This window comes from Lynx canadensis, chromosome F1 (assembly GCF_007474595.2).
Source record: "Lynx canadensis isolate LIC74 chromosome F1, mLynCan4.pri.v2, whole genome shotgun sequence".
Classification (NCBI taxonomy): Eukaryota; Metazoa; Chordata; class Mammalia; order Carnivora; family Felidae; genus Lynx; species Lynx canadensis.
Genome location: NC_044319.2, coordinates 66824463 through 66960958, shown reverse-complemented (window position 1 = coordinate 66960958; position 136496 = coordinate 66824463). Strand labels below are relative to the sequence as shown.

The window sequence follows — 136496 nt, the reverse complement described above, 5'->3', positions numbered from 1 at the left end:
GTTCCTGACCTAGCCTTGGGTGCTCTTACGGGTGTTCCCGTGTCCCGAGATCCTTCGGGGGACTTCCTGCGGGACAACCCTCTCCTCCTGGGGCTGCCTCTGCTTTTGACCCCGCACCTGGAGGAACCTGTCACCGGAGAGCACCCCCTCCTGCTGAGGGGACACCCCCCACAGTCACCCTCTCCTCTGCCGGCCGCACCAAAGAAACCAGAACCCAAGCCCGAGTATCAGAAACGTGTATTCTTTTTCTTTTAATAGTAAACCTCTTTACAACAAATATAGTGAAAGAGTTTTCAAACAAAACTCATAAGAATCCCGAGGACTTTGTCTTCTTATTGTGTAGAATACTAAGAAAGCATCACCATACAGCACGAAAAGAAATATTGAAAACAAATCAACAGTCACACACTTGGACGCGCCCTGCCCGGGACCCAGGAGCGGCCCCAGGAGTGTGGGTGATTGTCGGGTTCCGGGGGCGGGGGGTGCCTCCATGCCTCCCCTCCCTCTCCCCCCTTCCCTCTGGGACCTGAATGGGGAAGACAAAGAGAATCCAGAATCTCCACAGAACATTCCAGCCCCCCGCCCCCACACAAACCCCACGCCTTCCACCACCGCTCAGGGGGTGGAGAGAGGCAGCGGAGGAGAGAACCGGAGTTCCCAGGCTGCAGGCCTCTCTCTTCCACGAAAGCCTAAACTCACCCCCACCCCTCCCCGGGAGATTCCAAAGAAGTCAGTTAAAAATATATAGATATAGATATTTCTAGATACACTTTTACATCATTTCTGTCTCTCCAAACAAATAAATAATCATCAAGAGAAGGTGCTTTACTTCCTTCCTGTCCAAGGTGGGGAGGGCTGGGTCAGGGTCAGGGGTCGGTCTCGCCGTGCCGAGTGCATTGCTGGGCGGGAGGGAAAATGGTGTGCTCCGACGGCATGGGAGGCTCCTCTTGCCCACTGTCCCCGCGAGCTTGGGAAAGCTGGGGAGGGAGGGGCAGTGGGGGACTCCAGTGATTACATTGGCAAATGCCCAGTTCTTAGGAGGAAGGAGTAGGTGGAGGCAAATTTGGCTTGTGAGAGGAAGAAATGAAGTCCTCACTTGAGGTCCGGGTTCCCAGGGACCCATTCGTCTGGCCAGCCAGGAGCCCCTACCCCCAAGAGAAAGCCCGGGGTACCGCATCACAGAAATGTCACATAGTCATTCACGGACCAGCCCCCGCCCCCAGGGGGAGAGAAGAAAGACAGACACACATCCACACGGGGGAATCGGAAGCCAGGTTTGCCATCACAAGGCAGACGGCAAAACTGGTGAATATTGCACCGCGAGCCTCAGGGGCTCCCGTCCCCGCCCCGTGTCTGGTGGTGGCCAAGCCCGGCTTCCAAAGGTGGGCAGACTGGCGGCAGGAACAGCCTGAGGAGGGACGGCCAGGCGCCCGAGGTTTACTGAGCGCCGATCATTCACCCATTCGGTATCTATTGAGCACTACCTATGGCAGACACGTGGCAGGGCTCTGGGAATGCATGCACAAGGCTACACCCTGAACTGTCTTTCCAGGCGCTGATCAAGTCTCGTCGACTCTTGAAAGTCCCTCTAGGAACCTGCAGGAAGACCGGACGCGCTGTGTGCCCAGCCAGCAGGTGGGGGTTAAACTCTGAGTAAGGAAGAAATCACTGCCCGGGCGAGGAAAATGCTTCCAGAAGGAAGGGGAACATGAGTGTCACCCTGAAGGCAGGGCCGGGGTGGGGGAAGAGTGTACAGCCGGAAAGAGAGCTGTGTGTATGCAAAGGGCCGGGGGCCGGGGGGCCGCCTGTGCATGGAGCCCAGGAGAGGTAGGGCCGCAAGGACAAGCAAATGGGGCGACTGCCGGATCCCCCCCACCAACTGCAGTGCAAGCCTGTCAGAACTCAGGGTAGAACAGGGCCGGGAATGGGGATTGGGGTGGAGGGGCACGTGTGGCACACAGCCATCTGTCTCCCCCCTCTCCCCTCCCCTCCCAGGCACGTGCACCCACAGAGATGCCCTCATAGCTCAATCCACACAAATATCCGTGTATATGCCCAGACAGGCTCAGAGACACACAAAGGTACGCCCATGCACACACAAATACCAGATGCCCTGGTGAACACGCTCAGGTGCTCGTGTGGTCACACACACCCCTTGATCTGGTTCCTTCCCTGCGTCAGGTGTCAGAATACTGCAAGCGGCTGGGTCACAGAGGCAGGCACAGTTTCCTGCCACCGACTGGGCCTTGTCTAGTCTACTTTCCCGCTGGGCTGGGATGAAACCCCCAGGGAGCGCTGCACCCCCAGGGCAGAGGAGCGAGGCTTCTGTGAGGGATGGGGGCGCCCCCCACCCCAGTCCGCCTGCACACACTACCTCAGGCCAGGCCCCTTAGATGGGGGGGGGAAGGTGGATCGCAGGCTGGGGGCCTGCCCCCTCCGCTTTGATCTGTGATTCAGCCTGAGGTCTCAGGACCCCGTGCTGAGGCTGCCCCCACTGGGGCGGCAGCAGGGAGGGGTGGGCTGGGGGGGAGGGGGGCAAGAACAACAGCAGAAGAATCCCATCTGTACAGTACGGGCCGTTTGAGTCATTATTATTACAATATACTTTGACAAAAATAGAATCTCATTTCATATCAATACAACAACAACAGAAAAAAACAGTTTCCTGGACTGTTACACTGCTAACGTTTTCCAAAGGTTGCTATTTACAATTACAGTAGCCAAGAGGGAAGGCGGGATGCGGCCTGGGGGTGGGGGGACAGGAGGTAGCAGACCAGGAGGACGCCCGGAGCGGGGGGGGGGGGGGGGGGGGGGTGGCAGGGGCCTGGAGGGGGCCGGGGAGGGAGGGCCCAGGCGGGAAGGAGGGAGGCGGGCCTTCTTCGGACCTCCTCCCGCATCTCCCTTCTCCCACCCTCTCGCCACCCCGGCGTCCCTCCTACGGGGGTGTGGGGACATGTCCGTGCAAGGAAGAGCGAGCCCCACTCACACCTGCCGCTGGACGCGAGGGTTCGACCCTGCTGAGCAGCCTCACTGCAGCTTCCCTCCCCTCCCTGCGCTCTGGGGCCGCTTCCTGGGGCTGGTGTCAGCTGAGGGATGGGGCTATTGCACTGTGTGTCTTAGAGAAACCGCTAGGGAAGGAAGGGGGCCCCGATCCGCCCCTCACCCCAGCTCTCTGCCCCCAGCCTCAGATTCCCAGGCGGCCTTCCCAGCCCACAAGCTCGGCCGGCGCTCCCACACCTGGGGGTGCAGCTCGCTCGAGAATCAGTGAGAGTGTGTCCTGTGGAGGGGGGGGGCATGAGGGGGCTGGGCTTGGATACTCCGCCCCACGTGCCTATGGCCGCAGGAACAGCCCAGAAGCAGAGACCCCTTCCAGAACCTCTGCCTCACCTCCCCGCCGAAACACAAACCCACCCGTCCAGCCGACTTTGGGGTTCAGTCTATTGTAAGGGGGTTTGCTGTTTGGTAGTTTTTTTGGTTATCTCCCTCTCTCTGGGGGACGGGGCGGGAGGGCTCGGCACCTGTCCTGTCCCAAAGGCCTATCGGGCTCCCCACCCCCTCCTGCAGCATATGTGAACAACGTGCAAAGTGTCCCCCCCTTCCCGCAAAAACAGCACCCCTCGCCAGTAAAATGGTGGGGGTGCAAAAAGAGGGGACGGGAGCATCCCCTCTCCAAAGCGAGAATCCAAATTAAAAAAAATATAATAATAATAATAATAATATAATAATTATACACAAATGTAACCGTCAACAGGACACGGGGCACAAAAGGAAGTGGGGTCGAGCGGGAGGAGCCCGGGGCGGGGAGGGGTGGGCGGTGAGATTGTCAACTCTTCATCAGGGAGGCTGAGAGGAGGGGGGTGGGAATCGTCACTTTAATGTCTGCGAAGAGAGGAGATGGAGAAGGGGTGTGAGGGCCCAGGCTGTGGGGGTCTGCGCCCCCCACTCCCCTCTCCCTGCAGGGCCAGGACACTGGAGGCAGCCGGCGGACACGGGTGCGGGCCTGGTGCTGGAGGGACAGACGGACGGGCCCGTGGGGGTGGGCAGAGGTGGCGGTGCTGCCCCACGAGGGCGACGCAGGGGCGGGGGGGGCGGGGAGGGGGCCCCGGGGTGCAGCGGACACTGGCGGGCAGGAGGGTGACGCTACAGTACCCAGGTGTCGAGCCGCATCCTCTTTACGGCGGAGCCGTCGGCCTCGGGCTCGGGGGCTGGGCGCAGCAGGCCCAGCGTGGGCCCGAAGTCCCCCCGGCCGTCGTCCCGGTCCCCGGTCTCGTAGGAGCCACCGGCGGGGCTGCTGAGGCCGTCGCCAGGCTCAGGGCGGGTGGCCGGGAACACAGCTGGAGGGGGCGGCGCAGGGCTGCGCTCACGGCTGGGGGACACCGGCTCTGACTTGATGCTGATGTGCGGGTGGGTGGTGACCGTGAGGGCGGCCCCCACGTGGGGCAGGGGGCTGCCCGGGCTGGGCACCGGGGGGGGGGGGCAGAAGCAGAGGAGGTGCGCAACACAGGGTGATGGGGGGGCAAGGGAGGGAGAAGGAGGAGGTGGGGGTGTGGAGGGATGAGCAGACAGAGAGGAGACAAGAGAAGAGGGGCCACGGGAGGGAAAGAAGGAAGAAGCCACATTAGTTCTTTCTGGCCGGTGTCAGCCACGGCCCCTTGGTACTCTGGGCTGGCAGGGGAGGGGCTCCGGCTGGGTCTCCGGGGCCGCTCGGCGTTCGGTGTTCTATGCTGGCCGCCGGTGACAGGGCCCTTCGAAGGGGCCCCAGCTCCCCCAGAGGACCCCGTCTTCCCGCCCTCGGCTCTGTCCCCAACCCTCCCACGGAGCCCCGGGACTCACATCAGGCTGCTGAGAGACACGGGGACCAGGTGGGGCTGCGCCTGGGGTGGCTGCTGGGGCTGCTGGGGCTGCTGGGGCGGCTGGGGCGGCTGTGGCTGCTGCGGCGGCTGGGGTGGCTGCGGCTGGGGCGGCTGGGGCTGCTGCGGCTGCGGCCAGGCGGTGACGCTGCTGAGCGACAGCCCCCCTGGCGAGCTGAAGGCTGGGAGGGAGGAGAGCTCTGCGCTGGTCAGCTGGTAATCTGCAGGGGCGGGGGAGAAGGGGACAGGTCAGCGGGCACACCCCCCGTGCGGCGTCCGTCACCGTGCCGGGCACCGGCACCCACAGCTGAAGCGAATCGTAACCACCACCAGGGGCTGGGTTTTTAAAACGGCCTCGAAGTCGTTTCTTTGTAACCACCCGTAAGTATCGCTTTCAGAATGTCGACTGGAAAAGAGGAGGAAGAAGTCAGGAAGGCCCAAAATACGTCTAAGTGTCACCTCTTCCACTGCCAGGACTTCCGGGGCCTTTCCCAGACAGAGGGGTGTCGCGGGGACACCCGGGGAATGGCGTTCTGGGGCAGACCACTGTCGCCGTCCTTCCACCGGCGGCCTCAAGACCGCCCACACCAGTCAGGGAGAGGAGGGCGGCGAGGCTCCACTGCCTCGCCTGCCCTGATGGGCCCCCGCGGAACAGGGGGACGGGGAGGGGAGCCTGCCCTCAGCATAGCCGGCCAAGCCTCCCCCCACTTCTTTCTAAATTCCTGTCTTCTGAAGAAGCTGTGGAATCTCCATCAGAGACTAAACCAACGCGAGGGGGTTCACGATTTACACGCACTGATGTATTTCACGCTGCAGCCTGTTTGGGGTGGTTTAGTAGCGTCCCCCTCGGAGCCCAAGGTGACAACGGCAGTGGCAGTGGGCACGGGCGCACCCCGCGTGCTGTCGCCACCACACCACCATGCTCTTCCTCGAGGAGTCGCGTGCTGTGGCCCCAGCTCCGTGCAGGGAAGACACCGCCGGGCACAGAGCAAGGGGAAGGGCCAGAGCGACGTGGTCAGACGTCCCGGTGGCCTCCACGGAGGTCCGCGAGCGGGGACAAGCGCCTTGCTCCCTGTTTATGGACCGGACACACGAGAGCCAAACGCACCGCACAGCGGTTGTGAGGACCGAGCTCTCACACGTGGGGCGCACACAACAGACTCTGGCACTCAGGAAATATTCCAGAATCCACAAACGAGGCAACTGCAGCCTCTCATTTGGGGAGCCTCTATGAGAAGCGTGGGCTTCTCACAGAGAAAGCCAATGGCTGAGCTGAGGCAAGACCCCAGGGCTTCCGATTACCCGTAAATGCCCCCTAGGGACGTCCGCTCCACACTTGCCTCTGATCTTCTAACATCAGCCAGCAGCTTCGAGACGGCTGCTTAAAAACCAGAGCCAGGGCAGGAGGAGCCCCTAGGACCAACTCCTTGCCACACTCATCTTACAAACAGGAAGCCCAGCCTAGAAAGGCGCACTGCGTCCTCGCCCGCCACCCTGGGCAGGAGGAACACGGCCCACAGGCCCACTCGATCTGCTCCCGGAGCAAACAGAGCCAGACCTCCGCAGCCAGGGTCAACAAGGGGCCAGGCCTGTCCCTTACCCAGGACTTTACCGGAGCCAGATCAACCTCAGCCGGAACTTGAACGGGGGCCAAGGACTATGAACGGGGAATAACTAAACAGCGGTGTGTTTGCCGGGGTTTTGTTTAGATACCTAGGGTCACCTGAAAACACGTGTTTAAACCGAGGCCTGCTCACCTATTCCTGCAGCAAGAGAACCGGGGCCCCTGGTCTCTGGGACAACGTGAGGAAGCCCACACTTCCCGGTGGGGCCGCAGGGCCAGGCTCAGGGTCACAATCTGCCCTCACACCAGACTGACAAACGGAGTCTAAAGTCTGGCCCTGCTGGGTGGGCGCCTGTCCCTGGTTCATGGACACCCACTAAGCTCCCCTCCTGCTTGAGGAGACCTGCAAGGGTCACAGAAGGTGGCAGGAAGGCACCACCACGTGTTTCAGGAGCCCCCCAGACAACAGCTCCTGGAGAGTGGCCTGCACTGCCCTCCACCAAACGCCCTGCCAGCCCCCAGGGAGCCTGAGAGACCCCTTGCGGGCCCACGACTCTTCCAGATGAGGAGACTGGGGCCCAGGAGGACGGCCGCCTGAGGCTGCCCCACGACAGCGTAACCGGGCAGTGGGTCCACGTACAGGAACACACACAGGGACAGGGGACTCATTAGACACCTGGGTGATAAGATCTGGACACAGACACACATCAGGGTCTGGCCCCTCAACATGAGGTGCTTCCCCCAGGTCTCTTACCTGCCCCAAGGGGCATCCCTATGGACGCTGCTGGGTTCTAGATTTTTGCCCAGGGGGAAGAGATAGGCTCTTGTATTTGGTTTTGTTTTTTTTAATTTTTGAGCAATCTCTACAACCAACGTGGGGCTCGAACTCACAACCCTGAGATGGAGAGTTGTACGTTGTGCCAACGGAGCCAGCCGGACACCTCGATTCTGTATTTGTACAGGCGTCATGGTGTGATTCTGGAACCAGGGTGTGGGGTGGCTGGAGAAGCGTAGGGGTCTTTTGGTCTAGTTTGATCTGATCACAAAACAGCCCTAACGCAAGCTGTTCCCGAGAGAGCGAGGGAGCCGGCAGTGGGGGGTGGGGGCTGCAGAGGTCTCTTCCCGGGAAACAAATGCTCTGAAAGGAGGTGACAAGGCACGTCCCCACTGAGAAGTCCTTCCTGATGCAACAACAGAGTGCACGCCAGGATGGCTGAAAGTGTCACAGGCTGTTGTTGGGAGGGGACAGTGGGTGACACAGGCCAGGACAGCCCCAGGGACCCAGCACAGCCTGGGCACTGGGTGTCCTGATTTCTTCTACCCAGAGGCCTCTCCTGCGCCCCCCGAGAGGCTCTCCACCTTCACACCCCTCTCTGACCTTCCCTTTGTCAGGGCCCTCCTCTCCCCTCCCCATCACCCCCCACAGCAGAGCCACCTCCTGGGTGAGAGGCCGTCTCCTCCCTCCTCCCCCTGCCCGAAGCCCCCAGCTGGCCTTCCCGAGAGGCTGGGCAAACCCTCCTGACAGGCCTCCCTCTCTCTGGCCTCCTCCACCTGTCCCTTCTCCAGGAAGCCTGCCCTGCCCCCCCAAGGGCAGCCTGAGTCATGTGCTCAGCCCCCCTCCCCCCCCACCCCTGCCGCTGGCCTGGCCCCTCCTCAGACAAGGAGGTTCCTCAAGGACAGGAACTCCTCTTCCATTAGGTCCTGTATTAAAACGAGGGATCCCCAGTTAGCAAATTTGAATTTCAGACAAAACAATGAATAGTTTTTTTAACACGAGTACGTCTTTGGGACATGCTTTAGCAAAAAAAAGTCTTTGACACGTATTTATACTGTAAGATTACTCGCGGTTTTATCTGAAATTCAAATTTCAGGGGGCATCCCCTCTCTTTCTATTTGCTGAGTCCTGCACCCGCAGCCAGGTGGGGGCTCCCGCTCGGGCTGGAGCACCCCCCTCCCCCCTCCCCACCCCCCTCCGGGGAACAGTGCCCCAGGGCCAAGGGCACGCAGCCACTCACCTGTGTTGTAGGCAGTGGGCATGGAGGAGAAAGGGAGGCCCTGGCTGAGTAAACTCGGTGTTGCCACGGAAACCACCGGGGTGGTGAGCGAGTGGGTCGACTGGGAGGCCCCAAGGCGCTGGGCGTTGTTCTGCGGGAGAGAAGCGGGTGTCAACGGGTGGCGGGGGGGTGGCGGGGGGCGGGCCTGCCTGGCGGGGACGCCTCGCCGCGGACACGCACGCCGCCGACGCCGTCACGGGGACGCCGGGGCCCAGCGAGGGGCGCATGCACGCGTGCAGGGAGGAAGGCGCGCCCGCATCTGCCAGGCGTGGCGTGTGCCTGCGTGTGAGCACACACGCGTGTGGGGCTGTCAGCTCCATCTGCCGCTGAGTCACTTGTTTATTCCAGCTCCACGGTGGGGCCGAAACTGCCGCCGTGTTGGCCGCCAAAGCCCGCCTGCCTTTTCCAGCCTCTCTGGCCTCCCGTCAGGGAGCTGGGGAGGGAGGAGCCCCCGCCCCGCTCCTGGCTCGGGGCCGGGATGGAAGCGTGAGCGCGCGTGCGCGGCTGCGAGCGCCTGGGAGCGCAGGTGAGGCGGGCTGCGAGCGGGACTGAGCTCGAGGAGGCCGAGAGGAGGCAGGGAGTTACCAAGGACACCCCTGGCCTGGCCCTGGGCCGCAGCTGCCTCTGGGAAAGTGCTGCCACGGTCTGGCTGGCACCCCTCCCAAGGAGGTCCCTGTCCTGGGTTCCAAGAGTGCTCAGTGGGACTGAGTCAGAGGGCAAGTATGGTCCAGCCCCGCCAATGCAGGCGTCCTGGGGCACATCCAGACGGGCCCTCCAAGGCCAGGGGCCGGCCCACCCCCTTGCGCGTGCGCGCGCGCACACACACACACACACACACACACACACAGGGTTAAGGGGTGTCTGTGTGAACGCATCCCATAAAGACGTCCACGTCCACACAGGTACAAACACATGCATGTCTAACCCTGCCCCCTGCCCCATTCACCTCTATACCCCGCTTGGCACTGAGCACAGCTCCTGGCAAACAACCGAGTAAACAAACAACACACACGACACACGCAGGCGGGAGGCAGGGGGCACACGCACACTCCATGCTGGGGCACGAGCCACGGGTGGACCCGGAGTTCAAAGCCACAGCACACACCTCACAGCCTCAACTTACCAGATCTAAATGGTCCTCAGTCTGGCAGCGGAAATAAAACCAAGGGGCTGGTTCAGTCTCTGACCTCTGCACCCCACCCCCAGACCCCTGTCCCCACGGCCACCCCATCTACCTCTTCACACAGGAGCGGGACGGCTCTCCAGCCTCGGACTCCAGAAAATGCTATATCCCAGCGACCACCAGGTACGAAACCTTCACAATCCAGTCCTCATGCTTCCACAGGGATGTCAAATCCCTCCCTTCTTTCTCTCCCACCTCCTGTCCCTTCTTACTGCCCTTGTGGGTGGCACTTCCACATTCCAACCTCTTGCAGGGCCCTCGCAGAGAAAGCTCAGAAGTCCCGCCTCTACAGTCTCTCTCCGGAGGTCCCACCTGCTGGCTAGCCTCAGGCTCTTCCCCCTTCCCCAGCCCCTACCCCTCGGTGCAGACACCCACTCACCAGGTGATGCATCAAGCCCTTTCCTCCCTGGGAAGTGATGACCCTCAGGTCGGGCTTGCGGCTGGGGGCTCCAAGCTGGGCGCTGTGGGCGGGCGGGGGCGGAGACTTGGCAGGGATGCCCTTGTTTAGACTGTTGCCATTGGCCACAGGGAGGAGGCCGGGGGAAGCCCGGGCACTGACGTAGCCATTCCCTGAGAGAAAGAGATGGGGGTAAAAGGAGAGATGCGGACCCAGCCCTCAGCCCCGCTAACTCCCCCCGCACCAGGACTCCACGCTCAGGCTGCCGGTGGGTGCCGAGCTCTCGGTTTTCCCCTAAAACCGCCCTGACTCTGGCATCGCCGGGCTCATTCCTCTGCCTCTAAGTGATGTGCGATGGAGCTCGCGGTCGGGAGCCCTAAGGCCGGTAGGAAGGAGCGGCCACGCCCTGCGGCCAGCCCTTCCCACCTTTCCTCCTCTTGGTCTCAGACGGGAAGTCCTGCCAATCCCCCCACCTGCCCCGACTGGCTCACGGTGGCCCCAGCTGGAGAAGAGGTGGGCAGCCCGGAGCTGCCCTCAGTCATGATCCCGGCCCCCGAGGCCAATCGACGCCAAGACGGCGCCTCTGGCCAGGAGACGGGTGCCGCGACTTGGGTGAGTGCATGACAACACGCCCGCGGCTCTGGGGCACACGAGCCATCGCTGGCGGCGGTGGCGTCACTGGTAATGGGGAACGGACGACACAGCCACCACCACAATTACGGTGGCAACAACCGGCATAATAACTACCTCTTCCGTCTGCCCCACGCTCGACACCGCACGGGACTTTCACGTGCACACGATCTCATTTAATCCTCACGCCCGCCGTGCGAGGCAGACCGGACGTGGCCCATCAGCCCTATTCACGAAAGACCAGACTCGAGGCCTGGTTGCCAGAGGTGTGAGGACTGGCCCGGGGCAGCACGGCCGGGCGGAGGCCAAGCCAGGGCTCACACCCGCACCCCACACGCTGGGCCTGGGCTCCTGCAAGGACCACCGGGAGTGCCCAGGAGTCTGCAGGTGCTTCTCTGGCCCTCTCCTCGAGAGGAAAAGGAAGTCGCCATCCCCGCCTCTGACCCCAACACACAATCACTGCCACCAAGGTGTTTATGTGGTGCCTGGGGCTCAGCTGGGGGATTCTAAGGCCCAGAGAAGTGGCGATGACCACAGTCAGACATGTCACCTTGCTCTGTCCCCTGAGAGCACACTGTTCCCCTGGAAGTGTGGGGCTGCCTTCATCCCAATTCCCGGATCACTCTGGGAATGGCAAGAATGTCAGGGTGACGTCAATGGTGACATTCGAAGTCACAATCACCAGTCGGACAACAGCACAGGGCGGGAGAGGCTGTCGGCTGCCGGGGGTCTAGGTGGGAGTCCGTCGGCAACACCATACGCTCCAGATCCCACCCAGGTGCCCCCACTCAACTGAAAGGACTTGGATCTTCTCATCCAACTAGAAATGTTGGTTCATTCCCCCACTTTGCCCAGAACGCCCTGGGCCTACGTCTCTGATGATCGTCCACACCAGTCACTGCTACGGACAAAAGAGACCCATCCAACTCAGGCCCTGGCATCTTCCTCTCATCTAACGGGGGTCCCTCTTGGTCCCCGGGCCCGCGAGGCCGCGAGCAGGCAGGCAGCTGCACTCACCGACAGGGCTGGGGCAGGCTCCGTTAGCACTGGTGAGGTCTCCCCCCAGCATGGCCCCTGGGGGACAAGCAGAACCGTGATGAGTCGGCAGGACGCCCCCTTCCACGGTATGTCCCGAGGGACCCCGCAGCGGGAGGAGCCACACAAACGGCAGAATGCTGCACTGCGTGCAGGGAAATACCCAGTGCTGAAGACGGAATCCCAAGGTCCCCGGCACGGCTCGGTCCCTCCTCACCTGCACTGGCCGGCCGCTGGGGCAGGCCCGGAGACACGCTGTTCCTCTGCAGCGCTGGCTGCTGGGGGGACAGGAGCCGGGGGTCCGTGAGGGATGACGTCACCAGGGAGGGGGTGACCAAAGAGCCGCTGGGATTGCTGAACTGCAGTGAGCTCTGGTTGGACACGGGCACCGTGACGGGCATAGCAAAGTTGGGGGCCGGCACGGCTGACTAGACACAAAACGGAGAGGCAGGGTCAGGCCAGGTGACCCCTCGCCCCGGACCCACTCTGCCTGAGGGGGCAGGCAAGGCTTCCTCTTGTCTCTGGGCTGTGTGTCCGAGGGCCAGCAGCTCGACCTCTCTGCCCTGGGCCCTCTCGGAGGAAGTACGCGGGCGGGGTGCCGTGGGGTGGAGCTGCGCTCACCACAGACAGGCCCAGGGACGCCCCGAGGCCCCCAGAGGAGGTGGTTAGTCCTCAGCCAGGCGGGACACACAGGGAGCAGGTTAGAGGCCCTGAGTACAGCCCCGAACGCACCCGCACAGCTGGGAAGGGCCCGCTACCACCGGCCAGGCCACCACGTCCCTTGTCGTCTCCCGGCACCCCACTCGCCGCCCTCCCTACTTGGAGGGGGTGTCGGCGCAGGCCCGACAGGGTCCCTGCCCTCCAGCGCCGTGGACAAGGAGCGCGGTCCCTACTTCCTGTCGGCTGAAGCCCTCACGTCATCTACACACGCCTCGCCGGGGAGAGGGACGCTCCGGGCCTCTCCCGCTTGTGCTGCGTCCGACACGACACGCGTCTCGGCAAGGGTCACGGGGTTTTCACAAGCAAGGTCAGCGGCTGCTCGGGGGCGACCGACGCCCCCCACGGCGCAGGGCGGGCGTCCGTCGGGGGCAGCCGAGGGCCGGCGCGAAGCCACACCATGCAGCACGGGCAGGCGTTCCTCCACGCGACTACTCACGGCCAGTCTATAACTCTGCATCATTTTATCAAACTCCTCGTCTATCTTTTTATACTTCTCCTCCGTCTGGGGGGTCAGGGCAAACACCTCGTCCACCTCAGGGCTCTCACATTCCCTGTGTTTCTTGTGCAGCGCCTGGGGGGGGGCCGGAGGGGCCGACAGGGAGACAGTGAGTGGGGCTCACCCCGTAGCGCCGGAAGAGCCCGTCCAGCTCCTCGCTGGCGCGTCGGTACTTGTCCTCCAGCAGGGGGCTCTGCTCCAGCGAGTCCTCCCCGTCGGGCTCCGGGCTGTCACAGCCGTTGAAGCCCTTCTTCCTCAGGGTCTGCAAGCGCACCACTGTGTCAGCTGGTGGGGGGAGGGGGGGGCCAACCCCACCCCGGGGTGGGGGGTGTGAACACGTGCTGGGGGGGGGCCCCACCCCAGAATGCGGCATGAACTTGGCACAGACCCCTCCCTCCAGGGTGGCAGGTGGGGAGGGGCCCTAAGGAAGCGCCGCGGGGGGACGGCAGCCAGGGCTGGTGGTGCCCCGCGTGGCCCCTGGGCTCTGGGAGAGAGGCAGAGAGGGAGACGGAGGGAGAGGAAGGAGGGGGAGAAAGGCCAAGAGGAAAGCAGCGTCTCTTGAGCCCCTACGATGCGACGCCCGAGTGCCGTCCTTGCCCAGAGGCCGGGGGCTCCTCGCACATGCCCACACGAGGTCGGGGCACGCCCGGTAGGCCTGGAGTAGACCCCAGGGCTGCCGCCTTCCTGTCAGAACATCTTCACAGATGTGGTTTGTCTTTAAAGTCAATAGCGAGTGTAAATGTTCCATCCTAGACCAAACCTGTTTTCTCGAACAGAAAACTAAGGCAATTTCCTCCCCATCTCGGAATTAAAGTCCCTCTCGGGGAAGGCAAGCCCGTGGCTTCCGGGCACCTCTTCACTGGCAGTTCTGTGCCCTGGGAGGGCACCTGAGCGTGGCAGGCTCCGAGGCCCTGGGAGGCTGACCCACCCAAGGCCGTGTGGCCGGTCAGGGCCACAGCTGGATCCCAAAGCCCGTGTCCTTGGACGGCTCGCAACACTGGCTCTTTGTGAAACGGAAAATTGCGCCACAGGGACCCACAGAGGGGCCGCGGCGGAGCAGGGGAGACAGAAACAAGGAGGGAGACAGAGGCAGAAGAGTGGGAAGCAGGAGCAGCCCAAGAGACGGAGCAGGAGAGAGCGAGCGAGCGAGCCCGAGAAGCCAGAGCAGAGCCCAACGAGTTGGGCGTGAACTCGGAGAGGCCGGGCGGGCGGCCCCCACCGGACCTCGACATCCCGGTCCCGCCCGCCTCCCCCGGCCTGGGCTCGAGCGAGCGCGAGAGAGGATGTGGGTCCAGACGGCGTGCCCGCGGGCGAGGGGCCGCCAGGGGGCGGGGCAGGCGCGCGCGCGGGCCCACCTCGATGATGTCGGCGTTGGTGCGGCTCTCGTGCGGCTCGTTGTACTCCGTGTACTTGAGCAGCACCTTGTCCATGTCGGTGCTGGCATACTGGAACAGCTTGTTGGAGTGGTTGAAGATGATGAGCGCGATCTCGCAGTCACAGAGCACGCTCAGCTCGTACGCCTTCTTCATCAGCCCGAACTTGCGCTTGGTGAACGTCACCTGCAGGTGGCGGGGAGGGGGGTGGCCAGGTCTGGCTCAGTCAAAGCCCGCCCAGGAGCCCCTGGCCCCGGGGAAGAAACAGGCCAGCGCCTCTCTGCCAACACAGGGCCGAGACGGAGAGCCTAGAGCCGACTCGCTGAAGGGAGAGGGTGTGGACGCACAGAACGCCACACCTCTGTGCTGGGGGCTATAAGGTGGTCAGGGAAGGAGAACAGAAGGGCTTCCCAGCTCCTCCCCTGGAGTAGGAGGAGGGGAACAATTCCTCTTGGGGAAAAGGGGGTGTGCCCAGGGATGGCCTGAGGCTTGTTTATGGCTCCTGGGTGGGCAGTGGGGGGCACAGGTCCACGTGCTTGCAGCAACAGAGGAGCCTCAGAGTTCTGAGACACAGGGTTCCAAGAGCTGCGGGAGGTGGGGGCTCCTCTCCTCCCAACTCAGTCCTTCCCCTTCCATGATAGCCTCCAGAGGCCCCCTCCTCCAGGAAGCCCTCTTGGACTGGCGGGAAGGAGTGGAGGCAGAGGCCAGCTCCCTGCCCTCCTCGCCCCACTCTACGTGGCTCCAAGACCTCCTCACCTGTCGGTTCCGCTCATCAGTGATTCGCTGGATCTGAATCTTTTTCCTCCCCATCTTCTCCGGGGATCCTCAGTGCTAGGGAGGGGAGGGGATCGCTGGGTGGCGGGTCTCGGCACGCCTTACACTGTGCTCATGAACGGCCTGGGACCAGGGCTCAGTTCATGGTCTGCAGGACACCTTCTGCACAGCCTCCTGGGAGAGGAGGGCCAGGAGACGGCTGTCAGCCCGGCGAGTGCCAGCACACAGGCGCGCAGGCCAGGCTCACAGCACCCCCAGGGGAGGCTGGGCAGCGCCCAGCCCCATCCTCAGAATGAGGAAATGGTGATGTCCTGAGGGGACGACGGCATGCCGCAGCCAGGCACCAGCTGGAACTCGCACCCAGGGCCCAGGCTCCGGTCCAGGCTCTGTCCACACCAGCCCTGCCGCGCTCCGGTTCGAGATCACACAGAGCCGGTGTCCAGGGCTCTGGGTCTTGGAGGACGCCCTGCACCCCTTCCTCTCCCCGGACCCTGCCCAGAATAGAGACATCGGGGTTCGCCGGCTGCCCCTCTGGCCCAGAATGGCACTTGCAGTCCTGGAGCCCGGTGGGCAGAGGACACCTGCTGAGGCCGTGAGCGGCTACCACGGTGCACCTGCCAAGACGGCAGGGCTCTGGGGCCCCCGGTCTCCGGAACACAGCAGAGCTGGGCTAGAGCGCTGGTCCTCGCACCAGCCTCACGGAACCCCAGAGCCTGGGGTCCCCGACGGGGCTGGGGCGGCTGGGAGGGCTGTCTCCCCTCCGCCAGGGGTTGCTCCACACCCATCGGCACTACTCGGTGGGCCTCGGCCTACAAGTTTCGTTAGAAGAAAGGGTTCTGCTGCTTAAAATGAGTCAATACGTGACCACCGCCCCCCAATCTAGAGCAGAGGTCTGCAAACTTTTTCTGTAAAGGGACGGATAACAACTACTTTAGGCCTCACAGGCTACATGGCTCTGTTGTAACTACTTGACCGCCATTGTGGCGGGAAAGCAGCAGCGGACGACACATAAACAAATAAGCGTGGCTGAGCTCCAGCAAAACCAGATTTATAACAACAGGTCCGGGTCAGATAGGGCCCAGAGGTCACGGTGTGCCGAGTCCTGCTCTGGAGGAGCGGGCCACGTCTAGAACCCAGGTTCACAGCCGCGGGTGTGCGTGGAGGAGGCCGGGGCAGGCACCGGGAAGAGGGCGCCCCATCTCACACACCCATAAACCAGTCATGGCCCACGGGTGAGGAGCCCCAGTTCCACAGCCAGGACGGAGGACGGGACACGGAGCCCTTCCAGAACGGGAGGGGGCGCGGGGATGGAAACCCGGCCTGACCCAGAAAAGGTACGCGCTCTCAGGTGTGGGAGAGGCTGGTGCCCTAACAGGCTGGGTGAGCCCTTGGGGCCTGGAAGGGCCCTGGGTGGGGTGGAGGCCGCTGACGACCCCTGGACCCCTTCAGCTCTGTGATTCCAGGAGAACTGGGGGCGGAGCCTTCCAGGACACCGCGGAGCAAGCGGGCAGTGAGCGCGAGGCCACTCTGATTAGGTCTTAGGAATCCAGGCCTCCCCTCCAGAGATTCCCCCCCATAGAGCCCCAGGCAGAGACCCCACTGCAGAGCCCAGGGAGGTGGGTTCTCAATTCCCCCCGGCCTGGGCAGAGGTGATAGACATGCCTGTACTTAGGAACCCCCTCCCCAACCCCCATTTCCAATGGCTGCTGAGTTTTCCTGGAGCCTTTCCAGCCCCTCTCAACCGTGGCCGCCAAGGTGTCAGAGCAGAAACCAAAGTTCACCCTTGCCGGCATCTCGGCCGCGGAGGGCAGGGAAGGAGGGGGTCGGAGGACTTGGGAGGAGCCAGGGATGCCTCTTCCCATCCTTCTCCAGCCCAGCCTCAAAGAGAGTTTCTGCTCTGTCCTGAGACCTTCAGGAAACAGCTAGAGGGGTCCTGCACCCCTCTCTCGCCCCAGAGATGGATCCCAGAACCTCTTCCTCTCTTCCTTGCCCTCAAGGTGCTCCACGGGCCCTGGGCCTCCTACTGCCCCCCTTCTTGCCCCCCTTGGACAACACCCACACGGCCCAGGGGGCCCGACACCCCATTCTTTGCCTCTGATGCCCGTCTCAGCCAAAGCCCCACCTCAAAGGCCCCTGCCCAAGGGTTACAGCTAGGCTGCTTCCCCGTGCGACCCCAAGGCTGTGTCTTCCGGAGCCGGTGATCTGGGCTTGGCAGGAGGGTGGGGAGGGAACGCGGAGGACAAGGGGGCGAAGACGACGGCTTTTTCAACTAGATTCTGGGGCCTGGCCATGAAAACCCCAATCTAGACTGGTTAATGCTGTCACTGCTGCACTTCTGTGGCTCAGAGCACCCACCTTCCCTCCAGCACCCCTGTTCCCATCTCCCTCTCACCCCCTTTTGTGCGTAAGCAGGTTCTCGCAGAGACGCGGCCTCCATCAGCTTATGGCCAATTCTGCCTCCTCCTCCAAGTGGAGAGAGAACCCTGTGTTTGCTCTCACGACCCCCTGCAGCCTGACCTTGTTCCTGTGGTCCTGGGGGCGCCCTGTTCCTTCCCTTCTAGCGCTCGTCACGACCGTCCGTCAGTCCAAGTCTGCGCTTCCGTTTCATGCCTGGCTCCCAAGTTGCTGGGGCTTCGTGAGGGCAGGACCCACATCTGTCCTTTCCACTACTCCACCCCTGGAAGGAGCAGCTCAGGAAATGTCTGCTGAAAGGGCAGATTCTGTCACTGCTGTGACCCTGTGAGAAGTGCTCCTCGTGGTCTAACTTCGGTCAGTCCTATTGCGGGACCAGCTCCTTTCCCTCTGTCCTCCGTGGGGGCGGAACCCTTCTTCCCCCAACCGCCCCGAACTCGTACATTTGGATACCGTCTACCCTCCAACCACGCCGGCCTCTCCAGGCCTCAACTCTCCCGGCCCTCTGGCTGGTGCAGAGGGTGAGACTCTAAAGTCTTCTAAGAAGCAGCCCTGAGCACATGGATGGGGTTGCTTAGGCAACTGTCGCCTGGCAACCAGCTCCCTGGCTGATCTCCTACACCACCCCCCCACCCCCGCTTCATGCTGGGGGAGCTGGGATGTGAGAGGGATCAGGGCTGAGAAGACAGGGAAGCCAGAGACCCCCTGAGCGTCCTCCGGCAGAGGGGAGTCAGGGATGAACAGACCAGGCTCCATCCATCCCCGGTCTCTGCCAAGGTACCCCAAGCACCTCTATAACCAACCGCCCATGTCCCCAGGGCCCCGTGCCCACTGCCGCCCCTACCTCTGTGCCAACAACACCTGCCAGAGCACGAGATGCCCCTGAATCGGCAGTCCTTCCTCCTATCTAACCAGGAGCCCTCCTACAGAGCAGGCTGTCTGTAATAACGTCTTTCCCCTTCCATCCTTTCTATCCCTTCTATGCTGCCGCAGTCTGAAAGCCCTGGGGCGAGGAGAGGAACTGGGCACACACTTTGGAAGAAGGGCGCCGGGGCCTGGGTGGGGCACAAAGGACCCTATACAGACCCTTCCCGAGGTGCGGAGGCCCATCCTGTCCTGCTTCCCTCCGACTCAATTAGGAAGAGCCTAATGAACACCTGGGCCTCCGTAATGAGCCCTCTGCCTGATTACCTCACCAACTGCCAGGAGCCAGAGGCCTGGGCATCTGTTCTCCAGATGTGTACCTTTTCTCCCTGGCCCGGCCTGCCCCCATTCCTCTTCTCCTCTCTGGCCTTCTCCTCTACGAAGCCCTCCCAGACCTGGCTTTTGGCTGTTTCTCCCGGAGCCCAGAGCTTGAGGGGGCTCAGCAAGACGCCAAGGAGACAAGGGGTTGGCCAGGATGGCTTTCCGGCTCCAGGGGCCCCAGGGGCCCCAGGGCCCGCCTGACCTCAGGCCACAGCTGGGACTCCTCAGGCCGACAGCATCTGGGTCACCAAAAGCAGCCCTTGGAAGGCTCCGGCCGCTGCTGCTTCTGCTTCTCCCAGTCGAGGCAGTGCTGGCAGGACCGGGCTGGGCAGGGTGGGCCTCCTGGGGGTGGGGAGCGAGGACAGAAAGAGCAGAGGGGGAGGATGGCAGCTGGGCTGAGCCCTGGGGAGGCAGGCACAGACCCACCTTCTTTGGGGAAGGGTGGCTGCAGAGAAGCCTCAGCAAATGGAGAACAGAGAGGGACGCAGGGCAGGAGCTCATCTGACAACACCCCAGACGAGAAGGAGGGGCTAAGGGAACCAGAGATGGTAGGAAATCCAGAAGGACCCCACAGACAGACATGCGTCCAGGCCCAAGCCGGGATCCAGACCCAATGGGAAGCCAGAGGGTTGTATCTACATGCAAACGAGGTGCAAACAATATGCAAAACGCACCCCAAAGGGGGTCTCAGTCTGGAAGGGCAAGGGAGAAAAAACAGGCCCCTGCCTCCCCCAATTTAACACCTCTTGGTACCTGAGCAATGTTCAAACCATTCTCGGGTTTCAGAATGATGCTATCTCAGTTCCTGTGTGAGGGTGGCCTGGGGCCAGTGGGGAGAGTTGGGGGGAGCGGTCAGGGCAGCGGTGGCAGGGCTGGCCTTCCTGGGGAGCCCAGAAGTACCTTCCAGCGGCCAGCCTCCAGCCCCTCTCCTGCCTCCCGGCGTCCCCCATAGCCTCCCGCCCACATCTGCCTGCCTCCAGAGCTGCCGTACCGGTGCAGGTCAAAAGGGAGCAGAGGCCCAGAGAGGCTGAGCGAGCGGCCTCCCATCACAGAGCACTGGGCTTCGCCCGGCAGGGAAGGCAGCTCTCATTAGGCAGGCCCTCCAACCCTTCCTCCCAGGCTGATCCAAGCTGCAGGCTGTGGCCTGGAAGGGAAGGCAGGAGGCGCTGGAGACAGCTGTCATCCCTCCTCCCGCCCCTTCCCCGTGGCTGGGCTGCAGGGCATGAAATAAGCAGCAGGCGCTGGGGGAGGGGGTGACAATCCAATCCACCTGTCACCCCCACAGTCAGGCGGCCTCGAGCAGCCTGCTCACTAACGAGGGAGGAGGCGTGGGTGAGGCAGACACAGAGGGGGGTGGGAGAAGGGGACAGACACACAGATGCGAGAAAAGAGGCAGAGAGGCCAAGAGGAAGGCCAAGTGTGGGGCAGAGGCAGGAGGCAGCGACGGGCCAGAGGGCCAGAGGACAGAGGGCGAGGCTGGAGCCCAGACTCAGAGAAGCGGGCAGACAACAGAAGCAGGCCCAACAGCGCCCCGGAGCGGGGCTGGGTGCGTGGGCACAAGGGGATGGGCCGCCAGGCCTGCCCTCCGAATACTTGCAGTCCAGCCAAGAGACGGGCCAGGGAAGGGCAGGTCCCCACCCAGGGCAAGGGCAGGGCGAGGCAAGCAGGCCCTAGGGGCCTGGACTGGGCCCAGACCCCGCTGGGATGGGGCATCTGGGCTCCTGAGGGCGGGCAGGCCCCCACGGCGGGCAGAGGTGAACCCGAGGCCCAGGAGCCCTGTGGGTCCCCCTGGGGACCATCTCTGTTCCCACCCCAACCTGGAGCTTACAGCCCTCCTGGCCACCCTCTTGGCCCTGCAGCCCTCTTCCCCCCAGGCAGGGACATGTGGAAGTGCCCTCTGGAAGGTATGGTGGGCAGGTGAGCCCAGTGACGGCCCCAAACAGCGAGAGGGTGCAGGGGCTCGGGGCCCCTGGGGGACACACAGGGAGCCTTCCTCCGCCAACTCCGAAGTTGCCAGCAGCGGGGGGGGGGGGGGGGGGGGGGGGGGCAGTGCCCAGTTCTCACGCCCCCAGCCGGCTCCCCTCACCGCTCCCCTGCTCCTCTCTGGTGTCCCTCTTCGGTCCCGCCCCTCCCCCAGCCAGGGCAGCCTCTTCGTCCAACCCAGGGCTCCAGCGTCTGCTTTCAAAGGCACAGGCGATGCCCGTCCAGTCCCTAGCCTCCTCCCCTCAAAGTTCTGTTTGGCAGCCTCGATTCCCAAACCCCCGGTTCCCACCATCTTCCCCTCCCTCGGGATCTCCCCTCCCCCAGCCCGGCAGCCTCAGGGTTGGGCAGGGGCTATTTTTAGCCTGGGCACTGAGCTAATTTTAACTCACCGACAGGGACCTGGGGGCGGGCTGGCAGGCTGGGGGGAGGGGGAGCAGCGGTCCGGGGAAAGCTGGACCCCGGCACGGGTGGTCTCGGGTCCTAGGCGCCCCAGGAGGGCAAGTGGAGGCAGGCTCTGCAGCCCGGGCTGAAGGGACAGGAACGGACTCGCCAGAGGAGCACCGACCGGAGTGGCCGCTCCCCGGGCGCCCTCCCCGCGGCTTCCGCTGGACACCTCTCCCGCGCCCCACCCCAGGCTTTCCCGCTGGGCAAATCTCCCGGGATGGGGTCATCCTGTTCTCTGCCCAGGAGATGCCTCTCCAGTGAGGGTCCGTCTCCCGAGCCTCCTCCGCCGCTCCCCCCAGCCTGTCCTTCCTGTAGTCTAGCTCCCATCCTTCCTGCGGCAGCTGTCGGTGTCCAGCTCCCACACAGGCAGCGGCCAGCCCACCCCCCAGGCTCCAGCACCGCCCACCGCGGCTCTGGCCTTCCCCTGGAGGCCTCTGGGCTGGCTCCGAGGACCCAGTTCCTCACCAGTTTCTGGAGCCACCCAGTCTGATCTCAGGAAGAAGCTGGGGGTCACAGGAGACTGAATCTTAGCAGAACTGGGGTGGGTGCGGTTGGGCAATCAACAGCCCAGGGAGGCATGGGGTCTCTGGACACAGGGATTCTGGATGCCTGGGTTCTAGTCCCTGCTCTGACCCTAAATCGCAGCGTGACCTTGAAGAAGTCACTGCCCCCTCCAGGCTTCACACCGCTGGCCAGTACAATGGGTGGGTGGCAGGGACTAGGCACCTGAGTGCCCTTCCAGCCAGGACATTTGGTTCCCGTGCCCTTTGGAGAGGCCCAAAAGGGAGGTCGGAGTGGCTTATTCCATGGGGACGTAACAGAAGAGATGGCCCGGTTGGGTCCGCTGTCCTCCAGCTTGGAGGGAAGGACAGCGTGGAGGCCAGAAGAGAGTAGGGATGGGGCTGATAAAGGGCGAAGGTGTTTTCTGAACAGTCATCCTCACAACAGATGGCGAGGGTCGATGGAGGCCCAGGGTCAGCCAGGGTGGGTACGAGGAGGGCACGCCAGGAGGGGACACCAGGGCCCTGGCAGCCGAGAGTCAGCTACCGCACTGCCCAAGCACACCTGGAATGCCTATCGGACCCAGGGCTTGGGGTCCTACTGCTGATTACTAAGTAATGACTGGCCCAAGGTCACGGTCATGGTCATAAGTGGGGTCAGTTCTGGAACCCGAGCCTGAGCCTTGCTTCACACTCTACCGGGGCGGACTGATCAGGAATGACTCACTACCACTCATTTGCATGAGGATTTGCATAGTGTCTCTGACCTTATTCCATCTGGGCTCAACTTCCCATTCCAGGAACTGCCCCCCCCCTCCCCCCCAGCATCCCTAGGCACTTCGGATGGCGTTCCTGGTACCTCAGCCCTCCAGTGCCATCTTTCTCCTCCAGAAGGCACTCCCGGATTGATCAATAATCCTGGTGGTCCTAAGTTCTCAGGCAACAGGGTCCCCCACTTGTGCCCAGGTGCCTGTCCAGGTGAGGACAAGGGAGCAGGTGTAGTGAGGAGTGAGGGCTGCAGCAGGAGAGACTCGGGCAGTGAAGCGTGCCCGCCGCACGGCTGCCCGGGGCTCCCCAGGAGAAAAGCCCTGCCCCACGGCTGAGCACCAAGGCCCCAAGGCTGGGGCAGCAGAAGGATGCGGCGGGCTGTCCTTTACTTCCGCCCCTGTCCTTATTTCTAAAATCCATTTCCAACACTCCAAACGAGAGGGGGCGGCCCAGCGCAGCAGGCAAGACAGACGCAAAGCTACCGAGAGGACTTCCCAGGGCTGAAGTTTTGGCCTCAAAATAGTCTCTGGGGCTCAAGTTTGCTTTGTTAGAAGTCACCCAGGGGCACCTGGGTGGCTCAGTCGGTTAAATGTCTGGCTTTGGCTCGGGTCACGGTCTCACAGTTCATGGGTTTGAGCCCCACACCGTGCTCTGCACGGACAGCACTGAGCCTGCTTGGGACTCTCTCTCTCTCCCTCCCTCTCTCTGCCCTTCCCCACCTGTGTTCTCTCTCTCTCTCTCTCTCTCTCTCTCTCTCTCGCTCACTCGCTCAAAATAAATAAGCTTAAAAAGAAAAGTCACCCAGCCAAGCACGGGCAGTGGGTAAACGTACAGGAGAGCATGGGGACCTAGTACACCACTCCAACCGATGGGCGCCCCAGGGCCACCGGTCCCCTGCCTGCCCTGAGGAGGTCGGACAAGCTGACCTCTCTGCCTGTCCAGTTACAGTGCCGACGCTTCCAGCCCTGCCCTCTGAAACACGGGAAGCCCAGCAGTGGCCTCCTATCCTGGGGCAGTCCTTCCTGCTATCTAACCTCCTTCCCTCCCACAGTGGCCGATCCTTCCACTGGAACCTAAAGCCGCTTCAGTCGCCTAGAGGAGAGTGGTGGACAAGGGCCCCTGGCCAGATGAAGCGGTTGGGACGGTTAGTGTGTCACCTTCCACCTCCCCACCCAACTTCCCTCTGGGGTCTCAGGAGACAGAAGTGAAAGTGGCAGCTGGGGCCTTGGGGGCGGGTCAGCTTGGGAGCCGTTGGGTGAGCATAACGCCACCGGTGCCGTGTCTGGGCCGCCTGCCATAGCAGACGGTGGGCTGATGGTTAGACCAGGGGAGGGACTTCCCGTGGAAACGAGGGCGTGGGGTAACTATGGACTGGAGGCCCCCGACCAAAGGGAGAGCAGGCTAAAAAGGAAACAGTGGAGGAAAGCGAGCGGGGGACAGTCTCGGAAGGGCACTCTCTTCCAGGGCGGCGCCTGGTCCCTTGTTTAAAGCGGTTAGATGTTTCCTTCCCAACCACAGGGCAGGGGCCCGGCTGAGGCAGACGGAGGGGGTCTGGGCCCTGACTGCCAGAACCCCGGGGGCCAGAAGAGAGGAAGAGAAGGCCCGAGGCCTGGGCCCTCCCTCACACCGGGTGGGACCCATCCTGATGACGGGCAAGGTGGGGGTCGGAATGTGACTGACTGTCCACCTGCAGTCACAGTACGCACCGGGCCGAAAGAGGCCAATCCAATCAGAGAAGGCAAATCCTCCTAGAGACATCATGACCTCAGGGAGCCACGGGGGATTTAAAGGGGCCGCTCAGGGCGGCGGCTGGGTCTCCTCTGGACCGGAAGGACAGTCCTCTAAGCCCCTGGCAGGGGAGGGCGGGCAGTGCGGCTGCGTGGGCCTGCTGAGGCGGCCAGCCAGGCAGCTCTTACAGGATTAGCTTGCTGCTTTCAGGAGAGGTGCCAGGTGGGGCTAAGATGCCCAGCCAGATGGAGGGGGCCCGGCGGGCGGAGGGGGGTACCTCCACACAGCTATGCAAACACTTGACCCCACATTCAAGCCGCACCCCTCCCCGCTGCCCCGCATCTCGCCCTGGCGTGAAGGTTCTGTGCAAAGACCCTCTGCTCGCCGGCCAGGACCCCTGGCTGTCGACCAGCTTTCTCTGCCTGTGATCTGGTGCAATCCTTCCTCTGAGCGGGGGAAGTCCGGCCAGTTGTCCACTCTCAACCCTTCTGCCACACTTTACCACTGGGACCCACCCCCACCCAGGGGGCAGAGGGGTTCCTACCCTCCCCTGCCGGCCAGCCCCTCACCCCTTCCCCCCCTGGGCTGACAGGTGGGAGAAACAAGAGGGAACAGCTGGGCCAGGACACCTGTCTCCACCCAGTCAGTCCGGGCCCCACAGGCCTGCCATGGGGGGGGTGCACCGGGGAGTCAGCAAAGGCGGGGTGGGGGGGGGCAACTGTGCCGGCTGGAGGAAAGGGGCTCAAAGGTCAAGAAGAGATGTGAGGGGGGAGGCCAAAGTCCCCCCCACCCCGTTCAAAATCAGCCCTTCCTCCTGGTCCACCCCAACCGTGACCCTTCACCAAACGCAGAACACAGACGCGCTTTAAAGGAGAAAACTCGAGGTTTGAGGTCATCAGCTCCATTCTCTAGGCCTCCAGGTTACTTGATTGCCTGGAGCCTGGAGCAGGAAGGCTCCAGAGAGGAGACAGACCCCTCCTCTCCCCCCCCCCCGACCCCCACCGACTGTTTCCTCTTGAGGTTGGGGATGAGCTCTCTGACTCCGTATTCTCCCAAACCCGAACCCCAAGTATCTGCTGGGAGGGGGCGGGGCGGGGCGGGGGGCAATCATGGGGACCGAGGGAGCATGCCAGAGGGATCTGCTCGGACTCACGGCGAGGTGGAGGTGGAGGGGCCGGTTCTGAGGCAGGGAGGCAGCTGGCTGGGGAGGCAGGGCTCCGCTCAGTGTCCCCAGCCCGTCCCAGAGTCAGACTGAGCCCTAGGCCCGGAGGCCCCCGCAGGGCCCCCTCAGTACCTCCCACACAACCGAGCCCCTGCCAGGACACCGCCTGCCCCCACCCTGCCTTCAGGGCGGCCGCCCAGGGCCGGCAGGTCCAGGCCAGGCTGCAACTGGGGTCCAGAAGAAAAGAGGCACACCGTCTAAGCCCCCGCTCTCCGGACTGCCTCGCGTCTCCCCGCGGAAGCCAACTCGGAGCCGGGCAGGGACAGGCCCCCCGGTCAGCAGGTCAGCGGTGGAGCGGAGCGACAGAGGTGGGCCCACCGCACCTCCCTCCCCCTAGGGGTTCTAGCAACCCCTCCCAGGGCACAGGCCCCACCAGCCAGGCCTCCCGCCTTCCCACAAGCCAGAGCTCTGGCCCGGCCCGCCTTCCCGCACTGGTGTCTCGCTGTACCCAGCTCGAGGGGGCACAAGCAGGGGGTCACTGGGGCCTGCCCTCACACTCCTCGCCTGGGGCCCTCCTCCCGTGGCACTCCATCGGGGGACAACACCTCCTCAGGGAACCGAAGCAACATGTCCCTCAGTGTGCCACCAAACGCACCTCTGCCCTCTGCCAGGGAGTCCTTCCACTCGTCCTCTTCCTCCTCCCAGGCCTCCCGGGGCCCCCGGCTACATGGCCCCGGCCGCAGGGCGGGACCCTTCCCTTCGCCTCAGACAAGGCCCCTGACACTTGCCAACTGGGAAGAGGGACCTGTGAGGTCTCCCTACTCCAGCTGGATCGAGTGATGCGGAGGCAGGGGTGGAGCAGACGACCCCGAAGCAAGTGGCTTCAGCCTCCAACTCGGCTCCCCAACTGGGAAGAAGTCGTGCAGACAAACGCAAGTCTCCGTGTCACCATGCCCAGCACAGAGCTTGGCACACAGGGACACGACAAATGGAAGTTTCCTTCCCCCAGTGCCCAGGGATCTCAAAACTTTCAGTTTTAGGTCTCCAAAGTATACCGGAAAGTAGAGCAAAGGGGTACGGCCGACGGTGAAGTTCCCGTGACCAGAGGGCAAGAACGCCTCCTTTCCTATATGCTTCCCTGGTCTGCCCAACTCCTAGGGGAGTGGCCGGAGCACCCGGCCAGGGGCACCAAGCCAAGGTCAGTGACCAGGCCTAGAGCCCGGAGCCTCCCGGGAGGCTGAGTTTAAATGAGTAAATATGGTCCCGCCTGGGTGTGGCCAGCAACAGGCCAAGCTCTGGACAAGTCCCTCCCTTCGCAGCCTGCAGCAGAGGGAGACAGCCCAGACAGCGGGCACTCCCCATCCCCGCAAAGGCTGTCGGGGTCCCGCGCAAAGTCCGTGAACACGTCCTCGGGTCTCCACGCCAGCCAGGACCAGCCAGAAGCATAGCTAGGCTCCCAGGAATGGGGGGGTTGCGGCCACAGCCTCAGGAAAAGGAAAGATCAGACGCAAAGGGGCTTGGGGACCAGCCAGGCTGAGGATCTACCCCCACAATGCCTGAGGACTCAGACGCCACCCTGCTCATCAGAGTGAGTGGGGAGGGTGACAGGGACCACAGCCAGAGCAGGACTCCCGGGTGCTCTGATCACAAGGCTAGCGATGCTCCTGGATCCCTGGAGGGCTGACTTACCCCAGGGCACAGGTCAGCATGAGGGGCAGAGGCGGTGCGAGCCAGGGCCTCGGGGAGGGGCACGTGGGGATGCTGCAGGGGTGGTGACAGAGGTCAGCCAGGGGGGGCTGCCCAGCTGTGGTCTCACCTCCGTGCCTCCTGCTCCGGTCAGCCCTCCCTCTTACATGTTCTCGCCCCTCGTCCCCCACCCATCCCAGGCCTCCGAGCCTTTAATCATCTTTCCATTTGCTGCCCTCCCCCGCCCCCCTCGGACCGGCAGCTGCTCCGTGGGTGTCCACACGCGCGTGTGCGCGCGTGTGTACTTGCACACCTTCATGCGTGTGCACCACTGAACTCTGGGGACGTGCCAGGTGCGTCTGGGCACAGCAGTCTGTAGGAGACCCTTCTCCTCCCCCAGCACCCCTGCCGGGGGGAAGGGGCCCAAAGACTCCAGGCAAACTCTCCTCGGCTTCAGGCAAGGGAGCAGGAGAGAAAATGAATACCCCGTCCTCACAAGACCGCCGTGCGAGGCCTTTCAGCAGAGCCGCCTAGAACCGCCAGGGAAGCAAGTGCTTGGAGATCCCCGTCTTTCCCAGGCCAGGCTAGAGCCACCTCTGTGCCCTGAGCCAGCTCCGCCCACGGGTCCCTCCCCGCATGCTGCCGGGGTGGACAGGCCGGGCAGCATCAGCCACGGCACGGCCAGGTGTCCTGCGTCCCGCGCAGAGCGGCTAGCGCCTCACACCTCCCCCTCCCGCCATGAGTAAGTCACCAAACTGGGACAGAAGGACGGTCGGTTGGCCGGACTCCGGCCCCATGACTGGCTCATAAAAGCCACCAGCAATTACAGTGATGCTGAGGCTCGGCCGGCTCGCCACCTCCTCCTCCTCCTCCCTGCAAAAAGGGAGACAATTGCCTCAGACCGGGTGGCCTCAGAGAGCCCGGAGAGTCCCAGCCGTGGTCCCCAGGGATGGGGCGAACCCACCACCACCACCGTGCCACAAGACCCAGGATCTGGCCCTCGACGGCGGACTCCAGGCCCACGTCCGATCCTCACGTCCGCCACGGAAACTGAACGGACGCCAGCTACGACCCGTGCCCCGGAGGTCGGGCCTCCATGACCCACCCCCCATCAGCTCCCCTTCTCTGGTAAGGCCACGGCCGCCCGCACTAGAAGGGCAGAGAAACGGGGGCCTTGGCTCCAAAGGCAAGTAGGGAAATGCCGGCCCCACCCGTCTGTCCCTGCCTCCTCTTGCTCCCACACAGGCAGAGAAGGGGCTGCAAGGTGTCCCGCACGGGGCCCACCCACACCAGGCCAGCGTGAGCGCCGAGATTCTGGACGCAGTGCCAGCCTCGGGAAGGCTGATGAAGGGGGGCACAAGTGCCGGCCCAGGTGGCCAGGAGAAGGTCAGCGAGATGAGCGGAGGACCAGGCCTCTCTGGGGGCACGAGGGCTCAGGATGCTCAGAGACACCTTCCCAGGGCAGGCTCAGAGGAGGAACAGTGGGAAGGGTTAGGTCACAATCAGTGAGGGTCTAACCTCAGGCTTCCTCTCCCCGGGACCCCTAAGGGGCCAGTGGGCCTACCCCCCCACCGCCGCCGCCTCCTTGCTCTGATACTCTAGACCCCACCTAAGTGTATCCTCCATGCCCCCCCCCCACCAGCACACACCTCCCAGGAAAGACCAGGGAAGATTAAAAAAAAAAAAAAAAAAAAAACCTGCTGGAGAAAGATTATATAACAGCAGCCAGAAAGACTATCATATCTCCCAGCCTGTGAGAAGAGCCAGGAGCCAGGGCAGAGCTGGGAAGCCCAGGCCCCTCCGGCCCCGAAGCAGAAGGGACAGAGTGGGGTGGGCAATGGGCAGTAACAGCCACCCTTCTAAATCCCCCACCACTCTGCCCCAGCCAATGGGTCCAGGGCACAGAAGCCCCGGAGGAACCTCTCACGCCCATCCCCCAACACAAGGGTCATGATGCTCTCTGACCAGGTCCCACGTCTTCCCTTGGACCAGGGGTTCCAAGAGCAAGAATTGCGGCTTCCTTCTTATGGCCTCTCCCTACTCTGAAGCCATGCCTGAAACAGCACAGTGAGACTGAAGCTCTGACACAGACTTGCTGTGTGATCTCAGGCAAAAGGCTCAACCTCTCTGGTCTCTAGAGGAGTGTGAGTGAAAACTCTTCCTTTTCCAGGGAAACCAGAGACCCCTCCCTTACAAATCTACACACACGCACACACACACGCACACGCACAAGCACATACAGAGTAGGTGGGGGGTGGGGGAGAGACAACAAAGAGAATATGACCACTGACACTTAAAGGTCCAAACGCCTGTGCTAGGACAAAGTGGGAAAGAGCCACACGTCAGCTCTAGTATCCCCCCAGTCACCCCACATAAACGGGTCCTCAGCCACCCTCACGCTGATCCCACCCCGCCCCCACCTCCTGCCCAACACACTGGGAAACCACAGGAAGGAAATTCATTCCCAGGCAGGCCGTGGGAGCTGGGACAGCCAGGCTAAGTCCTGGGGCGGGTGTGACCCAGCGGCCACAGGCGGGCTGGACAGCTGTGAACACTGACATGTGCCTTTTCAATGCTCTCCTTGGCTACCAGGACCTCCCTGTCCAGGGTTTGAGGACAAGTGGGAGGCGGACAGCTCCCTAACTTCAATACACCCAATCTCCAGCTGGCCTGGGCTCCCCTCCTACTTTGAGGCCAGAGCAGCCCAAGGTCACCGCCCCAGACGGCAAACTTCCCATAGTCCAGGCTGGCCCCCGAATTGCCTAGGAGACCCGCGGAGGGGCTAAGGGAGGGGGGGAGGGCCACCCCCCAAACCAAAGAAACCAGGCCAACTGGGAACCCTCACAAAGGGGACTGGGCACAGGGAAGGGGGACACAGGATCCACCCACTGTACCCTCCCCCAACCCACCAACAATGCACCGTTTAGGAGGAGGGTACAGAGAGCCTCCCACTCGGAAGGACAAACCCGAGGTAACCCAGTCGCGGTGCAAAGTGTGCCCCCAACCAGGACCCTCCCCGCACAGGGACAGACCTCCGGAGGCTGCTGAGAGGTCGGATGGAATCACGAAGAAGGAGCCTTCCGCTCATCCCCCTAAGACCCCAACCTGACAGGAGGGGGCTGGCGTGGGCGCGAGACACAAGATGCATCCCAGTCTCCTTTGGCCCTCCCTCCCCGAAAGCCCCCCAAACTCTCCGTCGACCCCCACTCCCAGACCAGTCCAGCCTGCCATTGGTGGAGAGAGGGACTGGAGAACTCGTGCCCAGATGTTGAACAGCTGCAAACTTCTGGCCAGGGTTTCTCCGACTGGGGCTGCTGCCGAACCAGATCAGGGGTCTCGGAACGGGGGTAGGAGGTCCCCAGGAAGGGTCGAGCGTGCCCACGCCCGCGGCGGCCCCGCGTCCCAACTCCACAGGCACCCGGCAAACCCGGGCCCCGGACACACACACACACTCACACACCCCAACCCACCACCCCGGTGTCATCTGAACGACGTCCCCCCTCCCTCCCCCGCTTCCCAAACAGCTGCGGCTCCCCCCCGCCCCCACCCTCCCGCCGCCCTCCCAGGCCCCCTTCTGCACCATTTCGGGCCAAGGAGGAGTGAACAGGCGGCGCGAGGAGGGAGAGGGAGGGAGGGCCGCCTGTTAAAATGTCAGTCGCTCCCGGCTGTCACCGGAGACCCCCTCTGAGGATGGCGCCCCTTCGCAGACCACTCGGAGGCCGTCGTAACCCCGGACACCCGCAGCCGGGCGCGTCCCCAAGCGCGGGTCCCCACCCCGACCCCGACGCGCAAGGGAATGAGCCCCCTGCACTTGTCCCCCGGCCGCGTCCCCCACACAAACAAGCAGCCCCCCACGTAGTCTCCCACCGACGCCGCCCGGAAACAGCCAGCTCCGCGAGTTCCTCCCACCCGGGGGCCACCCCATCCCACCCCTCAGGGGGACGGTCCCGACCACCCTCCACCCCAAACCCAGGACGGGGTGGGGGAGGGGGCCTCTTAAAGCGGCAGGCGCATTATTTTCCCCTACTCACCGGCCCCGCTGGGGGAAGGGGGTGTCACGGCTGGGACGGGTGGCCCTCGCCCCCGGTCCGGGGGATCTTCAACACCGGGCAGCCGCAGCTCCGGGCGGGGGGAATAACAAATGAGGCCGGCGTCCGCGCGGGCCCTGGGCGGCGCCGGGGGGCCTGGGCCCCCGCCGGGGGCGCGGGGGCGGACAGGCGCGCGGCGGGCAGGGGGAACCGGGGCCGAGCGCCCGAGCCGCCTCGGCGTTGTTGATATTTTGCTTCCTTCCTCCTTTCGGGCTCCAAAGGTAACTCCTCCAGCCCCCGGGAGTCGAGGCCGACGTAGGCACAGCTCAGCCTAGCTTGAGGGGTGGGGCCCGGGGCTGACGGGCAGGCAGGGGGGCCAATGGGAGGAGCCCGAGGCGGCGGGGCGGGGCCGGAGGGGGCGGATCTGGCCGCGGCCCCGCCTCGCGCCTCCCGCGGCCGGCCGGGCGGGCCGGGCGCCCCACCCACCGCCCTCCAGGCTAGGCTGCGGCGCCGGGAGCGGCGGATCCCTCCGCCGGCCGCGAGGGGAGGGGAGGGGTGGCGAGGCGAGGCGAGGCGAGGCGAAGGGAGGGATGGGGAGGGGGCCGGGCTGGCGGCGCGGGGAGGCGAGGCTAGCCGATCGCGGAGGGCCGGCCGGCGCGGGGCGCCCCTCGGCGCTGCTGCCCCCGTGCGCTTGCCGCGGTCCTCCCCGCAGGCGCGGCAGCCGCCGCGCACCCGCGCACACGAGCGGCCCCCGTCGGCCCCCAAGCCCCGGGAGAGTTGGAGGTGGCGGTCTAAGTAGACAAATTCAGGGTGGACGCCGAATGGCGACAAGATTCCGGCTCCCCCACTTAGTGTGCGCCGAAGCCGCGCGCAGAGGAGCACGTTCTCTGCCGGGGGTTACCTGGGGGAGCTCGCCCGCCCCTCTACCTGTGACGGGCGCCTCCCTCCCCGGGCCCGGTTCGGCAGACGCCCAGCAATTTAAAGCGACAGCTCATAGTTCTTGGGTGACCTAATCCCCAGTGCCTGCGGTCCCAGAGCACTTACAGCCGAGGGGGGCAATTTAAAGGGGCGGGACCTTAATTTCCCCCAGCACAGGAAACGCCCGAGAGCATCTTATTAAAGAAGCAGTAGTAGCTCTTAAAAAAAAAAAAAAAAAATTAAAAATAAAAAAATCCCTAGTTGCCCCAGGGCGTGGTGAATCTTCACGTGCCCTACAACAGGAGTGTGGGTGCCATGCCTGCCTACCCCACTGACCCGGCAGACTTCTTCTCCAGCAAACCTATTACCTCCAGATCCTGCTGCTTTCTTCCTGCGGCCTTAGGAAATGATGGAATCCGGCTTCGATCTCTAAGAACCTTGCAGAACAGAGGGGCGCTCAGTTCTTCACACACCCTGATTTCTATCTGGCTGGGTCTGATTTACTGAACAAAGACGAGATTCTGCGTGAAGTGTTGGGTTAAGTTCTGGGTGAAGAGACTAATATATACGAGAGAGACAGCTAGTCGTGGTGATCGAAAGCATCAACAGTGGAGCAGTGGAGCTGCCTGGGTTCGAGTCCTCACCTTACCCTGCGTTACCTTCCCCCATGTATGTTACCTGTGAACATGGGTACATGGGTTAACCTCCCTGAGCCTCGTGATCCTCATGGCTAAAATGGAGATGGTGATAACAGTGCCTAACTCCCACGTTTGGTGTGGAGATTAAATGAGCGTATGCAAGTAGACTGCTTAGAACGGTGCCTCACGCTACATTATAATAACTTAAGGGTTGGACTCCCAAGACAACTTTAGGCCCATTGTCCCATACGGGCCTCAAAGGAGGCAAGATCAGTGGAGCTGCTTTGCCAATAGGTTGGAGGTTTATCTTGTATGTCCTAAAACAGGAAGCCAGCAGGCTCCTATTTCCTCGGCCTCAGTTTCCAACCCTTCCACCTGGCCCCTCCTTCGGGAAACCTGATTTAAACAGTGTCCTGCTTTGTCCCCAAATGTAGCTTCTCAGTTCTCCATCAGATCTGGGAGATGGGGCCCCAGCACCAGAAGATGTCAGTCTTCCCTGCGAGGCAGGGCTAGCTTGCCCCAAAGACCTCACTCAGGGGAGGCTAGGGGAGCCCATCTGTCCTGTCCCAGAGGACCGTGAGAGGAGCAGAGCCTTGTGCCAGGGCTGGGGCTGTGGCAGTAGCGAGATGGGAAAGTGCCTCCCCCCTCAAGTGGGGAACCTCCCCTCACTTGTGGCCTCTATTTTTAGTGCTTCCCCAGGCTCTCGCTGGAGAAACCGTTTAGTCATCAGGGTGTTTATTTTCCGGCTGTTTCCGACGTCGGGAAAGCAGAATGTTGAGACTGGAGAGATCCAGGGCTGCTGGAAAAGACTTCTTAGGAACAGGCCTGGGAACTCAGCCTTCAGACCTTTGGGTCCCAAGATCGTAGTTAAAAACCAAAGTGGGCACGGGGCAGCCAAGCCCCCAGGAGACCGAGAGATGGGTTCTCAGCCTGCCTCCAGTTTGGAGTCTCTCCAAGCCAGAGACCCCTATGGCCCCAACTCTACTTGAAGGATTTTCTCCAAGAACATAGGCAGCCCCCAGAACAAATTCTCCCTGACCGCTGATTCCCAGAACCCCCCTCCCCAACCTCTGATAGATCTGCGCGGTGAGCCTCCCGCCAACCACAGCTCCAGCCAATCTCAAGCCGGAGGCCGGCTTGCCGGGGCTGTGATTGGCTGGCTAGTCCTCCTGCCTTGGAATGTTGGGTCCTTAACAAAGGAATGAGGAAGGAAGGTGAGTCACCTGGGAGGGTGTTAAAGGGCCAGGAGCTGGAGAGAGAAAGGAGCGAGGGAACAGTTCAGTGACGGAGATGGAGTGTCCCGAACCCTGCGATGCTGAACGATAATTCGCTAGAGAACAGAGTAGGAGAGAGTCGCAGAGACTGACGTTACAAGCGGGACAGAATTTACATATATTTATTGGGAGAAAGTCATGGAAAAGAAAAGTAACAGATACAAGGTCTTCATTTCCGAGAAAGACTAAGAAAGGATCTAGGGAGAAATGTTGCTGGGAGTTAGATTATAACAAAGACTTCCTGAAACTGACTCACCGCATCTTTGTCTTCTAGCCCCTGCACTACCCATCCCAGGATCCTTTAGGGGGAAGAATACCCTGGCAGCCTCAGGGGCCTGGGTTTTCATTCTTCCTTCTCCCCCTCTGGCTCCCAACCCATCTTTTGTAGAGAAAAGTCATCTTACAGCCCAAAGTTGCTATAAAACCCCGGAGGAGGCAGACAAGTGCCCACCAAAGGCCTGTAAAGTGTGTGACTCCTCCGTAACAGCGTGGCCCTCGAGGGCCCCCGTAGTTTCTACAACAAAGGGACACCCTTTATTCACACCGCCACCGTAATTGGGAAAGGTCTTCCTCACCCCCAAGGGCTGCTTCCCTTCTTGCCTGTTGTTCCAGAACCCTAGGAAGCCACTGCTGCTGTTCCAGCCTTCTTCTGGCTGCTTGGTTTGACCCCTCTCTCCTTCCTCACTGCCATTTGGAGGATCCCCGCCCCCCACCTCCCTCCATTTCATCCCTTCTACTGGGCTGATCATTCTTCCTCCCCATTTTTCAATCTCTCCCCACACCTTCCACCTTGTTTGTGAGGGCAGGGGCCATCAGCGGGGGTCTGGGGGCCCTCCTGTGCGCACATTCTCCACCAGGGCCTGTGTATCATCTGCTTGTGTAGAGTGCTCTGTAAGCCACGTGGCTACCTCGCCAGTACACATCGGGCTGGACTGACATTTTTGGTTTCCAATTTACTCTTCTGCGCCGGGTCCTGATCTCCTTGAGGGCAGCAGTTAAATAAGCTTTGGTTTTGCAGGGCCTGGAGTGGAACGCGTTCAGCCAATGTCTGTTACATGAATCTGTGCATATCTGTGTACGTAGCTGTGTATCTCAGTTAAGATTACAAAAACTTTAATGGATATCTCCTCTATTTGTCCATTGATTACTCTGTGCTGGCCCAGGGATGGGGCTCTGATCTGGGGCCCAGACAAGTCCAGCTCTAGGCCAGAAAGGGGGGCGGGGGGGGGGAGGAGTTAAGCAGAGAGTTGTCCTAGGCTGTGCTGGCAAAGCTGTGCCCCAAGCTCAGTGCCAGGGTGCCCTGTCTGGGGCCAGGCCCGGGGCAAAGGGCAGAGGCCCCGCCCTGGATCTGAAGGGGGCAGGAAAGGGGTGCCAAAGCCGGGTCCTCGGTCCGTGCCCCCTCTACAAGAGTTCCCTGCCCCGGGCTGGGCAGGATGTGGTGGCAGCTGCAAGAGGGTGGGCAGGATGTGGGGGTGGGGGCAGCTGAAACGAAGCCTGACATTCGCCTCCCCAGCTCCTCCCTCCTTCCCTCCCCCCCCAACCCGCCCCCTCCAGGTCACGTGCTTCTAGCCCGGGCACCGACGGACTATTTCTCCCTTTCTGCGGAAGGACATAATTGACATGGCAAACTCAAGTCACCTTCGACTTCAGCGGTACCACGCCTTTTTCTTGCCTCGTAGCCCAGGACAGAAAGTTTGCCAGATACACATTTCTTTAAAGCCCTGCTCACCAATTCGGGAGTGGCCCCTTTAAATGCAAATGAACCGCCTTCTCGCTCTCGCCCCCCGCCCCCATCCCAACTTCGCTCCTCGTGCCCAGACTCCGCCAGCTGCCATTGACGTCACGCGTGCGTCAGCGTCGCCAGCCCAACCAGACGGCACGTGGGGGGAAGAAGGTGGCCTTAAAGGGCCAGCCGCCTTCGGCCGGCAGGGTCGCAGCTGTGAGTTTGGCCTTGGAAAGGAGGAATGAAATGAGAGGTGGGGAAATCTGTTGGAGCGAGAGGACATGCAGGATAGACGTTAGGAAGGACAGGTAGGAGTTGTGCTCCTTCCCAGAGTAGGAGGGCCAGGCGTTTCCTCTAGACTCCCCAGAAGGTTGGGGTTTGCGCCCGGGAGAGCAGCGCTGGAGAACAGCTCTGAGGGTAGAGGAGGCTGGCACTTAAGACTCGCCCAGTTATAATGTCAGCCCTTCCTTCGTCCCTGCCCCGCATGTCCGCAACGCAAGGAACTCGTTCTCCTCCGCATCTCCAGCACGGTGCATTTCCAACACGGAGAGCAAAGCTCCTGGTAGGCAGGTATTCGGTATTTGTAGAATCAATGGGATCCAGTGCAAAGTCGCCTCCTTCAGGAGGCTCTCCCTGAATGCCCCACCGGCGGGCTAGCGCGTCCCAGCTGCTAAGGACGGACCGCCCACAGCATTCAATGAACCTGCGTCTTCCTTCCGTGCATTAGCGACCACGAGGCAGTGCTGAAGCGCTCAGATCTTGGAGTGATGTAGACACGGGGTCGAATCCCCTTTATACTGTTTACTGGCTGAGGGACTTTGGAACAAGTGTGTTCATCTGCTAAGTGTCAAATGGGGCTAATGCTGCTTGGACCGCATACTTGTTAGCGGGATTGAAGGAGGCGGCCCCTCTCGCATGGTATCTGTTTCATTGTAAGCCCCTCAATGATGGTGGGGAGTGCGTTTTAGGATGCTTCCCTCCCCCACTAAACTGTGTGCTTATGGAGAGCGAGGACCGTGCCACACTAATTTATTCCCAGAACCCACACCATGCAGGGTTTAGGGTTGGTGATTTAAAAATGTTTGCTGAGTGAATAAACATGAGTGAATGAGTGATTTCAGTATTTCCTGAAATCTGACCTCCAAACCCACCCCTGAAGCTGTTACCCAAAGGGAGAAAACATTACAAATGCCCCCCCTCTGTGCCCCAGCTTTTCAGCTCTGTGGCAGAGGTTGGGGTGAGGCCCTAATCACTGTGGTTGAACCAAAAGTATTATGCAAACAAGCCAGAAATGATGGGTCTGCAGTGGAGAGTTGAGGGGGCCTCCCCACCCCAGCTCTGCTGCTTAGAATCCTGACCCGGGACCCCCAGGCCGGGCTGCCAGGGGCAGAGGACACTAAATGGAGCTGGACAAGGGGAGTTTCTTGCCCCTTCAGAGTCTCTTAGCCCAGACACGGGTCCATCTTCGGCCTCTCCTTCTCCGGAGCCCTGTCTGTCCTGTGCCCGGCTCTGCCTCCCATCCCCCACCCCAACCTTCATTCCTTCTACAGCTTCCTCACGGTTATAGTGGGGGGTGCGGGGGGCACAAGGCCTCCTACCACCTGATTCCAGCTCGCTGGCCAGAGGAGCAAGAGCCACCTCATCCTGGTTCGGCCTGGCTCGTAGCTGCTTATCGATCTGATTTTCGATATCTGTCACCATCTCTGAAGTAGAAGGGCGTTCAGACAACAGAAGGAACTTCCTGCCAGGGGAGGAGCTCTGAGAGCCCTCTCCTTCCCTGAAGACCAGGAGGAAGTGGGGTGACCCTCCTCTGGGGGAGAGCAACCCTGTCAGCTCAGGAACCGCGAGGGGCACGGATGGGTCCCCACAGGACTCTCCCCGCTGCCTGGGTGCCGGCTCCACCCCCTGCCGGGGTAGGGTGCTGTCCAGGAGCATTCTGTGTTCCAGAAAACCCCAAAATAACCCAACTTTGCTGTCCAGCTGCTATTTCTGTCCATCTTGTTTAATTATTCAAACCCAAGTTGGGGAGTGAACTATAAAAAGCTCTCCTACTTGGGGACCCAGGAGAGCTGGGAGGCTCGCCAGGCTGCATTACCAACAGGGCCACATGGTTTGGGTGAGGTCACTCGGTCCGGTCTCCTGCCTGAAAGTTCCATCTGCTGTTTGCCTGCTTCCTCGGCCAGAAGGCAGAGGCCAGGCCTCCCTCCCTGCATCTCCGGCTCTGTGGCAGCCCGTCCTGCCGGGGAGCCGGGCTCCAGCCCGCACTCTGGAAGCGTGCGCTCACCGCTTCCTAGCCCTGGTTCTTATCCCACAGATCCTATCATCAGACCCAAGCATCCAGGACTGAGGGGGTGGGGTGGCAGGAAGTGCAGGTAAAGAGGTCAAGTCCGGTGGACAGTGCGGTGGACACTGGGCCCTTGGAGGGCACTCTGGCAGTGGGGGGGCTGGGGGGTGCTTTTCTGGGTGGGGCAGGCTCCTGTCACAGGTGCTGAGCTTCTTCAGGGGCTTCTCTTGGGGACTCTGATATTGTAGCTGAAGGGACAGAGGGAAAGCAGCAGGGACTTTGTTTTTCTGGGCCTAATCCTCTTCTGGTCGCCCAGAAGTTCAATGTCAGTTTCCACTGAAACTGAAGCCCCGGTTGCAGGTGGCGGTGGGAGGTGCAGAAAGCAGGGTACCCCTGGGGGTCTGTTCTGGGATCCCCCCTCCCCTCTTAGGCCTTTCCTAGAGAGGTGATAACAAAGGGTGTGGCCACAGTTGCTATGGCAACTTGGGGAGCGTAGTGGGGGGGGGTGTTAGGACTGGGCCTCGCTCAGCCTGAGCCGGAGGGGCCGAAGGAGAGGCCGGGCCCGCCCTTGGGACAGATGCAGGTGGAGGCAGACTTAGAGGACTAGGGCTTTGAGCCCCAAGAGAGGAGGAGACCGCAGGGGCAGACCCGGAGACCCAGGACACAAGTGGGGGGGGGCGGCGGGAGGTCCAGTGTGGGAGGGGAAGCGGCAGCTTGCAGAAGCTGGGGGCGGCGGAGCCCGGCAGGACTTTGCAAGAGAGCGTGTGGGACCCAAGTGTTAAAGAGGGCCCTGGGCTTTACCCTCGGCCTGTCTGGGGGCTTGTTCCCACACATTCCCTGGCAGCGGTTCCTGTGAAGTCCAACCTGCCCCCACCCCTGCCTCGGCTCTACTGGAGCTGCAGGGGAAGGTGCTGAGGTAGGGGAAGAGGCTGGCCGTTGCTAAGCAACCAGAGGCTGTGTACCTGGAGGGCATGGGAGGGGGCCCTGGCAAGGATCGCAGGCGCCAGGGAGGTGGGGAGACCGCGGAGGGCCTGGGTGGATGGACAAAGCTCAAGGCTCCCTCTGCCATCGTCCTCCTGACAGCGGCAGAGGAGGGACGCACTTGTCACCCAGTAAGTGTGTTAATGAATGTGTAAGCGTGTGGCCCCTCTCCGGGGGGCTGCCACTGCACACGGCCCCCGTGGGACTCTCTCTGAGGGCAGGCGGGGCCCGGGCTGGGGGTAGGGGCCGAAAGACAGTGTAAGCATCTCTCACTGGTTATGGGAGGGGCGGAGGGCTTGCCTGTCCGTTGAAGGTAGCGCCCCTATGGAGATGCTGCGGCTGGAGGGGGGCAGCTTGGGTGAGACAGGCTACACAGGAGGGGCCGCCTGAAGTCCAAGTGCTCTCGAGGCTCGTGTTGTCCACCGTATTTCATCGTTTCTAATCTATTATTTTCAGCCTATTTGGGGGCGGGCTGGAGATTGACAGAGGTAACCATCAAAGGGAGCCCTGTGGCCCACACACCTGCATCCCTGCCAGGCTAAGGAAGCCGCTCAGGCCATCCGCAGTGTGGACACACGACCGCCCCCGCGCGTGGCTGGTGGCTCCCCACGGACTCAGCTCCCATCCAGAAAGCGCACCTTCATGGGGCGAGCATTTGCTGTGCACCTGTGCCGGGGTCCTGGGGAAGCGGCGAGAGGTGGGCCCGGTGGACTCTCCCCCCGCACCTGCGGTCTCTCCCGGGATGGTCCCCAAACCCTGCAGGGGACCGCCTGTGCTTCGCCCCCTCCTCTCCATAAGCGCTGGCAAGTTGCGAGACCCCCCCCCCCGCCATTGCACGTGCTCCGGACTGACCCCCGAGGGCTGTGTTGCTGGGAAGACGCAGGGGCCTCCTGGTTGCTGACCCATGAGAAAGAGAAAAACCTGGGAATAAAAGGGTACAGGCTCATTTTGTTTTCATGCCCGCCTCACGGGGGCACCCCGGAAGGCATGAGGCATATGTTCTCAGCATCGCACCACAAGCCCACGGATGTCTGAATCCTCAACCTCCGTGTACAGATGACCAAACAGAAGCTCAGAGAGGTTGAGGAGCCATGTTCATGGTCACACAGCAGGAAATGGCTCTGGGATTCCAAGCCAGGCCTGTCTGTTGCCCCGTAAACGGTCAAGGGAGAAAACACTTTCCCTGTTGCCCTGACTATGTGGTCACAGGGACACTGGAGGGGCCCAGGACCCCAGAGGGAGGGGAGACCTCAGAGCACGGTTAGGCAGTACCCCCATGAACTAATAAAGAAGCAGCGGGCACTCAGAAATCCTGCGTGGTCACACGGGGACCTCGGAATCGCTCAGGTTTAGAGAAAGCCAGTGCAGAAGGCTGGGTCGGGCAGACCGGAGATTGAGTTCCAGCTCGGCCGTTTCTAGCTGTGTGACCTTAGGCACGCCACTGACCCTCTCTGAGCTTCACTTTCCTCAGCGTGAAGGTGACACTCCTGGAAAACTGCAGAGATTAGATAGGGCTATGTGTGGTGCCTTGCAATAATTCTCCTCTCCTTCCTTTCCCTGCAGGAGGAGATCGCGGGTGACCAAGGGCACATTGAAAGGCCCACGCAAACCTGGTGGCCGAGTGACAACAGTACTTTGGGGGAGCCTCGCAGAGGTTTGTGGAAGGTCTCTGAGGTGTCTCCCCCTCTCGTGGTGGGGGCAGCAGGGAAGCGACGTATGAAGCAGGAGTTATCAAGAAAGGGCCCGAAAGCTGTCCTCTGCTGGAGGGGTGAGTAATGACCACAGGTGACAGAGGGGACACAATGTCCATTCCTGTTTCTCACCTTTAAGACAGATTTTTTTTAAGTTTATTTATTTTGAGAGAGAGTGAGAGAGCAGGGGAGGGGCAGAGAGAGAGGGAGAGAGAATCCCAAGCAGGCTCCACACTGTCAGCAGAGAGCCTGACGTGGGGCTCGAACTCACGCACCGCAAGATCATGACCTGAGCTGAAGTCGGATGCTTAACCACTTGGGCCACCCAGGTGCCCCCCAAGACAGATATTTAAAGTGGAGACAAGAGGGGCGCCTGGGTGGCGCAGTCGGTTAAGCGTCCGACTTCAGCCAGGTCACGATCTCGCGGTCCGGGAGTTCGAGCCCCGCGTCGGGCTCTGGGCTGATGGCTCAGAGCCTGGAGCCTGTTTCCGATTCTGTGTCTCCCTCTCTCTCTGCCCCTCCCCCGTTCATGCTCTGTCTCTCTCTGTCTCAAAAATAAATAAACTTAAAAAAAAAAAAAAAGAAAGCCCATATGACTTTGGGCAAATCATTTTAAAAAAATAAATAAATAAATAAAGTGGAGACAAGAGAATGGAAGTTCTAGAAAGGATGACAATAGTTCCCCAGCCCAGTCATCCGTGACTTCCTGTGTGCAACATGGGGATCAGCCGCTGTGCCCCGAACCCACGGGCGGCCTCGCCTGGTCGTGCGCCCGAAGCAGGTGTACCGTTATAGGGTAGTGGACTTGCAGGGAAAGAGGGAAGACGGAGCATCACTGCTGTGCCCGGTGCTTGGACTCTGTGCACAGGGCAGGGGTCTTTAAGGGTGGCCTCGAAGGCTAGGAGCTCGTCAAGGGCCCTCCCGGAGCTCCACGCAGGGCCCAGCGGCTTCCTTCGTTCGTTTCGCACAGCGGGCTCCCAAGTAGGCCTTCCTTTGAAGCCCCCTCCCCGGACCAAAGCAATCCCCCTTCCCCGCCCGCCGTGCTGCCTTGTGGAATGTCTCTGCCGCAGAAGGAAGGCCGCACGGCCGCACTGGGGGAGGAGCCGGGCCGGACCCGCCAAATGGCAACTGTCGTTACAGTGACTTACGGTTTCCGGGATTGATTGGGTTCCGCTGGGTGGTTTTCACTCAGCGGCTCGTGTTCTGACCGGGTCGGGGGTGAAGGCGTCCTCTTGGCCTCACGTGTCTGGACTCGGGCTGGGAACACTCAGACGGGCGGGCTCCAGAAAAGCTCTGCTGATTTCTCTGTCTAGCCCGTCCTTGTGGTCTTTCCAGCACGGGGCCTTCAGAATCCTTCCAGGGAGGGGCTCAGGGCTCCAGAATTGACGTGTCTGAGCACAGAGAGCCACGGGGGGTCGGTCCTGCTTCTTAGGACCTGGTCTGGGGAGTGACCTAGTGTCGCTTCTGGGCCACGGTAGTGAGGCGGTCACGGGCCCCGCCCGGGTGGGGACGGAGCCTCCACCGGTGGACAGGGCGAGGTTTTGGAAGAGCGGTGGGATAGGAAGTGGCCTGCCCGTTTCTGGAAACCGCACTCTGCCACAGTATGTTTGCACACGTGGATGCAAATATATAGAAAAAAGGCCCCAGAGGGTCTGTACGAAAATATCAGCAAGGCTTACCTGTGGAGGGGGTGGGGTGCAGGTGTCTTCTGTCTACCTTCGTATGCATTACTTGAGTCTTTTACTTGGAGATGATATGTACGTTATTTTGTTGAGTGGAAAGGGAAGAAAAAAGGGAGAGACACCAGGTAAAAGTTGGCTGTAAGCCCTTCATCATAACAGGTTTGATAGATTGGTGTTTCTGGAGACTGTGGCACCAGGCATCTGAATTTCATGAACGCATTTCATTAGGTTGGTTATGTTTTATTCATTTTTTTAAGTTTATTTTTTTTAGTAATCTCTGCACCCGACGTGGGGCTCAAACTCACGACCCCGAGATCAAGGGCTGGAGGTTCTTCCGACCGAGCCGGCCAGTAGCCTCAGGTTGGTTATATTTTATTTTATTTTGTTTTGTTTATTATTTATTATATTTTATTTTAATTGTTTTAATGTTTATTTATTTTGGGGAGACAGAGAGACAGAGCGTGAGCAGGGGAGGGGCAGAGAGAGAGGGAGACACAGAATCCGAAGCGGGCTCCAGGCTCCGAGCCGTCGGCGCAGAGCCCGACGCGGGACTTGAACTCACTGACTGCGAGATCCTGACCTGAGCTGAAGTGGGACACTTAACCGACTGAGCCACCCCGACGCCCCAGGTTGGTTACATTTTAAGTAAGATGCAGAAATGCGGACAGAGTTATTATTATTTTTCAGCGTTATTGAGATATCATTGACATATAACATTATATCAACTTCAGGTGTGCAATGTAACAATTCGATGCGAATTCCTATTGAGAAAGGATCACCATAGTAGGGTTAGTTAACATTCCACAACCTCACACCATCATCGTGTGCGCACGGGTGTGCGTGGGGAGGACATTTAGGACCTGCTCTCAGCAACTATCACGTGTCGCTAACTGTAGTCACCACGCTGTGAGTTACACGCTCAGCACTGGCTCCTCTCCTGACCGGAAGGTTGTGCCCTTTGACTAACATCCGCCATTTCTACCCCTGCCCCCGAGAACAGCGTGATTCACTCCTTTAACAAACATTTATTGCCTGCTGCGGCCGTACCCGGGACATCTTGTTAGCGGGTCTCAGTTAGCTTTGAGGGACATCTCTCTAGGTCCCTCCATGGCCGGGTCCCGCTCCCCACGTTTACGTGGAAAGAGAAAAGTGGGTCCTGTCGAGGAGATGGCGTCAGGATGTAAAAAGGCTTCAACGTATTAGATAAAGATCGGGGCGCCTGGCTGGCGGTGGAGCGAGCGACTCTCGATCTCCGGTTGTGAGTTCGAGCCCCACGCCGGGGGCACAGACTACTTTTAAAAAATCTTTAAACGTGTGTCTGTATATATGAAATAAAAATAGTGAAGATGTTCCTCTCCACCCTCGCGATTGTGTATTGCTATGTAACGAACCGCCTTAAAACATAGTGGCTCAGAACAACAATAACAGCGTGATGGGTATGATTATGGTTCTGGGCCTGACCGAGCTCAGCCGGGCGGCTCTCTCCCAGGGCCGCTCCGGTGGCTGGAGGGCCCCCAGAGGCTTCCGCTCACGCTCAGTTGTCAGCTGGGGCGTCCACCGCCAACGTCCCTGGACACTGACCCTTCTGCACGAGACCTCGGCTTCTTCACCGCGTGACCGGAGGCTTCCAAAAGAGGATGTCCCCCAGGACCAGACAGAAGTCACCACATTTCTCACGACGTTGCCGTAGAAGTCAACAACCTCGCTCTCAGGGTGAATATAGATTCGAGGGGAGGGAGCACCGATGTCGCCTCTCAGTGGCAGCCGTGCTGCTGTCACAGCAAGCGCACGGGCACGGGGATTCTGTCCTGTCCACCTTAGAAGATACAGTCCGTTGGGGCGCCCGGGTGGCTCAGTCGGTTGAGCGTCCGACTTCGGCTTAGGTCATGATCTCACGGTCTGTGGGTTCGAGCCCCGCGTCGGGCTCTGTGCCGACAGCTTGGAGCCTGGAGCCTGCTTCCGATTCTGTGTCTCCCTCTCCCTCTGCCCCTCCGTGACTCATGCTCTGTCTCTCTCTGTCTCAGAAATAAACATTAAAAAAATTTTTTTTTTAAAGACAAAATACAGTCTCCTACGTTCAGTAATTATCAAGGAAATTAAAGGTAAACAGCGATGCTTGTGTTTTTCAAACGAACGGTGGACTCAGTTGATGCAGTAAAAGCTGGGCCTTCTGTGTCAGGCCATGAGCTAAGCTGTGCTCCAGTGAGAGGCGCCCCAATCCCAGAGCAAGAGCCTCAGTGCCCGGGGGCACCCGGCTGACCCAGGCAGGGGACTGTGTGACTCTTTTTTTTTTTTTTTAATGTTTTTGTTATATTTTTGAGAGAGAGAGACAGCATGTGAGCAGGGGAGGAGCAGAGAGAGAGGGAGACACAGAATCCGAAGCGGACTCCAGGCTCCGAGCTGTCCACACACAGCCCGACGCGGGGCTCGAACTCACGGACCGTGAGATCATGACCGGAGCCGAAGTCGGATGCTTCACCTGCTGAGCGCCCCAGGAGTGTGCGACTCTTAATCTCAGGGTCGTGGGTTTGAGCCAGAGATTACTGGGCACAGAAATTACTATTAATTAATTAATTGATTAATTAGTAAACAAACGAAAAGAAAAAAAAGTCACAGTGCCAGACAGTGGCTGTCTCTGTAGGGTGCTACCGGCCGGTGACTGGGCTCAGGACACGGGTCACACGGCGGGTCCCAGGCTGATGGAGGCTCCAGGGCTGTCGTCGCTGCTCCCCCTGGAGCACAGATACCACACCAGGGAAAGGAAGGCTAGAGAATCACAAGCGGGACTTCTATTGCCTGAGCCCGAAGGTAACTTGCTGCGTTTCCACTCCCGTTTCCGTGGCCGGGCCGGTGGCACGGCCCCGCCTAACTGCACCAGGCCGGGAGACGAAGCAGAGTAAGTGGGGGGGGGGGGCTCTGCCCCAACCTGTTTGGCACCTGGAAGGCCACACGTGGTCTGTGTCACCACCTTTCCTCCAGGCGTCCCCACGGCTTACCTCTCCCTCCTTGTCAGTGCTGAGATGTCTTTTCCGCTGGGAAGCCCCTCCTGATCACGCTATTTAAAATTGCAGCCGCCCCCCCACCCCACCCCCGTGCGTCACCCAGGATGTCCCTTGTTCTGCTCTTTCCGTTTTCCTGAACACTTACTGCTTTGGACATACCGGAGTATCTGTCCCCCCCGCCCCCCGCCCCACCACCGTCCGCTCCGTGAGGACACTGATTCAGGTTGGCTTTGTTTACTGTGCGTCCCAAGTGCCTGAGATCGCGAGGCCACGGAGCGCGTGGCAGTGTAGCGTGCCACGTGGCCTCGCCGTCTCAGGCACTTACTAAATATTTGTTGAAGGACTGAATTTCTTAAAAATACTTGCCGCTGGCAAGGCTGCGGTAAGACTAGCACTTCTGTGCCCTTTCGGCGGGACTACAAATTGGTGCAAGCTGTCGTTTTAAGTCAACTTTCAATTTGGGCGCAGCGTCACATTTACAGAAAGGTTGCAAAAGCAGGACAGAGAGTTCCCGGACAGCGCTCCCCGGTCTCCCCGAGGTTAGCGCCCCGCGTTGCTGCGGTCCATCTGTCAACACGAGGAGACCAGTATTGACCAACTCAACTCCAGCGCTCAGTGTCACCGGTGTTCCCGTTAACGGCCCTTTCTTCCCGTCCCAGGATCCAGTCCAGGGTCCCACACTGCATCTGGCAAGCCGTCCTTCTTAAACGTGTGTGTTCCCCGCAGAGAAAGCAGTCCTCTTATGCCTCCCTGACGGAAAGGCGGTGGACGGGTTTCACAAGACCCGGCGAGGGCGGGTTCTGTTGATTCGCAGGAGTCAGGCTGGGCTCCTTTCCGGACTCTGGACGGCTGACCCCGGCGCGCACCCCTTCCTCTCGCCTCCTGTGCCCTCTTTCTGTGAGTTGGTGCAGGTTTCCTGGACGCTTGGCTGCAGGTAAGGAGAGCCTTTATAAAGTGCACACCCTGCGAAGCAGCAACAGTCCAAGGAGATACACACGGGCACGCGGATCTAGGTGCCAGGACGAGTCGGGAAAGCGGTCTTGGTTAGCAGCAAGAGAGGAACGTCAAGCAAGACGTGACGAGAGGCTTCCAGGCTTGTCTGGGGCGGAGCGACTTGACCCGGGAGAGGTGACGGTCTGACCACCCCCCCCCCCCCGGGGACCCCGGTGCCAGAAGCTGGTGGCCGTCTCTGCAGGGTGCTGCCAGCGGGTGACTCAGCCCCATCCGGCTTCGCTTCCTGGGTGCCGCCCTCAGAGTTCAGAATTCAAGTTCCCACGGCCGAGGGGAAGGAAGTCTGAGTGTCTGCTCTGGAGTCCTGAGCCCAACGTCCTGGTGGGAGGCAGTTCCGCTGTCAGCCCCACGGCTGCGCGGAGGGAGGGGGATCAGCTCCCCAAAGGAGGAGACCCAGAGAGACCGACGCCGACAGGCAAAGGGTTTGTAACACAGCATTCGTCTGCCAGAACATAAAGCATCTAGATGGTTGTTGTTTCTTTTTAAGTAATCTCTGCACCCAGTGTGGGGCTTGAACGCACGACCCTGGGATCCAGAGTCACACGCTCCACCTACCGAACCAGCCGGGCACCCCTGCTTTGTCTCATTGAATGTGGGAGGCGCGGGGGCACCTGGCTGGCTCCGTGGGTTAAGTGCCCAACTTCGGCTCAGGTCCTGATCTCTCGGTTCGTGGGTTTGCGCCCCGCGTCGGGCTCTGTGCGGACAGCTCGGAGCCTGGAGCCTGTTTCGGATTCTGTGCCTCCCTCTCTCTCTGCCCCTCCCCTGCTTGCGCTCTGTCTCTCTCTCGGTCTCAAAAATAAACATTAAGAAAAATATACGGGAGGCTGTTTACAATGTAAATAGAAAAAGCAGGTTATAGGGGCGCCTGGGTGGCGCAGTCGGTTAAGTGTCCGACTTCAGCCAGGTCACGATCTCGGGGTCCGTGAGTTCGAGCCCCGCGTCGGGCTCTGGGCTGACGGCTCAGAGCCTGGAGCCTGTTTCTGATTCTGTGTCTCCCTCTCTCTCTGCCCCTCCCCCGTTCATGCTCTGTCTCTCTCTGTCCCAAAAATAAATAAACGTTGAAAAAAAAAAAATTAAAAAAAAAAAAAAAGAAAAAGCAGGTTATAAAATAAGATGCATAGGGTGGTTCTAATTGCAAATACGATTGGGAGAAAAGACATCAAAATGTTACAAGTGGTTATCATTTTGTGACAGTGTCATGAATTGTTATGGGCCCTTTTTTGCTTTGTAAATATTTCCCAAACTTTCTACAACGAATATGTAATTGGGAAACAGCGACAATAATTTCATTTATTTATTTTTAAATGTTTGTTTCTTTTTGAGACAGAGAGACACAGAGCGTGAGCAGGGGAGGGGCAGAGAGAGAGGGAGACCCAGAATCCGAAGCAGGCTCCAGGCTCCGAGCCGTCCGCACAGAGCCCGACGCGGGGCTCGACCTCAGGAACCGTGAGATCCTGACCTGAGCCTCTAGATCTGAAGTCGGAGGCTCAACCGACTGAGCCCCTCGGGCGCCCATATTTTTTTTTTTTTTAACTTTTGGATTTATTTTTATTTTTCTTATTTAAGCAGGCTCCACACCCACGTGGGGCTCAAACTCACAACCCCGAGACCAAGAGCCGCACCTCCACCGGCTGAGCCAGCCCAGCGCCGTCGGGCCGACATTTTTGTGAAACACCACAAACGCTAGTTACTAGAAAAACGCAGCGAAAAAGTCCCGTGAAATACAAGCTCCATCTTTGCTCGGTAGATTCGGGGGTTAGGCCCCTGCCGGCCGGCTGTAGGTTTCCGAGCGCTTGGTCTCAGGTTCTGCGTGCGGCTGGGGGCCAAGAAGGAACAGCTCGTGGGGCCCGCGGGGAGCTGCCGCTCTGGAACAAGGGACGCTCGTCCTCAGCGTGTGCTGGCTCTCCCCTTCCTGAGAGTGACGGAAGCTCATCAAAGCAGCACAGACACTCCCCCCCCCCCCATTCTAGTCCCCGAAGACGGCCGCCGCTGAGTTCCCCGGGCATCGTCCGGAACAGCACACTCGGGGGCCGCTTTTCACACCAGTCCGCTCGTGTGTACTCGTCGTCGCCGTTGGCCGTGCCATGTCCCGTCGTGGGGCTGCTCTGCCCCCACGCACAATCCTTGCCCCATCCAGGTGTGTTCACGGGAAGCATCCCCTGCTGGGTGTGTGCAATTACAGCCTTAAAAAGTAACCGCTTGGGGGCGCCTGGGTGGCTCCATTGGTTGAGTGACGTTAGCTCAGGCCGGCTCACGGTTGAGGGGTTCGAGCCCCACATCAGGCTTTGTGCTGTCAGCTCAGAGCCTGCTTTGGATTCTCTGTCTCCTTCTCTCTCTGCCCCTCCCCTGCTCCTGCTCTCTCTCTCTCTCTCAAAAATAAGTAAACATTAAAAAAAAAAAGTACAGCTTTATTGAAATATAACTCACATACCATAAAATGTACCCTTTGAAGTTATGAAATCAAGTGGTTTCACTATGGTCAGAATTGCAGCCTTTAGGGGCGTCTGGGTGGTTCAGTCGGTTGAGCGTCCGACTTTGGCTCAGGTCACGATCTCAAGGTTCGTGGGTTCGAGCCCCGCGTCGGGCTCTGTGCCGACAGCTCAGAGCCTGGATCCTGCTTCGGATTCTGTGTCTCCCTCTCTCTGCTCCTCCCCTGCTCATGCTCTCTCTCTGTCTTTGAAAAATGAATAAATATAAAAGAAAAAAAAAAAGGAATTTCAGCCTTACTACTTAATTACAGAGCATGTTCACCACCCCTAAAAGAAACCCCACACCCACCAGCACTCGCTCTGTTCTCCCTTTTTGCCAGACCCCGGCGCACTGATCGACTTTCTGTTCATGTGGATTGGCCTGTCCTGGACCCTCACACAAATGGAATCAGACATACGTGACCTTCCGTGTCTTTCACTCTGCGTGTTTTCAAGCGCCCTCTGTGTGGTAGCGTGTGTCGTGACTTCATCCCCTTCGATGGCCAAACGGTACTCCCTTCGTATATATCGCCCTCTCTTCATCCGCTCATCAGCTGGTGAGCATTTGTGCCCAGACCTTCCTGGACACATCGGCTTCCAGTTCTCTCGGGTACGTGCTCAGGAGGGCGAGTTGCTGGCTCGTATGTTTGACATTTCGAGGAGACGCCAAATTGTTTTCCAAAGTGGCTCCACCGTTTTCCAACCCCCCGGGCACTATAGCAATTACAGTTTCTCCCCATCCTCAGCAAACCTTGTTGTTAGCTGTTTCACTTCAGCCATCCTCGTTGGGGATGAAGTGGCATCTCATTAAGATTTCATTTGCGGGGCGCCTGGGTGGCTCAGTGGGTTGAGTGTCCCTCTTGGGCTCAGGTCATGATCTCGTGGTCCGTGGGTTCGAGCCCCGCGTCGGGCTCTGTGCTGACAGCTGGGAGCCTGGAGCCCGCTTCGCATTCTGTGTGTCTCTCTCTGCTCCTTCCCCGCTCAGCTCACACACAGTCTCTCTCTCAAGGATAAATAATAAAAGATTTAAAAAAAATTCATTTGCATTATGCTAATACTAACGATGCTGAGCATCTTTTCATGTGCTCATTAACTAATTGCATATCTTTTTTACAGAAATGGCCACCAAAATTGCCCATGTAATTGGGTTGTCTTTTTATTTTTGAAATAAGTCCCTTACAAGATAACACAATTTGTGGGGCGCCTGGGTGGCTGTCGGTGAAGCATCTGACTTTGGCTCAGGTCGTGATCTCGTGGTTTGTGGGTTGGAGCCCCGTGTCAGGTTCTCTGCTGTCAGCGCAGAGCCTGGAGCCTGCTTCGGATTCTGTGTCTCCCCTTCTCTCTGCCCCCCCCCCCACCGGTGCTTCCTCTCTATCAAAAATACGCACTAAAAAAAAAAAAGACAAATGATTTGCAAACATCTCTCCCTTTCTGTGGGTTGTCCTTTCTTTTCAACTTTTTTAAAGTTTACTATTTTTTAGCGTTTATTTTTTTTTTGAGAGACACAGTGTGAGTGGGGGAGGGGCAGAGAGAGAGGGAGACACGGAATCCGAAGCAGGCTCCAGGCTCCGAGCAGTCAGCGTAGGGCCCCAACACAGGGCTTGAACTCACAAACTGCATGATCATCACCTGAGCTGGAGTCTGATGCTTAACCAAATGTGTCACCCAGGCACCCCTAAGATAATTTATTTTGAGGGCAAGAGAAAGCATAAGCAGGGGAGGGGTAGAGAGAGAGGGAGAGAGAGAATCCCAAGCGGGCTCAGTGCTGTCAGCACAGAGCGCAACGCGGGGTTCCATCCCACGAACCGTGAGATCATGACCTGAACCAATCTCAACCAACTGAGCCACCCAGGTGCCCCTGTCTGCGTTTTCCTGAAGGGGTCCTTTAAAGCACAAGTTTTTGACTTTGCCGAGGCTCCAGTGTATCTAATTCTCGCCACTGGTGCTTCTGGTGTCTTCAGAAACCATCGCCCGATCAACGTCATGCAAATTTACGTTTCCTTCTAAGAATGCTATAGTTTTAGCTGTTACATTTTGGTTTATGATCTGTTTCAATGTTGGTTGGTATACGGTATGAGGTAGGGGTCCGGCTTCATTCTTTTGTACGTGGATATTCAGCTGTCCCAACACCGTTTGGTAGAAAGACCTCTCTTTCCCCATTTCTGATGTTGTCAAATTGTCCCTGAAGAGAGCGCACTCCCCCATAGGACCTACGTGCCTCTGTGTCACATTGGCCATTGACAGGAAGACAGAGATGAACCGGGGCGTGTCAGGGGCCACCGGGAGGGTTGAGCAGTGGGCTCGAAAGAGGGCGGCACGAGAGGGTGGGCTGAAGGAAGTGGAAATGTTTCTCTCAGATAAGACACGAGGTGGGGGAAGGTGAGCCCAGAGGGGTGGGCCGGAGTTGAGAGCCCTGCTCTGCCCCTTGCCGGCTGTGACCCAGAGCTCCGAGCCTGGGCTCTGTCACCTGCCCGACAGAGGGTGGGGGCGGGGCCCTCCCCTCTGTGGAGTTGCTGTGAGAAGTGCCTGCAAACAGCCCAGCCACACAGGCCCTAGTGACAGTAGCCACCGTGACGAGCCAGCGCGTGCCCCACGCGGCTGAGCCCACGCGGCTGCCGGGGAGCATCACGGTGGCACCCGGTGCTGGAGCCGTCGGGCGAGTGTGAGCTTTTCAGTGACGGCTGACGGTGTGTGGGAACCCGGATCCACTGTGTGTGTCACTGTCACTCAGAGTGAGGCAGTACCGCCAGTCTCTGCTGTGACACGTTACGGGAAGGAGACGATGTGACAGCGAGACAGATCCTGAGTGACGGAGCGGAAGACAGACCCGCCAGGCAAACCGGGGGTGCCCAGCAGGGGCTTCTGGGCGGGATGTCAGGGCGGGTGCCTCTGTACTGTTCCCTCCTCCCCAGGCTTTGTCCCTGTTCCCGGACAGCAAGGAGGAAAGGGGGGGGCTCTTGTCGCGGAAAGGGGGTTTTGCTCAGAGCACAGGGGCTGCAGCACACGTGAGCAGCTGTGGCCAGAGCACACGAGGAGAAGCTGCTGGAAGTGGGTGCGGAGCGGGTGGGGCGCAACTAGGCCTGGTTCCTCCTCCTCTTGGCTTCTGCCTCCAGAGCTGCGATAAAAACAGCACCAAAACCCAAGCACTCCTTCCCCGACCCCGTGCCCCGGGGCAGGCGGGAGAGGAACCAACCCTCGTCTCATTAAGCTTTTAGGAGCTCGGCCAGGCGGGCGCTTCGGGGGCTGCAGTGAGGACCCCCCCCCCCCGCCCTGCCCCCCGGCTCTCCTCTCCCAGGCAAGAGCCGTCTCAGAACCCGGAGACCTGCTCTGCAGGAAATGAAGCAGGGGGGTGAACTGCACATGTGCGGGTGACGGCTGCTTTTATTCAAGTGACATCAGGGGCAGACGGACAGGAAGTCGGTGGACGTGGGGGAGAGACAGTGGCAGGGACAAGAATGCAGGGACTGGGACCGCCCGGAGGGTGAGCGAACAGAGGGAAAGACGCTCTTCGTGCCGTAGGAAGGGGACAGGACGAGTCTGAAACACGAACGGGGACCTTCCTGCCCCCCACCCAAGGCGTCCTGCGCACACGGCGGGAGGGGCGTTGGGACTGTTGGGAGATGGGAGATGGCAATGCCTTCTCTGAGCTCAAAGAGATGAAGGGGTACACCCAGGAGGAGGGCCACACGGTGACCCCCAGTGCCGGGGGTGGGGGAGAATAAATATCCTCGGAGCGGGACTTGAGGCGGGGGGGGGGGGGGGGGGGGGGGGAGGGAGGAGGGAGCGGGAGCTGGCTTTGGGGCCTGCAGGGAGCAGGGAGGCAGAGGCGGCCAGGACAGTGCTTGCAAATATCGGGGTGACCGCGGGAAGGCAGCAGCGGGCGAAGAGCAAGGGCCTCGGTGGGCCAGGGTGCAGGGCCCAGGTCCCCGCGCTGCGGTCCGGCGGGGACACCGAGGGCCTCTGGGGCTTATCGGCCACACGGCCAGCCTCTGGGCGAGGCTCACTGTCGCCAGGGAGCCTCCGTGTGGCCCGGTGGGCCAGCTGCTCCAGCCGGGGGGGGGGGGGGGGGGCGGGTGATGCTCTGATGCTCCCGGAGCTCGGCCCAGCCCTGAGCCCTGGGCACCCGCAGGGCTGTGAGCTAGTGTTAGTGTTGAGACCGCAACCTGGCAGGGAAGAGGGGCTTGTGGAGCGGCCCCTGCCTCCGTCACTTCCGCAGCAGTTTCTTGTTGAGGAGGAAGATGAGAAGGTTGACGTTGACCTTGGCCTTGTTGAAGAGCTTCATAACAGCTACACCTTCGTACTGGAGCTGCAGGAGGTCCTGGGGGGAGGGCAGGGGTGGGGTGCGCGAGGGCTCCCGGTGGTGGCCCGGCCAGTCTACACAACCCTCACGCCCCCGAGCCTCCCTCACCCACCCAGGGGCACTGGCCCTCAAAACCCCAGTTCACAGATGAGGACATCAAGGCCAAGAGAAGCACAGGGACTTGACCAAATGTCAATTCGAGCAGAGTCAGGGCTTCAAACCCCTTCTCTCATTCAAAAGGCCAAAGGGCAGAACAAAAAGACGTGGGTTTAAAGTCACTGCTTCCTGGGGCGCCTGGGTGGCTCGGTCGGTTGAGCGTCTGACTTCGGCACAGGTCATGATCTCACAGCTCGTGAGTTCAAGTCCCACGTTGGGCTCTGTGCTGACAGCACGGAGGCTGCTTGGGATCCCCTCTCTCTCTCTCTCTCTCTCTCTCTGCCCCTCTATAGCTCGTGCTCTCTCTCTCAAAATAAATAAACCTAAACAAACAAACAAAATCACAGCTGTCCTGAACACTGGCCTGTCTCAGGCTGCGTCTTGTGTCAGCCTCAGAGCCTGGAGAACAGGGGTCACGCTTCAGGGCTGTGCAGAGGGCCGCAGGGCGGCGTGTGCGAGGTCCCAGACACGTGCTGGGACATCGGGACTCATCCGCTCTGACAGTGCCCGCCAGCTGCACGCTCTGTGCTTGGCGGTGGGGCCTGGGCCAGGGCCTGGGGACAGAGGCGCTCGGGCCGCAAGACCCTCACCCTTCTGTTCAGGTGCTGATGGGCGGGGCGGGGAGCTGACGTCCTCCGCGGCTGAGAGGAGCGAGGCGGGCCCACTGTCCTCAGGCGGGCACCCGAGCCAGGCCGGCGGCTTGGGGCCCCTGGGGGGCCTCTCACCTGGTAGTGAAGCTGGAACCGCTCCACGTCCACACCCAGGAACCGGGCATTGACTTCGAACTTCCCTGCCTCGTCTCCAGGGCTGATGTCAAAGATCACATTTCTGAAGCTTTCAGGGACAGGATTCAAAACGCGGACTCAGTGCTTCCTTCCAGGGCCCTGGCCCCCCTCCTCCGGAGCCCAGACTTCCCGTCAGCGCTCGCGGGGCCCCGGCTGCCTCTGTCTTCGGCGTGCCTAGCCCTTACGGCTGTCCCCTCCTCCAGGACGGGTCCCTGGTGCCCTCCCCCTTGGGTGTGTCCGGGGCTTGCCGGACCACGTGCGCTGCCCTTGGCTTTCTGTCCGGAGGTGTCCCGTCTCCCCATCACCCTGCAGCCCCTCCAAGGCGGGGCCATGCTGGGGCCCGGTGGGGGTCTGACACTGTGCCCTCCGAAGACACGTACTGAGAGGTGGGAAGGCCCTCGATCTCCAGCAGGACCCCCTTGTCCAGGAGCTGGGCAGCAGTGTAACGGAGCGACGGCTTCTTCCCTTTCCCGGAGCTCCTGGTTTAAAAAAGGGCCCAGGGAGTTCACGGAGCCGGGTCTTCAACACCAAAGACCCCAGTTCTCCCTGTGGTGGCCGACTCAGGCCCCGAGGCTCTGTGAGGGGACCGAAGGCCAGAATCAGAAAGGGACCCTGCCGTCCCGGGCAACCTCCCTTTCAGCGGTCACGTGGGCAGAGGTGAGAGGTCACAGGGAGCGGGAGGGGGCACCCACTTGGGGCGGGGGGCCAGCTGGTCCAGGCAGGCCCGGATGTACTGGCTGTAGTGGTCGCCCTGCTCCTCGAAGAAGGTGGCCTTACTGTCCAGGCCGCGGAGCGTGGCCCCCAGCTTCACCAGCTCCGCCTTCCGCCTCTGCCGGCAACGGCGCTGGTTGCGGATGTCCTGGGGTTGGGGGACAAGGGAGGTGGAGTTGCCCCCTGCGACGGGAGCGCCTCGGGGCCTGGCGGGCCCACAACAACTCCCTGTGAGGGTCTCCGGGAGAAGCAGGAAGAGGGAGGTTTCCCAGCTGCTTTTCCAACGAGGAGGGTCTCGAGGATTCCAGCCCGAACCCTCAGGGCCGGGGCCTCGCCCCCACCGAGGAGTCACGGTTTCAAGGCTCCTGGTCTTTCAGTACAAGAGCGGCCTGAGTAACGTTCCGACCTCGCCTTCAAAACGGACCCTCTGGCCGAGCCTTGGCCTCCCCCGGCTGGTGAGGATCTGGGCGGACACGTGCGGGGGGGGGGGGGGAGGAGGGGCGTGTCCCGAGGCGCCCCGGGTCGCTACCTTGGCCAGTTCGTCCACCAGCCCCTGGTAGCCGTCGCTGGCGCTGACCAGCCCCAGGCCCTCCAGCCGGTGCAGGTTGCGCAGGACGCGCCGACGCTTGTCCGCCAGCGGCAGGAGGGACTGCGCGGTCAGCGAGCGGTGCCGTCGCAGGGGCTCCGGGGTCTGGCTCTCACGGGCCCGGCGCCAGCTCGTCAGCCGCTCGTGGGCCGCTTCCTGAGGGGCAAAAGAGCTGCAGGGATCCGCCGGGCCGCGCCACTCCGCCCCCAGGCTGGGGCGGACCCCAGCTCATCTGGGGCAGGGGTGGGTGCGGTGGGGATGTCAGAGACGGGCGAGGGCCTCGGGGGTCCCCACAGGGGAGCAGGGGCCCAAGGAGACGGGGGCGGAAGCCGCAGCGGAAGGGGTTCTGGACACACACCTCCCAACACCGCGATGGCTCCAGGGTATCTGGGGCGCCCCTCTCCTCCATGCTGTGCTTTGGGACCTGCCCCTACGGGCCATCCTCACCTTCTCTGGAAGGCCCTCGGCTTAGTCTTTGCTGCCGGGGGCCCAACCGGACCTCCACCCAGTACCTTCTCTGCCTCCAGGCCTCAGGCGGCCGCTCTCCCTGCAGGATGCCTACCCTCCAGCGCCCACTGGGGTAGCTGCGCGATGCCCCTGAGCCGCCCCCCCCACAGCACGGACATCAGGGCCTTTGGGGTCCCTGCAGAGCTCACTCTTGCTGCAGGGGGAGCCGGGACGGGGGTGCTGTTCTCATTCCTGGGGGGCACATCTGTCTGCTTGTGGAGCCTGGGTGGGTCTAGGGGAGGAAACGGGCGGTGCCAGGAGGGGGGGATGAACAGACCAGACCTGGAGCTACCCGGCCACTCACCTGCTCTCTAGACGCCGGGAGGGACAGCATCTCCTCGAGGGAGTCCCCAGGCTGGAACTGCATGATGTCCACCAGCATCTGCTTGGTGCTGCAGGAGGAGGGGAGGGACAGGGAAGGGTCTGGGCCCGGGGCTGGCCAGGAGCTGAGGGTGGATGCACCCTGCCCCACGTCATGGCTGCCAGGGACCTTGGGAGGCCAAGAGAACAAACAAGGAGGGAGACCCCAGGGTGAGATGCAGGGCCTGAGTACGGAACCCCCTGTGTGCACACACACCGGGCCGCCTCACCCCTGCCCTCACCCCCGGCCCCCTGCCAACAATGCCCTCCCACAAACTGTCGTCCTGAGTCCATGAGCTAAAGGATGTGCCTCCTCCTGTGGGAGACCTTCCCCAGCTCAGGTGTCCCTTCTCTGAGCTCTCAGGGTGCCTGACGGCCACCTTCCTCTTGGTGGCTCTGGCTGCGTGCTCACGCCTGGCCCCGCCCTGCTAGAAGAGCGATGGCAAGACAAGGCCAAGGGCCCAGCTCACTGGTTCACTGGGCAAGTGGGTGGGGAGGGGCCGCCCTGCCAGCGCGGGACCGAGGCGGCGACTTGGCTCCTCTTCTGCCCAGATGGCCGGCCAGCCCTGCGGGGCGCCCCCCTCGCTTTCACAGGACCGGGGGTGGAAAGCTCCCGACCTTCCCTCTCGGCAGGACACCCACCCCGGGTCTCTACACTAAAGCAGGGAGACCATCCCCGACCTCACGGTTGTCCCTCGGGTCAAACGGTCACAGCGCAGAAACACACAAACGTCAGGTGTTACCAACACCCCCGCTCTCCCTCGGCCTCAGCTCAGCACAGAACAGAGGCCGAGGTGGACAGCGGAGGCCCGGCGAGGGCAGTGCCGGTGAGCCTCAGGGGGACCCGCCTGAAGGACAGGAGTCCAGGAAGACAGTGGAATGGCCTCGCCCCCCATCCGAGCAGGGGCCGGGGCTGGGGCCACCTTCACCCACCTCAGAAGCAGGCTCCTGGCACTGGCATCGCCGGGGTCCGTCTCCAGCCCTTCAAACTTGTTGGCGAGCGTCAGGGACACCTCCAGCTTGCTCGGGTCCAGGCTCCTGTCCGCGGCCACGCCCTCCCCTGAAGTGGAGGGAGGGATGAGATGAGCGTGCCCCACGTGCAGACAGTTGTGCTACGTGCCCGCTCCGGGCACCTCTATGCCAGGAGAGGCGGGTCCACCGGGGGCAGCGCCCACAGGACGGCTCTCGTCCATAGAGCCCAGCCTCCCGGTTCCTGCGGATGAACCTCTGACCGACACCCTCTACCCAGGTGTTGGGGCTCCCAGCTTTCGATGTGTCACCACCCCCAGCCTGAACTTCCACCCCTGCAGGGCCACATCCTGTCACTCCATGGGCTCAAGGCCCTGTCAGAGAAACCCTTAGAGACTCCAAACGGACCCGTATTCATCCACACCGCTCTCCCACGATTTGATTGGCCGTTCGCACGCTGGCAATGGGTCCCTCTACTGTCTGTCCCCTTTCTTCCTATCAGTCCAGGTCCCTGTGTCCATCTCGGACCAGAGGAAAAGGAGAGGTGCTGTGCGGACTGGCTTTCCGGCACGCGTCCCTGACTATGGAACTCCGGAGACAGCCTGCCGGCCTGCCATTCAGTCTGTCCGTCCCTCCCTCCCTGCAGGCCCCCCCCGCTGCCGGGCCCCCTCGCCAAGGACGGTGCGCACCGATGAGGTCAGGGATGGTGGGCAGCTCCCCCAGGTCCTCCAGGAGCTCGTGCAGGGGGTCGCAGTGATTGGGGGCAACCGAGTCCTGGTGCTCCAGCAACAGCTGCAGGTGGAAGGAGAGAGCAGCTACAGATCCAAGCCAGACCTTCCTCCGAGGGCCGCCCACGCCGCCCCCCATCCCGCCCCGCCGCGACCCCCGGCCGCGCCCCTCACCCTGTGCGTGCTGACCAGCTCCCCCACGGTGATGTACACCACGGGTTTGGCCACAGCCACCATGTCCGAGTACTCGTCCATCGCAAAGCGCTCTTCCGGCTCCGGCACCTGGCAGGCTCGGCAGACGAACCTCCTGTCTCCAGAGGAAGGGTGTGGGAGAGGGCGGGCGGCACCCCCACCTGTTCTGTGCGCCCCCGCGGGGCCGCCCGGCCCCCCTCCCGGTGTCCCCTCAAGCCCACTGCCCTGGACGGCCCTCCTCTGTCTCCGCCGGGCGATGCTTCCAACAACCCACGCTCCGGCTCCCTGACCGCCGCGCCCCCGCCGTGCCGCGCTTCCCCCATGGCCCAGACGGGGGAGGGGGGGCATGGCAGAGGACGAGAGCAGGAGAAGGGGACAGGAGGGACAGGGTGCCGGGACGGAGACCTGAACTTGAGGTGCGTCTCCTCCAGGTAGTCATTCAAGACCCGCAGGTGCCGGCTCTCCCCGCGGAAGGCCTTGCCGGCGGCGGCCTGCTGCAGGACTTGGGCCACGGCCCCGAGCGCGTGGCGCTGGGGGGCGGCCAGGGCACCGCCCGCCGCCACGGCCACGATGTCGAAGGCGTCAGGGGCCACAACGGCAGGGTTCAGGAAGCGGTAGTACAGGAGGTTCCCTACCACCTGAGGGCAGAGGAAACCGTCCCAGAGCGTCCGGGGGTCCGCCCTGGCAGCCCCTGCCCCGCCCCCCAGCTCCCAGGCTGGCGACCCGCTCAAGGTCACGCGGCGAATGCTGGGCAGGGGCTGGGACCGGAACCCAGATCCCCTGGGCCCGTGCGGGGCTGTCCGGCCTCTTAGCTCACGACCATGCGCCTTTCCGCCCGCCAGCAGAGGCCCTGCTGGTGAGCCAGCGTGGAGATTTCCCCGCTTGATTTTTACAGCGTCGGGGCTTCTCTCCATTTGTCTCAGTCGGGGGTTCACCAGCAGGGCAAAAGGGAGCTCGCGAGTCTGGGGAGGGGACACTCGCCTTGTAGACCTCGTTCTCTGGGGCGTCGGGGAACTTCTCTGCCAGGGTTGTCTTCAGGACCTTAGCAACGTACCGCATCCCGTACCTGCGGACAAAGTGTGCGTGAGCCGCGGTCCGCCCGTCTCTGCCGGAGCTCCAGGCAGTGACCCCTGCTACTCACGGCCCGCTCCCTGCCGCCCCCTCCCCAGCCCTAGTGTCAGTGCCCAAGGACCAGGGCCCTGTCTCCCCCTCCCCAGCCCTAGTGTCAGTGCCCAGGACCAGGGCCCTGCCGCCCCCTCCCCTGCCCTAGTGTCAGTGCCCAGGACTGGGGCCCTGCCACCCCCTCCCCGGCCCTAGCGTCAGTGCCCAAGTACCAGGGCCCTGTCTCCCCCTCCCCTGCCTTAGTGTCAGTGCCCAGGACCAGGGCCCTGCAGCCCCCTCCCCTGCCCTAGTGTCAGTGCCCAGGACCGGGGCCCTGCCGCCCCCTCCCCTGCCCTAGTGTCAGTGCCCAGGACCGGGGCCCTGCCGCCCCCTCCCCGGCCCTACTGTCAGTGCCCAGGACCGGGGCCCTGCCGCCCCCTCCCCGGCCCTACTGTCAGTGCCCAGGACCGGGGCCCTGCCGCCCCCTCCCCAGCCCTAGTGTCAGTGCCCAAGGACCAGGGCCCTGCCGCCCACTAAGTTTGCATGCGGCCTTCAGCCTGGCCCGAGACCCTCTTCTTTGCTCCAGTCTCCCCTGGGGAGCAGCCCAGGTCCCGATATTCACTTTGCCTCCCCCCACAGAAGCACCTTCAGCATGGACCTGGGGTGTGGGGCACTCACAGCCAGAACCCTGTCCCAGGACAGCCTGGGAGGCTCTGGGAAGGCCAACCTTGTCTGTCATCACCGAGCACCCGGGAGGGGCTGGATTGGAGGCGGGGCCCGAGGAGAACAACAGATGGGGGCTTACCCCACCCCCTCCCCCTCGCCGACTCCTTCCCTGGTCTGGAAGATGGAGATGGCCATTCTTGCCCTCCCTCTAGCTCAGGGATTTTGTGAGGATCAAGTGAAACTATGTCGTGGAGGTAACGTACGATGACAGAACAGTGTTCAAATGTGTTAGATTCTATTATCGTCACTGTTCCTGCCACAGATGTGCCACCTACTAATTTAACCTATTCCCGCCTCCTAGAGTGCTGGACACAGAGGTTTACAGCTCGCCTGGCCTGGCCCTCTTGAGGTCCCGTGCCCGGGCCGGGGCGCGGCTGATGCACTTACGGAATCTGGTCCACAGAGGAGACGATGGCTGCAAGGAACTTGTCCGTCACGGCGAGGAGGCTGCGGAGGGAGATGTCCAGCCGTCTCTGGACCTCGGGGTGGCTCAAGGCCTGCTCTGGAGTGACGTCATAGGGGAGGTGGCTGTGGGCAGAGAGAGACAAGGTATCAGCCAGAGCCCCTCCCATGGCCTCCCCTCCCGAGTTCCACCCTTTGAACCCTCCATCTAACAGGATTGCGCGTGCGTATACCTACACACGCGCTAAGGGCGGCCCCGCGTGCTGGAGGGGACCAGGTCGGAATAAGAGAAAGGACTCAGAGGGAATGGAGCGAGGTGGGTGGAAGGCGAAGGAGGAGAAGCTGAGGGCCCACGGGACGGACGAGGAGGGACGAGCGGACGACCACAGTCTGCGTGGACTCCTCAGCGGGGCCGGAGGCAGGGCCATCCCTCAGCTAGTCTTTGGCGGTTGGGGCGATCGGGAAACGGCCTCGGCCTTGCAGCCCCAACGCGCAGGCCCGTGTGCCACTGGAGAGGCCGCCAGCGCGGGCGGCTCCTCGGCGGCCCCCTTCCCAAGGACCGTGCCCCCGAGTAGCACCCCCAGTCTACAAGGCCGACCAGCTCTCCTGCCACCTCACTTGTCTATCCGCCTGCAAATCTGGGTGCTCAGCTATCCCCCATCGAGGAGGCGTCCGTACCCCAACTCCCGGCAGGTCGGACGGGCCGCTCTCAAGCAAGCACCGACACGCCAATTAAACACGTTTGCACGTTCACCTGTGTTCATTCTACACCCGGGTCCGTGTCATTTACGTCAGTTCCACGTTAACCACCAGAGGGGGCGCTAAAAGCTACTTTATTTCATCCCGCGGGGCCGGCGTCGCATCTGCATAAATCAGCAGCTCATTTCTATGCCACCTTCGGAGCTGGTCCAAGGAGCTCTCCCTCTGCTGCTGCTCACCTGCACCGCCCCTCACCTGCGCTGGCCGGTCTGGGCCTCGCTCTGGTTGACCCAGCTCTTGTAGAGGTGAACGGGGTCGATGTGGACGCTCAGCGTCTTGTCCTCCAGCACGTCCTGGACGACTCTGCCCAGGATCTCGCGCAGGGCGCTCTGGCCCCGCCCATTACGGTAGAACCTCACCACGAGCCCCACTACCGCGGGGTTGCCTGTCACCATGTCCTGGGGCTGCTCCACCTTTGACCTGTGGTTCGAGAGGTCACCGGAGCTGGTCTCCTGTCCCTGTGTAGGACAAAGAGCTGCTCCTCTCCGAGACTGTGGCCCTTCAAAGCCTGCTCTGCTACGGCCCCTCTCAAGGCCTGTCCTGACGGCCTGTGCGCTAACTTGCCCGCCCACATCCTCCCTCCGTACTGTCCCCGGAGGCTCTCACGGGCGCTCCACGTGAGGCTGAGAAGAGGTCTCGTGATTCCATTTCGGCCCTCAAACCTCAACAAACCGCCCCCTTGTGAAGGGGCCGACGGTGGCGTCTCTCAGCCCGTTCCCTTCCCACTCGTCTGGGCGCGGAAAGCCTACCTGATCTCCTCCTGGAGCGCTGTCTTGAAGAGCTGGAGCAGGAGGTAGGCCTCGCGGCGGTGGGAGGCATAGTTGTACAGGCTGAAAATCACGGACTCCATGAACTTGGTGGTTCTGTTCTGTGGCATGTGAAAGATCAGCTTGGCCAGGTAGAGAGGCTGAGTCTGCAAGCAACGGGGGAAACAGGAGGCGTGTGATGGGCCTCGGGGGCCGGTGATGCATTAGAGGCTCTCCCGATGGGGACCGGACAGGAGAAGGCACCGGCCCGCTTCCTGGGAGGTGCGAGGCACCTTCAGACAAGCAGCAGCGGGGGGCAGTCTCCGGGGTCAAGGCATGAGGGTTACGGGCACAGAGAGGCCTCCGGGCCCCAGACCCTTCGGGGACGGTGGGGTCCTCTCGTTCCAAAGGCTCCCGCTCACCTGCAGCAGGTAGAAGAGGTGCTGGTAAGCTTCTAGTTTCTGCCTTTTCTCTCTGCTCAGCGACTTCAGGCCCTTCTGCTTGTCCAGAACCATCATACCCGACAGCTGCTCTTTGTTCTTATTGGTCAGCTTCTTGCAGTGGGAGATCACCTCCTGCAGGTGCCGGGGGGCACGGCGCGGGGTCAGAATCAGGCCTCGAGGAACCGGGCCTTTCTGCGGTTCCAGGCGCCCCCGCACGCGGTTCGAGGGTGCGCGCCCCCCCGCCCCCCCGCCCTGCCACTCCGTCTGGCACCTCTGCTTCCACAGGGTGCGTCCCGTCCCCAGAGAGGGCCGGCCAGCAGCCCGGGCGTCGCGTCTGTGGGATTTTGCTCATTTCTCACGTCGCGCGCCCGGGCTGGGGCCATCACTGCCGCTTCTACCCACACGGCGCGGCCTCGTAATTTGCGGTTTGAGGTGCTTTCCTGTCTGTCTACACGGGCCCGGTGAGGTGGGCGCTCTGATTATTCCCGCCTCCGAGGAGGAAACAGACTCAGAGATGAAAGAGGCGGCTGGCGGCCCCCTCACTGGGAAGCGGCAGAAGCAGGCATCCTAGTCCCACCGTCACCTGCCCCCCGAAGCGCCGCGGGAGCGAGGACCTGAGCCAGGTGATGAAATCCGACGCGTAACACGTGCTCGAGTAGCCACCTCCCTGGAAGCAGCTGGGTCTGGCGGTGGGCGGCCCGGCCCCTCACCTGCAGGGTGATCTGGTTCTTCACCAGCAGGCCGATCTTGATGTCCATGAGGTTGAGGTCCTGCTGCAGCTGCTGGTTGGACCGGATCTTCCTGACCACCTCTTCCTGAAGCTTCAGCAGCTCTGCCTCGGCCAGGAAGTCCTCCTGGCTTTGATTCAAGAGGTGGGCAAATCTGCACACCACGCTGAGAGGGGGATGGGGCACGCGCACTGGCGGGAAGGGAAGAGGCGTCAGGACGAGCCGAGCCCTCGCGGGGGCTTTCTCAGCAGCTCCCTGCCTCTTACCACCTCCTGGTCCCCAGCCTGCTTGAGGCCAGCAGGCCGCCTCCAGGCCTGTCCTGTCCCCGAGCTCCTTGTCTCTTATGGGCGGCTATGACGGAAGAACCGTCCTTCCCTTGCTCTCCTCGCCCCTGGGCCCAGGCCAGGGACCTCTCCCGCCCCCAAGTCAGAGCCCTAGCTGCCTCCACGAACCCCCTACTCCAATTTGCTCTTCTGATCGGCTGAGTGCCCAGAGTCAGAGATGGGCAGGCGGCACCCCTGCGGGCAGGACGGGCAGAGTGGGGTAAGAGGGACGTCCCAGGACAGTGCAGGCCACCTGATGCCCAGGAATGCTGCCTCGGGCCTGGAAGGGAAAGGGGCCCACCTGTTCCAGAACCCAAGGACTGGAGGAAACTTGGAAATGGACCCTGGGTCTACTTCACAAAGAGCAGGGCATCCAAGGCTGGGCTTCTGGACTTTCAGGACAGGAGCCAAGAACGGCCCAGAAGGACCCCTTTGAGGCTTTAGGTGCGTGCCCCGCTGAGGGGACAAGGGGCAGGATGACAGAGCACCCCTAGGTGCTGGCACTCAGTCCTGACACTGCAGAAGGCTTCATGCACGGCCCAGAGGCCGGAGCTGGGGGAGCCACGGGTCACGCAAGAGTGTGGGGAGAAGCCCCTTCCCTTGATTACTTTGCTGGTAGCGACGGGGAGATAATGGAGGCCTGGCACAGAAAGAACATGCTCGGGGGACTCCTCCAGGGGACCGGGCCATGTTACCTGGCGGGCAGGAGCTTCTGCTACAACCCCTATCGGACGTTCTGCACAGACGTCTCCTACTCTCTCCCTGCTGTGCGGCCCCAGGAGGGACATCTGGACCTGTCTGAGCCTGGGGGACTTCCTGTCTCTACCACCAGACTGGGGGATCCCCAAAGGCAGAGCACATGTCTTCACTCCCACACGCACCCCGGGTCCTGAGCCATATGCTCAAGGTCGGGGACATCAGCTGGCGACGAGGGCAGGGGCTCAAGAAGGGCCAACGGCGTCTCCAGAGCCCAGGCTGCAAGCTTGGGGGGGGGGGGGGGGGCGTGACCCTCTGCCTTGCTGACTCTCGGGGGCCATGGGCTCGCGCAGACAGGGGAGGGCAGGCCGTGTCCTTACGACAGAGAGGAGACCAAGCCGCGTACCTAACATTCTGTAGTCATCCCGGGCTTTCCGGGCTCGGAAAAACGCCTGGATCTTCACAATGGAGTTAACCTGCGGTGAACACAGGTGCGAAAGGGCTGCTGGCCACCCCTGCCCTGGTCTCATGCGTGAAGGCCGGGCACGGGGACAGCAGGAGGACACTCACATTCTTCTGGAAGTATCCCAGACGCCTCCGGTACCGCCTCCGAGCTGCCCACATCCGGACCCAGGCCTGGATCTGAGGACGCGCACTGCGTCAGAGCTCCAGGCTCGGGGGTCACCCTCCGGCCCGGGCCAGTCCAGCTGTCCCCAGAGGCCACGAGGCAAGAGGACTAAACAACTGTTCTCAGAGGGCCCTTCAAGAGACAGGAACCCACCCAAACCGTGACAGCTACCTTGATTACGGCGTCCGAGTTTGCTTTTAAATACTGCAGCCGTCCCAGGTAGGTCTTCCGCTGCCTGTAACCCCGCCAGTGAGCCTGGGCGTCAGGACAGGAAAGGAGAAGAGCCCGGCTGGTCCCTGCTAGCCTGAGAGGCCCTCCAGGGAAGCCGGAGGGAGGCGGGGAGGGGGAGGGGGAGGGGGAGGGGGAGGGGGAGGGAGGGAAAGCCAGCCCTGGTGTCAGAGAACTTCCATCCACATGGGGAGACCAAACGCCTGCCGCCCTCCCTGGTCCCGGCACACGCATATGCACACGCACACACCCAGGCCAACCAACACCTCCTCGCAGGGACACTACTGTAAGGCAATGAGCTTAAAAGACAGTAGTAATACAGTCTACACCCCATCACCAGAGCATGTGCCGTGTCCCCCCAAACACACGCACGTGCTCCGCCATCCCCCACGCCCAGTCTGGGGAGGTGCACAGAGACACAGGCACACAGCCAGAGCCGTGTGGGCCGCGGGCCGCTCACGCTCCCCTAGTCACACTCCTGTTCCAACGACCCCACCCCGCTCGCACCCAACCCTGTGCCAGCCTCCCCTGCACAGAGCACAGCGATTCAGGGCACCCGGCCCTGGCTGTAAGTCAGGCCCTCTTTGGTCTCCAAAGGCAAACCTCACGGCCCCCTTCCCTCTCAGGGACCTCTCCCCTTTCATGCCAAGCCTGTGTAGATTAGTTTCCTAACGTACTTCTCGGACTGTGTCTCTCTCGGCCCCAAATTTCCAGAAGTTCTTGACCATCTGACACACACACGTCTCCCCACCGGCTCCTTCCTTCGTGATTCCAGCCACACCAGACGATTCACTTTCCTCTAAACATGCCTGGTGACTTTCTGCCCCGACCCTTTGCTTACGCCCCCCATCCCGACCCCCAGCCCCACCTACCCCCAAAACCCTTCCTGTCTTTTAGGGCTCACATGGAACATGTCCTGGGCGCTCAGGCCCTGGGCGATACCCCATCGCTGACACTGGGGCTGGTGCGTTTGGAGTATCCCTTCTCGACTAACAGCCCTCCTAGCCCTCCCCAGAGCCAGTCCTCCGGGCCGGGCTCCCTCCTGAGGCTGACCGTGTCACCCTGTTGGGATGGGGTGTAAAAGAGGCAGGGTGGCCCCAGGACAGCAGCTGTCCACCCTGGAGCCTGCAGGCCCAGGAAGCCCCCAGCCCAGGCCTTTTCCAGGTGCTGCATCCTCTCCTTCTACAGGTACAGACTGTCCCTCTGGATACCTGCTGCCGTGAAAAGCAGAGGGGACCCCTCTCCTCTCTTCCTCCGCCCGCCCACACACAGCTCCTTCCTAAAGAGCCCCCCCTCCCCCGTCTGGATTGGTCGAAAGGCAGGACAGGGACTGGCTCTCAGCCAGGCTCAGAGCCTTCGGGAGACAGGGAGGTCTCCGTACGCCCCACCAACACCATTGCTGACCCTTACTACTTCTCTACGGCTGGAGGACAGGTGGCCCGAGAGGCTCTGGGCCACCTCTCCCTTCCCCCGCCTCCCAGGACCTGGGCCGGAACCCGCACAGCTCCAGGGCTGGTGGCAAATGCGCCCTGACCCCATCCCCTCTGCCACTGCTGCCGTGGCTTCTCAGCTCTGTAGTTTTGGGGTGAAATTCCAGTCCAGGCTCAGGCAGGGGGAATCCCTGCGATCAGACCACTCAGTGCTAACTGCTAAGGTTCTGCATTGACTTCTGGGACCAGCGCCCTGCGAGGTAACCTGGTATCACGGCCACCACCAGTGGAGTGCTCACCAGCTCAGCGCTACGTGAAACTTTCCTGCTCAACCCTCACGATCCACACATGAGGTCAGGACCATCGTCGTGAATGAGGGGACGGTGCTGGAGAGGGCTTAGGGAAGGCGCCCAAGGTCCTCGTACGACCCAGAAATGGCAGGACCAGGAGGCGAACTCCAGCCTCTAACTCTAAAGCCCAAGCCTTCCGTTACCACCCCCCACACGGGCTAGCGCATACTCAGGGACCACTTGCCACCCCCCCCCCCACCGCCCCGGGGGACCCTTCTGGGTTGCTCTGCGTCCCTATCAGCACAGCATCTAATGTCAGCTGTGTTCCTGGCCCCGCCAGGGGAAATGTGGTCACTCCTCTGTGTGTCTCCCGTCCGTCTCCTGCCCTTGCTCCGGGCCAGCGGGCGTCCTTGCAGATACCGGGTGTACACACGTTCATTATGTAAAGTATCTTCACGGTGCACACGGGCCCGTGACACCTGCAGGTCACATCTACCTGGGGAGTCTCTGTGCTCGACTCCCATCTTTCCTGGCTCGTAAGGTGGTCAGGCCCGAGGCCCACCTTCCGAGTTGCCCCTGTCCCCAGTTACTCGTGGGACCATCCGCAGGTCAGAAGAAAACAAGTAGAAAGGGCTGGCTGGAGACAAAAGTTCCCCTTGGGGCTGGTCCACCCTTTCCTGTTTACCCCCGACCCGGGACGCCCCCCTCATGTCCGAACTCCAATGGCTCACTAAACCTCACTCCCTCTTCCCCACGGGGAGGCAACGAAGCAGCTCATGTCCTGGGGACAGTGACGGTGATGACAGTGACTGGCACTGTTCAGATGCCCGTTGGATGTCACCTCGCTTAGCCCTCACGACAGCCCTGCACGGGGGGGGGGGGGGGGGGGCGTGCTACGACATTCACATTTCCATTCTGCAGACGGGGAAGCCGGTCCAGAGTACGTGCCTGGCGGGGTCACGTGGTGACTAAGTGGCGGAGATGGGACCCAAACCCAGGCTCTGGAACGCATGCTCCTCTCAAACCCCACCGCTCGGGGGCGGAAGATCATCCGCCTCCCACTCAGCAGAGAGCAGGCGGGAAGGAAACCCCAAAGCCCAGACCCCAGGCCCTGGACCTCCAAGGCCAGTGCCCGCCACCTGGATCTTGATGACCGCCGGCAGCCAGGTCCTCAGAAAGCGGGAGCGCTCAGCGAACTTCCGCCGAACCAGGAAGCCGCGCATGCGGGCCTGGAGCTGGATGACTAAGCCGACGTTGGCCTTCCAGAGCTGTTGGCGGTCACGGGCAGCCGTGACCTTGGTGATGGCGGACTGTGGAGGCAGGAGAGAGCCTGTGGCACCCTGGCAGGCGGAGCCTCAGCTACAGGGAAGGCCCTCCCCGGCCCCTCCTGCACAGGGGCTCTGCCAACCTGGATCTCCTCCCGAGTCAGGTGGGACGTGTTCAGGCGGCAGCCGGTGGGCGGCTCCCAAGTTCCCCGGAAGGTCTGCAGGTGCAAGTAGTAGGCGGAGCCATCCTTCATGTCGTGTTGGACCCAGAGAGCCGCGTCCCCTGAGCAGAAGCCAGGTAAGGACGCGAGGCTCAGAGGAGGCAGCGGGCGGCTGGGCCAGGCGGCGGGAGGGGCTGGGGCCATTACCTGGACGCCGCTTCTTTGCCATGGCTCCTTCTAGGACTCGCTGGTAGCTGTCGGCGCAGTTGGGAACCACCCCTCGGAGGGCCACGGAGGGGTTCCTTAACACCCGCTCTGTCTGGGCCGCCTTGCCCTCCTTGATGGCCTGGTTGATGGCGGCCACACCGAGAGCCACTGACAGGGGCATCAGGAGGCAGGGGTTGGTCCCTCCCCCTCTCCCAAGTCCCTCCCAAGCGCCCTGTCCTGCCTACAGGGGTGGGATTCACAGGACACAAAAGGCCCATCTAAAGGAGGGGACAGGGAACCTCCCAGCATGGATGCAGACATAGATGAAAACAGAGCATGCGGCTGTGCCTGGAGGAAAAGGTAGCAGTCAAGGAAGGCTTCCTGGAGGGAGGCAGCATGGGGCTGGCTGGGGCGGGGTAAGAAGACAGCTCCAATCTCTCTCGTACAGAAGCTCAAGGGCAGGATACGGGCAGAGAAGCTCAGGACAGTTTCTTAGGGAGAGAATAAAGTCCGAGAAGTGCAGCACCTGCCTTCCGTCACGCAGACAGACAGACAGACAGACAGACAGACAGACAGAGGGACTCCAGACAGTACGGACCGACACCACCAGCACGCGCTCTGCAACGCAAGTGTCTCTGTGTACTGACCCCCGCCGCCCACGCCTGAACACCCCCCAGCCAGAGCGGGCGGTATGGGATGGACCTTCGGCCACCATCCAATTTCACACGCTCAGGCTTCGGGGTCAAGTACCCACCGGAAGGCGTGGACGGAGGCACAGGTGGGCTGTGGGCTCTCAGCCCCTGAGACTTGCCAGCCCGGCTGCTGGAAGCCTACCCTCTAGTCCGAGCAGCAAGGCCCTGCTCTGGTTCTGGCCCATCTCCCTGGGTGGGGAGCCCTCACCTCTTTCCCTCCCCCAGCCCCCCCCCCACCCCGGCCACCAGACTCCTGCAGGGCCCCCAGGCCCACGTACTCTGTTGTGCGGCGTTCGTGTCTTGGTTGGCTCGAACCACCTCCCGGCGGATCTCTTCCAGCCACAGCACCGCTCCGGGGTCCCCCGTTGCCTGGGATGTCAAGAGATGTGGGAGAGATGAGAGCCGGGCCAGGCAGGCCCCAAGCTCAGCTGTGCGAGGACCCACGTGCAGACATGGCCTTGTCACCTGCTCCGGTGGGCTGCTGCCAGGCTCAGAAGGCTCGGTCCGGGCCTGCTCTCAGGCTGGCCAAGCACCGACTCAGCCTGGCCGCAGCACCCCCAGAGCCTCCGCCCTCCAGGCAGCTCACCTCCCTGCCCTTGTGCCTCAGCCACGTCCCAGGAGAGCCTGGACCAAAGTCTCCCTGCACCTGCCCTGCTCCTGCGCCCCTGTGCCTCACTGTGCACCTTCTCGGGCCGATCCTGACCCTGGCCTCCCCTCTGTCCTTCCCATCCCTGCTCCGAACTTTCTACACCACCAGGCGTGGCAGGCTATGTGTGACCACAGGCTGAGAGAGTCTGTGCAGGCCACGGGGTCAGGCTGGTTCCCCACTGCCCCACCCCCCTTCACCCACCCCCAACCCCAGACTCTGCTCCCTGCCAACCCTCCTCACAGACAGGAGGAACTTTCTTTTTTTTTTTTTTTTTTTTTAATTTTTTAACGTGCTTATTTCTGAGAGAGAGACAGAGCGTGAGCGGGGGAGGGGCGGGGGGGGTGGACACAGAATCCGAAGCAGGCTCCAGGTTCTGAGCTGTCAGCACAGAGCCCGATGCAGGGCTCGAACCCACGAACTGTGGGATCGTGACCTGAGCCGAAGTTGGATGCTTAACCGACTGAGCCACCCAGACGCCCCGCGGGAGAAACTTTCTAAACAAAACGTGACGGGCCGCTGTGCTCCAGGCAGCGCTCTAAAGCACTTTCTTTGGAACCGGCTTTTGTAAAGCCCACAAACGATGCTCGGCCCAGGAAGAACCCAGGCAGCTTTACCAGCACGCCATGTCACCGAACCCCTGACCGCGAGACACGTCGACTGTCATGCCGTGTCTGCAGGTGAGGAAACAGCAGAACGTGGGCAGGGTCAGCCCACCAGGATGCACATTGAGGCGTCTGGCCCAGCAGGTCTAGCCCCCAACCCCCCACGCCACCGTGGGCTCAGGGCGCTACAGGCTTAGGACCCCACCACGCTCTCCGATCGTGTGATTTCCCCCATTCCAGAAGGCACGTAGAACCAGCGCATGCAGCATGTTACGGACGCGTTGGCAGAGCTCAGAGACACGGGATTTGCCGGAGGTCACAACGTCGCTGAGTGTCAGAGCAGGAAGTCCAGCCCCGTTCTCTGGCCCCCAGGCCTGTGCTCTACCCACGCACAAGCCCCCACCACTCTCTGCATGCTGGCATCCGGAGCTCGGTCCAGCGCCCTGGCCGTGGGGCCACCTACCCCCACGGCCCCCCCTGCCCTCCACCCCCAGAGGGGACTCTCATCAGACTGGGCTGGCCCCAGGTGCATCCTGGGCACAGCTCTGCCCACGGCGGATGCTCTTTCTGCTCCAGCGACCGACGCAGACCTCACCTGGGCCTTCTGCCTTTTGGCCGCCACAAGGAGGAGATGGTACCGAGGGGCCACAGGCAGGTGCACGTCGTCCAGGCCAGCCGAGGGGAGCAGGAGGGCCGACAGGGTCTTCTCGGGGCTGCCCTGGTCCAGAGCCTCGTTGATGAGGCTGACCGCCAGCACCTCTGGGCAAGACACACGTCGGTGGGCAGAGGGACTAGGTAAGGGATGGGCTGCCTCTGCCCGCCCTGGACTCCACTCACGATCGGTTTCTTCCTGCACCTGAACGTTGACCTGGTTCACGGTGGCCTGCAGGTCATTCCAGCTCAAGACGCCATCTGGCGCACGCCCCTGCCGCAGCGCCACCAGCGCATCAAAGTAACTGGCAGCAGAGGGAGAGAGGGTGGGCAGCGGGGGCCCCGCCAGCGGGAAGTCAGGGGGCTCGCCGCGCTCTCCTCCTCCTCTTCTCCCCTTGTCCACTGTTCTTCCGAGGCCCCTGTGCTGGCTCCCCGCCCTGCCCGAGCCCCGCGGGCCCCAGCCTCCCACCGCTCGGTCTCCAGACTCATACCCTGACCTCACGGCTCGGGACGCCGAAACCTTAAGGTCTCCCCAACCCGCCACCCGTGCGTGAACGCCAGCGGCCTCCTCGCTCCTTCCACGGATGCCGGATGTGATCACACGCCTGCCGCTCACACCTGAGCTCCGCACCTCCATTTGGCCTGTGCGCCCCAGTCCTTCCCACTCCTGTCAACACACACTCCAATCTCTGAGGGAGAAAATCTTGGAGCCACAGGTGACCACGCTCCCCCCCTCACAGCCCCACATCCACACGCAACCAAGTCCCATCAGATCCACTTGGGGAACAGACCCAGGAGCAGACTCCCCTTCGCCACCACCCACGTCCGCTGCCCTCGGCCAGGACTTCCTCGCGCCTGGCCTGGAGGCTGCCTGCCCGTCCTGATCGACCCTGGAGCCATCCCCAGTGCAGCAGCCACCGAGAGCCTGGCAAAAGGTCACATCGCCCCCTCCTCACTGAAACCCTCCTGTGGCTCCCTTCCCAAGCTACGGCGTGGCCCCCACTGCTTCACAGCCACCGCTCGGCCCTCTCTGCCTGGCCACGCCGGCTTCCACGGCACTCCCTGCACACACCGAGCAATGTCCTGCTCTGGGCCTGTGCCCCACGCAGCTCCCCGCAACCACAGATGCCCCGAGGTCCCTCTCAACGCCCCCTTACCGACGGGGCCTTCCCTAACCCCCCGCCTGTCCCCAGCCTTTACCCCCTCGGCCCCTTCTGGTTCTGCCATGGCTCTTCCTCCCTGCCAGTCATCCGGCACGCTGGCTTTGCCTGTCCCCTCTACGAGCACGTGGGTTGGATGAGAGCCGGAACTTGGCTCTGTTCACTGCCATTTCCCACCACCCGGGATAGTATCTGGCACGGGGCGGGACTCAAACCTCTACGAAAGCACAAGGAATGGAGGAAGGGGGGATGCTTGAGCCCCACTCCCAGGACGAGTCACGGAGGGAACCGCGCAGGAGGCTGGGTCCCAAGCAGAGGGTGGAGTCCTGGCTCCGCCCCCTCCCGCTCACACCTGCTAAACCTTCTCACCGCTGAGCGTTCTCTCCTTGCACCTCGGCCAGGCCCGTGGCGGGGTTCACCAGACTGCTCCAGAAGCCGCCGACATCCCTGGCCTCCAGGGCCTGGTCAATCAGGACCACGGCTGACAGCATCTCCACGGCCACAAAGAGCTCCTCGTGGCCGAGCTCCTACAACAGGGGAGCACCGATTCCGTGGGGCGGGTCAAGGGCTTGGGGCCACTGCCATCCTGCCCCCAAGGCCCTCCCACATCCCAGTCTCTATCCCAAGCCCCAACTCATTCGCTAATTCACTGTGCCCAACACTGAGTGTGCTCACCGTGTGCTCAGTGGGTAAATGCTCCACACACACTCACTCTGTCCTCGTAACGGGCCAGCGAGGGGGGTACCATTAATGTCCCCACTTTGCAGATGAGCACACAGCGTAAGTTGAAGCTAGCCGCCTGGTTCCAGAGCCCACGCTCAGCCAGAGAGCCGCACCGACTCCTTTCTGATTCCTGGCACACGCCAGGGAGGGCGCAAGGCCCCGGGAGACAGAGAGGGGGACACAGGGCCCCTCCACACGGCACCACACGCCCCACTTCCCGGCCCAGCTTTCTCCTCCCTTCCAAACACCTGCGCGTGCTGTTCCCTCCTTCTAGAGCACCTCCCTGTCCCGTACAGAAGGAGTACCGCAGATAAGGGTCACCGCAGCTGAGCTCACATACCGGGGTCACTTCTAAGCGCGCGCGGTGACGCGTGTAGCCCTCACAACAATCCTGTGGGGAATTATGTTATTGTTCCCGTTTCACACATGAACTGAGGGGCAGACAAGGAACTAACGCCCAAGGTCGCACAGTGAGGACACAGCAGAGCCAGAAGCTGACTCCCGCTCTGCCGTCCGTGGCCCGGGTCACCGTGCGTCACCTCCTAGGGCTCGTCTTCTCTGCCTCGTACTGCAGTCACCGGTACGGAGACCGTGCCCTTCCCGAAGGCCATGACTGGGGTCGTGCTCTAAACTTCCCTCCGTGGGTATGATTCTCCACGGGTCTCCTCTCTTCCGGGAAGCCTTCCCGGACTTACCCCCAGCTCTGCTCCCTCCATTTCCTAGTCTGAAGTCCTCTGCCACTGACGCCATCCGTTTCTCCCTCCCCGTGACTATCTGGACCCTCAGGTGTGTTCCAACTCCTGCAGGGACTGGGACTTCCCTGCAGGAGGGCTCTGTCACCTCCATGTCTCGGGAGCCGTCTGGACAGGGGTGAGGGGGCACACAGAGAGGTGACAGGCACAGACTTCCACGCTGCCGGCTTAGCATGCCTTCTCAGCACTCCCGGCCACGGCCGTCAGGAACCGTATCCACCTCTGCGCCTCAGTTCCCTCACCTCTAAATGGAAATCTTCCTCACCCGCCAGGGTTCTAGCAAGGATCAATGACCGTGTAGAGCAGCGTCTGCTCAAGAGTGCTAGCTACTATGAGAGCTCAGGATCCCTCCGAGGGTGCTCTGCACGGGCCACCCCGGGCCCCCCCCCCCACTGCTTAGGACGCGGGGGCAGGACCCTCATTTCTGGGGCTCACCCCTCCCTGCTGCTGCTGGAGCACTGCCAGCTCCTGCTGGTACACAGCCGGGGCGCGGGGGCACACCGGAGGCAGCCGGGCTTCTGGGCACATCAGCTCCGCCACCGTGTCAGCCGCCGCTCCCCTCCGGATGGCTCCGTTGATCCTGCACACGGCCTGGAGCGCTGCAGGGGAGGAGGGAGAGGGCTGTACGGGCCGGGCGTCCAGGGCCCGTCCTAGTCTCCCGGCTAACTGGCTTCTGCTGGGGTATCTGAGGGGGAAGCGCCTCTTCCAAACCGCTCTGCCTTCTGCTAGGTCCAGAACGAGCTTCTGAGTGTTTGTGAGGGAGGGGTGCTGAGTCACTTTGCGAGGCAGCGAAAGAAGCAGTGCGTCAGGCCCAGAGATGGAGCAGCTTGGCGGGCGGCAGAGCGGCCGCCTTGGCGGGGGGAGGCGCAGGGGCGGTGGACACAGACCGGCAGGAGGCTACGGGCACGGCTAAGAAGAGGTCAGTCGAGGGCTCCAGGGGCCACATCTGGCCGACAGCACAGAGGGGTAGGTGGAGCCGCTTGGGCCACAAGGGGCAGGAGCGAGCTTGGAGGGGCCACGGGGCACCAGCGGGGTTTCCGATCTCAAACACCGGGGCTTGGGAAGTGCCGAGCAGATGCAGGCCCTGCTATCAGGATGCATCCCCTGGGGAGAAGTAAGGGTCCAAAGACACCGGCCACTCCATGCCAGCACCGCCTCCCGCCCCCAGAGCTCTGGCAGCCGGGGAAGGAGGGGTCCTGGTGGGAGACGGGGGACGGAAGGGGCAGAGGCGGCGCTGACGGATGCCATCACCCGCTTTCCACGGGTGAAAGTGCACAAGGAAAGCAGCCTGGACGACCGAAGGGCTGGCAGCGGGAGAGCGAGGGAAGGACAGGCTGTCCGGCCGGGCGGAATGGGCGTGTGACAAGAGGAGGGGGCACCGGAGGCCTCATCTGCCTCACGGAGCATATGGGACCGAAGTCCAGGCCGAGTCAGGGAAGAGGCCAGGAAGGCCCGAAGACACGCGACACAGAGGTGAGCGTCTCACACCCGTACGCGACTTCTAACGGCAGGTCAGGACGGAGTTACACGGCTGAAACAGGGCTGGTGGCCACAGGCTGTGGCACCACCCCCCCCCCCCCAACTCTGCTTCACTTCACTCCTGACACACGCTGACCTCCCGGGAGGGACACGATCACCAGGCCACACTCCTCTAATAAAAAATTGTATTCGTATGTGATGTTTTGTTTTTCAGTTGGCTTCACGCCCAGCGTGGGGCCCAGTGGGGGGCTTGAACTCACGACCCCAAGATCAAGACCTGAGCTGAGATCAGGAGCTGGACACTTAACCGACTGAGTCACCTAGGTGTCCCTGTAGATAATGTTTTTAAGGGAAAGTGAGCTGATCATGAGTTTCTCACCACAGTCGAGAGGCAAGGACTCAAGCAGGTTGAAACCGTCCAGATACAGGGCAAGTGCCCTGAAGAAAACTGTCTGCCCCAGGAGCCGGCCTGATGCAGGACTGACTGTCGTTACCCCTAAGGCCTTAAGGAACCCGTCTGTAGTGTGCATGCAGGCAGCCTGGGCCCGGGCACACCACGGAGGGGAGAGGTCCCGCTGGAAACGTGGGCAGCAGTTTGCATCGCCCTACACACCCCTACACAGAAGCCAACCGAGGGTTAGATGCCGCAGTGATGGGCCCGGGGCCAGGCCTCGGCCTAGAAGTGACTTACTGGCTTGCTCCTGATAACCCTTCACGTTGGCTGCAGCCACACCAGCTTGGACCTCCTCCTTTTCCAGAAGATCCACCAGGCCCAACTCCTGGGGAGGGGAAGAGGTGACGTAGGAGAGAGCTCTCACAGGAGCTGCCCTCACGGGCTCCCAGGCCCACCCACCCCCACCTCCCTGCCTCTAAGTCTGGCTCTTTCTTACGCAGCAGGCACTGAACTAACAACACAGGCAGCACGAGGAGCGTGTCATGGAGAAAGCCAATGGCAGCGAGGACGAGATCTCTCGTCGCTGAGGCCCCCATTCAGCCAAGGGGGAGCACGTCACTGCTCGCCGGCTGCCCCCGGGGACTCCTTGGTCAGTCTGGGCCATTAGGCTTTGGGGTGATGTAACCATTTACACACATAGTCAGCACTTACTGAATACAAGGAGGGGACGGAGGGGATGCCTAAGGAAGAGGCGGTCCCCATCCCACAGCAGACAGACAGAGCAGGGAGCAGGTAATCAGCTGACCTGTGCCTTCTGTTCTCTGTCTGAGCTCAGCTGTTCCAGGTACCAGTCAGCAAAGTCTCTCCTCACTCCGCGCAGGGCCAGGGCAGGGTCATGAAGGGCCTCGAGCAAGGCCCCAGGGCTCTGTCTCTCCAGGGCATCATCAACAACTTCTAGAGCCCCATGGACTGCAAAGACCAAGACCCCACAATGAACGATGTGCAGAAGCCCAGCCGGTACCACCCCAGACCTGCCCTGTTCTTCCTGCCCAGCATGACCCCCCGCCCTAAACCTTGATCTTGGCAGCCTCCCCTCCTCCCCACCCCAGACCGGGAGGACATCCTGACCCCAACAGGCAGATGCCCACTCCGTCCTGGGCCTCCAAACAGCCCCTCCTGCCCTCGTGTCCGCCCCACCCCATCCATTCCTCGCAGCTCCTCCTCCCAGGACCCCGGGCCAGCTGCCCTTCTAGCAGCAAGAGCTGGAAGGCCCTGTCCTTTGCCTCTGCCCTGTCCATGGATCTCCATTCAAACAGAAACCCCCCCGGACAGGGTCACTTCTCTGGACAGCGAGAGCCAAAAAGCAGCACACACCCTGCTGTTTGACTGTGGTCTTTCCCTGAGACCAGGGTTGGCCCAAGTGAGGCTACAGGGCCTCTGGCCTGAGAGCTATCCCTGAACCTCCCGATGCGGGGGCTTGCCCTGGGAGCACCCCGAAGCCCTCCTGGCCCCGGTCTCTTACCGTTGACGTGGTTGATGTGCCCCTGGATTTCAGCCTGAGTCAGGTAGCAGTCATATATGTCCCAGCTTTCTCCACCATCCTGCAAGGACCATGCCGAAAGGGAGACCTGGGAAACCAGCTCAGTCCTCTCCTGCTCCCCCCTCCCTGTCTCCAATTCTTCCCTCCCCTGGGCGCCTTCCCAGGCCAAAGGTCAGCCTGGTCAGGAGGAATCTGGGGCTGCCTGGGGGGCTCAGTCGGTTGAGCGTCCAACTTCGGCTCAGGTCATGATCTCACGGTCCGTGAGTTCGAGCCCCGCGTCGGGCTCTGTGCTGACAGCTCAGAGCCTGGAGCCTGCTTCGGATTCGGTGTCTCCCTCTCTCTCTGTCCCTCCCCTGCTTGCACTCTGTCTCTCAAAAATATATAAACATTAAAAAAAGAAGAAGAAGAAGGAGGAATCTGGAGAACCCCTGGGTTCAAGCCTCGGCATGGACACGGTTAAGTCAAATCTCCTGTGCAGTCTTGGCCGGTTCTGCGTCCCCACCTCAGCCCGGCCAGAAGATCCAGTCCCCAGAACCCGTCTCCCGCCTTCTCTCCTGAATCCTCATCCCTGGGTGCCTCCTCTGCTTCTCTGCAACAACCAACAAGCGTTTGTCTCAGCAACTCTGGGGCGTGGAGACAAGATGTGCCGGAGTCCTGTCCGCCGGAGGCCTTCTGGGCCACCCCACTCTGCACGCCTGCACAGCAAAGGCTCCTCCTTACTCGGGTCTGGGCGCTGGCAGTCTTCTCTGCCTTGGCCTGGGCCAGCAGCTCCTGGTAGATGGCTGCCAGAGCCTCTCGAAGATTCTCCAGCAGAGCACTGGGATTCCGCAAGGCAGCCAGGGTGTCCTCAACCACCCCTCGCTCCACCGCCTCATTGATGGCGAGGACCGCCGCGTGGACTGGGAGGGGCATGGAGACAAGGTCAGGAGGCCAGGCCAAACCCCAGACCGCCGCAGCGCGACCAGCCACAGGCCACCCTGACACCATTCCCTTTTTCCATCCAGAGGGCTGGGCAAACCAGGTCACCTCACAGAGGACAGCCAGAATGCGTTGGAGGCTTGGAGTCTGCCCTTCCACGCGGAGCCCACCCCCCAGCAGGGCAGAGCCACACCCCTACCTGCAGCTTCATCCACCGACAGCTCATTGGCCAGAATGCCCCCGATCTTGCTGAAGGCCGGCAGCTGGAGGCCGTATTTGGCCAGTTCAGAGGCCATGTTGCTAAGTTCCTCGGCTGCAATGACACCACAGGTGCCTTTCCTCAGGGCCAGAGCCCCCAAGACCCTGCCCGCACGAGCGGCTGGGGAAGGAGCTGGGCTCACCTGAGAATTTCACTTTCCCGTAGAGATCATGTATCTGAGGGGCCAGTCCCAGCCGGAAGAGGAAGAGACTGGAAAAGAATGGAAGGCGTTGGGGCCTATTTATTTTGACACGGTCTGCAGGAGATGCCACAGGGACCTGGACAGGGAGCCCACCACACCTGCTCCCAAGTCCCCCCAGTCCACGGGGAGCGATGTTACTGGAAGTCAGGCCGAGGCAAGCGCTACAGAAGATAAGTACGATGCTCGAGAGGCCAGGGGGCATCGGGACTTCGCAGAGAAGGGCACACTGCAATTACCAGATGGACACAGAGGGTGAGGCAAGCAGAGACCCGCAGAGCCGGGCGGGCTTGAAAGGACGTGGGAAATGAAGTCAGGACGAGACGATACAGCGGACGCAGGAACTGGTGGGCCACTTTAAGATCTAGCCAGCTGGATGCTGATGGCCGGTTCTGAGAAGAACCAAACAGCCGGAACATTCCCGCTAGGTGAGCTGCATGTGACGCTCTTGACGGCTCCTCTTTTGATTCCTTTGGGCCCCAGGCACAAACTGAAGACCCTTCCCTCCTGCCCTTTTCCTTCACCCCTGCAGGTCACACACAAGCGTGCGCATAAATCTACGCACAACCGCAAAACTCTGAAGTCTCACTCTCCTGAGAAGTGCCTGCCTTCCTTCCTGCGGCCATGTTTCCTGTATCCACCTGGAGGACGGAAGTCTGGGGCCTCTCACCTGAGGGCATGGATGCAGTAGACCACCCGGGGCATGTTCTTCTTGTCATAGATGTCTGTGGTCTCCGGGAAGAAGGTCTGGAGGGGAAAGCAGCTGGTTACTGCCGCTGGAAACGTGAAGCAGCACCAGCTATGCAGAGAGGGGCTGAGGCATGGGTCTTCCTCTCTGACCCGGGGAGATACTCCTTTGTTGCCTGGGGCTTCGAAGTCAGCCTCTCCAACCTCTGACAGCTAGCACTGTGGCCACACACACCAAGTGTTAAAGAAAGTGAGCCGAGGCCCAGGCGCAGACGCACATCGCCAGATTCACGGGACACAGGCAAGACTATTGAGGTTAGAGGATGCAGGCCATGTCCTCCAGGAGAAAGAGGCCCCCTATGCATCCCGTAGACACAGCGAGCCTGTGCCCCTGTGGACTCTCGCCAGGCAGGCGGCATGCTGGGGGGCCGGCCGTGCTCCCTCGGAAGGCCCAAAGAGGCACACGCTGTCCAGGACCACCGAGGGCACAGGGCGTTCATCCCTGTCTCTGGGCCACAGGCCTCTGATCAGTGGGGTCCCCTCGAAGAACTGAGTCCTCCCTCCAAGACACGGCGTCCCATTCCGCCTGGCGACTCCCATGAGGTCGAAGCTCAAAACCTCTTGGTTACTTCAGATTCACAGGAAGGACCCAATCTAGAGACTTAACAGCGTTCCAGCCTCACTGAGGACAGCTGGCCCCTATTACTCCTGCCTCCCACCAAAGTCCCCTTACCGCTGCTTCCTTGTCGCACAGTTGCCTGTAGGAAGAACCCTGCAGAGTCCTATCATGCCTTAATTGGTACAGTTCCTTAGGATTCATAAAGGGAACTCACGCACATCATCCGGTCCTCCTGACAGCCTCACGGGGTACACAGGGCAAGGATCACCATCCCCATTTTACAGTCAAGTAACACGCTGAGATCCAAAGGGCAAGGGGACGTGCCGTGTGTGGCCAGCAGGGGACCCGGGCCCGGGCCTCCAAGTCCACCACCAAGGGATATGGCCCGTAGCAAGCCCACATCACGCCACGAAATTCTGGTGGAAGGCTGGCTAAATATGCATCCCCTGCGTTGCACGGGGGCCTCGCTCACTAATGGGGACAGTGCAGCTTAGGTCAGGGGGCCTTCACCTCCCTCCACTTCCCTCACCCACAGGAAGTAGAGGCAGAGACCAAGTAACGTGGTTCAAAGACAGACACCTGCAAGCAATTTAAACCCTCAGGTTAAGTTAGCTAAGGAGACACATGATGACGAGGGCTGAAGGATCCAGGGAGACAAAGCGTGCGTGGTGGGGGTGGGGGGCCGGTGGAGAGTAAAGATGCACCCCAGTCTCGAGGCCCAGCGTTACCGAAGGCAGGCCGATGTGGGCTATGGCCGACAGCCAGAAGTTGATGTTGTCTGTGTGGCGGAAATGCAAGCCAGTTGCCTGAAAGGGAAGGAAAGACAAGAGCATCTATTTCTACCGTTCTCAGAGCTCCCCATGGGCACAGCCCAGACCGCGGCTTGGAGATCTGAAGGGCGGGGTGGGGGGTGGGGAGCCAGCGGACCCTGCCCTGCAGATTTCCCATACTCCGTCCCCCGACCCTCCAGGAGAGAGTCACAGACGGAAGCCACCAGGAATGCCACCCAGCAGGACATTTGGAAAGGACGGCAGACGGGGGATCAACAACCTAGTAAGGCTTCCTAGTAAAGGGGAGTCCAGAGGTGAGGCGGGAAGGAGACAGGGCTGTGCCGGCCAGAGCGTGGCGAAGGGGCAGCGCGTCCAGGAAGTAACTTCAAGGCGGCAAGGCCCCCAGGCCTCTGAGCGTAGACTTGGGTAGACCAGTTTGCTCAGAAGCCTCATAGCAGGGGCAGCCCAGGGCCCACCTAGCAAGAGTCCCTTGTTGCTAAGGAGAAGGGCAAGCTAAGAGGAAGCAGGTAGAAGGGAGAGGCCTCCCGCCCCACCTGGTACCGCAGCTGCTCCGCATCATAGATCTTCTTCAAGGGGACCACGGCGGGTGCAAAACAGTGGCCCAGCTTGGCCAGCAGCACCCCGTTCCGGAGGCTCTCCTCCAGCTCCACGGGGGGAGGAAGCTCCTCCTTCAGGCAGGCCTCCATCCAGCTGAAAGCACCAGAGCAGGACTGTGCCTGCCACCCACCCTGGCCCAGCTCCCGCCCCTCCCCCAGCTCCCCTCTCTGCCCACTGTCTGGGTGCTCCCACCTCACCCCAAGCCGCCCCGGACGCTGGGATGGCCAGTCCTCAGCCCCCTCCACCCCTGAAACTCCTCCCGGTCAGATCCTGAACCCGCGCATCCCCGGTGTGGTTCAAACGGGCCAGAACCTCCCACTCGGTCCGGTCACGCAGGCCTGCTGACCACACCGAACCTGCTCGCATCTGTCATTCTGCATGTTTTCTGGGAACCCAGGTACTGAAGGGTTCTGTCCGCCCCAGCGACCTACACAGCTCGTAGCCCAGCTTGGAGGACGACGAGGGTAGTGGGGAACCCCCAGGCTTGGTGGGAGGGGAGCAGCACACAGGGCCAGGAAGGCCACAGCCCTCCGAGTCAGAAGTCCTGCTTTCCACACCATCCCCCACTTCGCCTTCGGAGCCTCACTCGTACAACTTGCAAAATGAAGAGAACGCGACCTGTACGGTCTCTGCCTTGGCAGTAAGTGAGCTAACGAGAGCGAACGTGCTGGGGACAGAAACGTAAAGCATCCTTATCACTGATGGCCGCGCGAGGGGCCCAAGGGAGAGCGTAAGCGTTCTTCAGATGGGCTTTCCAGGCTTCTCCCTGTACGACGTCTACAGGAAAGTGTCTGTTTCCAGAGCGAGCCAGTCACACTGCGCTGCACTCCGTGCCTTCCCTGCCACAGACGCCTGCTTTCCTGTCCACTCATGCTATCTGTTTTCCTGGAGAAGATTAAAAATACGCTATTGATTAAAAGGACAGAATGAAGCATTTTCTGCTGCCTTAGAGCCCACATCCATTTACAGGAAACACGGGTACAGAGGAACAAGCTGGCTGAAGCAAGGAAGAAAACAGACGAATCCAGGAGGGGAGATGAGCTACGGGGCACATGAGCCGGTTTCTTCACCAAGTCCGTGACGTAAAGAACTGAAAAGGGGAGGTGGGTCAGCCTGGATTAAAGAAGATGTAAGAGACACAACGTCGGATACGATACGTGAGCGTTTCAGATCCTTATTTGAATAAGCCAGCTGAAAAATAGGCTATTTTTTTCAGACAATCAGGAAAATTTGAAAATGGCCTGGGTATGGACCTTCCCGGGATCGATGGATGACTTCTTTGGCTATTATAACGGCATCGTGGTTAGTATGTAAGCAGATGTCCACACACTTTAGAGATAGGCAAGGACGTGTGTAGGGGGATAAGAGGACGGGGTGTTGTCTTTGTCCGCAGGGTGACCGTCTCCGTGGAAAATCGGAAAGAAGGCGACACAAAGCCTCCGGGACCCAGTAAGGAGCGCAGCAAAGCTGCGGGACGCGGGCTTAATACGCTGAAGTCAACCACTGTCCCATATACTGCAGCGAACAGTGGGGTTTGAAAAACACACACGGTTCCCATTAGCACCCCCAAAATGAAATACTTAGGTCTAAGTCTAACAAAATACGTACAAGATCTCTGAGGAAAACTACAAAACTCTGATGAACAAAATCAACGGAAAACCACACTACGTGGCAGGCGCCCCACGTCCTGTACCGTGAGGACGCCAGCTCTTCCCAGCTGGATCCACACGCTCGGAGCCATCCCGAACGAACTGCCAGCCAGTTACGCTGTGGAGAGCAAGACCCTGATCCTAAAGCCTGTATGCGGAGCCTGAAGGACCAGGAGAGCCAACACGACATTGCAGGAGAAGAACAGAGTTGGAAGACGGACGAGACCCAACTTAGCCACAGGAATCAAGGCAGTGTGAGAGAACAGACAGACCAACGGGACAGGATGCAGAGCCCAGAAACAGACCCACGTAAACACAGCCAGCTGATCTTTGACAGAGGAGCAAAGGCGATCCGACGGAGCAGAGATCATCTCCTCAACAAATGGCACTGGAACAGCGGGACGTCCACACGCAAAAGAAATCCATCCAGAGGCTGACTTCACACCCTTCACAAAAATCAACTCAAAAGGGATCATCAGCTTAAATGTAAAATGCAGAACTCTAAAACCCCTCGAAGATAACACGGGGGAAACCTAGGTGACCCTGGGTGTGGCGATAACTTTTTTTTTTTTTTTAAGTAATCTTCGTACCCGACGTGGGGCTCAAACTCACGACCCCGAGATCAAAGGTCACATGCTCCACCGACTGAGCCAGCCAGGCACCCCTGGCAATGACTTTTTAAATATAACGCCAAAGGCACAGTCGTTGAAAAAAAAAATAATTGGCCAGCTGGACTTAATTAAAATGAAAAACTTCTGCTCCAGAAAAGACAATGTCAAGAGAATGAGAAGATGAGACACGCTCTGGGAGAAAATATTTGCAAAACACACATCTGATAAAAGACCAGTATCCGAAATACACAAAGAGCGGGATGCCTGGCGGGCTCAGTCCGTAGAGCATGTGGCTCCTGATCTCAGGGTTGTGAGTTTGAGTCCTGTGTTGGGTGTGGAGCTTATTGAGAATGAATGAATGAATGAATGAATGAACGAATGAATGAAAGCAAGGACTCTTAAAACTCAACAATAAAAGAACAGCTGATTAAAATATGGGCCACACGCCTGGGTGGCGCCGTCGGTTGAGCGTCCGACTTCAGCCAGGTCACGATCTCGCGGTCCGGGAGTTCGAGCCCCGCGTCGGGCTCTGGGCTGATGGCTCGGAGCCTGGAGCCTGTTTCCGATTCTGTGTCTCCCTCTCTCTCTGCCCCTCCCCGTTCATGCTCTGTCTCTCTCTGTCCCAAAAATAAATAAACGTTGAAAAAAAAAAAAAAATTTAAAAAAAAAAAAAAATATGGGCCACAGATACCCATTAACGAACACCTCACCAAAGACACACAGATGGGAAAGAAGCACGGGGGAGTTGCCCCACACCGTATGTCATCCGGGAAAAAATGAAATAGAAGCAATGAGATACCACTGCACCTGTTGGAATGACCGCAGTCTGCACACCGTCTACACCCGGTGCCGCAAGGAGGTGCAGCACCAGGAGCCCTCGCTCACTGCTGCTGGGAAAGCAAAATGGTGCAGCCGCCTTGGGACACGGCTTGGTGCTTTCTTACAAACCCAGAGTTTTCCTATCGTACAACCCAGCTGCCTCACCCTGGGTAATTGCCCACAGGAGTTGAAACATACGACCACAGAACAACCTGCATGCAGGGGTGCCTAGGTGGCTCAGTTGGTTGAGCATCCAACTCTCGATCTTGGCTCAGGTCATGATCCCAGGGGTCCTGGGGTCAAACCCTGCATTGGGCTCCGTGCTGAGCATGGAGCCTGCTTAAGATTCTCTATCTTCCCCTGCCCCCCCCCCCCCCCCCCGCTTGTGCTCTCTATAGAGGGATGGATGGATGGATGGATGGATGGATAGATAGATAGATAGACAGATAAAAACCCTGCAGGCAGATGTTTATAGCAGCTCTGATGGTAAATGGCACAGCTTGGAAGCAACCAAGAAGTCCTTCAGTAGGTGATCCCTCTCTGCCTTTCCCCTGATCACGCTTTCTCTGTCTCTCTCGCTCTCAAAAATAAACTTAAAAGAAAAAAAAGGAATGAGCAGTCAAGCCCTGAAAAGACACGGAGGAATCTCAAACGCACGTCGCTAAGTGAAAGAAGCTACTCTGCAAAGGCTACGTACCTTATGGTTCCAACTACGGAGAAACGATGGAGACCGTAAAAAAGAGAAGTGGTTGCCAGGGGGCGGGATGCGGGGACAAAGAGGCAAAGCACAGAGGATGTTTAGGGCGGTGAACTTACTCCAACACACCACACTGACGGATAACGTCATTCTACGTTTGTGACGCATTCCACAGGGTGTGCGACACCAAGAGTGAACTCCAAGGTAAGCTGCGGGCTTTGGGGGCTCATGTGTCAAGGTGAGTTCATCACGTGCAACCAACGTACCACTCTTGGAGATGCTGATAGTGGAGGAGGCTGTGTATGTGTGGGAGCAGGGGGCATATGGGAAATCTCTATCCTCCTCTTAACTTTGAGCCTGAAACTGCTCTAGCAAGATAAAGTCTTAAAACAAGAAGAAAAAGGGGCGCCTGGGTGGCTCAGTCGGTTAAGCATCCGACTTCGGCTCAGGTCACGATCTCGCGGTCCGTGAGTTCAAGCCCCGCGTCAGGCTCTGGGCTGATGACTCGGAGCCTGGAGCCTGCTTCCGATTCTGTGCCTCCCTCTCTCTCTGCCCCTCCCCTGTTCATGCTCTGTCTCTGTCGCAAAAATAAATAAAAAAGTTAAAAAAAAAAAAAACAAAAAGAAAAAAAAAAAGAATGGGGTGCCTGGGGGGCTCGTCCGTGAAGCATCTGACTCTTGATCTTGGCTCAGGTCATGATCTCACGGGTTCGTGAATTCGATCCCTGCGTCGGGCTACGAACTGTCAGTGAGTAGGCTACTCTCTCTCTGTTCCTCCCCCGCTAACCTGCTCTCTCTCTAAATAAAAAAATAAACTTAAAAAAGAGAGAGAGAGAGGTGCTATTTCAACTCTCCCTCTCCCACAGAATGGACTCCTTTTGCATCGGCTAGGGGGCAGGTGCCTGGGGCGGGCAGGGAGGGGACGGGGCTCCAGAAGGAGGCAGCCCCTCCGCTTACCGCTTGGCCTCCTCCAGCCGGCACAGGTACTGATAGGCCACGTTCTGCCGCCTCTGCTCGTCCATTTCCTCGGCTGTGAGGCGTTCATCTGAGGAGTCAGGGGGATAAGGTCAAGGCGGGGAGTGTAGGACAAAGGGCCATAGCACTGAAGCTGCTTCTTAACAGACTTTCTTAGGCAACTCTGCCCAGTGACCTGGATCACCTCACACGTCGGTGCCCCTCTTCCCGACAGCCCTGCCTCCCATCTCCAGCCCCCACCCCGTAAAGCCGCTCTGGTCAGCACCTGCAACAGGGGGCTCCCCTGTGTCAGAGGTGCTCCCTCCTGTTCCTCTCCAGCCGGCTCCTGACCCCTCCTTCCCCTCCATTTCAAGCCCTTCCCTCGAGGTCTCCCCACACGGATGTCCAGACCCCTCCATGGCTGGGAACTTAGCTCCTTATTCTATCCCTAATAGCCTCTGAGTTCTCTAAGACCTGGGCCCGTGTCATCCTCCCCAAGGACCCTCCCAGAGACTTAGGCTAACAGGACCAACGGGACTCACCATCCCACAGCCACTCATTCACGTGCTACCTTCTGCATGTCAGGCCCTGGGCTAGCAGACCCTTACTCTCAAGAAACAGATTCTCAGGGTGCCTGGGTGGCTCAGTAGGTTAAGAGTCCCACTCTTGATTTCGGCTCAGGTCATGATCTCACTATTTGTGAGATCGAGCCCTCCAGGCTGATAGCGAGGAGCCTGCTTGGGATTCTCTCTCTTCCTCTCTCCTACCCCTCCCCTGCTCATATACATGCGTGCTCACACGCGCTCTCTCTCTCTCAAAATAAATAAACTTTAAAAAAAACAAAGAAACAGGGGCGCCTGGATGGCTCAGTCGGTTAAGTGTCCAACTTCGACTCAGCTCATGATCTCATGCTTCATGAGTTCAAGCCCCACATCAGGTTCTGTGCTGACAGCTGGGAGCCTGGAGCCTGCTTCGGATTCTGTGTCTCCCTCTCTCTCTCTCTCTCAAAAAATAAACATTAAAAAAATTTTTAAGAACAAACAGGCAGGAAAGGGGCAGAGGGGGAGGTAGTTCAACAAAGGGAATCATGTGGAAAAGGGCAATCACTTAGGACTAAGTGGAAAGAGAGAGAGTCTTAAAAGATCACAAAGCTATCTTTACTCTTTCTGGTATAAGTCACTTGAGGAGGAGAATAATCTCCAAGCTCAATAAAATGCAGATAATACTCTGACCCCAAACTTGAGAACTGGGGTCCCTTAAGTGAGAGAGCACACGTATTGTGCCCTCCCACAGCCCCCCTCCTCCTGTCCCCCACCTCTGGAGTCTCCTTAGGGAAGACAATACAAAACCAGACGCGGTGAGACAAAGTTGCACACACACACACACACACACAAGAAATAAACACAGAGGGCCTGAAAAGAGACAGAGCTGAATCCGTCTGTCTTTGACTCAACACTTCATGCCAATCCTACTCTTTACCTCATTTCCTTATCGTGCATATCCTGCAACATGATTTGGAGGAGGGGCAGGGCTTATTGGAACCGGCAGTTGAGCAAGTTAAAACACACACACACACACACACGCACGCACGCACAAAACCTCCACGTTCAGATCCGAAAGGCCCAGCCAATCATAGGAAATCCATCGGTTCCCTCCAGGGAGTGTACAAGGAACAAGTGTTGGCTGCTAAGCACGGAAAATCAACCAGTAAGCGAATGACATCACCTCAGAGCCCCGAGCTGAGGGCTGTGTGAGATGGGCGGGGCTTTGTACACTCCCGAGTCTTAAAAACAGTCTTCCTGCCCTTCCAAGGTCTGAAACTAGCTTCCCTTCAACAGAACGGAGAACGGGGACTTTGTTTTTTAAACGCTAACGGCAAGGAAGGGGAAGAGGCGGAAGAAGGAGATTTCGCCTTTCATTCAGGAGGTCAAACAGAAACCTTTCTGCCACCACACCTCCTGACCCCGGTCTCTTTCTCAAGCAGTGTATTTGCAAGCGCGGCCCACGGACTACCTGCCTGATTACGTGGGGTGCGGGAAGCAGCGCAGCGGGCTTGCTACAAACGCAGAGAAGGGCCCCAGTCCAGACCTGCTGGAGCTGAAGCTCTGGGAGAGGGCTGCGGAATGCGGATTCGAAACAAGCCTCCTGGGTAATTCTGACCCTAACCTTTGAGAGGCCTGATCTCAAAGCGGCATCAAAAGCCGAGGTCTCTGGGCGTCCCGCCCCCCCCCCTTCCCCGCGTAGCGCTGGGCGTGCAAGCCTGCCATCCGTAACTGCTGCCTTTCTGCGCGGCCACCCAGACCACCTACACCCGCTCAGCCTCAGGGCCCCGGAACGTGGGGATGCGGCAGAAAGGTCGGTAAGCTTGGAAGCGCGGCGGGGTCCGGCGTTTCGCCGCTCCCGGTGCCACTGCGGCCCGCCGGAGACGCGACTGGGGGCTCCCTCCCCGCGCAGCGCAGGCCCGCCGCCCTCCTCGGTCCCCTCCGCACTCACACGGCGCCGGGCCCGCGCCCGCTCTCCGCCGCTCCATGTTCCTCCTCTTTCCAGGTTTGAATCTCCCGCCGCCCGGCCACCGCCCTCACCGACGCCGCGGCCGGAGCGCACTTCCGGCCAGGCCGCGGGGGGGCGCTGGGATTTGTAGTTCCAGGCCGCGCGCGCGCAGGCGCAGCAGCGCCGCCAGGTGCGGAGGCGGAGGCCGCCGCGGGTGGGGGAAGGGCGGGGGGAGCCGCCCTCCCTTCTCCGCCCCGCCGGGGGCCCCTGTTCCTCTAGGGCTCCTCCGCTGCTAAGGCAGCCTCTGCCCTTGCCGCCGTCATTTCTCCCCGGTGTCCCCACGGACCCCGCTCCGCTTCCTGTAGCAGTCTTGGTTCCTGCTAACTTGCGGGCCAGCTTGTACTGAACTAGATGGTGCGGATGCAGAGGTAAATCAACATGCTTAGTGCCTTAAAAGCCGCTGTTCTGGAATTGGTGACAGACCTAAAGTCAAATAAATTAGAGGTCAGTGATACTCAGAGGGACGAGGTCACTGCTGCCGCGAAGCTAAGGGCAGGGAAGGTCAGGAAGACTTCCTAGTGGAGGCGGCAGCTGATCTGGGTTGGAAAGGGAACAAGAATTCATCAGACTGAAAGAGGAATTTCAGTCCGTGGAAACAGCATGTGCAAGAGCCCGGAGGTGAGTTCAGGAAATAAGAAGCGGTTCGGTTTTATCGGAGAACAACGCTCGGTCGGGGAGACGCGGGAAGAGAGCCTGGAGGGGCAGGGGCACGGCCGGCGCTGCGGTACCTCGCGCGGCGCTGACGTGCCTGGAGGTGCTCTGGGGGGCTGTCACGAGCCGAGGAACACTTCGGACCCAGGGCAGCGCCAGATTCCGAGTTTATAAAGACTCCTTCTGCAGCCGGGCGTGGAGCGGGGGGAGGCTATGGGCAGAGGCCAGTGGAGACTGCAAGGCAGTAACACAGGTGGAGATAGTAAAGTCTGAACTCGTAAAAATAATTCTGACACCTGTCCTGAATTTTTTTTTTTTTTATTTTTTTCCTATATTAACTAGCAGGCTTCCCCATCTGGTGTTTCTCCTTTTGCCCTCCCCCCCTCCCCACTCCCATGCCTCATTCAAGCAAGGAGGCAGCCTAGGTTCATAGCCTCAGGGGAGGGATGTGAAGGGGTAGGAAACAGAAAACATCCAAACCTTCAGAGGGACAGAAGAGACTCAGGGCGGAGACAAAACTGGGAGATGTGGGGTTTGAAGACAAGGGGTGCTCCCTGAGATCAGAAGGGATCCCCTTTGCTCTCCACCAGCAGGAAAGCACAGAGAATCTAGGCTCCTGGTGATGGAGGTCGCACTCCCTGCTTTCCGGGCAGCACAGGACCCTGACAAGGAGCAGTTGCATAATGAGGTTGTGCAGAAACTCCCCAGCTGAGCCAGAAAGGAAGTACCCGGATGGGTTACCCTCACTTCCGCTTTGGGACGAGGGCCCCTGGCCCCGTCAGAGCCAGGTCCGTGAGATGAAAGGAGGTGTCGGTGGATAGTAAGTAAATGGCTGAGGACCCAACGGGCCTTCCCTCTCAAGTCTTAGCGTCCCATACTCCCTGCATCCTGGGAGAAAGGAGGGGACAGAGATCCCGACTCATATTGTCTCCACCATCCCAGTGCAACAGGGGCTTGAAACAGGGGCTGAGCAGAGAGGTATTTCTCGCATACCAGGGTTAGGGACCAACACACAAGAATGACACGCATCCGGTGTTCTTGCCTCCTGGTACTATATTAGCATTATCTTGTTTAATCTTCACAAGACGGATGAGGGAACCGAGGCTTAGAAATGTCACACAGCTAAAACTGGTGGCACCAAGACACAAGTGCAGCCCCAAGCTTGAATTCTCCACCGCTGTGCGCCTCCATGGCCGTGGCTATCAAACAGCGGAGGAGGGCGCGCTGGGGAGAGGTTTCAGAGGTAGAACCGTATGACCCAGAGCGGAGGAGAGGGGTCACGGATGCCCCCCGCGTTCCCAGCTCACGGACTGGGTTGGTGGTGGCGCAGCTAACACTGGGAACATGGGGTCAGTAGATGGGAGGAAACAGGAATTTTGCTTGGACGAAGTAAGTCTAGAGATAGGCATGTAGAAATTATTGGCGGGAGGCGGGGGCACGCCTGGGTGGCTCAGTCGGTTAAGCTTAAGCGTCTGAGTCTTGATTTCCCCTCAGGTCATGATCTCATAGTGATGAGATCAAGCCCTGCATGGAGCTTTGAGCTGACATCGCAGTCTGCCTGGGATTCTCTCTCTCCTCTCTCTCTGCCCCTCCCCAGCTGGTGCTCACTCACCCTCTCTCTCTCTCTCTCTCTCTCTCAAATAAATAAACAATAAAAGAAATTATTGGCTTATCAGTGGTGTGAAAATCAGAGGTATGGATGCAGTGTTCGTGGAAGTGTGCGTAAGGTGAGAAAAGGGCAGAGGGCAGAGCACTGGGGACCGTTAGCATTTAAGGGGTGGACAGAGGGCCCAGCAAAGGAGACAGAGAAGGAACTGTCCGGAGAAAAGAAAGAGCCAGGACACGGGTCCTGGAAGCCCTAGTGAGGACGGAGTTGCAAGGAGATGTCGGATAAAGTGGGGGGTCAAACAAGAAAATGATTCGGAAATGATCACTGGGTCATTGAGAGGTCGTTGGAACCTCGGCGAGAGTAGTTTGAGTCCCTGTACCTCCCTAAAACCTCTCCCCTTAAGGGAAGGCTGCTGACTGGGCACAGAGGAGCTGCCTGGCAGGCCCTGGCCGGGCTGTGGGAGCGTCCTGGAGGCCAGCCCACGGGTGGGAGCTGCAGGCAGCTGGGAAAGCCTGCGGGCACGGGCCCCGTCTGTGGCCCAAGGCACTGTGCACCCCGCAGACGTTCAGCAAACACTGTCCAGCCATTTCGGGGGAGCCCGACTACTTCCCGGTAACTTGGTTTCTGGCGAAGGCCTCTCTACTTTATTTAATTTTTTTTTCAACGTTTATTTATTTTTGGGACAGAGAGAAACAGAGCATGAACGGGGGAGGGGCAGAGAGAGGGAGACACAGAATCGGAAACAGGCTCCAGGCTCCGAGCCGTCAGCCCAGAGCCTGATGCGGGGCTCGAACTCACGGACCGCGAGATCGTGACCTGGCTGAAGTCGGCCGCTTAACCGACTGCGCCACCCAGGCGCCCCAAGGCCTCTCTACTTTAAAAGAGGCTTCTGGGGGCACCTGGGTGGCTCGGTTCGTTAAGCGTCTGACTCAGCTCAGGTCATGATCTCGCAGTTTGGGAGTTCGAGCCCCGCGTTGGGCTCTGTGCTGACAGCCCGGAGCCTGCTTCGGATTCTGTGTCTCCCTCTCTCTGCCTCTTCCCTGCTCATGCTCTTTCTCTCTCAAAAATAAATAAACATTAAAAATTAAAAAAAAATAAAAAGGCTTCTGCCCCAGGTAAATGAGGACACTTGCTTTCTAATGCCAGCCACCCTCAGCGAGTTAGCACAGTAGGGGCCGCTGTCACGGGCCTGCTGTCCTCTCATTAAGCAGAACATGGATGTTGCAGATCAGAGCGGGGGCAGAGAGACTCTTCTGATCTCCAGGCCTTTCCTGACCATCACCTTTCCCCTCGTTCCCAAATATGGAATGTACCCACACAGGAGCACAGTGTATGTGTGTGTGTGTGTGTGTGTGTGTGTGTGTGTGTGCGCGTGTGTGAAAGGGCTCACTTCTAGGACAGCCCAGGCCTCATTAAAGCTTGCGATCCCAGTGCAGTGGAAGGGACCCTGGGCTAATCAGCCCAGAATCAGAAAACCTGGGCTCTAACCCCAGCTGCATGGTTCTGTGACCTCAGGCAAGTCCTACCTGCTTTCTGAGCCTGGTCCCCTCCTCTGCGGAATGAGAGTTTGGCACAGATGATCTCTGAGGCTGTCACCAGGCACAGGCCCGTCACGCTTTGGCTCCTTGCTTAAAGTGAGGGACTTGAGGGGTGTGTGCAGAGGTGGGCAGTGGTGGGGCAGGAAGGGCGATGGAATCCAGGTAACTGCCCAAGTGCCATCAGTGATTCAGCACTGGGATAGGTCGTCTGAACTGTCCATCAAAAGATTCCCTAGGAGTGGAGGGCGGTGCCTGGTTGTCTGGTAACCCCGGGGCTTTGAGCTAAGGGCTTGGGGAGGTAACCCAAGCCAGAGGGACCATTCCAGAGAGCCGGCCGCAGAGAGGATCGAGGGAGGTAAGGTATCCTGTGGCTGGGGCCCCGAGACCTGGTGGGGTTAGCGCGGAATGTCCCAGGATGAGGGCCTTGAAGGCAGGATTCCTAGGTGTTCTTAGTTGCAGGGGGAATTTCTTTGAAAAGAGAGACGTCTCTGCCTGCCTCTTCCAAGAAAGAGGGGAAAGAAGGAAAGAAATGGGGGGGGGGAGAGGGTGCTGAGCGTGCAGGCCCCAGTCTTTACCACCTCCCCCCGGTCTCCTGGGAAGAGAGTTTCAGGAAAAGGCTTTGCCTTTCTAGGAGAGAGATCCTAACAGGAAGCACATGTGATGACTGGAGCAGGGGGCTGGGGGCCCAGACCAGCCGGTTGTGGAACAAGAGACCCCAAAGTGGGGCGTGGGCATGAATGGGCCGGACGGCGTCGTCCGTCCTGAAAGCTGACTCCTTGCCGATTCAATAGCCCTCTCAGCTCCGCGTCCCCGGCGCCCTGTATGGCTCCCGGGGTGCAGCAGGTGCTCACCGAGCATCTGTTGAGCTGACCCGACCCACACCCAGGAGCGCCTAGATTGTGAGTGCGAGGGTGTCCGTGGGGAACAGTGATGGTGGAGGAGAACAGATGATGGAGGGGAGGCCCCGCGCGTGCTCCGTTCAGCTGCCCCTTCGTTTGCTCGTTCAGTGAATGTTTTTTGTGTTGTGGTAAGGTACACATACCTTTTTATCCCATCAAGCCGTTTCTAAGCGCACAGCCCAGTGGCAGAGGTACACACGCATTAACGCATTAGCCATCCGCCTCCAGCCACCTCCATCTCATTCGATGGACGTTTATTGAGGACCTACTACGTGCCAGACCCTAACGTCGTTCCAAATCTGGTAGGAGAGGTAGACAAGAAAGTCAGCAACTTTCACCCGGTGTGATAAACGCTGGAAAAGACACGGGCACAAGGTGCCGTGGGGTCCGGAAGGACCCACATGGCTGAGGGAGGAGGCTTTCTGTTACTTGAACTGGGTCCTGAAGGAGGACAGAGAACGAGCTGGGACGTTGGGGTAAGGGCTGATGTGGCGCCAGTAGGGTGCGGAAGCGGACCTCGGTGGCGGCAGCGAGGAGTCCTTACGGCCCTGGGGGCGGGGTTAGAGCTGAATCACCCGAGAGGGAGCCTGCTTTGGAGGAAGCCCAGGGTGACATATTGACCCCCCTGCTCCCCAGTGTCAGCACGATGTCTTCCTCCAGCCCTGAGGATACCCCCCGCGAGCCTGAGTCTGAGCCTGAACCCTCAACCTCCAAGCAGAAACAGAGGGGAAAGCGGCCACGGCAAGCGGCCAGCGTCCACGCCCTCACCAGGGCTGGCCACGGGGCGCTCCTGGCTGGCCGGAACCACGAAGCCCTGACCAGCTTCCAGAGGGCCTTCGTCCTGGCCTCGGAGGCCCCGCAGACTCGCGACACCCCTGTTCTCCGGGCCTGTGCCTTCAACCTGGGGGCTGCCTACGTGGAGACCGGGGACCCAGCCCGGGCCTCGAGCTGCTCCTGAGAGCCCGACCTGAGGAGAAGGCGCAGGGCAGGCGTCATGGCGACCAGTTGTTTCAACGTGGCTTGGCCTACCACGCCCTGGGCGACCCGCCTCAAGCTTTGGCCTGGTACCACAGGGCCCTGGGTCACTACCAGCCACTAGGCGACCGTGGGCAAGTCCAGGCAAAAATGGGAGCCTGCTACCAGGCTCTGGGACAGTCTGAGCTGGCAGCCCACTGTCTGCAGGAGGCAAGCCGGGCCTACGCCCAAGCAGGGCAGCCCCAGGCTGCGGCCTTGGCCTTGGGGGCTGCGGCGGGGTGTATGCTGAAGAGCCGGCGGCATGGGGTGGGCGCGGTGACGCGGGTGCTGGAGGAGAGCCGGAGGCTCGCTGAGAGGAGCCCTGAGCACAGACTGCTGGGTGAGGCCTGCGGGCAGAGGAGAAGCGGGGTCTGGGGAGATCAGACCAGGCGATGCTCTGAGACGTGGGGTGCAAGCGGAGGCTTTTCCGAGGGCTGGGGAAAGGGCCGGAGGACCCCAGGAGAGGGGGACAGGGGCCGCACCGGGACAGCTGCAGCTGACCTGGCTGCCCGTGACCCTGGCCACGCCCTCCAGGGCATCTCTATAACGACCTAGGCCTGAGCTACTGCCAGCTCCAGCTGTTCCCGCTTGCAGCGGAGGCCTTCCTGCGGGCCCTGCCCCTGTGTCGCGGGCCGGGAGAGGAGGCCACGGTGCTGAGAAACCTCGGGACGGCCCACAGTGCCCTCGGCAACTACCGGCAAGCCCGGGAGTGTCACCAGAAGGCTGCTGACCTGCATGGTGGGCACCAGGGGCTGGGGGCTGCGTTGGGACCGAAGGACTAAGGCGGGGGGGCGGGGGGGGGGCTCCAGCCGGGGCCCGAGGCTGGAGCGTGGACGGACCTTTGGGACTGGTTATAGGGCCAGGAAGTCCAGAGCCAGGAGGTGAGGGCTGGGGGAGCAGGAGATGGGATGGCCGGACAGGACGGTGGGTTGAGGGCCCGGAGACAAGGCCTGGGGCTGGGGGGACACGTGGCGGGGGGGGGGGGCAGAGGGCAGAGCCCCGGGCGGGAGAGGAGCCTGACGTGGAAGCCAGTGCCTCTCTGATTAAGTGGTTGTGTGCAAGTGAGTCCCCGTCGCTCTCCGAGCTTCGGTTGCTGCACGTGCAGGAAGGGAACTTTGCCGCTTCGCAGGGTCAGGTCGCAGGGTCGTTGCCCAGCTCAAGGTGGCCAGCGGGGGTGGGGGGTGGGGTGCATTCAGGCCGAAAAGCAGGCCTGAGGAGAGGCCTCCGCGGTGCAGCTGGAGGCGCGCGGGGGCTGAGCGCCGGGACTCCCGGGGGCCCGGCCTTGGCCGCCAGGGGATACGCCTCAGAGGCCAAGGCCCCCGCTTACGATGGGGTGGCTCTGTCGTCAGGCTCTGGGGGGCAGCGGCGGGAGCAGGGCCGGAGCTTTGGCAGCCTGGCGTTTGTACTGAGCCAGCTGGGGGACCACAGGGCGGCCAGAGACAACTACCTACACGCCCTGCAGGCGGCCCGGGACACTGGTGAGTGGCAGGGGGACGGGCGGAGGGTCCCCGGGGCTGCTGGGGAGGGTGAGTCGCGTGGGGAGCCGCCAGAGGACCCCCGGGCTCTCTCCCCAGGGGACACGAAGGGCCAATGGCAGGCCTGCGAGGGGCTGGGGGCTGCCGCAGCCAGACTGGGGCAGCACGACCAGGCCTTGACGTACTATAAGGAGGCGCTGGCTCGGAGTCAGGTGAGACCCCGCGCCCCAGAACCTAACTCTCCCTGCTCCCCTCCTCTGCTGACACTCCTGCCTTCGCCTTGTCTCCCCCACCACTCGTCACCCACCAGACACACTGGGCACAGTGTGCTGGGCCCCGGGACACTGCTGGCAGGAGGGGTTCGTCTGTCCACAACTGTGCACAGGCGGTGACAGGATCCCGGCAGAGGCCCGGGGCTGCGGTAGAAGAGAAGGAAGACGAGCCCCCTTCCCTCCTCCGCCTCCTGTCTCTTTCCTCCCCAATCCCCAGAGGACCCCCACCACCCCCGTTATCCACCCTCCCTCCAGAAGGAGCCAGACTCTGTGCGGGACCGGCTGGTGGCCAAGCTGGCAGACGCCATGAGGACCCACCTGGCCCGGGCCGGGCTCGTCCCCACGCACGCCCTGGTGAGGTGACACCTGAGACAAGGAGTGGGGGCGGGGACAGGTGGCCCAGAGAAGGGGGTGGTGGCAAAGCAGAGCTGAGGCCCTCAGGGCTGCTGCCCCGGGCTGCTCGTGTGTGTGTTCACCTGCCCCAGAGCCCGCAGAGTGGACACGTGTCGCTTTTCCGAGGACACCTGCAGGTAGGGAGGTGGGCGGGGGGGGGGGGTGGCCCGTCTCCCAGCGCTGGGCAGTGCCAGGCCTTTGCCTGGGTGGTCACCAGCCCGGAGGCTGAGCCCTACCCAGAGGAGCTGGAAACCAAGTCCCGGGCTGCAGTTCTCCAACAGGCCACACGGTGGGGGCGGTGCTGCGGTTCCCGGTCGGGGCGGCTCTCCCTGCGTCTCCACCACCCCCTGGCTCTCTGGCTCCCCCGACCCTCTCTCGGCCTCCCTGCCTCTCACCCCTCCAGATAACCTCGGGGAACCTCCCACCCAGGAATTAAAATTATACCCGACTATTTATTATATTTATTTAATGGGATTCATGTCTTCTCTTAAAGACTAGGACACTGTATTTATAATTTGCAAGTGAAACTAAATTAGCCTGGTCCGGGCAGAGGACTGGACTGGGGAAGAGCTGGGGTCCGTCTGAAGGCAGCCACCGACTTCCTGTGACTTTGCCCCTGGAGGCCCCAGGCAGGATGAGGTGGAGGCCAGGCTCTGGCCATGTCTGATCGTCCGTGAGCCCGAGTTCTAACTTGAGCGTTACTAGCACGGACCTCGTCACGGATTTCCACTCTCAGAGGCGTGGCCCATCCCAGTTAGCATCTAGCACCGCTCTGTGTGGGGCCGCTGCGTGTGGAGGGAACATACGCTCGCGGATATGTCACAGCGGGTTCCCTTTACTCCCCGCCATCCCCAGACTTCGGCTCCAGGGAGGCCCCAGGCTCCAGGAGGGCCGGGAAGGGCAGAGTGGAAGTGAGGCACAGGTGAGTGGAGTGGGGCCGGGGCTCCGGGGCTCCACGGGGGTGCGGACGCTGGTGGGGTTGGGGCCGCGGCCACGCAGGCACCCCGGGGAGGGGGGGGGGGACGTGTCCCTGGTGCTGCTCTGCCCCCTGTTCCCCACCCCTCCAGGTCTTCGGGCGGGTGGGAGGAAGAGGAATTGGAGGAGGGCCAGGAGGAGAGAGAGGACCAGGCCCCACCGGATGTCCCCCCCGCGTCTTGGGCACAGAGGCTGGAGTGTGAGTGGCAGCAGGCTGTCCCTAGCTGTGCATCTCCTACCTGGACACGGGAGCAGTCTCTCCCCCACGTTGGTTTCCTGGATGCCCCCTCCTCCCCCTGGGTCTGCCGCTGAGGCCTGACCAGCCCCCTCCCCTTCCTGCTCACCTCTCAAGGCCCTGGCCCAGTCTCCCTGACCCCTTCTTCTCAGTCACCTCTTCCTGGCCACTTCCTTGGCTTTCCTAACTTCTAGAACTTTGCATCTTAGAAACACCAAGTTTTATTGAAAGCCTACCACGTGCCAGGTACGGAGACCGAGTGATTTTCTTGCCCTAGCTCACCGTATACCAGCCGCGTCCCCCAAAGACTTCGACCTCTGGGGCCAGAGCTGTTTGCTACTTGCTATTCACACTTGAACTCCTTGCCTTCCGTTCAGTGTGTCGTCCTCCGGGCAGCAGTGGGCGGTGGGCGGCCCAGCTTTGCCAAGCGCCTGCCCTGTACGGAGGGTAGTCTTTCGTGCGCCCCATGCCAGCGCCCGGTGAACGCACCCCGACACGCACCCTCCTTGTTCTTCTCCCAAAGTTTTCTCTTTGCACCATGTGGTTCTTGGCACAGAGAGGCCTGTGATGAGTGTGCCCATCCCTCTCCATCTAGGTCCAGGATCCGGGGCCCATCTCCCGCTCGGAGGCCAAGGCCCCCTCCGAATGGAGCATCCTGGCTTTCTGGTCCCCAGTGGCCCCCAAGTCGATAGGTGGGTCCCCGGGGGAGGGGAAGAGGCCTGGGGAATGGATGAAAGGAGTAGGAGAGGATGTGGCTTTGGATGGTGTTAAGGGGGGTGGGGGAGATACGCCCCCAGTACTTGGGGGCATAGTGCTTGGACCCTCTCTGTCTGCCCTCGAGCAATCTTTTTTTTGTTTTTTTAAATACAATTTATTGTCGAATTGGCTAACATACAGTCTTGGTTTTGGGGGGTAGATTCCCATGGTTCATCACCTACATACACACCCAGTGCTCATCCCCACAGGTGCCCTCCTCCATGCCCGTCACCCCACTTTCCCCTCTCCCCCACCCCACCCCCGTCCACCCTCAGTTTGTTCTCTGTAAGCCCTCGAACACTCTTAACACTCACGCAACTCTGGAGCCCTGGCGTCCCCTGTCTCTTGCACAGCCTGACCGTAGGCCTCCCAGAGAGGGAGAGTCCCACTGAATGGGGGGGGCGTGAAGCTCAAGCTTGCCCCCTCCTGCCCTGGGGCCCAGTGGCCAGGTGAAGGCTGCCCTCTGCTCTGTCCCCGGCCGCTGCCCCTGGCAAGCCCTCCCCGACTCCCGCAGGTCGCCCGGATGGCCCAGGGAAACCCCAAGCAGGAACCCTCAGAGGAGACTCACCAAGTCTGGCTTCTGTACGATCATGTGACTCCACTCTGCTGGCCCGGAACGCGGCCTCTGTGCTTCCTCCGCAACACTCAAACGTTCCGGGTTTCTGGGACGAAGCCTCTTCCCGGGGATTCAGCGCTGCATGGACACGTGATGTGCCACCATCGACAGATGGCTGCTGTGCACACTGAACAAGGGCTTGACGGTCTCGGCACTGAGATGTTCAGTTGCTCCTCGCTGGAAGTTTGGGGCTCAGGGGGCTAAAGGAGAGGAACATGGACAGTGAATTTCCTTCTGGATCCAAACCTCATGATTGCTAAGGCCCTTGCCAGTTCCAAAAGCTGTGACATGTTGGCCAAGAGGCTTTGCAGTCCCTGACGTCTCCAGACGTCTATTTTCTCGAATGGGAAATGGGGATATAGCCTGAGAGAGGACACCTCTGAACGCACTGCTGCACCGTCGCGGGTTTGGGAGGCAGCCCCGCAGGCCTGTGGGACAGCCGCGATGAGCGGTCACACGGCGGTCACACAGGGCACAAACCACACGGTGCTTCCTCCTGCAGTCCTCACAGTGGATGACCCCCTTTCCCAGATGCGGAAAAGACAGCACCAGGGTTAATGAGTTTGTCCTCTCAGGCTACACCCCTAGGCAGTGGGGAAGCCGGGACTCAAACCCAGGCCGTCAACACCTTCTAGAACGCGGTGCAGTTCCGCGCCTCCACCCCCGCCCCGGTCATGCTGGTGCTTACCAAGAGCTGACCGTGTTGGTACCAAATGTGCTTATGCTGGCGTATGTGTTATTGCAATTTGTCATTTAATTAAATATCATGCAAACTGGTGAACCAAGTGTGAAAACAGCACCGTTTCTATGAAAAACTGAGTCGAATCCTTAGAAGTCTTGATTAGGTGACTCAATTCAAAAACTACTATTGAATTAGATGGGACCAAGACAGTTATCACATTTGGCTGCAAAATAATAAAAGTCTAGATGAGTTTTGCACTTAGATTGCTTCAACCACGCCACTCGCTGTTCCGCCCCCCCCGTGAGCAAACTGGAAATCGCAGGTGGTCCATTTATGCGCGAAGGATGAAGAAGTCAGCCGCGGCCTGTTCTCCAAGAAGAGACCCTGGCCACACTTTGACAGACGCAGATGAATGTATTTTTTTGTTTTAAGTTGAAATAAAAGAACCCATTTCAGGTCGTGTCAGAGAAGAGGGTTTCCACTACACCGTGAAACTCCTCACCGTGAGATTTGGAGGATTCGTTAAAAATATCTGCCGAGGGCCTACCATATGCCCAGCATGCCACGAGCTGCTGAGGACACTGGGGACACGGCCGCTCACCTTTCCTATTGTCTCGTCAGGTGTTGGGGGTGTCTTGATTTGGATGCAGGTTCACCAGCTGTAACAGAGTCAATGTAATCTACCATTTATTTATTTATGAGAGAGAGATGGGGGGGGAGAGAGAGAGAGAGAGAGAGAGAGAGGAGAGAGAGAGAGAGAATCCCAAGCAGGCTCTGCAAGGCCAGCCACGGGGCTCGACCCACGAACTGTGAGATCATGACCTGAGCTGAATCGAGAGCAGGACGCTTAACCGACCGAGCCACCCAGGAGCCCCGTAACTGTGCCTTTAAACAGAGAGAACTTTACTCCTGTCTCACGTAAGCAGTCCCCATGGAGGCGGTGGCTTCCTGGAGCTCAGGGAGTCAGGCAGGACGCTCTGCTGTCCCCAACACAGCATTCCCATGCCATGTCCTAAACTGGCTGCCCCACCCGCGGCATAGCACCTTCATTCCTGCCGGTAAGAAGGAAAAAGGAGTGGAGGAAAACCTGCGTTTTTTCCAAGGTGCCGTCTGGCAGTTTCAAGTCATTTCTGCTCGGACCTCATTGGTCAGAGTTTAGTCACATGTACGTGCCCGGCTGCTGCAAGGGAGACTGGAAAATGTAGTGTGTAGCCGGGCAGCCGTGTGGCCACATAAACTCCGGGGTTCTGTTGCCGAAGGAAGAAAGGAGAGTGGATTTGAGGGGACAAGCAGCGGCAGCTGCCACACGGGAGTATCACCACGGGGTCAGGCCAAGCCCATGTCAACCGTCACTGACTCTACTACTGAATAGCTGTATTATCTTAGGAAAATGACTTCTCTCTGTGCTAGTCAATGTCCTCATCTAAAACACGAGGATAAAAATGCATCGTAGGATCGACAGGGTGAAATGTGTAAGCATCCGGAACTCAGGAGTGCTCGATCCATGAGCCTTTAATAAATTGGTTTTGAAGGCATTTCTCAAAGAAAACTCTAGAAGCCTGGAAGCAGAAATAGGATGGAGTAGGTCTTCGGCTCCACTTCCTGGGGACATGGGGTGAGATATGCTTGTGTCCTGTCCTATACTTAACATCTCATCAGATGACGATAGCAATGACAACCCTTTAATTACATATTTCCACACCAGAGAGGGCAGTTCAGTACAGAATAATGCCTTAGAGTGCAGACTCTAGGTCAGGCTGTTTGGACCCTAGCTCCCCCTCCACCAACAGCTACCGCTGTGTCATCGGGCATGTGGTTCAACACCTTGAGGCCTCAGTTTTGCTCTTCTGTAAAATGGGAATGATAACAGGGTTGCTGCAAGGGTAAATGAGCTGATTCATGTTAGCATGTGGCACATGTAAGTATTCAAATGTTATCTGTCAAAAAAGCATGCTCCATATTGTGTTTTAGAAATAAATCTTCAGGGGGCACCTGGCTGGCTCAGTTGGTGGAGCGTGTGACTCTTGATCTCAGGGTCATGAGCTCGAGCCCCATGCTGGGTGTAGAGATTACTTAAAACAAAAAAAGAGATCCTAACAAAAAGGGGAAGGACTTCTACATACTGGTGATGGTATAAAATGAATGAGGTCTTGGATAAGATTATCCAATTGTAAGGTACATTACAATTTAGATGTAAAAACCCAATTTCCAGCCACAAACACAGTCTAACAAAAACAATTTTCCACTGCAAATGCAGTCTGATAAATTCTATTTCATACAACAAACGTGTAAAACGAGCATAGCTGGGGGACAAGGGTACATCTTACAGGAGATGATAATCTTTATAATTCAAAAGGAGAATAGCAGAAGAGTAATTAAAAGCAGGGGGAGTTCTTGCCTTTCTCAGTGAACTAGCCAGGATACAATTCATGGCACAGAAAAATAACATGAAAACAGGACCTTCACCTGGTTAATTACTTTATCTTAATGTCTTAGTGGTAACTGGTGTGTTATTCCCAAGACTTCCCCCCACCCTCTGCCGCTTAAGTATGTGAGAGTGTGTGTTTGCATTCTATTTATTTAGTTATTTTATTTATTATTTTTGGGGGGGGGGTGCAGAGAGAGAGGGGAACAGAGGATCTGAAGAGGACAGCGGCAACTCACCAAATTTGAGATCACAATCTGAGCCGAAGGCATATGCTTAACTGACTCAGCCACCCTGGCACCCCTCTTTTAGTTTTTATTTTTTATTTTTGTATTTGCGTTCTTAAAACCTCTTGGGTACAAATTGCAGTCTTCCCCTCCAGGTGTTTCTTGATATGTTATTGGAATCTGGAGTCGATGGTTTCAACTACATTTTTAACCATGACACTCTCAACCTATTAAGGTTATAACTTTGTATTTCCATAGCTATTATGTTGATGACAGGGAACAAGTATTATGTATGATTAGAGAAATGAAGCATGCTATCCTGGTAAGCAGAGGTAGGGGCAGCTAATGTATTTGGGAGAGGGGTCTTAAATTATACTGTAAACAGCACTGCAACCACTCTTAAGGGTTAACTTACTTCAAGCTTAGGGGCTCCTTGCTTGCTGACCTAAGTCCCTTGGTCTGTAGCAGAACACCTACTTTCCTAGGGATTAGACCACTGGCCTTGAGGAATGAGGGATCAGGCTCTCCGGGAGGTAAGGCCTGCCCAAGATCATGACCACAAACGACTAAGGCCCAGGCACCAGCTTCCCTTGCACCAGCCCCCACGTTTCTGGCACGGCCTCCCATTTAAAACCCTCTGGCTTGGGGCGCCTGGGTGGCTCAGTCGGTTAAGCCTCCGACTTCGGCTCAGGTCATGATCTCACGGTTTGTGGGTTCGAGCCCCGCGTTGGGCTCTGTGCTCACAGCTTGGAGCCTGGAGCCTGCTTCGGATTCTGCGTCTCCCTCTCTCTCTGTTCCTCCCTGCTCTCACTCTGTCTCTGTCTCTCTCTCTCAAAAATAAAGATTTAAAAAAAAAACGTGTTTTTTTTTTTTTTTTTTTAAACCCTCAGCTGTGCGGATGGGGAAGAAGGCCTTTGGGGTGTTAGTGCACTCTCTTCCTGAATAAAGCAAACCTTCGTTTCCCACCATCACTTGTCTCTCGAGTACTGCTCTTCCAGCCGGAGCAGTCCATCCCGCGTTGGGAACCGCTTGCCGTGTAAGTGACATTAGCCCAATTTACCGAGCGCCGCGTCGCGGGCGCGGTGGCCGGCTCTGCAAGCGCTGGCGCCCGTGGAGCGAGTACTCGCAGGGCACTGACACCAGAGGTGCCACATGCACTCGCAGCTGGTACGTGCCCGGACCGCCCTCTGGGCAGGACCCGCAAGGCGAACCAGCCACCGCCCACAGCCGCTGCGAGCGAAAGCGCTCCGCCCCCAGGGAACGCGAGGCCCAGCGACCGCGCGCCTCGCGAGGGGGGCGGGACGAGCCGAGGCCCCGCCGTCCAGGGGGCGGGGGCGAGCGCCGCGCCTGCGCCGGACGAGGGCGGGAGGGGCGCGGCGCCGCGAGCTTCCATAGGGGCCCTGCGGGCGCTGCTGGGGTTCGGTCTGCTGGCCGCCGGCTCGCACCTGCAGCGCGTCCGGGGCCCGGCCGGGGTTCTTGTCGCGCGAGGCCAGCCTGGTGGGGGACCACGCGGCGGCCGCAGTCGGCGCCGCGGGGACCCGGCGCTCATGCGAGCCCGGCGGTGAAGTACTTGAGGTAGGCGAGGCTCGGGCGGGCTCGCTCCGGGGCGGGGGCGGGGGCCGGGGCCGGGACTGGGCGTGCCGCGCGCCCGCGCTCCGAGCGCCCTGGGGCGGGACTCAGGCCGTGGGTGTCCGCAGCCAGGAGGAGGCCCAGGCCGTGGACGAGGAGCTGTTCAACGATACCAGTTCGCGTGGACCAGCTGATGGAGCCTGGCGGGGCTGAGCTGCGCCACAGCCATAGCCAAGGTCGGTGGCGCCGGTCAAGTCCCGGGGGGTGGGGGGGGCCGGGGCGGCCTGGGGACGCCCAGGGCCCCTGTGACGCCCCCTGACTCCGCCTCCAGGCCTATCCCCCAAGTCTATGTCCCGGAGCCCCCCACGGTCCTGGTCATCTGCGGGCCCGGGAATAACGGAGGAGACGGCCTGGTCTGTGCCCGGCACCTCAAGCTGTTTGTGAGTATCGGGGAAGGGCTGGGCGGCGGGGGGCTCCGAAGTCTGACTTGAATGACCCCTCTCCTTCCCCCTAGGGCTACCAGCCAACCATCTATTACCCCAAAAGGCCTAACAAGCCACTCTTCGGTGCACTGGTGACCCAGTGCCAGAAAATGGACATCCCCTTCCTTGGTGAAATGCCCCCGAGGTAGGTGGCGTGCTCTCCCCTCGTGTTTCCAGGCTGAGCTCCCCCGCCCCTCTCTCTGGAGGACAGACTCCGGGCAGGTGGGGAAGTGCCCCGCACAGGTGCCTAAGTGTACCGTTTGACCAGAACAGTGTGAAGAGCCTGCCCCCGCTCCAGCAGTGCCCGAGGCCGCCTCTCACATCCATGGCCACACCTTTCCCTCCGACTTCTGAGGTCAGGGCCTGCTCGGCAGGCAGTAACCCCCTGAGAAGGGGCTGATGTGACTGCCTCATCCTAAGCCCTTCCTGCAGGGACATGGACCTAAGACATGGGACATGGGACATAAGAACTTTGCTTGTGAAGTTTCTTAACGCATTTCACAGGTGAAGAGACTAAGGTGTTGCAGAGAAAGCAGGGCTGTCCTGCCTCCAGCTGCAGGCGGCCCCACCCTGTACCCGCCCCAGTGGCAGGCAGGCGGACAGGCACTCGGAACAGAAACCACGTGTGGACTCCGCTTGGTCTAAATCACTGACCAGTTTGCACCGAAGTCTCTGAGGGAGAGAAATGACCCGTGTGCCCCCGAGTGGCGTGTGCAGGGGACAGCCCTGTCCGGTCAGGGGCTCCCACACCCTCTCCTCTCCCTGCTCCACCACAGCCCATGCTTGATCGACGAACTGTACGAGCTGGTAGTGGATGCCATCTTCGGCTTCAGCTTCAAAGGGGACGTCCTGGGAGCCTTCCGGAGCGTCCTGAGCGTCCTGAGCGGGCTCACCGTGCCCATTGCGAGTATCGACATTCCCTCAGGTGCCGGGTCCGAGGAGCTTGGGGTGGGATGGGGGCCTGGGCCCTGCCCTATCTTAAGATAGATACCCGGGAGTCCTCTTTCTTCCAAGCTCAGACCAAGCTCTAAACAGCTGAGTGTAAAGGGGCAGAACACAGCTTTTGGGATCCCACAAAAGGGCCAGGGGGCAGGCCGGGAGCACCTTTTGTGTGCTGGACCCAAGAGGCCAAAGCCTAGGAGGCCATGGCCATGGAGCTCCAAGGATGCGGGTTCCCCAGGCGGAGACACGGGGCCCCCGCTCGTTCAGGACAGGGGCAGAACAAAGTATGGAAGAATGGACACCTGCTCTCTTCTCTCTCCCTGAATACACCCTCTTTTCAGGATGGGATGTGGAGAAGGGAAATTCTGGAGGGATCCAGCCAGACTTGCTCATCTCCCTGACTGCACCCAAAAAGTCTGCGAGCCACTTCACCGGTCGCTATCACTACCTGGGAGGTCGTTTCGTGCCTCCTGCTCTGGAAAAGAAGTACCAGCTGAACTTGCCGCCCTACCCTGACACGGAGTGTGTCTACCGTCTGCAGTGAGGGAAGACGGGCGGGCGTCCTTCCCAATAAAGACTTAGCGCCCCCCCTCCTACCGCCGTGGGGTCCTGGGAGCTGTTCTGGCAATAAAAGTTACTGGGTGGCAGGAGCCGGACAGCAAACTGAGTGAGACATGGCGCCACCTTTCTGGGAGAACAGAGCAGGCAAGGGAGGTGGCCGTGGCATTTGAGGGCAATGAAAACGGAGTTTCAGATGCTGAAAGAAAACCCAAGTGAGGTTCTCTGAGCTTTCTCCGTCCACTAACAGGGTAGCAAGATGGAGGTGAACAGAAGAAATCCCTTCAGAGGCATCCCAGGAAACGAATTTGTATTTAGGATGTTAGCAGGCGGGGGGTGGAGAGGCCAGTCAGGACTTGACCTGGCCTGGAGCCCAAGCTAACCATTTTTTCTAGTGCTGACACTGGCAGGCTATGGGCTGGGAGTCCATTCTGCCCACACCTGCATCTGCCTTCAGCAAGGGTGCCCCTCCAGAGGGCCTCTGCCTTCCTGTCCCCACAGTCCCCGGCGCTTGCCCACACCGTCCTGTGAGCAGCTGGCGCTCCGGCACTCGGCTTCCTCCTTGGGAGGGACTCCTCACGGGGAGGGCGCAGGAGCCCTCGTCCACTGGGGTCTCAGACTTCAAGTCCTGAAAAGGAACCTGTAGAGCCCGCCTTGACCGGCCCTTCAGTCTTTCTTCTGTTTCTCCTTCCTGGTTCTCCCATCAGGGCTGACTCCAGCTCTGCCCCCCTCCCCCTCCCCCACATCCTCCTCCTGGGGCCGCTGCCTTTTCTTCTTGCTTCTCCTGCTTTTCCCGTCACCGGCACCGTGCCTTCTGCTTGCTGCCTCCTGGGCCCCGCTGTCTTCGGCAGCCCGGGCCGTGGCTTCTGCGCCCAAGTCTTGCCGCCGCCGCCTCTGCTCGCGTCTGCTGCCCGGCTCCGCGTGCGCCCCGCTCTCCGCCTGCTCCGGCCCAATGCCTCCTGTTCCACCCGACACCCCCCACCGTCTCTGCTCGGTGCCGCCGCTCCTTCCTTTCCCGAAGGGCTCATCCGTTTGCTCCCCGTTCTTGCAGTCTCCCAGCTCACTCGTTCCTGTGGCCTCCCCGTCCCCGCCTCCGACAGCTGTGCCCCTGTCTCATCTGCAACCGCCTTTTCTCGCTGTTGCCTTTTCTTCTTCTGGCTTCTCCTGGTGCTCTGGCCTGGGTCCTCTGGGCACTCCTCTTCTGCATCCCCATCAGGTGCCGTAGCCTCTTCCTCCCCTTCCTGCTTTCTTTTCTTTTTCTTCTTTTTGCGGGGCTTGCTCTCAGACTGTAGTTGAGAGGTCCCGGGGTCCTGGCCTTTGAGATGAGCCAGGAAGGCCTGTTCTTGGGCCTCCAACCGAGCGAGCTTAGCCTTCATCGTGATCCCAAGACGAGCAGCCCTGAAACACATGGAGGCCCGGGTCGGAGTGAGGTATGGGGGAGCAGGCCTAGTCCTGAGATTGCGTGCAGAACTGGCAGGGGAGGAGCTGCCTCTCTCTCTTTCCAACGTCTATTGTTTTGAGAGAAGGCGCATGTGAGCAGGGGAAGGACAGAGAGAGGAGGTTCCACACGGTTGGCACAGAACCCGACGTGAGACCCGATCTCACGAACCGTGAGATCATGACCTGAGCCACGATGAAGAGCCGGACACTTAAGCGACTGAGCCCCCCAGGTGCCGCGGAGCTGCCTGCGGGCAGCTGGAACCCTTCCCCCTGGGGTGGGAAGAGTACAGAGTGGCGCAGACCATCCTCTAGGGTGGGCTTGCGACAGGGAGGAAGGCAGGGAGCCCGGGGAGCCGAACGCTACTCACTTGTGTGCTGTTCGCCCCTCACAGGCTTGGAGCAGCATCTCATCGGTCAGACTGTGGGGTGGGGGGATCAAGAATTACACACACAGCTCGTGGAAAGGCCTGCCCTCTCCTGCCCTCGAAGGCATTCCTTCAACACCGACTTCCTGTTCGGGACCTGGCACTTTCTAGGTGCCGGCGATGCAAAGATCAGTACAACGCGGTTCCACCCGAAGCAGCCCAGTCAGGCACGAGACTTGGTGCCTTCTCTGGAGGTTCAAAGGTCTCTCCTCCCGCACCCCTCCCACCACTGAAATGAGGTCTCACATCTTTGGAGGCTTGGACCCCTGGCTGTCATCATCACTGTGGCTCTCCACGTCTTTGTCTGGCTGTTCACCACCTGACGTCAGCGTGGCCGTCTAGAAGGAGTGATCATGGGGGTGGACAAAGCCCGCTCAACACCACTGCCAATCCCTCTCCCCTCCTGGAACCCTCCCCCCCAGGAATTGGTAGCCATAGGCACAAATCTGCCAGTCCCCGATACGGCTCCCTGAGACCCCCCAGGGAGGTGTGCCGAGCTGCATACTTCCAACTTGGGCAGGAGGTGGGCTGCAGCTGTGGGGGGGTGGGGGGCAGTGGGCAGAAGGGAGGAGGGAGCGCTCCGGACCAGCAGGTCCTCATGGTGCTAACTGTAAAGACGGTGCTTCTCACCCCTCCCCCACACCTACGCACAGGGCTTTATTTAACCAGACTGAAAACCTACCACGGGTCAGGGGTTGGCGTACACAGTGGAACAGGATCGAGAGGTCCAGCCCACGTGAAATCTACGTGTGGGGCGAAGGGAGGACGGCAGAACACAGGCCATCGTGGTGAAAGCGCTGCCTGTGCCAGAGGAGGGGTACCCAAGCTGACTTCGGGGTTTAGGGAAGCTTCAGGACCTTGGTGAGCTCCGGAAGACAGACAAAAGTTGGCAGGCAGAGGGGGAAAGGCAGCGGGAGGAGCACGTGCAAAGCCCCGAAGGTGAAAGAAGATGGCACATTCCTGAGAACTGATTCTATCCGGCTAACAGTGCAGCGGTCTCAACAAGGGTGAGTACAGGACCAGGCTGCAGGGCCACATGAGCCAGTGTGACACATCAGGACTGTCCTCCTAGGTCAGGGACGAGCCAGAGCCCCAGTGAACTCTGTTACAGAGAGCACTCTGGACGCTCTGTGGCACTGAACTAACGGGGTGAGGAGTCTGCGTGTAAGGCTGGGACAAAATCCAGCAGAAAGGACAACGGCCACAGTGATGAGGACCAGGGGAAAGGGCTGCTACATGACACAGCCCATAGCACATAACAGATGCTCCCTTCTGTCAGTATGCTGGAAAGCAGGAGTCTGCAGACCTAGGTTCTAGTCCCGTCCACAAGCCACTTTCCCCACTCTGGGCCACAACTGCACAATACACAGGATGGGTCAGATCCTCTCCCAGGTCCCCTCTGGATTTGGAGTCCTTCGCACCGGGCATCCCCTCTCACCCTGCTCTGGCAGCATCTCTGTGCCCCCCCCCACCCTCTATCGCCGCCCCTCAGCAGATGGTAGGATCCACGGGACCTGCAGACTCAGTCCTGGCCGAGGGCCAGGCAGTCTAGACCAGCAATGGCAAGGTTGGTCACAGAATGCGACGTTACGGTGGTCCCCAGAACAGGTGAGGCATGCAAAGCAACTGTTCAGGCCCCGGGGGAGGCCCGGGAGGGGGGGAAAAGGATGGACCCCCTCACACCCAGCCCCTGGTACCTTTACAAACTTCTGATACAGCAAGTTGGGCTTGGGACGATTACGACGGGTAGTCTCCTTAGAAAGATGCCTTATCCGGACTCCGTCCTGGGGGAAGGTGTCAGTCAATGGGTGGCACAGGCGTGTCCCAGGCCCCCACGGTCCAATGGCCATCTGTCAGCACTCCTACCTGCCCAGTCTCCACAACCAAGCCGGCTGCAGTCTTGTTGAAGAGCTCATTCCACCAGTGGTCCGTGAACTCCTTGGCAGGGTCGTGTCCCACCTGCCAGAGGAAGAAGCGGGAACCCTGAGGACCTGTCCCTGCCCTGTCCCCAGAGTCCCCCTCTCCCATCCACACTGCCCTCCCTCAGCCTGCCCAGTCTTACCCCATGAGTGTCCTGCTTCAGCGTCACCCTGAGGGCCTGGGTGATGCCATTCTCCTTCCGGCCCAGACCTTTGCCTGCAGGACGGGGAGCGACCCGTTTATTCCGCTGCCTGCCCTGAGCCCCCACTGGGAGGGCAGAGTGGCCCTCCCACACGGAGCGCTGGCTACACTCCGTCCCGGGCGGATGCCCTCCAGTCCCACTGTTCCTGGCATTTCTGCACACAGTGTCCCTGCCTTTGTCTGAGCTCAAGCTGTCTTTTCCTTCATGCTTCCTCCAGGACAGAGGTTGTGCCCCTTCCCCCCTCTCCCAGTCCTCCCAACCACTTCTTTCTCACGGACCCACTGTAAAATTTCTTCCACTCTTCCATTTTCTGGAAAAGCTGGGAATTTTCACCTGTAAATTTCCCTTTAAACTAGCTTTTCCTCCTCCAGCTGCACGGATTACAAATGGGTAGCCCAGGACGCCGCCGCTCCCCTGGGCAGAAAGTGGCTGGAAAGTTGGGAGGATGTGGAAGGGGCGCCACGGGGATGACCTTGGGTCCATCCATGCTTCAGCAGCTGCTCCTCGGCAAACTTCATCCCACGACTCTTAATCTCTGGCGTGACACTCATGGTGACGGGAGGGTCACTAGGCTCAGGCCCTCAGCAGAGTAGACGACATCATTCTCATCCTAAGCTCAGGCCCTCAGCAGAGTAGACGACATCATTCTCATCCCTTCAAGAGAAAAGGAGAAAGTGGCCAAATCACCCATCAAATCCATCCTGGCTGCTCTCATAAAAATTCTTTTCCGAACCTGGGGCAGAGACAGAGGAAGGAGGCCCGGTCTTTGCGGAGCTCCCTGTCTGACCACAGAGAGGTCAGCAAGTCGAAAAGGCAAGTCCTAGTGTCAATAATAATACCGAAATGTACCGAGAGCTCACCACATGATGATTTCGCTCAATCTTCCCAGCCGGGGAGGAGTACTCTGCATTCAGAAAGGTATTACTCTCCCTACTTTATTTATTTTTTTTTTTAATTATTTTTTTTTCAACGTTTATTTATTTTTGGGACAGAGAGAGACAGAGCATGAACGGGGGAGGGGCAGAGAGAGAGGGAGACACAGAATCGGAAACAGGCTCCAGGCTCCGAGCCATCAGCCCAGAGCCTGACGCGGGGCTCGAACTCATGGACCGCGAGATCGTGACCTGGCTGAAGTCGGACGCTTAACCGACTGCGCCACCCAGGCGCCCCGACTCTCCCTACTTTAGAAATGAGGAAATTAAGGCCTAAGGAGGTTAGGCAACTTGCTCCAGGTTACACAGCTGATGTGTAGACGGCAACCAGACATCTTGTCTGCAGACTCCCTGCTCTTCACCACTGCCTGACAACATCTCCCACCGTTTATTACCATGTAAAAACAAAGCTGAGAGGCTTTTAACCTGAGTTATAAGAATACTCAACAAAGGGGCGCCTGGATGGCTCAGTTGGTTGAGCGTCCGGCTTCAGCTTGGGTCATGATCTCGCAGTTCATGGGCTCGAGGCCCGCTCTGTGCCGACAGCTCGGAACCTGGAGTCTGCTTCGGATTCTAGATCTCCCACTCTCTCTGCCCCTCCCCCGCTCGCTCTCTGTCTCTCAAAAAATAAACATTAAAAAAAACAACAACAAAAAAACAATGATGACCAGTCTGGTTAGGTATGAAAACAAACTCAGAATGACTTCCATTTCTGTTCACGTTCTTACCGTGAAGGACGATTAAAGGACGATTACCTGAAAACCTGATACTCCAAGAATCCCAACAGAAAAGCACTGAATGAAGAAATGGCTCTGTCTTGCTTCTTGAATTTTTAAGAATGGTAAAAAAACACTGGGGCCTTTAAGGCTACCTCAAAACTCTGCCTCCTCCCAGAAGTTATCGCTGATGCATCAGCCCCCAAATTTCAATAATAAAAACATCTAACACTAACACATTTACTCGATGCCAGCATGCTGCTAATTGCTTTACACAGATTATCTTATTTCCTCCTCCCAACAATCCTACTAGCAAGTGTTGCCATCATTTGCAAACGAAGAAATGGCACTGAGTTTAGCTACCCGCCCAAATCAGAGAGCTGGCAAGTCGTGGATCCGGGATCTCAGACATCCCAGAACTGGTGTTAATACCCCCTCGGTCTCTTACGGCTCTCTGTGCTTCCCGACGAAAGGTTTACCGCAGCCTCTCCCTCGTGGCAGAAACCATTCGCCCTGGAAATCGGAGTCGGACTTTGTTCTCCAACCCCAGTGCACTTAACGCAGCGCCCGGAGTGAGAATGCGTCCAGCCGGTATGACACAGGTGGGGGCTGCTTTAGCCCGCTGCCCATGGACAACTGTGGACAGAAGCAACTAGATCCCAGGCTGCGCGCCGCAGGCTCTGTGAAGTCTGCGAGCGCGCCTTCACGAGCTATCTCCTCTCCTGTCAACCTGAGTTTTCTGGGAAAGTGGCCTAGGCCAGTCTCCTGACAGCAGTTCCAAAGGGCCGCTACCCTCTCCCTAGCCTCCTTCCTCGTGAGGTTTAAATCCCAGCCCTCCCGCCGCGGTCCCGCCGGGCAAAGCTTCTCTCCTGCTCTAGCCTTTGCTCCCGAGCCCGGGCTCCGAATGCCACCGTCGCGGAGGGCGGTAGCCCCTTACCGTCACTGCGGGGCCCTCTCCGCAGGAACACGTGCCTCCTCCGACCAGTGCGCCGCCATCTTCCCGGAAGTGCCGGGGACTCGGCCCCTCTAGGCTGCCGAAACCATAGAGACCATCACGGGCCCCGGAAGCCCGGGTCCTTGGGGCCTGGTGGGTATTGCTGAGGCTCCCTGGCGGGTATGGTTGCCATGGAAACTCGCGCGCGCCCGTTTCCGGAGGTTCGGGGGTGTTCTACTCGCCGCCAGCCTACAGCCCCGGAGCGGCCGAGGGACTTGTCCTAACTGGCCTCGGGAACGCCGAGAACAGCTTTGGCTGCGACGCTGAGCTAGTCCCGCCACAGACGTGGGGAAGGAGTCTCCGGGGAGCGCGCAGGGGTCGGGAGGGGGCCCTTCGGGAGTGGTTTCGGCGGGACCAGTGCTCAGCTTGCGGGAACAGGCGTTTGGAGGTTTGAGTAGGCTCATCAAACGCTGTGCCGGGACCTGCCTCTTTGGTACTGGTGATGCCCTGACTCGGGAGCCTCTGGCTTGGCCGGGGTCGTTGACACCGTGAGTGGGGCTGGAGGAGGTGAGGGTGGGGCCCGGAGCGAGACGCCGGGCCCCGGGGTCCCGGAATGCGCGCCAAGCTGGGGACTTTGCACTTGCAAGGTGGCTCCACTGAGCAAACTGTGCAGTTAGCTGCACTTGGCTAACAAGTTAGCAGGAGAAGTTGCAATGCCCCCAGCCACACCCACTGTGCCTGGGCCTCGCCAAGCCCCCCGCAGAACTAAAACCTGAAAAAATCCGCCCATCGGCCTCCCTATATCAGTATTTACGGGAAGTTAAGGGTGCACCTGCTCCAGAAACTGGAAGAGAAGAACCGGCATCTCCCGGTAAGGTTTGTCACAATTGCTCACTTTGTCACACTCCTCTTCATCACATTTTCTCCGTAAAATTAACTTTACTTTTAAAATATGCTAGGGGCGCCTGGGTGGCGCAGTCGGTTAAGCGTCCGACTTCAGCCAGGTCACGATCTCGCGGTCCGTGAGTTCGAGCCCCTCGTCGGGCTCTGGGCTGACGGCTCAGAGCCTGGAGCCTGCTTCCGATTCTGTGTCTCCCTCTCTCTCTGCCCCTCCCCCGTTCATGCTCTGTCTCTCTCTGTCCCAAAAAAATAAATAAACATTGAAAAAAAATTTTTTAAAATAAAATATGCTAAATGTGGTGCGGAGGGAGGAGGGGGGCGCCTGGGTGGCTCAGTCGGTTAAACGTTGAACTCTTGGTTTCAGCTCAGGTCATGATGTCATGGTTAGTGAGTTCGAGCCCCACGTTGGGCTCTGCACTGACAGCGCAGAGCCTGCTTGGGATTCTTTGTCTCCCCGTCTCTCTGCCTCTCCCTCTCTCTCTCAAAAATAAATACACATTTTTTTTTTTTTAAACATGCTACATGGAGGGGCGCCTGGGTGGCTCAGTCAGTTACGCCTCTGACTTCGGCTCAGGTCACGATCTCAGGGTTGGTGGGTTCAAGCCCCGCATCCGGCTTTGTGCTGACAGCTCGGAGCCTGGAGCCTGCTTCCGAGTCTGTGTCTCCTTCTCTCTGCCCCTTCCCCGTTAGCGCTCTGTCTCCTCCTGTCTCAAAAATAAATAAACATTTAAAAAAATGCTACATGGGAACACTAGTTTAAACAATGGCGCTCGGTTAGTGGAATTCTAGATGCTTGCCTAGTGAAATTCTTTGTGATTGCTACGAAGATGCTCCTCAGACACTGGATTCAGTTTTGGAATCTTCTGTGAATGGTAGTCACTTCTGAGTCCTTTTCTCTGCCACTAACTGTGGGACCTTGAACAAGTCACTTCTGCTCAAGAGCACCCTTTCCCTGTCTGGAAAATTAGAATGTTGGACTAGTTAAATCATCTTTACAGACTTGGTTTTTTTGTGGTCTCTCGGGGGCCACTGAGGGAATCCCCAGACCGGGCTTCAGTTTCCACCACCTCCCTCTCCATTTCTTCTCTCTCCTCTCCCTATCCAATGTCTTACATCATATTGTGGTGATAAAAGAGGTTTGAAAAGTCCGGAATGAGGGAACCGCAGGGGCCCTTCCCAGCTCAGAATACTCTGTGGGTCACTCTAAAACCCGAGTGGCCCTAATTCCCTGACCCAGGGCCCCTATTCTGGTCTAAGACCTTGAGCTCTGTGTTCTGCCTGACTCATTTATTCAATAAACATTTATTAAGGGTCTTCTTTTTTTTTATATATATATATTTTTAAACATATTTTTTCGTTTATTTATTTTGAGAGAGAGAAAGCATGGGAGGGGCAGAAAAAGAGAGAGAGAGAGAATCCCAAGCAGGCTCCACGCTGTCAGCGCAGACCACGATGCGGGGCTCAAACTCACTAACTGTGAGATCATGACCTGAGCCAAAAGCAAGTCGGACCCTCAACTGATGGAGGCTACCCAGGTGCCCCCATTAAGGGCTTTCTATAGACTAAGGGCTAGAGGTATAAAAGTGCTCTGTCTTGTTGGCCCTCACAGTCTTGTTGAGATACAACAAGTTGCCAAGCATTTATATCACAGGAACAAGAGCTCTGGTGAGGTTAGGACACAGTACTGGGGTGGGGGTGGGGAGTAAGATGGCTGCACCTGCCCGTGTTCGGGGGCCCCCGGGCGAAGCTTTCTGAAGGAGCCTCCCTTGAAGGTGCAGGCCTGGCCCTGGGGACGGTGTGGGATTGTAAGGAAAGTGGGCCTCAGGAGTTCCAAGTGACGTGGAGTCTCACGCCTCCTCACGAGAGTAGAAACAAAGGCTGTTAGAACAAGAATACGCGAGTACTTAGAAGGAGGTAATCTGACTTGCAGACATAGCACGGTACATAGAAATACTTATTACAGTAATATCTAAAAATGGAAAAATTGTAAAGAACGTAAATAGCCCACAACAGAATGGCCAAATAAGTTAGTGTGACCACACGGTGGGCTAACATGCAGCCTTAAAATATGATGTTGAAGAAGGATTCTTAATAACTTGGGGGAAATGTCTATGATGTAATTGAAGTGAAAAGAGCAGATACAAGATGGCACCCATAGGAAGGGCTCATCCTTGTTAAACATCCATAGGTAAGGGCTCATTCTTGTTGTTGTTTTTAACATAATTTATTGTCAAATTGGTTTCCATACAACACCCAGTGCTCATCCCAACAGGTGCCCTCCTCCATGCCCATCACCCACTCTCCCCTCCTCCCCCACCCCCCATCAACCCTCAGTTTGGTCTTAGTATCCAAGAGTCTCTTATGGTTTGCCTCCCTCCCTCTCTGTAACTTTTTTCCCCCTTCCCCTCCCCCATGGTCTTCTGTTACGTTTCCCAGGATCCACATAGGTTTTCACTCATATGTGGATCTTGAGAAACTTAACAGAAGGGCTCATTCTTGTTAAGCGTCCATAGGTAAGGGCTCATCCTTGTTAAACATCCATAAGTAACGGCATCAGAAGGAATAAGACAGTTAAGCATTAAAGTAATATAGCAAAAGAAGTACAAGACTTGTACATGAAAACAAAATGTTACTGAAAGAAAATAAGGAAGATCTAAATAAATGGAAAGATGCCCATGTTCATGAATGGGAAGACTTAATGTCACAATACTCTCCAAATTCAACACAATGAACCTGCAGACTCAACACAGTCTCTATCAAAATCCCAGTCAGCTTTTTGGCATGAATTGACAAGCTGATCCAAACATTCATATGGAAATCCAAGGAGCCCAGAATAGCCAAAACATTCTCGAGAAGGAACAAAGTTGAAGGACTGATGCTTTTCTATTTCAAAATTCACTACAAAGCTACAGTAATCAAGAGTGTTGTTCTGGTATAGGATAGATGTACAGGTCAATGGAATAGAATTCAGAGTCCGGGAATAAACCCATAAATTTATGGACAATTTTTTGGCAACAAGAATGCCAGGATCCAATGGGGAGAGAATAGTCTTTTCAACAATGGTGATGAAACAACTGGATAGCCAGATGCAAAAAAAAAAAAAAGAGAAAAAAAAGAATTTGGACCCTTCCCTCATATCATGCAAAAACTAACTCCAAATGGATCAGAGAACTCAATGTAGGAGCTAAATCTCTAAGGCTCTTTTTTTTTTTTTTTAATTAAAAATGTTTTGTTGGGGCGCCTGGGTGGCGCAGTCGGTTAAGCGTCCGACTTCAGCCAGGTCACGATCTCGCGGTCCGCGAGTTCCAGCCCCGCGTCGGGCTCTGGGCTGATGGCTCGGAGCCTGGAGCTTGTTTCCGATTCTGTGTCTCCCTCTCTCTCTGCCCCTCCCCCGTTCATGCTCTGTCTCTCTCTGTCCCAAAAATAAATAAACGTTGAAAAAAAAATTAAAAAAAAAAAAATAAAAAAAATAAAAATGTTTTGTTTATTTTTTATTTTGAGTGAGACACAGAGAGAGCACAAGCCTGGGAAAGGCAGAGAAAGGGAGTACAGAGGATCCAAAGCAGGCTCTGTGCTGACAGCAGAGAGCCCAACGCCGGGCATGAACTCACAAACAGTGAGATTGTGACCTGAGCCAAAGTCAGACGCTTAGCCAACTGAGCCACCCAGGCACCCCTCTCTAAATCTCTTAAAATTAAAACTTTTGTGGTCCAAAGGACATTATCAGGAAATTCAAGAGACAATCCACAGAATGGGACGAAATATTTGCAAATCATGTATCCGTTGAGGTTCTAATATCCAGAATATATAAAGAACTCTTACAACTCAACAATAAAAAGACAACAGAATTGTAGAGTGGACAGAGGATCTGAATACACATTTCTCCAAAGAAGATCTACACATGGCAAATAAGCTCATGAAAAGATGCCCAACTTTATTAGTCATCAGGGAAATGCAAATGAAAATCATAAGGGATACCATTTCACACCTACTAAGATAACTTTTTTTTTTTTTTAAGGATAACAACATGGAGAGGATGTGGAAAAATTGGAGCCCTCGTGTATTGCTGGTGGGAATGTAAAATGGGGCAGCTGCCTTGGAAAACAGTTTGAAAGTTCCTGAGAAAGTTAAACATAGAATTACCATAGGACACAACCATCCCACATCCTGGGTGTGCGCCCAAAGAGAACTGAAAACCTATGTCTGTATGGAAACTTGTATGTGAATGTTAATAGAAGCATCATTTATAATATTCAAGAAGTGAAAACAGCCCAAACATCTATCAACTGCTGGATGGATAAATGAAACATGGGAGGCGCACGCAATGCAACATTACTTGACCATCAAAAGGAGTGAAGGGCCGGTGCTCGCCACCATGTGGAGAAACCTTGGCAACGTGCCAGGTGAAAGAAACCAGAGACAAAGGCCTCATCCTGTGTGGTTCCGTCTACACACAATGTCCAGAACAGGCAAATCTGTAGACACAAGTCAGTTTGGGAGAGGGCAATGAAGAGTGACTGATCTGGGTGCAGGGCTTCTTTTTAGATTGATGAATTGTTCTGGAATTACATAGTGGTGGCAGCTAAACTCGTGAATATCCTAAAAACAACTGAATTGCATTTTAAACAGCATGTGAATTATACCTTTAAAAAATGCACAGGCACACTAGAACAAAGGAAGAACATGAACATGTTATAAGCAGCCGTTCCTAGGTGAAGGGATTATGGGTAAGAGTTTCCTCCTCTTTGTACCTTTTCCCTGAATTTCAAATTTTCTGGAGTTAGCATATATTATTTTATCAGAACATAACTTAAAAAAATTTTTTTAATGTTTATTCATTTTTTGATAGAGACAGAGCGTGAGTGGGGGAGGGGCAGAGAGAGAGGGAGACACAGAATCCAAAGCAGGTTCCAGGCTCTGAACTGACAGCACAGAGCCCAACGTGGGGCTCAAACTCACAGACTGTGAGATCATGACCTGAGCTGAAGTCGGACGCCTAACCGACTGAGCCACCCAGGCGCCCCTTGGAAAATAACTTTAAAGCAGCAAATGGGTACAGCCCAGAGTCAGTGCTGAGGGATTTGGCACAGAGAAGAGAAACATAGAGGAAGTGAGCGTGGCCCTGGGATTACCGACTCGAATTCCTTTCTGTGTTTCTGGACTCGAGTGAAATCCTCAAGGTATTGGGTTAATTTTCTGTACTGCGTTTAAAGCCCCCCCCCCCAGCAAAGCCCGAGGGCTCATGAACGCCTGAGTCACTTCTCTTCCCCAGCTCTTGTCACCCCTTTTTTTCCCCTTGCAGATAAAACCTGAAACTGGGGTGCCTGGGTGGTTCAGCAGGCTAAGCGTCCAACTCTTGGTTTCGGCTCAGGTCATGATCTCAGGGTTCGTGTGCAGAACCTGCTTGGGATTCTCTCCTCCTCCTCTTTCTGCCCCTCCCTGCTTGCGTTCTTGCTCTCTGTCAAAAATGAGTAAGTAAATAAATAAATGAAACAAAACCTGAGAGCGAGCTCAGACAAAACAGCTTGTGGTCGCAAGTACAATGTGGGGCTTTGAAAAGCCTGTATCACAAGCAGTGGCATGTTTACAGAACAGCCTCTGTTCACTTTTGTTTCCGGATGGAAAAGAAGGCGCCCAGGTCTCAGTTTTCCTTAGACCGAGATGACTTCCTAATCCCTCACCTAGGCAGTCTCTCGTTTTTCTACCTCATTGACCCAGTTCGCGATAATAAACACATTACAACCCTCTGCGTACAGCGCTTTGCTATTGAAAACTAATGGTTTTTATAATGGTGGTTTACAGTTTAAAATGCCATTTGCACAAACATTATCATATTTGATCCCCACCATGATCCTGCGTTGGATGTAGTTGTCCCTATTTGCAGGCAAGTCAGCGGAGGGCCAGAGGGCACACAAAACGGGGATGGAGAGAGAGGACCGCGGTCTCAGGGGGAGACAGGTGTGTCCCAGAAACGCCACTGCCACCTGAGCTTGGTACCGTCCTCCTCTCCCTTCGGGGTCAAGGCCTGAACTCCAATCGCTGTCTCCCCAGTGCTCCTGTGGACCTTTTCCTGGCCTCATGTCCCCCCTGAAGGGGCCTGAACCCCGAACGCGGAAATGCTGGCCTTGGGGTGGGGTGAGCCCGGAGGGCGGGAGGGGGCAGGCGCCAAGGGGCCCTCTGTCCTCCGCAGCTCTCGGCCACCTCTAGAGTCACCCTGGAGAAGCACAGTGTTCAGGGGAGCGGATGCATCCACATTTGGGTTGCTTGTTTTCTATTTGTTTTATTTATTTTTAGGTGCAAAAGGTGATTTTATTAAAGCACAGGGAGGACCCTGGGCAGGAAGAGCTGCCTTTTTTTCTATTTTTAAGGTGCAGTCCTTCCAGAGACCTCAGTGGAAAAGCAGTGGGACCGGTTCTGCAACGGATGGCGTGGGAGACCCCGCAAGCCCCCACCCCCAACTCCCCGTCTCGGAAAGAGACTTTGAGAAATCGGGACTCCGCCCCCTGCTCCTCCGGCTCGCGAGAGAGCGAGGGTCGTCCCAAGGGCGAGCGGACACCTGCGCGCGCCCCCTGCTGGCCCTCGGGCGCCCTGCACGCTAGCACCGCAGCCCTGACTCCCGACTCAACCCACGTGATCCCAGTCCTGGAAGTTTGGAAGGACAAACAAGAAAATGTTCAATTTACTCTATGTGGTGGGATTGAGGGAGATTTTCATTTTTAATGTTTTGATATTAAGTTGTATACAATTAAGTATCATCGTGTGATCGTGTTTTTAAGAAGCAATAAAAGTTGCCTTCCAATGGAAAAATTGATTAGTCTGGGATTCATTTTGGCTTCACTGTTACATTTAATTCTCTAAGATTCCTGGGATTGATTTAGTTTATGGAGAGGGTTGTGGCTCATATACATCTATATTTTTTCCCTCAAGATGTCTAACTAGTTGTCCCAACCTGTGGCACCGTGAATGTCCACCAGGGGGCGTCAGGGTAAATATGCTGCAGTCACCCACTGGGACACCATTCAGACCCAGAACCAGAGGAAGCTTTATGTCCCATGCTGATGGGACACATGCCATACACTATTAGGCGAAAAGAGCAAGGCAGGGAACAGCTCCTAGGATATGATCTCAAGTAGATTTAAAAAGAACATGCAGGGCACCTGGGTGGCTCAGCAGGTTAAGCATCGGACTTCTGCTCAGGTCATGATCTCACGGTTGGTGGGTTCGAGCCCCCCCCCCCCCCCCCCCCCCCCCCCCCGGCGTCGGGCTCTGTGCTGAGGGCTCAGAGCCTGGGGCCAGGCTGCTTCCGCTTCTGATTCTGTCTCCCTCTCTCTGCCCCTCCCCCACTCACACTCCGTCTCTCTCAAAAATAAAAAAATAAAAAGAAAATAAGAACATGTAGGGGCACCGGGGTGGCTCAGTCGCTTGAGGGTCCAACTCTTGGTTTTGGCTCAGGTCTTGATCTCACTGTTTGTGAGTTCAAGCCCTGCATTGGGCTCTATGCTGGCAGCATGGAGCCTGCTTGGGATTCTCTCTCTCCCTCTCTGCCCCTTCCCTGCTCTCTCTCTCTCTCTCTCAAATAAACTTAAAAATAACTTAAAAAACAAACATTGATTTAACTCATTAATGAGGGAACAAGGCAAAAAAGGAATCTCAAAGTAAGATTACTAATTTACATATGAGACTGGTCGACTTTCTAAGGCAACCAAACTGAAACACTTTTATGGTTAACTTCTGTATTGGGCAACAACAGCTGATTACTTTATCCACTTCTGCGGGTTAACCACCAATAGGACGGAACTGTAAATGGTTGTGGACCATTCATCAAGTAGACTAACAACAAAGGTACATTCTCCAGGCGAGTCCGGTGGCTGTCAAGCAAGCTTTTGACGATGCTCCAGAGTGATACCAAAAAACCACCCGGAACAAGCACTTGTCCGTTTACCTTTTCCAAGTTTGGAGGAATTATTCTGTCACAGAAGGGAGGAACTCCTCCAGCTTTGGACATAAGCTACCTGGGTTACCTAGTGGCTAGATGACCTCGAACAAGTTACTAACCTTCTCTGGACACTGGTTTCTGTGTCCACGAGACGGGGATGATGCTGTGACAGTATATCTCCCGTGGGAAAGGATGGGAGCTCTGGGATGGGGCTCACTCTGTAAATTATTCAAATTCTGGTCTGAGAATGGTAGATGGGTACGTCCTTCTGGGTTTCAGTTTGATCCACGGGAGCCTGGGAGTGGGGGTCTGCACACAGTGCGGTGGGACCTAGCCTCGACCAGCTGGGCAGAGAGCACAAGCAGGGGTGTGGGAGAGCCCCAGGCCCCGCACCATGAGAACGGCTGATGAATTGGGAGTCGGGGTCTCAAGGTATATGCAGGAGGTAGTTGAACAGAAATACAGTTTCAATGGTCCATTCGTGGGGCGCCTGGGTGGCTCAGTCGGCTGAGCGTTTGACTCTTGATTTCGGCTCGGGTCACGATCTCACGGTTCGTGGGATCGAGCCCTGTGTCGGGCTCTGTGATGACAGCGTGGAGCCTGCTTGGGATTCTCCCTCTCTCTCTCTCTGCCCCTCCCCCTCTCAAAAATAAACAAATAAACATAATAAATAAATAAATAAATGCCCCCCCTTGAACACAATGGCGAACAGACTATTAACAAACAGAATGACAGGTGACATGACTTTTAAAAAGTAAAATATAATTGTAGGGGGCACCTGGGTGGCTCAGCCGGTTAAGCGTCCGACTTCGGCTCAGGTCATGACCTCGTGGTTTGTGAGTTCAAGCTCCGTGTCGGGCTCTGCTGACAGCTCAGAGCCTGGAGCCGCTTCGGATTCTGTGTCTCCCTCTCTCTCTGCCCCTCCCCAACTTGTGCTCTGTCTCTCTCTGTCTCTCAAAAAATAAAAAATAAATGTAAAAATAAAAAGTAAAATATAATTGTCAAATCTTTGCCACCATGAAAATAGCTTCTAGATGTTTGTCTTTTACTGTTCTCTGTGCTTCCTGCCATTTGACCTTACCCTCACCTCCACCAGACATCACCCCCGGACTGGGAACTTCCATCCGTTAGCATTCTCTGCACCCTGAGGCCCTTCAGAAAATTGTCATTTTATTTTTAACGTTTGTTTATTCGTTTTGAGAGAAAGACACAGAGAGAGAGAGACAGAGAGAGAGAGAGCTGGGGAGGAGCAGAGAGAGAGGAAGAGAGAGAATCCCAAGCAGGTTCCACGCTGTGAGCCTGGAGCCTGACACGGGGCTCGATCCCACAAACCACGAGATCATGACCTGAGCCGAAATCGAGTCAGACGCTGAACCGACTGAGCCCCCCGGTCGCCCCCAGAAAATAGTTTAAATGGATCGCAGTCCCGTTGTTCAGGTGAGGACACAGGCCCAGTGAAGAGGCCGCGCCCCGGGGACACACAGCCTGCAGCAGAATCATGACCGGTACCCAAGGCCGGCTCGGATGCAGGCTCAACCGTGCCCCGCGGCTGTAACGTTTGGACCCTGGAGCTCTGTCCTGCACACACAGGGCAGGTGTCTGTCTAGCTGGTGGGTACGTCCATGGCCAGGAGCGGAATCCAGGTGAGGGGTCGAATTGAGCAGAATGCCGAGTTGAGCACTGCTGCCTTTCGTCCCTCAGGGAAAGGCCAGGGACAGCCATGCCTTCTAAGGCTCTGTCCGCTCTCCTCTGACAGCCCTCTGGTGCCGTGAGAAGGTTCCCGCACAGGAGGAGCTCCCCCTGCCCCCCAGCAGGCCCTCAGAATAGACAGGGCTGATGGACCGGAACACTGGCCAGGTTGGGTGAGCACCAGGTGACACCCCCATTCCATTCCCTTGAGACTTTGCCGAGCCAGGCAGGAGCTGCCCACGCGGCCAGCCAAGTCCTCCCCCTGGACACGGTCAGTCCCAGTTTCGAGGTCCCGATCCTACTGAAGTGGGCACCGGGACGCCCACTTCTCAGGAGCCCCAAGCTTTAAAAGGGCTCAAGAGACTGAGCTCCGTCCAGGACGTCCAGGTGGGGCCGGGCCACCGAGATGAGGAACAGTTTCCTGCCAAGGCTCCGTGGGGCCTCTGAGGCACAGAGGTGACGTCCTCACGCTCTGCAGACAGACGGAAGTATAGAGAGTGGAAGGCAGCGGTCCTGAGTGGAAAAAGTGCTTTTTCCTGAAGACTGACGCGTCCCCAGCCTCCCCCCTACCTCCTCCCACGGGGATGCAAAGATCCAGCCCCCCAGGAGGCTCCGCCTGGGCCAGAGAGAAGCGTGGCCTGGGGCTCGCAGGGTGGAGGAGGGAGGCAGCTGCGTGTGAACCTCGCTGGAAGGAGAGGGGGTCCTGCCAGTCACCCACAGCCTCTCCCTGCAACCGCCTAAAGGGCTGCCTTGCCAACTGTCCTCATCCCTCATGCAACAGTCAACGGGACCTGCTTGTCCGCAGCAGGGATCAAGAAGCTGGTCGCCGGCTGCCTGACGCCAGGTCTGGGTGCTCGAGGAAGAGAAGTCAGGGCTTGTGTGGGCTCGTTCCCGTCACCTTGCTGAGTCTGCGGCAGCGGGTGGCAAAGACCTCCACCCAGAAGAGCGAGCCCAGCAGCCAACCCTCCCGGTCTGCTGAGCGTCTGGCAGACTGAGGACCGGGGGTGAGAGGACCTCGGGCAAAGGGAGTGCAGTCTGGCTCACCGCACATTTCTTCCCGGGCCGTCCCTTCCCCAGCTCCATCCTCAAAGGGCTCTTTCCGCCTCCATCAACCGTTTCCAGGCCTTCCTCCCTGCCAAACCCAGCCTCTCGTGGGTCCACACACCTGAGACTTGCAAACCACGGTTCAGAAGCGATCTGGGGAGGCGGGAGGGCAGGCCGGGGGGGGGGGGGGGGGGGCTGGGCGGTGGCAGAGGCGCCGTGTCCCCCTCCGAGCCGCTGCAGGGGGCTGTTTGTCTGAGTTGGGTGTTGGCCAGTCAGATGCGCCGGATCGGATCCGGGTGTCCTCGGCCCGAGACAGGGGCCGTTTGTCCTTTTCCTCTGGGAGGAGGAGGGAAGGGCTCGGGACGGGGATGGTGATGCAGGACGGTGGAGACTGTCCTCCAAAGCCCTGAAGGGAGCAGGTGGCGTGGGCTCCCCGTTAGGAGATGCGGCCCCAGCGGAAAAGCCCGCAGCCCGCGACTCGGAGAATCCGACTGAGGCTCCGAAGAGGGATTGGCGGGAACAGCAGCAAGTCCCAGGCTCCACAGCTGCCTTCCGTGCGGGCTTGGGCAAGGCCCTCCCTCACCAGGTCCTCTTGGTCGGTGACTGAAGAAGCTGGGCGTCCTGAGGTCCCCTCCGGTTCCAAAAAGCGCACGATCCCAATAACGCAAAGCTACTGATGTGGGGTTGCCGGGCAGACAGAAAGTAAGGCTAAGAGGGACCGGAAGCTGGAACCTTCCTAAACGGCTATTTCCGGAGAGAGTCCTCCCTCTGCCCTGACAGCAAACAAAAAAGAAACAGGCTTATCCTGGGCGTTGAAACGTTCTATACGCTGATCCGGGGCTTAGTTCCGTGGCGTGTATACTGGTAAGTGCAGCGAGCTGTCCACTGGAGGTCCCTGCTGCTTGTCGGAGGCAGATTGTACCTCGACCGAAAGGTCCGGACTGGGCGTGTGAACTCCAGCCGCTTAGACTCCAGGGGGCGCTGTGGAGAAGCGTATGTCCTCCCAGGGAGGTCGAGGACCTCCCTTCTCCGGAGCACTGGCACTAGGAGGAGGCGGGACAAATAAACCGACCCCTCTTTTGGAGAGCTTTCCAAAGTCCTTCTCGGAAACTCCCGTTGCCCTCCCGGGCGCAGAAAGCCCTCCTGCCTTCGCTCCCAGTGCTATTCCCACCACGCGTTCTGCCCTCCACGGGGCCCCGCCACCCCTGGCCTCACACCACATCTCTCCCGAGGCTTGAAGCCTGGCGTGGAGGGGACCCCCCCCCTTTCAACCTTCTCACCAACCGCTCTCCCCGCCCCCACTCCCCTCTCCCTGGGGATGTCCAGTCCTGTTCTGAGCCTGCCCCTACCCCGGCCCTTTTTCCGGTGCTGTGTGCCAGCCGGTCCCGCATCCCACATCCCCAGCTGTTGACATTTCGTTGCCCTTGCCCACAGGATAAAGAAAGGGCCCCTGTTATTCAACAATAGGGGGAAAGACAGAGACAATGGGAACTTGTGCTTCCGATGGGGTGGGGACGGAGCGGGAAAGAACAGACAGACGGACAGACAGGGGGCAGGACAGAAGGGGTCAGGTTTCTTGAAGCAGCTGGAGGTCCTGGAAGTCTGGGTCCCACCCTGAGAGCCTCCTCCCACAGGCAATGCGCACCCAGGCTCCGGAGGACAGAGGTGAGGACTAGTTGGGGGAGGGGAGGGTGCTGCTTGGAGGAGGCCCTCGGGGAAAACCGGAGACAGCGGGGGCTTGGCCACAGGTCCTCGAGCTCACCTGTAGCTCGTCCGCACACCCAGCGGCCAGCATCTTCATACCCATCAGGCAGTCTGCTCCTTCTCTGGCCCTCGAGCATCAGGAAGAAACGAGGCACCACCTCCTCCACGTTCTTCCAGGTAATCCTTTCCGGGTGCCCCCTTTGGGGGTCCCCACCCCTGGCCCCAAGCGCCGCATCTTCCCCAGGCCCAGGACAGTGAGCAGTGCTCATACAGTGCCGGGTCACGGGCTGGACACAGGTCACTTAGCCTGGCTTAGTGGAGTGGCTAGGGGAAAAATGCTCTCGGCACCTTGGCTGCTTCTGCGAGCTCAGGGCAGAAGCTTTTCCTCAAAGGTGCAAGAGGAGGGACCCCGCTGATCAGGCGCCCAAGTCCCAGGGCCCTGAAGTGCTTGGATCTCGCAGGGGCCCAGGCAGCGCCTTCACCGGAACCTCTTCCTGGAGCAGGACAAGACGCCGCCAGTCCCTGTCGCTCCCGTCCCCGTGAAGAGAGCGGCTTCTAACAGGTAGGCAACTGGGGCTGTCGGCTCTCTGGTTCTCTGTAAGGGCTACGAAGAGGGTATGTGTGCGCCTGCTTTCAAGGACAGAAGTACAGACCGGTGGGCTTGAGCCTGACCTCAAATACGCGTTCAAATCCCAGCAAACCCTCCTCTTACCAACTGTGCGACCTCCCTCAAGTCTCCTAGAATTTGTGCCCTTTGTCTGAGCATGCGTAAAAGGGGATTCGTACGTACGAGGGGAGGGCCGGGCGCGCTCTCACGCAGGTGCGTCGGCGTGGCTTCCCCCCCGCCCTCGGCCCACGCGGCCCTCCCGCCCTGGGCGCGTCCCCGGCCCACGCACTTGCCCTCCAACCACCGCGAGGCCCTGCGTGCCCGGCCCCCGTTTCTCCCGCGGCCAAGGCCTTCGTTTGCAGGAGGAGGAGGGGCTCGGCTCCACCTCTTCCGACTCCAGCTCTGTCTCCTCCTTCTCCCTCCCGGCCGGCTCTCCTTCCCAGAATCCTTCGTGTGGGCTCATTCACTAACACACACACTTATTTAGCACCCACTGTGTGCCAGAAGCGAGGCTGGATGCTGCGGATAATAGCTAACACATACATGGCGCTTACTGCATACCAGACACGATTTTGAGCACTGTACACGTTACTTCAGTGAGGTCGATGGGAATTACTACCCGCATTTTACTGATGAGGACTTTGAGGCCGAGAGAAGTTAAAGAACTCGTTCAGAGTCACGCAGTTAGCACTTGGAGGAATCAGGTTTAGAAAATGAGTCAAGCTAGGCTAAGGGGTCCTTAGTCCAACTTCTAAAAAATGGTCAAGGTGATAAAGAACATATAGAATAAGGCAGGAGGGAAACTGGGGCGCCTGGCTGGCTCAGTTGGCCGAGCATTGACGCTTGGTCTCAGGGTCGTGAGTGCTAGCCCCACGTTGGGGGTAGAGCCTACTTACTAAAGTCAAATAAATTTTTTTTTAAAGAAGGGGAAAATCAACTATTGAAATAGACAATTGTGTTTGGAATTAGTTTTTATAATTTTGTAATTGCCAGAAACCTCACTGATACGGCCTACACGCGCATATGTATTAAAATTCACACTGTTAATTCAGTGGCTAATAAAAGTCCTTCTAAGACCAAGTGTCCAGGCCAGTGTGGTAGGCCACAGTGCACTGCCGCGGGCCGGGGAAGAGGAAGGTCTTCCCAGAGGCGGTTTGGCCCGCAGTGACGCCTGGGAGAACCAGGTGAGAGTGAATCTGGGCACTTTTGGAGCCAGAAGTGTCTGGAAGACTGTGCAGAGGGCACAGCGGGTGGGAGGCGACATTGAAGGCACGGTGAGAGGCTGAATCCCAGAGGGCCTTGGAAGCCCTGGCTAGCCGACCAGACTGTATCCTTAGGGCAAAGGGAGCGACTGCTTTAAGCAGGAGAGTGACAAGGTTTCGTTGGTCACTCTGGCTCCGCTGGCGGGTAGCGTTGGGAGAGGAGAGAGACGGCGGCGGCAATCCCGCCAGGCAATCCGGGTTTCAGGACCCAGATGGGATGGCCCCTGGGAGGGGAGAGGGAGGGGAGGCGGCGCCAAGTCTGGCCCTGCGGTCTGAGAGGGGCGGCCCAGCAGGCCTGGGGGAAGGGAGTGTGTTACTGCCCCTTCCCCCATCACCTCTTGCCCCCAACAGCCCCCTTCTCTGCCCTCACGCCTTCCAGCTGGACCCCTCAGGGATCCCTGATAGATGGGAGCTCATCTCCAACCCCACTGCCTCCCCGCTTTGTGCCCCGCAGACGGCGCTGGGCTGACTCTCCATCATGCCAGGCCTGCTTAGTCTCCCAACATTCTGCCACTTCCTTCTCCCCTGGGCCCTCGCCATCTTCCACAAAGCGCTGGGGGACCTAGGTAAGACCTCAGCCCCGCCCAGACTCTGGGGACGGTGGGGGAGTGGCTCCAGGGGTGGGTAAAGTGGATAGGGCAGCCGACTGAGGTGTTCAGGGAGTGAGAGCCTTTGCTGAGTGCGCAGTGGAGAAGAGGGGGGGGGGTCTGGGGAGCAGCGTCTGGACGGGCACCTGCAGTGGGGGTCAGGGGGTTCCTGCCACTGTGGCCCCCTCTGCTCAGCACCCCACCCCGGCCCCCACTACCTCCTGCCCCCCATCCACGAGGTCATTCACTCTCGTCGTGGGGCCACGGCCACGCTGCCTTGCGTCCTGGGCGCCCCGCCTCCCAGCTACAAGGTCCGCTGGAGCAAAGTGGAGCCCGGGGAGCTCCGGGAAACGCTGATCCTCATCACCAATGGCCTGCACGCCCGGGGCTACGGGCCCCTGGGGGGGCGCGCCAGGATGCGGAGGGGGCATCGGCTGGACGCCTCCCTGGTCATCGCGGACGTGCGCCTGGAGGACGAGGGCAGGTACCGCTGTGAACTCATCAACGGCATCGAGGACGAGAGCGTGGCGCTGACCCTGCGCCTGGAGGGTGAGGCCCTTGGGTTCCCGCCCCCCTCTTCTCCTGTGGGGCTTTGGCCGCCCCAGCTCGGGTCTCCCGGGGTCCCCCAGCCCTCTCCCCCGTCTACCGGCCCTCCTCAGGCTGTCGGCGTCCCCCCTCCCAGGTGTGGTGTTCCCGTACCAGCCCAGCCGGGGCCGGTACCAGTTCAATTACTACGAGGCGAAACAGGCGTGCGAGGAGCAGGACGGGCGTCTGGCCACCTACGCCCAGCTGTACCAGGGTGAGCGCCCGACCTGGGCACCGCCCGGGCCTGTCGGGGCTGTCACCCGGCTCCGCGGGGGGCGAGCTCGGGTCAGATTCCTGCCGGGACCCCTCTGACCCCCGCCCCGTCTCCCCCTGCCCGCCAGCGTGGACCGAGGGCCTGGACTGGTGCAACGCGGGCTGGCTGCTCGAGGGCTCCGTGCGCTACCCCGTGCTCACCGCGCGCGCCCCGTGCGGTGGCCCGGGGCGGCCCGGGATCCGCAGCTACGGGCCCCGCGACCGGAAGCGCGACCGCTACGACGCCTTCTGCTTCACTTCGGTGACTGCAGGTGAGCGCGCGGGCGGGGGGGGGGGGGGACGGGGGGCGGGACCTGGACCCGCGTGGTCCCTGCGTCACTGCGCGGGCCGGGCTCCCGCCCCCGCCTCCCGCGCGCCTGCCTCGGCACCCCCACCGCTGCCCGGCCTCGGTCCCGGGGAGGCTTCGGCCGCGGCGGGGGGTGACGCGCCCCGCTCCCCAGGCCACGTGTTCTTCGTGCCCGGGCGGCTGACGCTGTCTGAAGCGCACGCGGCGTGCCGGCGGCGCGGGGCCACGGTGGCCAAGGTCGGGCACCTCTACGCCGCCTGGAAGTTCTCGGGGCTGGACCAGTGCGACGGCGGCTGGCTGGCGGACGGCAGCGTGCGCTTCCCCATCACTTCGCCGCGGCCGCGCTGCGGGGGCCTCCCCGACCCCGGCGTGCGCAGCTTCGGCTTCCCGCGGGCGCAGCAGGCGGCCTTCGGGACGTACTGCTACTCGGAGTAGGGCCGCCGCGGCCCCCGTCCCGCAGCCTGCCACGGTCGGGGTCCCGGGGTCCCAGGGTCCCGGCCGGGCGGGGGAGGGGAGGTGGCGGCGCCCTGCGAGAGGGGGGACACCCCCCCCCGGACGCTCGCACCCGGACCGGCGGCCGTTCGCGCGCTCCCGCGGCCGCTGCTGGGGGAGGGCGAGCGCCCGGGGCATTAACCCGCTTCCGTCCACAGCAGTTAAGTAACTTGAGGACTTTGTGTGTCGAGGCGGGGCGGGGGTGGGGGTGGGCACGGGGTGGCCTTGGGCCCATCCGGCCGACCACGCTCCCGGGGAGACAGTCAGAGGTGGGGCCCCTGCCGCTGGGAGCGAGCCTGCCGGACGGCGGGGGTCGCGAGGAGGGGGCCCCAAAGGTCGAGGGGGACTGCGGGCACCGCGGGCGGCAGAACCCGGGGACGACGCGGGAGAACGCGGGGTGCTGTTGCGCCGGGCGCCACGCGGGGGCGCCACGCACCCACCGGAGACTGTGGTTCAGATCTGCCCGAGCGCTCCAAACCCGCAGGCCTGCCCGCTGGGCACCACGGAACGAGCAAAGATGAGCCTACACATATTTCACAATGTGTTTGTATCCTGCCAGTCTCCTACCCTGTGTAGGAAACTCGTAGCGTTGTTCCGCCGACGGGAAGCTGACCCGTGCTCGGGGAGGAGGCGGCCAACACCAGCACCAGCTAAGGCCACCAGCCACCTGCCGGGTTGAGCCTTGAGGGGACTGTGTGTCCGGCAGCCGCGAGGCGAAGCGGGGAGCTGGACCGGGAGCATTCTTAACATCCGGCTGCGGGAAACAGACCGGGAACTCAAGACACAAGCTCAACTCTCATTAATTCGTTTTTCTTTAATATGTATACTATTTTAATTAATTGCCTAATTCGTTTGTTTATTCATTTTACTGTTCAAGCAATCTAACTGCACCGCAACAAGCTTGGGCTAGTGACTAACCACTGGAGCAAAGGGTATGAACTTTCTAATGGTGCTTGATATATATGTTGTAAAACTGCTTTCCGGGAGGGTTCTTGGCTGTAATTGTTAAAGGGACATCATCTCATGGGGTTTTATATAAAGGACAACGAATGATCAAATGAACGGCATCTTCGATGACTCTCAGACAGCAAGTGGAATGTTTGTGGCAGTTCCTAAGCTTTGCTTTTCTGATCTTGGTCACGGGGCAGGAAGATCTGCCTCCAGGGTCTGCCGGGATCGGTAACTGAGACGATGGGTGGCACATAGAGGTGCTCAGTAAATGGTACCTGTGATGATGGACGGTTGTTATTACAAGAATACTAACAGTAACAGAACAACCGCAGCAATTATTCAGGTTCTTACCAGGTAGCCTGTAGGACTGGTTGCTGTATGGTGCTGTGTTCACCAGGAGGAGCTCGGTTATGCTGCGGTAACAAACGACCTCCGAGTATCAGGGACTTAAGATCATTTCTCCCTTAGGCTACCTGTGCATGGTGGTCAAACAAGGGGGCTCTTCTCATTTTCTTATTCAGGGACCCAGGCTGCTAGAGCCGCCGCTATCTCAAATGCCGCCAGTCCCCACACCAGGAGGAGAAGATAAAAAGAGCTCTGGAGGGTCTTGTCTCTGCAATTAGCCATCGCTGCCCAGAGAGACACCTGTCCCTTTCTGTTCACAGCTGTTTGTCTAGAACTAGTTACAGACCTCGCTCAACCACAAGGGGGCAGGAGAGAGCAACCCTACTCGGGCCTAGACTAAAATTGCAACTAATTAATTGTTCAGCACCTGGCAGCAGCCTCACCACAAGCACCCGGGAGGGCAGCCTAGATTCTGGAACATGCTAGCAGTCATCCACTCCTCCAGGGCCCTTCTGGCTTTTCTAAGTTCTGGCCTGTCATGGAGTCAGAAAGCCAAGACGCTGGGCCCAGCACCGCTTTGTTCTTTCCCGCGCGGAAAATGCATACCCATGACCGCTCATTTCTACAACTACTCTCCGTGCTGCTGCTACTTTTTTTTTTGAGAACTTCAAACATACACAAAAAATAGAACATTGGAACCCTTCATCATCTGGCTTGACCATCCCCAAATTCTTTCCTGTTCCACGAATTCCCTCACTTGTGTTCATGTCTGCTGGAGTATTTCAAAGCAAATCACCTGTACGTGTTCACTATGTATTTCTAACGTAGGATGACTTTGAAAAAGAACCATACTTAGGACACCTGGGTGGCTCGGTTAGTTACGCGTCCGACTTCGGCTCAGGTCATGATCTCAGGGCTCGTGGGTTCGAGCTCGATATTGGGCTCTCTGCCGACAGCCGGAGCCTGGAGCCTGCTTCGGATTCTGTGTCTCCCTCTCTCTCTGCCCCTCCCCCACTCATGCTCTGTCTCTCTCTCTCTCTCTCTCTCTCAAAAAAATAAATAAACATTAAAAAAAAAGAATATTAAAAGAAACTGGGTTATTTCCCTGTCAGGTTCCCCATGTTCTAGATTCAGTTGAGTGTGTCCCTGTCGTGACAATTCACGTGGTCCTCTGTCCCCTCTAATTATATTTAGAAGTTTGATTAAACATACATTTATTTTTAGGGGCACCTGGGTGGCTCAGTTAGTTGAACATATGACTCTTGGTTCCGATTCAGATCATGATCTCACGGTTTCGTGGGTTTGGGCCCCGCGTGGGGTTCTGCACTGACAGTGCAGAGCCTGCTTGGGGTTCCCTCTCTCTCTCTCTCTCTCTCTCTCTCTGCCCCTCCCCCCCTTGTGCTGTCTCTGTCTCTCTCAAATAAACAAAATATTCTTTAAAAATATTTAAACATACATTCTTTTTTTCCCAGGAATATTTCATAAGTAGTACCGTGTATCCCATCAGGAGGCACGCGGTGTCTGATTGTCGATGCTGTGGTTGATCAGGAAGTTCTGGTAATTTCAGCCTGGTCCATTCATTATAAAGCTCCTTGCTGCGTTAGGTGCCTACGGCCGCTGTAACAAAGTACCACAAACGTGGTGGCTTAAGACAACAGAAATGTATTCTTTCTTTTTAATATTTAATTTGAGAGAAAGAGAGAATGTGCAGGGGAGGGGCAGAGAGAGAGGGAGACAGAATCCCAAGCGGGTTCCACAACGCCAGTGCAGAACCCAATGTGGGGCTCGAACCCACGCACCGTGAGATCATGACCTGAGCCGAGATTAAGAGTCGGACGCTTAACGACTGAGCCACCCAGGCGCCCCAGGAATGTGTTCTACGGTTCTGGAGGCCGGACGTCCACACCGGGGGTGACATCCTCCTTCTGCAGACTCTGGGGAGAATTTTCTTGCTCCTTCCATCTCCTGGTGGCAGGCAACCCTCATTGGCTTCTCCGGATGCACGACTCCAGTCTCTGCCTCTGAGGTCACGTTGCCTCATCCTTTTCAAGTGTCTGTCTCCTTTTCATCTGTCTCTCACGAGGACACTTGTCACTGGATTTACCCCACCTGCTAATCCAGGGTGATCTCATCTCAAAACTGTCAACTGAATTTCGGGAATGAATTCATGTAATGAGTTACATCCACACAGACCCTTTTTCCAAACAAGTTAACATTCTCGGGGCTTCAGGGATTAGGATGCGGACATATCTTTTCATGGCCGCCATGCAGCCCTCTAGGTCCATCGCCTTCTAATCTAATGGCTGCTGATGACCATTGTCTAGACCTATCAATCGTTAGGAGCCCCAGAGACCCTCCAGTTGTGTCATTTCTCCTTCCTTTATTATTAGCTGTGAATTGTCTCTAAAGAAGAGTTTCCCTTGTCGATTATTGTTACCCTGGCTTAGAAGCACTCAGGGAAGGTAGGATTAATGGGACAGGTGCTACGGTGTCAATGTTTGCACCCCCTCCCCGAGTCCTGTGTTAAAGCCCGATCCCCAGGGTGATGGTTCTGGACACGGCGCCTTTAGGAGGTAGTCCCAGGATGAAGCTGGTGCCCTTATCAGAGAGGTCTGGGGCAGCTGGCTTCTCTCCTGGCACCATCCCGCCCCCCCTGCCCCCCGCCCCCGCGCCAAAACAATGAGAAAGTGAGGGACCCTCACCAGACTCAGGGCCTAAATGTCCGGGAACAGAAGCACAGACCCCGCCCCCACCCACCCACCCACCCAGCTGGGCCACCGGGGCTGATGCTGACAGGATTGTTCCTGCTTCCTTCTCGTTTCCCACGATTCCCAGCCGTCTGGCATATGGCGCCATAGAATGGCCATTGGCTCAAAACGGATACTGCGTGTCGACGTCCGGGACCCAATCCCAGAGGATGTCTTCCCCAAGCTGGTACTTAGACGTGCTGTAAAGAGGCCACACGGACGTCCCCTGCCACCTCACTTGGCTGGTCCGCCGAGGGGCAAACGGATGCCGTGCTCTTGTGTCCTCGTCACTTTTCCTTCACTGTAAAGTGGATCCCCTTGGTTAGAGGTGATACTATGGGATCTCATAGGGATAAATCGTTTCCTTTATGTCCTTGGATACAGGTGCTGGCCAAGGCACTTGGGCAGGGAGGCAAATCTGTATCCAGGATGTGCATAATCCGGGGCGCCTAGGGGGCCCAGTCGGTCAAGTATTCGACTTCGGATCAGGTGCTGATCTCACAGCTCCTGAGTTCAAGCCCCACATCGGGCTCTGTGCTGACAGCTAGGAGCCTGGAGCCTGCTTTGGATTCTGTGTCTCCCTCTCTCTGCCCCTCCCCTGAGCCACCTCTCCCCCCTGCAAACCAGCGTGGCCAGCGTGCGGAGCCTCCTCCCCATCAGCTCCCATCAGGGCATCAAAGCGACCCATCCACGAAGCAGGCCTGGACTTCTTCCTCCTCTGAAGCCTGGTCACAGAGATGCCCCGCGACGCTCTGGGTGAGCTGAGAGAGAGTCACGGGTACGACACAGACCGGGCACGTGGGAGGTGGGCTTGCTTGTGCTCTCTGAACGCACTCACGCCCCAGCACAAACGTTCACCCACGCGTGCTCACGACTTGGTGGCTCTGAATTCCCAAATCTTTTTTTTTTTTTTTTTCATGTGTATTTGCTTTTTGAGAGAGAGAGAGCAAAAGAGACAAAGTTCGAGCGGGCAAGGGACACACAGGATCTGAAGCAGGTTCCAGGCTCCGAGCTGTCAGCACAGAGCCGGACGTGGAACTTGAACCAATGAACTGTGAGACCGTGACCTGAGCCGAGGTTGGACGCTTCACTGACTGAGCCACCTGGGCGCCCTGAATTCCCAGATCTAATAGGACAGTGAGACAGGGAAGGGAAGGAATCCCATAAATTGAGTAAATGACCCAAAAAACAGGAGCAGGTGATGACTGTGGACAGCTGGAGCCCAAAGCTTCTGGGAGTGAGGGGGGACGGGGGGACTTGCCTCACGGTGTCCCCACCTGAGGGGGACCAGGGTTCTAGTCTACCAACTCTCCCTCTGTCACTGGCTGAGGCCTGTTTCCAGGGCACCAACTCCCACGCACGTATGACTTGGACCAAACGTACCCGCATGCTCAGAAAAAGTCCTCGGGCAATCAGCAGCCTTTGTCTTGTCAGGGTGGCCACTAAGGGGACACAGGTGGACACTGACAGGACCCACTAGACCCAATTAATTCTCACAACTGTGAGTTGCTGCCCCATCAATGCCCAAGGGTGACCAGGGACCTTAATTTGTTTATTTCATTTTTAATTTTTTATTTTAGAGTGAGAGAGGGTGCACACAAGCAGGGGAGGGGCAGAGAGAGAGAGAATCCCAAGCAGGCTTCATGCTCAGCACAGAGCCCGATGTGGGGCTCAATCCCATGACCCTGGGATCATGACTTGAGCCAAAATCAACAGTTGGACGCTCAACCGACCGAGGCCACCCAGGTGCCCATGGATTTTTTACAAAATGTTTATTCATTTTTGAGAGAGAGAGAGAGAGAGACAGAGTATGAGCAGGGGAGGGGCAGAGAGAGAGGGAGACACAGAATCCGAAGCAGGCTCCAGGCTCTGAGCTGTCAGCACAGAGCCTGACGCGGGGCTTGAACTCACAGACTGTGAGATCATGACCTGAGCTGAAGTCGGACACTCAACTGACTGAGCCACCCATGTGCCCCTTAAAAATTAAAAAAAAAAAAAATTGTTTTAATGTTTATTTATTTATGAGAGAGAGAGAGAGAGACAAGGTGCAAGTGGGGGAGGGGCAGAGAGAGAGGGAGACACAGAATCCAAAGCAGGCTCCAGGCTCCGAGCTGTCAGCTCCCGACGCGGGCCTTGAACCCATGAACCGTGAGATCATGACCTGAGCCGAAGTCGGACGTTCAATCGGTTGAGCCCCCCAGGCACCCCAGGGATTTTACCTTTTGGTATCATTATGAACTCTTGGGTTTTATATATCTGATGTGCGTCAATCCCTTGCAGTCGATATTCATTTTAAAGCTGACATTTCGGGGCGCCTGGGTGGTGCAGTCGGTTAAGCGTCCGACTTCAGCCAGGTCACGATCTCGCGGTCCGTGAGTTCGAGCCCCGCGTCGGTCTCTGGGCTGATGGCTCAGAGCCTGGAGCCTGTTTCCGATTCTGTGTCTCCCTCTCTCTCTGACCCTCCCCCGTTCATGGTCTGTCTCTCTCTGTCCCAAAAATAAATAAACGTTGAAAAAAAAAGTTATAAAAAAAATAAAGCTGACATTTCATCGTGGCTAACAGGAATCTTCACAAATTGGCTCATGGGTCCCTTTGACAGGAGCCTGGCCTGAGTCTCAAAACTTCCTTTATTCTCAAGTACGACAAGCTATCCTGTCCCTGACTGGAATGCGTCCAGGAGGCCTGGTTCCTGTGAGTGGAGAGTACTCTTTAGAGACCACAATCTGGCCACCGGGGCCACGCAGTGTTACTGGGTGGTCACTGTTGCTCAGCCTTTTCAGCAGACGGGAGCTGTCGGTACAAATCGCGAGTTCGTGCTGTTGTTTCCAATTCACAGAAAACATTGGCAGTCTTGCTTGACTTTCCTTTTCTCACACTGAAACTCCTCGTTCCGAACACCGTTACCATCATCACTTATTTGCTTTCTTAAGAGAAATAATGCATTTTGAAACAACAATGCCAACATTATGATTTCTTCGTGGTTCTTTTTGTCCTGAGGGATGAATAGTCAAAATGGTGCGTTTTATAGTCACTTGAAAGAAAATTCCCCCACGTGGCTTTGCCTCCAATGTCGTCTTTG

At 59.2% G+C, this 136496-nt stretch overlaps 6 protein-coding genes and 4 long non-coding RNA genes across 13 annotated transcripts; 6 read left to right on the top strand and 4 right to left on the bottom strand.

The window, feature by feature from the left end:
- Positions 1-225: 225 nt before the first annotated feature.
- Positions 226-31351, bottom strand: MEF2D (myocyte enhancer factor 2D). 4 transcript variants are annotated; one of them, XM_030301709.1, is made up of 12 exons: positions 31036-31351; positions 15059-15250; positions 14285-14488; positions 12870-13004; positions 11931-12141; positions 11696-11752; positions 10031-10221; positions 9592-9612; positions 8430-8559; positions 4834-5071; positions 4150-4456; positions 226-3879 (listed from the first exon to the last, which is right to left on the bottom strand). In XM_030301709.1, exons 2-12 carry the CDS (start codon positions 15110-15112, stop codon positions 3868-3870), a joined length of 1560 nt encoding a protein of 519 aa, XP_030157569.1. In that variant the 5' UTR covers positions 15113-15250; positions 31036-31351; the 3' UTR covers positions 226-3867. The 4 variants fall into 4 exon arrangements, with proteins under 4 accessions (XP_030157569.1, XP_030157568.1, XP_030157571.1 ...); XM_030301708.1 differs by lacking the exon at positions 12870-13004 and adding an exon at positions 13054-13191 and having other exon boundaries at positions 31036-31349; XM_030301711.1 differs by lacking the exon at positions 9592-9612 and having other exon boundaries at positions 31036-31349.
- A 4419-nt stretch (positions 31352-35770) lies between these two features.
- LOC115505600 lies at positions 35771-42710 on the top strand. The gene is made up of 4 exons (XR_003966072.1): positions 35771-35893; positions 40414-40618; positions 42495-42583; positions 42674-42710. It is a non-coding gene; the product is annotated as an uncharacterized LOC115505600 (long non-coding RNA).
- Positions 42711-46993: 4283 nt separating this feature from the next.
- Positions 46994-47508, top strand: LOC115505202. The gene is made up of 2 exons (XR_003965952.1): positions 46994-47088; positions 47337-47508. It is a non-coding gene; the product is annotated as an uncharacterized LOC115505202 (long non-coding RNA).
- Positions 47509-52067: 4559 nt separating this feature from the next.
- On the bottom strand, positions 52068-88186 carry IQGAP3 (IQ motif containing GTPase activating protein 3). The gene is made up of 38 exons (XM_030302637.1): positions 88066-88186; positions 85576-85663; positions 80780-80936; positions 80184-80261; positions 78820-78896; positions 78093-78160; positions 77891-78004; positions 77494-77672; positions 76756-76834; positions 76039-76202; positions 75531-75618; positions 73796-73959; positions 72255-72412; positions 70912-71030; positions 70670-70833; positions 69102-69192; positions 68132-68299; positions 67907-68046; positions 67638-67808; positions 64722-64805; positions 64493-64564; positions 64329-64398; positions 62886-63094; positions 62155-62307; positions 61736-61899; positions 61182-61406; positions 60213-60353; positions 58980-59064; positions 58404-58636; positions 57981-58113; positions 57768-57870; positions 57043-57169; positions 56054-56141; positions 55186-55398; positions 54638-54804; positions 54326-54424; positions 53886-53994; positions 52068-53022 (listed from the first exon to the last, which is right to left on the bottom strand). Exons 1-38 carry the CDS (start codon positions 88100-88102, stop codon positions 52909-52911), a joined length of 4893 nt encoding a protein of 1630 aa, XP_030158497.1. The 5' UTR covers positions 88103-88186; the 3' UTR covers positions 52068-52908.
- Positions 88187-88251: 65 nt separating this feature from the next.
- On the top strand, positions 88252-97124 carry TTC24 (tetratricopeptide repeat domain 24). Its single transcript, XM_030302593.1, is given in 9 exon segments — positions 88252-88490; positions 93456-93754; positions 93757-94173; positions 94368-94571; positions 95183-95311; positions 95408-95520; positions 95836-95934; positions 96829-96895; positions 97041-97124. Coding segments are annotated over 8 exon segments (1338 nt in total). The 5' UTR covers positions 88252-88473; the 3' UTR covers positions 96889-96895; positions 97041-97124.
- Positions 97125-97784: 660 nt separating this feature from the next.
- On the bottom strand, positions 97785-99945 carry LOC115505158. Its single transcript, XR_003965931.1, has 3 exons — positions 99839-99945; positions 98508-98755; positions 97785-97902 (listed from the first exon to the last, which is right to left on the bottom strand). It is a non-coding gene; the product is annotated as an uncharacterized LOC115505158 (long non-coding RNA).
- A 902-nt stretch (positions 99946-100847) lies between these two features.
- NAXE (NAD(P)HX epimerase) lies at positions 100848-105545 on the top strand. The gene is given in 10 exon segments (XM_030302079.1): positions 100848-100852; positions 103085-103364; positions 103367-103464; positions 103587-103624; positions 103627-103694; positions 103790-103812; positions 103814-103898; positions 103973-104085; positions 104717-104865; positions 105224-105545. Coding segments are annotated over 10 exon segments (1062 nt in total). The 3' UTR covers positions 105427-105545.
- A 188-nt stretch (positions 105546-105733) lies between these two features.
- GPATCH4 (G-patch domain containing 4) lies at positions 105734-112079 on the bottom strand. Its single transcript, XM_030302357.1, is given in 9 exon segments — positions 105734-106549; positions 106552-106838; positions 107249-107299; positions 107552-107643; positions 109003-109089; positions 109172-109264; positions 109368-109441; positions 109900-110081; positions 112013-112079. Coding segments are annotated over 8 exon segments (1206 nt in total). The 5' UTR covers positions 109979-110081; positions 112013-112079; the 3' UTR covers positions 105734-106106.
- Positions 112080-116986: 4907 nt separating this feature from the next.
- LOC115505029 lies at positions 116987-119716 on the top strand. The gene is made up of 2 exons (XR_003965887.1): positions 116987-117636; positions 119278-119716. It is a non-coding gene; the product is annotated as an uncharacterized LOC115505029 (long non-coding RNA).
- Positions 119717-125130: 5414 nt separating this feature from the next.
- On the top strand, positions 125131-129317 carry HAPLN2 (hyaluronan and proteoglycan link protein 2). Its single transcript, XM_030302360.1, has 7 exons — positions 125131-125243; positions 125744-125844; positions 127606-127717; positions 127934-128287; positions 128421-128537; positions 128665-128847; positions 129037-129317. Exons 3-7 carry the CDS (start codon positions 127630-127632, stop codon positions 129315-129317), a joined length of 1023 nt encoding a protein of 340 aa, XP_030158220.1. The 5' UTR covers positions 125131-125243; positions 125744-125844; positions 127606-127629.
- The last annotated feature ends 7179 nt before the right edge of the window (positions 129318-136496 follow it).

What these genes read in the sequence shown, in the direction of transcription:
- MEF2D (XM_030301708.1), bottom strand. Translation starts at nt 15,112, where the DNA reads ATGGGGAGGAAAAAGATTCAGATCCAGCGAATCACTGATGAGCGGAAC. An exon ending in CCAACGCCGACATCATCGAG is followed by an intron (nt 13,192 to 14,284) that starts GTGGGCCCGCGC and finishes GTGCGCTTGCAG; the next exon opens with ACCCTGAGGAAGAAGGGCTT. An exon ending in CTGAGGACCATTTAGATCTG is followed by an intron (nt 8,560 to 9,591) that starts GTAAGTTGAGGC and finishes TCTCTCCCGCAG; the next exon opens with AACAACGCCCAGCGCCTTGG.
- IQGAP3 (XM_030302637.1), bottom strand. Translation starts at nt 88,102, where the DNA reads ATGGAGCGGCGGAGAGCGGGCGCGGGCCCGGCGCCGT. An exon ending in TCCAGCAGCAGCAGGGAGGG is followed by an intron (nt 72,413 to 73,795) that starts GTGAGCCCCAGA and finishes CCCCTGTTGTAG; the next exon opens with GAGCTCGGCCACGAGGAGCT. An exon ending in CAGAGAACGAGGTCTACAAG is followed by an intron (nt 58,637 to 58,979) that starts GCGAGTGTCCCC and finishes CTCTGCCCTCAG; the next exon opens with GTGGTAGGGAACCTCCTGTA.
- HAPLN2 (XM_030302360.1), top strand. Translation starts at nt 127,630, where the DNA reads ATGCCAGGCCTGCTTAGTCTCCCAACATTCTGCCACTTCCTTCTCCCC. An exon ending in CTACGCCCAGCTGTACCAGG is followed by an intron (nt 128,538 to 128,664) that starts GTGAGCGCCCGA and finishes CCTGCCCGCCAG; the next exon opens with CGTGGACCGAGGGCCTGGAC. An exon ending in CTTCACTTCGGTGACTGCAG is followed by an intron (nt 128,848 to 129,036) that starts GTGAGCGCGCGG and finishes CCCGCTCCCCAG; the next exon opens with GCCACGTGTTCTTCGTGCCC.